At 44.3% G+C, this 141,424-nt stretch overlaps 6 protein-coding genes and 1 pseudogene across 19 annotated transcripts in view; 4 read left to right on the top strand and 3 right to left on the bottom strand.

The window, feature by feature from the left end:
• The window catches only part of MAP3K4 (mitogen-activated protein kinase kinase kinase 4), a 67,747-nt gene extending 64,564 nt beyond the window's left edge, over positions 1-3,183 (bottom strand). For all 5 annotated transcript variants that reach the window (XM_082302955.1, XM_082302956.1, XM_082302957.1 and 2 more), the window contains exon 1: positions 2,975-3,183. In XM_082302955.1, the coding sequence (XP_082159081.1) occupies positions 2,975-3,045 (71 nt within the window). In that variant the 5' untranslated portion in view covers positions 3,046-3,183. The remainder of the gene's footprint in view (positions 1-2,974) is intronic.
• A 47,827-nt stretch (positions 3,184-51,010) lies between these two features.
• LOC309570108 (plasminogen-like) lies at positions 51,011-66,381 on the top strand (annotated as a pseudogene). The gene is made up of 13 exons: positions 51,011-51,059; positions 53,876-54,011; positions 54,650-54,756; positions 56,049-56,163; positions 57,189-57,352; positions 57,926-58,055; positions 58,179-58,297; positions 59,737-59,899; positions 60,772-60,902; positions 61,764-61,923; positions 63,446-63,635; positions 64,970-65,061; positions 66,224-66,381. The product of its transcript is annotated as a plasminogen-like (transcript).
• An 8,778-nt stretch (positions 66,382-75,159) lies between these two features.
• Positions 75,160-84,594, top strand: LOC309584258 (epoxide hydrolase 1-like). 2 transcript variants are annotated; one of them, XM_082300212.1, is made up of 10 exons: positions 75,160-75,285; positions 76,613-76,636; positions 77,512-77,725; positions 78,513-78,693; positions 79,500-79,730; positions 80,091-80,220; positions 80,545-80,759; positions 82,617-82,725; positions 83,054-83,179; positions 84,144-84,594. In XM_082300212.1, exons 1-10 carry the CDS (start codon positions 75,257-75,259, stop codon positions 84,343-84,345), a joined length of 1,461 nt encoding a protein of 486 aa, XP_082156338.1. In that variant the 5' UTR covers positions 75,160-75,256; the 3' UTR covers positions 84,346-84,594. The 2 variants fall into 2 exon arrangements, with proteins under 2 accessions (XP_082156338.1, XP_082156339.1); XM_082300213.1 differs by lacking the exon at positions 76,613-76,636 and having other exon boundaries at positions 75,191-75,285.
• A 1,413-nt stretch (positions 84,595-86,007) lies between these two features.
• Positions 86,008-87,739, bottom strand: MAD2L1BP (MAD2L1 binding protein). Its single transcript, XM_082277071.1, has 2 exons — positions 87,487-87,739; positions 86,008-86,837 (listed from the first exon to the last, which is right to left on the bottom strand). Exons 1-2 carry the CDS (start codon positions 87,670-87,672, stop codon positions 86,307-86,309), a joined length of 717 nt encoding a protein of 238 aa, XP_082133197.1. The 5' UTR covers positions 87,673-87,739; the 3' UTR covers positions 86,008-86,306.
• A 1,139-nt stretch (positions 87,740-88,878) lies between these two features.
• On the top strand, positions 88,879-99,749 carry GTPBP2 (GTP binding protein 2). Of its 3 annotated transcripts, none has more exons than XM_082277230.1 (13): positions 88,879-89,141; positions 91,369-91,395; positions 92,007-92,191; positions 92,494-92,602; positions 93,150-93,347; positions 93,629-93,803; positions 94,417-94,636; positions 95,062-95,197; positions 95,609-95,667; positions 96,408-96,579; positions 96,858-97,022; positions 97,518-97,721; positions 97,822-99,749. In XM_082277230.1, exons 1-12 carry the CDS (start codon positions 88,959-88,961, stop codon positions 97,713-97,715), a joined length of 1,827 nt encoding a protein of 608 aa, XP_082133356.1. In that variant the 5' UTR covers positions 88,879-88,958; the 3' UTR covers positions 97,716-97,721; positions 97,822-99,749. The 3 variants fall into 3 exon arrangements, with proteins under 3 accessions (XP_082133356.1, XP_082133355.1, XP_082133354.1); XM_082277229.1 differs by having other exon boundaries at positions 97,518-97,725; XM_082277228.1 differs by having other exon boundaries at positions 97,518-99,749.
• Positions 99,750-101,841: 2,092 nt separating this feature from the next.
• Positions 101,842-111,289, bottom strand: POLH (DNA polymerase eta; the record flags this gene model as incomplete). The annotated part of the gene is made up of 10 exons (XM_082276907.1): positions 101,842-102,808; positions 103,590-103,753; positions 104,372-104,437; positions 105,083-105,206; positions 105,827-105,946; positions 106,819-106,922; positions 110,156-110,325; positions 110,589-110,830; positions 110,920-111,054; positions 111,153-111,289. 10 exons carry the CDS (start codon positions 111,287-111,289, stop codon positions 101,953-101,955), a joined length of 2,118 nt encoding a protein of 705 aa, XP_082133033.1. The 3' UTR covers positions 101,842-101,952.
• A 249-nt stretch (positions 111,290-111,538) lies between these two features.
• On the top strand, positions 111,539-140,544 carry XPO5 (exportin 5). 6 transcript variants are annotated; one of them, XM_082303216.1, is made up of 33 exons: positions 111,539-111,700; positions 111,970-112,091; positions 112,710-112,782; positions 113,357-113,494; positions 113,812-113,994; positions 115,021-115,062; positions 115,902-115,928; positions 116,223-116,408; positions 117,078-117,154; positions 117,595-117,694; positions 119,131-119,214; positions 119,618-119,743; positions 119,989-120,079; positions 121,466-121,594; positions 122,326-122,441; positions 123,236-123,391; positions 123,811-123,852; positions 124,484-124,573; positions 125,046-125,245; positions 125,885-125,984; positions 126,892-127,073; positions 131,906-132,006; positions 133,094-133,190; positions 133,722-133,858; positions 134,451-134,548; positions 134,998-135,044; positions 135,240-135,334; positions 136,192-136,254; positions 136,741-136,823; positions 137,551-137,658; positions 137,839-137,976; positions 138,141-138,305; positions 138,864-140,544. In XM_082303216.1, the coding sequence occupies exons 1-33, from the start codon at positions 111,596-111,598 to the stop codon at positions 139,002-139,004; spliced, it is 3,642 nt and encodes a 1,213-aa protein (XP_082159342.1). In that variant the 5' UTR covers positions 111,539-111,595; the 3' UTR covers positions 139,005-140,544. The 6 variants fall into 6 exon arrangements, with proteins under 6 accessions (XP_082159342.1, XP_082159341.1, XP_082159344.1 ...); XM_082303215.1 differs by having other exon boundaries at positions 124,466-124,573; XM_082303218.1 differs by lacking the exon at positions 115,021-115,062 and having other exon boundaries at positions 115,905-115,928; positions 124,466-124,573.
• The last annotated feature ends 880 nt before the right edge of the window (positions 140,545-141,424 follow it).

Below are 141,424 nucleotides of genomic sequence, written 5' to 3'. Positions count from 1 at the left end.
ATAGTTTGGCAAGCAGGAAAATATGTTCAGCACAATTCATAACATAACCTGAGGCTTCCCCCAAACCACAGATACTGCAGACTGACAGCCCAATTCATTGTCATCCTAGAGACAACAAATCTGATAGACAGACTACTGAAAAGTTCCCCAGCAAGGAGGAAGCCTCCACATAATTCAGAATTCTGTCCCACTTTATTCACAGCCTTAGTCCTTCCTTCACCCCTTGCACTGGATGTATGCCAGGAGAAAAGAGGGCTACAAGCAGTCAAGGCACAAGTTATGGTAGTCCTATGGCTCTTCATGCCTTTGCAGTGCTCCCAAACAAAGAGCAAAGTCCCAACAAAGGACATGCTTAAGGCCTCATTTTTCTCTATAGTGGATTTTGTGCCAGAAAATTCTTGGGAAAGCCTAAAATTGGGCTTGGGAAATTTAAAGCCTATGGGCAATAATCAAGAAGCACCAAGCACATCTGTTTTAATTAGCATTCTAAATTATCTAAGTGGAAACATCTTATCTTGAAAACTTTCCACTTGTTTTGTTATCACGATTGATACTTAAATGTGACTTCTCCACAAAACTTTTCAGTAGTATCTTTCACTTATCCATAACTACTGCATGCTATCCAGGGTCAAAGAGCAATTGTCTCTCAAAATCAACATCTGCTTGCAGGTTCCCTGAGTATTTTTCAGTTTAGAGCTGCCTCCCCTCTCTCCCCACCCCAAAGTCCATTTCAAGAAAGAAAAGAAGGCCTGGGAAAAACAGTGTGCTTTTGGAGAGGGATTCCCAATCAAATGCTTTTGATCAAAGACTGTGTAATTCAAAAAAAGCCATAAATATATTTTATGCTTGCCTTCAGTTTACAAAATGTACTATTGCATTTATATTCTAACAAGACAGAATCCTCACACAAAGACAAGCAGATTTCTCACACGAGGCAGTCTCAAAACAACAAATCAATAACCTTTGTTTATTTAACAAATGTAGATGTATTGCTAATTCAGAATGACTGAATATTTCTCCATCAGAACTAAAGTTAACTTAAAGAGAATGCATTATAGCAATGCACTTTAGCACTAGCCAGAACTCATTATCTTAAGAACACATTCATACTCTACAAACAGGATTAAAAGCTATCTGCCATCAAATAGATTTCAATTGCCCAAGCCTGGGCAAAATAAACTGATTTCAACAAAATTCTAACCTCACAGCCCCAAGAATAAACATCTAATGATGACTCCAAAATTTGAATCGACAGTAATCATGTTTGAAAAAGCTTTAGATACTTTACTTGTATTACATTTAAGTAAAAGCAAGTGCTGCATGAAGCCAGAGAAGCAATTGTGTTCTAAAGCAGGTGTGAAGTTGGGACACAGAGTACACAGAGAAATGAATCACAGTGGATGGAGTATATGCATTACCCTACACAAATTAAGGCTACCTAATTGTTTTGAGACATCCCCTTCCCACCCACCAGCTCACTCTGAAATAACTAATTCAATTTTCATTTGCTGGGTGAAGTTGTCACCACATTATCCACACCCACATCCGACTCATATAAACTGTCCTGTAATAAGCAGAATCCAGCAGAGGTCAGAAATGGCCCTGCACAGGAAATGCCTGGGTGTTTTCCATGCAGCCTCTGAAGATTACTCTTCTACATGAAGACAGCCCAGGTCTAGGGTCATGCTGTTGGACAAACTTTATTTTAAGTCATTTTCTGCTGAACCTGCAGTATTAGTCTTTGAAGAGTCCTTGAAAAAGTAACTTAGAAGCTTATTAAATTCAGCTGCCCTATAGCATTTGTATTTCATAATATTTCTGTTAAATCTAATTAGTTTTATGTATCTTCTGATTTTGGCATTCTCATGACAGAAAAACAAATCATTAATGCAAACTCAAAGGCATTGTTAACTCCATAGCCTTGACCCAAACAGGAGCACATCACAACTTCCCTTTTATTCCATCAATACAAAGCAGCAGCTCGCAATATTCAAGAACCATCTCAGCAACACGACAGCAGATTTTTTGCACAGCACACCTGGTACACAGTGCACCTGACTACTGCCTTACAGTACTACTTGATCACACAAGCGTTTTAAAAACGTTTCCTGAATGCCTCCTAGTGAGAAGTGAAGTGCATCAACAGGATGTTATTTTAAAATGAGAAATAATTGCCACGGAATTAATAACTTGGACTTCTGCAATACTTCTACAGCCAGCTGGAAACACTAAAGCATAAAGTAATTTGCATCCCCATCTCTCAGCAGGACACAGATGGAGACTTGCAAAAAGCCAATCTGCAGGTCAGCATATTCAGGAGGTAACAGCAGTTGCAGAAAGCTTTGAAGCATCACAACCCTTCTTTGTGAACGCTTTTTCTTTATTCTTTTTTTAAACCCCATCTTCTTACAACTATCGATTGCAATGTTGCCAGCAGCGATACTCCGTGACCCTGCTGTTTTACCGGCACTCTAAAGAAAACCCGATTTTAATCAAGGCTGCTATAAACACGAGACACCCTTCCAGAGGGCAGCGCTTTCATCGCTGCAGTTCACAAGTCGAGGAGCACAGGTCACGCTCCGTCAGCCTCCCGCGGGCTCCAGCTGCTGCTCCCCCTCCTCTCTGCAGCCCCCGGACCTCCGGCCCGACCCCGAGAGCCGGGCTCGGCAGTGCCCCGACACACCCGCCCGCACTGCTGCGAGGCTGGGGGCGAAGGAAACGATTTGCTTTAATTGCAAAGCGCCCACAAAACACTGCCTTACCCACCGCAGCCACTAGAGATTTCTTATCGAAGCACTTTCTCGGTCCGTGGGCGCTCTGCAGAAGCGCTGAAGCAGCAGCAGACAGAGGTTCTGCAACGCGGAGGGGCCGGGGGCGGAAGGCAGAGCGTGCACCCCCGGCCCCGGCGCTCGCAGCCCCCGCCCGGCATCGCTCCCTGCAGGGAGCTCCCTGTGAGGCAGCGCTGGGTACTGACCTCCCCGGCGGCGGTGGCGGCTCCTCCATGGCGGCGGCGGCGGCACAGACCAGCGCGGCGGCGTCTCTCATGCATGCACCGGCGCCGGCATGGCGGCGGGCCCCAGTGCGCGGCGCGGGGGCGCAGCGAGGAGCAGCAGCAGCAGGAGGAGGAGGGGAGCGGGTTCCTACCCGGCTGCAGGAGCGCGGCCGCGCAGAGCCGCCCGCGCGGCCGCCATCTTGGGAACAGCCTCCGAGGGCAGCGGCGCCGGCAGCATCGCTACGGCGCGGCAGGAGGGACCGGCCGCGCCAGAGGCGCTCGCTCCGCCGCGGCCGGGCAGGGGGCGGCTCCCGGTGCGGGTTCCCTCCTCTCTCCCGCGGCCGTAGGGTCGGGACGGGCTGTGGGACCGCGGCAGTTCCCTCCGACACCGTGGAAACTACGTCTCCACAGTTCCCCGCGAGGGGCCGCGTTTATCCCGAGGCGGGGCGGTGATGGGGGCGCGGCGGGAGCTGCCGCCCCCTCGCTGGCCCCGTGGCGGAGCTGTCAGGCGCTACCTGCGGCCGCTCGCTGCGGGTGCCGCGGTCCCTGCAGCCCTCGTTCCCACACCGCTGGCAGACAGAGACAGAAGAAAAACCATCCTGCTGAGAGGAAGATGGTTTCCCTCAGCAGGTGCCAACTCCCCGCAGCCGTGCTGGCCCGATGTCCAGCGGAGGCTGGAGCGACCACGGCCGGATCCAAGGAGGCGGAAGGCGTGAAAGACCTTTGAGGTCCCCTTTGAGGGCGTGCATGGAAGAATGATCTTTCATCTTTTGTACAACAGAGTAACTTGTTTCAGTTTATGAACCTGGCCTTTTTAAACCCTCCAGCAGCACTGGTTATCAGCCTTGGACAGAGAACTGGAGCCATAATATCCATTTGGAAATACGGGGAGGAAAAATGTAATTTCCTGAGCCGTAGGTTGGCAGGAATATCATTATCAATGTTAACACCCGTCAAAGGCAGAAAAGTGCCATGGGTTGTTCAATTGTTAGGGTCGATGAGAGGGAGCCTCATCTTCTGTGTTACAGGATTGGAAGCACAGCAGCAAACCCCGGCATCAGTAATGTGTATACAAAGCACATGCATTATTTCTGATGGGTGAAATTTGAGCTTGGACTGGATTCAGTTCTAGATTCTGCATTTATGCACCAGTTCCTTCATTACTTGTACAAGAAATTTGCACCTTTCTAGTCTGATACTAAAATTCAGTTGTAAAGTCATTGTTCATGAAATAAAGTTGTCCACCTCTCTGTCAAAGTTTAGGAAGCAAATGCAACAGGCCCTTTAAAATAAAAGATTTTTTTTTTAAGCTGAAATGCAGAATATAGTTCTACTACATCATTTTAATAACATCTACTATTTATCATCTTAGTAAATGCATACTTTAAAATGCAAGATCAGATAAGTAACATTATGCAGGAAGCCACTTAGACTGTTTTCTGTAGGTCGAGAAAGATACCTGAATCACCATGACTCTGATGATCATGACATTTAAACGTCAAGACACTCAGCATTTATGTCAAGAATTATTAACTAAGATACCTCATGTAATGGAAAAATGCAGTATTTAGCATGTTAAAGACGTCTGCTCAAGTACTTGAGCTCAAAACCATAAAGCAGCTCCAACAGTGGATACACACAGTACATTCCCACTAATCTGTCATGGTGAACAAAATTTAGAAACCATAGCTGAAGGAAGTCAAGGTCAAAAATTCTGAAGTGCTAACCTAATAAATTAGCTGTCATCTCCATAAAAAACGTACATTATATAAGGTAAAGCTGTTTACTTCCCAGAATGCATGTGGTTTTAGTATGATAGCAAATAACAAGGGGTCGATGTTACTGATTAAATTCGAACATCCTTTTCAGTTAGGGATCATTGTCTCACACCATCTGTGCAGCTGTTTGCAGGGCAGAGGCGTATTTAGCAATCATGGCAAAATATTTCAGCTTCTTTACTTCTTCTATGAAAACAACCAGTGCAGTGGTATATTAGAAGCACAGAATTTTCATTAACTAGGAAAAAAATCTGAGACTGCATTTTGCCATAGATGTGAGGGCCTGATGGTGGGGAAGTGGAGACATCCCAAGGGCCCTTGGCAAAGGGTGAAACTGACCGCTGCCACTACTTTCTGTAAATATTAAGATAGTTTACTGAAGTAAACTGGGGTTCACTGCAGCCTCTTCAAAAAGGAGGTCCAGAAAAATCTTCCCTGCATGCACTTTCCCCTTTCCCTTTAGGGCAACCCAGCATATTGGGTTGCATCACATTTTTGTGGTATATCACAGAACATATCCTAGAACTACAGATACTGACCAAGCAAAGTAAGGCTGTAAGTTTGATACAGTGATGCTTCGTTATCTGCAATAGACCATAGATAGCAACATAGCTCCTGGCATCAAGAAGAAGATTGTAAGAGGAGAGGTTTGTAAACGGCCTTACAGAGAACTTGGGAAGAAATTAAGAGATGCAGAAATATCTGGAGTTGATAGTACAGGAAACAGCAGATGACATGAGAGTCTCAGAGCCTATATAGGGATAATATTTAGCAAAGAAAAAAATTCAAGGCATTACAGAGGTCTTAAAAAATGATATGCAAAAAAATTATCTTCATTATTTTTGGCTTCTTTTGAGGAATATCATCATATTTCAAAGACTAAACATATCAGTATTTCATAGGTGCATAGAAATTGATAGATGAAATTGTTCACTCTGGTTCTATTCCTGGAACAGAAGGCAGCACAGGATTAAAATACAGATCACAATAAGTAGCATCTATCTGTAAGAAAATTGAGTTAAAATATTAGGAATGGATTTTAGTGTCTGATGTGGCAAAATCATGACTCCAAAATTCTAGGTTAAAAAAACAAACCAGGAAACAGGTAACTGTCAAAATAGACAAACTTTTTTCAGTTTAACTTCTGTTTTCAGAAGTTTTAGAATTAATTTTCTTCTTTTTTTTTCAGAAAAACTTCTGGCTTTATAATTTAGCAGATGCTGCAATTGCTTAGGAATTGCTTTTTATTCTAGCAACATGCCTTTTATTACAGCAGCAGTCCTAGAACTTGCAATAGAAATTTGAGATGGTGGTAGCATCCTAATAACAAAAATAGGTCTTTCAAATAGCATTTTCAAAATTTCTACTGAAACTACCCTTGAAATTTCTGTCTATTCCTGGGGCACATATTCTGTTATTCCTTCCTCCTCATTTCATCACAGGTATCAGACACGATTGTACATGCAGCTGTGCTTTTGCCATTTCTCCAGTTATTTTCTATATACAAAAAAACTTAATGAAGACAAAGAAATATTTGGTCCATGTAGGTAAATAAATATAAGAAAATATTTGTAAATTTTCTCCTGGTACCTGTCACAAGGCCAAACTTCCAAACTTTTTTTCACATCACAAATGTTGCAGAAGAAGGCACAACTTGGTTTTTGGTTTTAAGTCAGTTAGTGAAATCTAGTAATCAGATTGTTCTTCACTGTGTGAACTACATGCAAAAAATCAAATTCTTGACAAAACCAGCTTTGTACAATTACTTTTCTCTTCCAATAAGTTATTTAGTTTAATAAAAGCTATTTAAAAGTAAAAGCAAAGTTAATTAGACATTGGAAAGCAGCCTGCTATATAGTTAGTCTAGATCTAGTAAAATGTGCTAAAGATAAAATATTCATTTTTTCTTGGTCATAGATTAGAAATGTTCTTCTGCAATGCAATGAAGAGTAAAACATGAGCAATACCTGCATTTAAAATCTAGAACACAACCTGACACCATTTCTTATGTAGACGTTGCAGCTAGCAGCTCCAGAGTCCAAATAAAACACCACAATGTATTTCTACCTGGACATATGCAGATTCCTCCATCGACAGTTTTGTTGTTCTCACAGAAGATCAGGCTGGGGGTGGCATTGAAAGAAACAGAACGCAGTTCTCAGTGTCATCTAATTTGAGCTTTGCTGCAATTGATTTGAAGTGTGAAGCTGAAAGAAATTAAGGAGTCACACTGTATATACCCTTGTTCAATCACCCGTTACCGCTGTGATTCATTCACTTGGGAAGCTTGCATGATAGCTGCCAAAGCTTGTTCAGCAGCATGGTTTAACACCCGTGCTATAATAGGAGCCAGCTAGCTTGACGGAGGTGGAATATTTCTGTCTGAATGCTGTCATCTCACAGGCTGCATGCTGGATTGCACAGGGCTCGATACCATTAATTCACCACTATTAAAGGAGTATTTGTTAGTAAGAGTAGCATGAGGTCAGAGACATTCCTGGGATTATTGTTTTATCACTTCAACTGGGCATTATTTTTTTGGGTCCTTCCTCTCCTAAAAAGCAACTCTGTGTAGCACTGCCTCTGCCATTATTTAAATGTCATGACCCATATGAGAGAAGTACAAATTTCAGTTGTGCTTAAAGTTGTATGCTTTTATTGTGTAAAGCTGGTCTTTGGGCTCAGCGTTTGTAAAGCTGGGCATAGCTAAATCCACTGGCTGCTATTCAAAGATACCAAGGCACTGGACATAGAAATTATCTGAAACTGAAAATGTTGACATATGTATAACAGTCTGGCTACAGGAGTTTATGTCTTCCCAAGAACTGACTTTGGACCTGTAACAATCAGCTGCACTGAATTCAGTGCTACTTGAACTTGACTATCAACAACAGAGTAGGCTTGCTTAAAGCTAGCTTGGCTCCTGATAAATCATATTTTAATTCTTTCCCCAGCTGTATAATAGACATACTCAGTGAGCAGCCATGGGGCATTTATAAACAAGACCAAATGCTTGTCTGCATTTGTGTTCACTACATTAATTTTATGTTCAAAGAAGCTCCACTGAAGAATTGGGGCCAATTCTTTTAAACCATATTTGTAGGCCCAGAGCATCTCCATCTGTCTTCTGTGCGTGCCTGACAGTGCAATTTAGTGCATTGTTGCATGCAACTCTTTCAACATGTTTTCAAGCATCTTGCAAGTTTGACTAGTTGCTTATACCAAAATTTATAAGGTGATGCTTCTTATTTCCATCATCCCAGAAAGCACCAAAAAAAAAAAAAAAAGTTCCAGACTATCTCTTTTGAAATACCTGGTTGTGCTGCTGAGGCTCTTTCTATGTCTGCCTTACAGCAGCTGTGTTATCCCAGCAGAAAACAGCTGTGAGATTCGTATCAAACTTCCCTGTCTGGGAAGACAGGAGCTGTCCATGTCTCCTCCTTCCAACAGCTCTTTTTATAAGTGAGAGTAATCACAGAAAAGCAGCGTGGCTCGCATATCCCTTTACCCCAACAGTTCCTGGCAGTTGTATCAGCTGGATGGAGTTATAAGCAGCCATGAGAAAATTTTAATCTTCATTAAATGTTAATCCCTGCAAACACTTACATATACATCAGTTCACTTATATAGTAGGCATACTGAAATCAGTGGGACAACCCTGGGAGAACAGTTACTCATACATATAATTGTTTATAGGATTGATTTCCTCCTTTTGCTCTGAATCATCTGGAATAATTTTGTCCCCACAATTTCACAAGGTGAGTTTTGTGGCATAATCCTGTCGATGGCTCGGTTCTGGTGAACATCAGTAGGAATTAAGATACTCCCCATTTGTTCCAAACCCTCCTAACTAGAGCATAGTAAAATAGTATCTTATTCTACAACTCCCGGTTGTGTCCCATTCTGCAGTGCCTCAGGTTTTAGTTTTTCATTTCTGTCCATTTCATTAGTTCAAAAAAGCTGTTCCCCCATTGTTAACATAACGATCTTCATGCTTCTAAATGCTCACACAGTTCCTACAGTATAAAACACTATAAAGAGGCAATCACCTGCCATTTGACATTATTTCAATGCATTCAGAGCTTTTTTATTCTCATTTGAATCTTATTGGCCCCTATCATTATTTCTCTAATTGATTTGCATTTCCGCTTCCTCACAGGAATTGATGGTTATTTTAAGGCATATCCATGCTAGGAGACGTAGCACACAGCACTTGAAATAACTGTGGAATGATGTGAGCTAATATGCTGTCCTGGCACAGCAGTCTTTCCAGATACAGCCAGCTGAGGAATCCAGATTATGACTTTTGTGTTAGGGAGCTGAGATACATGTGACATTTTCTGCTGAGCTGTTTGTTTAAAAGATGGTTTTTATCAACATCTTTGGGTGGATTTCACTATGACTGTCAGGATACAATGGGCATTGATAAACTTTAAGACTAGCTATTTTAATTCTAAATTTCAGTCCAAAGCCTATCAACTCCACTGATGTTGTTCTTCAGCTGTGGTGATAATCAGAAATACAAAGGGGTCAAAATTGGGTTAGTTTTTGTTCCTGTCCATGGAAAATAGAACGAGATAATGTGTTGGTTGAGAACAGGATGACCCTGTTGAAGCTGAGGATCTGTAATTGCTCGGTTCCTCCTCTCTTGCAGCCTGAGTTCAATGGCATGTTTGAGCCATACTTCTGCTGTTTATCTATGTGATAGTGTGAAGCCTGGGAGAGAAATTTCTTTTGCCCTTAATCTGAGTAGAGATACCAGTCAAACAGCCCTACTACTTGGCCTAGGCATTGAGGCACTAAGGAGGTTAAAAGACTCCAGCTTTCCAATGGATGGATGTTGTGGCACACTGAGCTAGGAGAAAAATGCTGGTCTGCAGATTCAGCACCCTGTCTTCAACAGGGCAAGCACACATCATTCATTCAGTAGTATTGGAGAAGGACTCCTGACTAGAGTGTGCTTGTTCACCTGTCAGAAGCATTCAGTATGGATCACTTGCAAAACTCTATCACATGTTGCATAGCTGTAACCTGCCTGAGATGAGATCATAGAAGTATTAATCTTCCAACTAACTCGTTAGATGGACATTTGGGCTATAGCCCATCTGTCTGAGGCAGTCATGGTCTTCATTAGGCATAGATGACTACTCACAGAACAAAAAGTTATGTATTCTGTAAGCTGTGGAAGATTACTCTAATACATAGTATATTTCTAAATGTACAGTTAAGGTTAATGGAAGAATAGCATTGCTATTCTTATCTGGATTTCAAATTCCAAGAATAACATTTCAGTTAAAACTTTTGCATTAAAATTTATATTTGTACATTTATGAAACACCCCCAGATGACAGCTTAGTTCTGGGCTCCCCATGACAAAAGAGATAGGGACATGCTGGAATGAGTCCAGCAAAGGACCATAAAGGTCGTGCATCTGAGATCTGCAGAAAGGAGCTGGAAATGTTCAACCTGAAGAAGAGGAGGCTCAGGAAGGATCTTACCAATGTGTAAAAATACTTGATGGGGCGGAGGTAAGACAATGGAGCCAGGCTCTTCCCAGTGGTGTCCTTTGAAAGGACAAGAAGCAGTGGATAAACCATGAACAAAAATCTATTTAAAGTTGAGAAAAACTTTCCTTATCGTGAGAGTGATCAAACAATGACATGGGTTGCTCAGGGAGATTGTGGAATCACCATCCTTAGAGATATTCAAAACCTGGCTGGTTGTGGCCCTGAGGAACCTGCTCCTGCTTACCCTGCTTTAAGCAGAGGGCTGAGATGAGGTGATCTCCAGAGGAACCTGTCCACCTCAGCCATTCTGTGGCTGATCTCATAAATACTTTTGAATTACCAGCAATCTCTTAAACAGGAAGTTCCCTAGGAAACACAACCATTTAAAAGCACGCAGCACAAAAAACTTTTGGTATTATTTATAATTTTGTTACGAATTGTGGTGATTTTAAATTAATGAATTTTTAATAAAGAACGATTGCTAGTAAGAATTAAGTTATTCTAAAATGTATAATTCACAATGATGTTATGTAGCCATTTCTGCCTACTAAATTGTAACTTTCTGTCAGAAGAGGGTGTGCAATACCAAATATGTCAGTATAATCACAGCTTTGGGAGCATCTTCCTTTCCAAAGTTGTGCCATTTCCTACTAATGAGGTTTTACAGCAAGACCAACAATACTGCCTTTTTTAAAAATTTTATACTTGAACCACATGGATCGTTTTAAGAAACTTCTAAAAAACAGTTACCATTAACCATGCTTTTGTATTTTAAGTGATACAGAATCCTGATATTCAAATTGTATAAATTATATACCATTGCATTTTACACATCAAAAAAACCAAGCATGTCATTATTTGGATGTGGTCAGCTTTATTACTCTGCAAAAAGTGAACGTGACACCCATAATCATTTGTACAAAGCCAGATTCTGAAAATCTTAAGACTCCTCTGATTTCGGCAGTTGTTTTCATTCAGTGAGGTTTGCCCAACCAAAAGGTAAATGGCTCTGTGCTATTCCCTATTCATGGCATTGTACCTCAGCTGAACTTTCTGATAGATTTTTATTATCACACTATCTGTATTTGAAAATAACCTGTAAGCATGTTTAGTGTGGCAAGTACATAAGATCTATTTTTATTACCATTATTTTTCAGAGTTACATTTCGTGCTATGTTTATTGCAGCTATTCCAGATCTCCTTGTTGTATCCACAACAGCCTGCCAACCACTGTGTTGAGTAAAAGGATTTAACTATGAATGGATCTCTCTCCCTGAAGTAACTAGCTCAGATAGACTTCAGAAAGTGATGTTTTGCCTGCCTCATCACTTGTCTAAAAAGGATAAGGGCAGAGCTATCAGAATTACTCTGATGTAATGCAGTGAGTATGAGTGTCCTAGAAAGTCACAAGCTGTAGGTGTCACATCATCACAGAGTCTTGTTTCCTGTGAACTGTCAAATGATCTTTATTTGAATTTAATTTTTTTTTTCTGAGAAAGCAGTAACAAGCAAACAGCCTATTAAATATACCATTAAATGTCTTTCCTACTTGATCATCAGCATTTTAGTAACTAATAGTGAACTGACAAGTCGTCTTCACAATTTGCAATTTTTAGCACAAACCAGAATTGAATCTGATCGCCAGCTTGACATTCATGAAGCCTTGTATTTATGCATAAATATGAAAGTTCAGTATAAAAAGTTCATGCTCATATTGGCCATCAGAGTCGTAGGGGCTGATTATGAAAATGTGGCTGTGGGCATATAAAAATAATAGAAATACAATTTCTATTATTTTATTAACTATAGAAAGTCCTATTAAAATGTACAGTGTGTGTACTCAGAGCCATAAAGAATCAGCCATCTTACCTACAAGATGTTTACAAAGCAAGTCTGCTAGGTTTTCTTACAGCCTCTTTGTAACATATTTCATTGTTTTTTAAATTTTATTTTATTTCATTTCATTTTATTTTAATTTAGAAATGTAATATTTCTGTTGTAGAATACGGGGGCATGTGTAAGAAATAAGTAATAAATACAATTACAGCCATGACAGGGCACATGTAAGTGTGATATTTAGTGGTTGGTTCTGTTAGTAATCATAGTTATATCCAACAGATACAAAAAGGATGGAACAGCAGAAACAGGGGGATGTTGTAGCTACTGCAATTCTGGTGTAACTTGAGCCTTATATTAACCTGGATTAAGTATTTGTTTGACAATGGTTGCTTGCACTGAATTTAACCTGTTTTTTTTCAAAGTAAGAAGTCTGCCTTAAAAATAACTATTTGATGATTAGATTATGTAATTTATTAGGATGCCTTTATGAGCCATGCTTCTCACCTCTGCATATTGCTAGATTTTTTTCAGCTTCCACATGCTTGGATTACACTGCACTTTGTTCCAAGGCATTCTCCTTGAGAGTGATCTCTATTTCTGTGCAATCTGACAAGCTGAAAAAGGTTTTCTTGGTGTATTTATAGTGGGGAAAGCTGGCAGAGCTACAAATACAACTCCAGCATTGTTTATGAGCATAATTGAATCTCTTCCCATTGCAATATAAAACTATAATAATGTGTGCATTTTTTACCAGTATAACTACATCAATAATAGAGCTGCTTCTGCCATACATTATATCCACCCATCATTAGCTTACAGTGAAAGTGTAATTTATTGTGCTTACAAATAGGAAAAAAGTCTATTCTTGTCAATAAACAAAGTCCCAGTTTTAGTGCCAGGAAGATGCATCTTTTTTTCTTTGCCAGGAGCAAGGGACTCTCTGAGGAACAGGCTGTGTGGTTTAGCTGTTCAACGCTTGTCCTGCTGCATGCTTCCCATCAGCCAAATATATTATCAGAGCAGTACCCAGATTCTTTGGCTATAAACAAAAGCAGGCATGTACTTTTTAGTGCCACCAGCAACCCTTGATGTTCAAGGTTCATATTTCCTTAAAGGGCTAGATTAGAAATTTTTCCAACCCCCTAGTCTCCATACATGTAAGATAATTAATACGAAAAATTTCAGTGTAGTTCAAGGTCTTTAAACCAAGATGGTCTGTTTTGCATTTCTGTGTAAAATGGAAAGGCACAGGGGTAAATGCAATGTTTAGTACCCGTGAACACCTTTGCAAGGGTAGGAAGGTATGCATTTAATCTGTATTTGGTAGGGCTAAAGCTTAAATAGAACTTTGGCAAAATCAAAGAGCTGCAAATTCAGCAGTGACTGGGCAAGAAATCCCCGTGGTTTTGCAGGAGGGTGAAATTGCAGCAGAAGGCCAGGCTTGTCCTGGGCCAGCTCATGTTTGCTGCTGGTTGCCTTGCTCCTGGTCTGTGGAGCACTGACCTGCCAGGAGCTCGAGGGGGATTGCGCTGCAGAGCTTCTGCTTGTCTCTGCTTTGCACAAGTGCTCCATCCCTACCTCCACGGCTTGTGGCAGAGTGCATGGCCCATACTGACCTGACTTTCAGGGTACTGTGGGGTGAGTCACACCCACGCCACAAGCTGAGTGCCCTATCTGCAAGGGTAGGGCACACACAGTGTGACGAGGAAGGGCTCTGCCTCTGGCTGGACATCAGCACTCAGCCACAAGAAGAAAGCCCAGAAGAAATTGTTCAGGGACTCTGGTTCTTACGTCCCAGCTGTCTAGTACACTTAGAGGAGTATTCAAGTTACACCTGTTTAGGGAAGGTGTAACCTCTGACTTGGGCTGTCGAGCTGGCTCAACAAGCAGGTACGGGTCAGGGTGATGCAAGCCCTGCCCTTGCCCTTCCCTGTCAGACTATTTGTTTCCTCAAAGGTATCAAGCAAACTCTGAAGCTTTTAAGTAGGAGGGAGGGTTAAAGAGACACACAACCATCATTGAGAGCTGCAGACAAAAATAACCTGGTATTATTTTTGCAGAAATGCATTTAGTCAATTTATTTAGGCAAAAGGATGCCCCTGTAAAGCAAAACATGGAGTTCACAAGAGCAAGCAGAAATTAGAACAGGTATTCAAAGAATGAGTACTGAACCAATAATAGATATTATGGTGCTAGGACAAATTTGTTAATTTTCAGCAAAGACCAGTTTGCAGTAGAAAAGAATGCTGCAAGTATTTTATAGAAGAGAAGTTTGCTAATCTGCACTGTTGAAAATGCATGAATATGGGTTTGAGGTGTTTCCAGGAAAAATACAATAATGAATGAAGGGTACTTTGTCCACAAAAATATATTTGCAAGGGCTCTTAGACATGAGAGAGTCACCAGCTCTTGTGACACTGATTGCTTAAAAATGGGTCGTTCCTAGGGAAGGAAGACAATGAACCATTCTTGCAGGAAGTCTCAGGCAGAAACAACATTGGCCAAGTTTAAAATTTGCTGGGGAGTAGAAGCTGAGGATGTACTAGAATGTATTGGGCTTAAGGTTACAACTGAATGAGCAATATATTATTTTCATTTCACTGGACAAAGGTAGACCCATGTTCTGCTTATGAGCTGCTTTTAAATTCGCAAAACAAAAAAAAAACCCTCCCAAATGCGTCACAAATTGGAAGTACTTGTACAAAACATTCATCAAACAAGTTCATGCAAATGCCTGTTGTAAGAATTCCTCAGAGCATTTGACATTTGTGCCACAATATTTGTGTGCTGCGTGACATTCATGATGTATTTATGCTCTATGAGCAAGTGCCTCACTCAGAAGGTTGTTGCTGTTCTGCCGTGGGTTGACTGCCAGCCCTGCACAGGGGAGGCACTGTGCTCCTCTTTCATCAAATTTGTGCAAAGGAAGGTGGCAGATGAATGGTGCCTCGGTCCTCTGCTGCTCTCTCTCTCTCTTCACTGTTGACATTTCCATTTTTGATTAAAGAGATTTCAGCTACTGTTACACCAGACAGTTAGGCAGATAAGCAAAGAAATTCTCTTGCCTCAGAGCATTAGGAATATTTTTTTAAGTCACAGCTCCAGGAACCATGTGAATTAGAGGTAAATACCAACTCTGATTAAATGAGTGTCTTCAGTTTTGAAGAATAGTGCTTGAAGACTTAATCCAGAAATATTTTGAAGTTTTAGTACACGAAACAGAGTGAAAATAAAAAAGGATTTACATATACTTAGGCTTGCCTTCTTATTCTGGGGACCTGATTCATGACTTCTGAATGCCTGGATTAGCAATTCTGTATTTAGCAGTGACCAAAATATTCAAAAATAGCTTCTCACTATTCGTGCAGTCTATATTTATGCTTGGTAAAAGCCATCTAAGCTGCTAAAAAAAGGAACACAGACCTTGGCAGTTAGCAGGGCATGTCCACAAAAATCAATATGCAACATTGCCATTTGGATCTGAACTTCTTTTCTGTTGCCTCTCAGCAGTGGCAGAGACTGACAGGAGCTACGCTGGGACACTCCTCCTTTTCTTCTATCACTTATCCCTTAGGTTTGATGCATAAAGCAACAGTATTCAAATTGATTGCACTTCCAAAAGGACAGGATCACCAGGCAAAAACTTTATTTCTTTTTGAAGTGGGAAAAAACGAGTGATCTCAGGAGCCACGTATTTCGGAAACTGTAGAAGGTGTTTTCTGATTGAGACCAGACCAGACTAGCCTTAAACAATTACTTGCCTTTCTGCTCTTTTCTGCCCAGGTCTGATTTATTTGTTGATTTTATCCAGCCACATATGTCTTATCTTTTAGATAGTTCATCCTTTGGGACAGAAACCACCATTTCCTTCTTTTTTTTTTTTCATAACATCGCTGGATAATCTGGCTGGAGTTTTTCACTTGCTATACTGTAAGTGTTAAATAAATAACAATTTTTGGCCTATTCCTAGTCTCACTTAGCTCCTTTTGGGCTATTGTAGCCCAAGGCTTTAATAAGCAAATGAAGCAATTTGGTCAGGCTTCTATCTGGAAGAAATTCTCATTCCAGAATACAGAGCTTTAAAGCTGACATTTGGAGTGATACAGGTAAGTTTTCTTATTGTCCAGATGTGCCTCCTGACACATTTATGTACTTTAGATGTAAACTCAGACTACTATGTTAAAAATGTGCCCCTCCTTTTCTGTTTTATCAGCCTCTACACTATAGAAACTCCTTAAAACTCCTCCAGTACAAATCCCAAATATGTGTACTTTAATGTCCAGAATCAGAACCTGGCCAACACTTCCTCAGGGTAGCAACCAGCCTCTCTCACCTGAGTGTGGCTTGTGCAAGTGCCAGCCACTCCCAGCTGCACCTCCACGTGGCACCAGCTCTTCCCCGAGTGCTAGCCCAGGAGAGCAGGACAGACCACAGGCAGGTCTCTCATTGTATTGATTAGTGCAAAAAAAAACCTCTAACCCACAAACAAAAAAAAAAAAAATCTAGAAAAAGAGGATTTACAGTGCTTTAATCAGAACAGGGAGCCCTTGTGGGAAACTCTCATTCTCCAAGATGAAAGTGAGCAATATTGCAATACTCTGGCCTGTACACAAGCCCATGCTGTTGCCTTGGAGATATTATAGTGGAAATTTCTCCATGTCTCATTTTCATTTTAAGTAACTTATTCTGCCTAGAATTCCTGTGTGTGCTTCCTTTCTAAAACTTATGTCATCCTGTTTCTGTGGTGCAAAACTCATATGTTGTGTTATTTCCTATTTATTGCTATCTGTACATTTCTTATCTGTACACACCTGTATTAATAAGTTACCTATACTTTAATGGGATGTGTTTGTAAAATACACTGGCATATGCAACTCTGGTAATGAATCTAAAGATGAAAAGGTTTAAAACTATGCCCAAGGTGTTTTGGATTACTGTATTTGCCAAATGTAGCTGGCTGTGTTGTGATGTTTTAATAGCACCTGCATGGCAGAATCTTGCACGTTATTCAATAGACCTTAACTTAGCTTTTCATGAAGTATACACAGGAAGGACGTGGAAACATCCCTGATTTTTATCTCTTTAGTGTCCTTCAGGAATCAGCTACCATCGTTCTGGCTTATGTGGGAGAAATCTTAGAATCACTCCATATTATACCATTAGTGTATCAGTGAGAGGTTAAGACACATTGATTTATCCTGTTAGTGTTAGAAATTACAATTATGTGTAAAATGAAAAAATATGCAGAGTGAACTATGCAGTGACTATGCAATGTGACAGCAGTCCTTCTGCATCAGTTCCCCCAAAAATTTTCTGTGACCTGAGAAGCTGCACTTCTCACTTTCCCCCTTCTCTCAGAGTCAGCAAGCTGTCCCATCAACAAGACACTGAAAGGCAAACACTGAGCCCCACAAGAAATAAAAAGGGTTTTCTGTCCTTCTATGGGTTCTATCTCTGTAGAATTGAAGTCCTGCCCTTCAGTCACCATTCACACCAGGTACCCGGGTAACAACACATTATGTCCCACCCTTTCAAGACTACCTAAAAAATATAAGGATTTTTTTCAGTTGAGTTCCTTCAGCCTGATGCTGATATAGATATATATATATGTTTTTAGATATGTAGAAATTGCAAACTAGATATAAAAAATTGCAAAATACTTGGTTGTACTTGGTTTTGATATTTGCATATTCTGTAGTTCTGTCATGTTAAATGAAGAAAAAAACCATTTTATTAATGGTAACGGCTACTACGCTACTCAGTTGCCTAATGAAATGCTTTAGAGTGAAATGCAAAACCCACATGTCCATCCAGAGGATTTAAAAAATGTGATTATACTAACACACTGTCTGTTTGTCAGTCTGTCTTCCAACCCTGTACGCAGCAGAAAAAGTCACAGTGAACACAGTGAAAAGAACACAGTGAAGCATGGAAAAAAATATGTAAAAGGTACTTGCTAGTGTTACATTTGTGCATCTGTAGGGACAAGCATGACAGTTAGCCAAGAGCCCCGAACACTCAATTTCTCCTTTGACAGAAACTGCGTTCACAGATTTTTCTCTACAAAGACGCCTCTGAACTTGGATTCTTTGCTATGATGCTGAATGCCAGCTTGTTCCTTGAAAAGGAGGGAAATTAGAAGGCCATAAAACTAGAAGGACTTCTTCTGGATAGACAGGCAATTAGAACAAAAGAAAGTTTGCATTATATATAGAGGCAGAACTTCTTACACCATTTCAGCATGTGAATGAGACAAGTTTATTTCTGTTAAATAATTTCATTTGTTTGTAATGCCCTTCTTATGTCCTAGAGACTCCTCTCCATGTAAAACTAAATAGCTATTACAATGGCAGGAGGAGGCTCTCATCAAAATTGTATGACTCATCTTTTTTTTTTCATCTGCACTAACACCATATGACCCAGAGAAACTGGCTGAAAGCATAGAAGCCTTCTCTGCCATTCTCGATATTTGTGAAGTGTTTGCAAACTTGTTTGTAAACCTTTTGTTTTTACTGTCTGTGTTGGACCCCTTGGTTCCCTGCCCCATTTTTCTTTACTGCTTATCTCTGGCAGAGGAACAGCCTGAGGCAGAACTGGCTGCAGCAGCTCAGGCTGAATGCAAGGCTTTTCTTGCTCATCAGTGAAACGGATGGATGGGCTCATTGGCTCAGCTCATTCACCAAACTTCCCGGTCACACCAGGAGCTGCAGTTCTGTACTCAAGCCAGGAGAAGTTGCACCTTTTTCTATGTCCATCTAAATGCATCACATGGTGAGCCCAAGACCCTATCACAAGCCAAGTAAAAGCCAGCCTTGTTGTATGTCTGCTTGTCAGTCTCCAAGGAATGATTTTCTGCCTGACTTTTTTTACGGGCAGAGGGAGCCAGCTGGGGCACCCCAGGCAGAGAGACAACCCCGGGTGAGCCATGCTGGGGCAGGAGCCAAGGGACCAGCGGCTGCAGGACACTGGAAGAAAGGACGATTCACAGAAAGGAGACTGTGCCTTCCCACACTGGGCTGCAGCTGGGGGCTCCAGAGCCAGCGGCAAGGCCAGACAGAGATGACTCACTGAGGTGACTCAGAGGCGACCTGTGATGAAGCTCGTCTCTTACAGTATCTGCCCTTCTGACCAGAGTTATTATGGATGACCAGCTGAAAGGAACAACTGCTGTGGGGAATTCCTCAGTACAGATGGGAGCTGTGGGGTTGTCTTTGGGGACAGGGAGACTTCACCTCCCTTCCCCCTTGGCACACACCACCCTGCTGTCTGCTAAAGAGCAGCACTGGCACTGACTCTGCCCAGTAAAGCCGTCCATGTGGCCTGAGCCCGCAGGTTTTGTGTGGGCAGAGCACTCACTGATCCACTGCTGATAAGCAGAGAGGTGTGGGAGCTCAGACCAGCCTGCAGACGGGTGGGAAGCAGTCACACCTCTGGCCATCAGAGGATGGCCTCATCCCTACCAGCCTGGTAGTCACACAGCCAGGGACTGACTGTACGGATGTACTGCAGGCACATGTGCTACTGCCACAAGTCCCACCACTCACTCTCTTCTGCTGCCTTAGTCATGTCAATCTCTATAAAGGGGAATCAGGTGGACTCTTATGATGAGCTGGATGAAAAGATTATCATCCCAGCTGTTTGCTGCTGCCTCGCCATCCAGTGCTTTTCCTGCCCAGCTCTTCCGTTCCATGACGGTGTACAAACAAGAAAACAAACCAGTCCATTAATGGCAGAATGTGGAGGGATGGGTTAATTGTGTGAATAGTCTGAGGTGTGATCTGGTCGCAGGGGCAGCTGAAACATTTTATCTGGCTGCGATCTACATTGGGTTTTATTTGGAAACGGCTGTGATGGCTTTAAAAGTTACCATTTCCTAGCTGTCCCTTGCAGTGCAGAGTTTGCTGCAGGTGACTGTTGCCAATCTGTCTGAGCTTCACTCGCTCGTTGCTTGTCTGACCGCAAGGCAGGCAGCTTGGGCTGAGCCACAGCACATGGGGGCTTTTAAAATCAGCCAAGCAACTTCGCTCAGAGGCTGGCATGTAGGGCTCAGATGGTGTGCTCTTTTAGGAGGAAAACCCCTCGGAGCAGACAGCTGAAAGCAAATGGTCCAATGCTGGCAATAGTACTTTAAAGCACCAAAGCTGGTTGTACTGTGAAGGTTAAGCTGTCCTGTTTGGCACTTCCAATTCCACATTATCTGAATTTTCCATGCACTTGGAAAAGGAATATTTTACTAATTAATCAAAGTAGTTTTAAAAATTCAAAATATATTTTGAGTATTTTTTGGATATATAATGTGGTTTTTATGTTTGCCCTCCTACGTCCCTGAAAATTTTGAATTTGGATACTTTGGATGTATAAGAAAAGCTGCAGCAGACCATCATCTTGGTTTTATTTCCCAGAAAAATCCTCTCTAAATACAGAAATTATTTAAGTTCTTACTACATTGAGATAAGCTTTATGCAAGTAGATATAATATTGTACAATAATAATATGTAGGCACTGCATTCAACTTTTCTAGGATCCAGAGGACACTGACATCTTCAAATGGCCCAGTCAGACTGCTTGTTCTCATCCATAGGATAACAAATACACATCTGAAACACCAGGGGGGAAAAAAAAGGAGAGAAGCAAAATTTTTTTTTTACTTCCCCTAAGAAGTAGCTTCCAGCCTAGCCTAAGGCACCTCTGGTAATATACTACACCTTTGGGCTTCACAGATTAGGAAAGCATGAACAAGTACAAAATAAGGTTTTATGACCACAAAAGAAGAATTCACTTTCTACTGAAAATACAGAGGTTCTTTTATTTTAAGTTAAACTCAGTTCTACAGTGATCTGGACACAACCATAGAGACTACATACTTAAAATACCAGCTGTTCCACATATTCAGTGGGACCATGCCTTGAGGCTCACCAGTAACTCATGTAACCATAACTCTCAGCAGATAGACAATACTTTTCATTTCTAAAGCTGTGAACAAGCAAAAGCTCATTAATCACAAATCAAGGAAGCAGATAAGCACGTGTTGTCACCCTTGCTTTACCCACAGAGAGTGCAAGGAACACTGCTTTATGCAAAGTGGGTCATCTGCTGCTGGGGTTGGGCATGCAGGACGCGGGGTGCCATCCCACATGGGTGTCTGGGCAGGGGTACCTGCAGAATACAGCAGCCCCCTGCTCCTCCTCTGCACGCTTCCACCAGAGATGGAAAGGTAAGTGCTATGGCATATGACAGGTGCTATGTAAGGAAGATGCACAGAGCTCTGAAAAGAGTGTAAGTGACCAAGGGTTTTGGCCTGGCCACTCTCTTGTTCCCTAAACTTGGTCAAGATTTTTTTATCCCTTCCACTCCATTTCACCTCTAAGGCCCTTTCTCCTGCCGTGCAGAGCTGTATGGCACCAAGCCCTGGGTCCCAATCACTGCCAGGAGAACTCACAGCAACACAAATCAAGATGATAGTCATGATTAATAATAAACAGTTCTTTCATATGTGACATCTTGAATAACAAAAGAAAAAAAGAGCTACCGAAGCAATCAAAAACCCCAGGCAAGACTGGAACCTAAAGAAAGCAAACCACAAAAGTTTTAAAAAACTTTTCTACTTACTGCATATATAATGGCCTCTTCCAGAATTGTGATGTGCCGAACATATAACAGAGTCCAGTGGCTTGTGTGGAGTGGGAGCGGGTAAAAAACAAACTGCAGAAGCAGCAGAAACAGATTTAAAGGTCACCAAGCTCATTCACTTTGGAAAACAAGTGAACACTGCGATACTGTGAACAACACTGTGCCTACTGTCTGTTACACCACTCCCCATGACTGCTATCCTACTCCTTTTTCACTGTCATTGCAATATATTTATCAGTGGAGAGCTGTGAAACATCAGATATCAGAGGAAAAAAATGCAGAGCAGCAAAGGAAATAGCTTTGCCTACGTGTGCATGGTGGAAGGAAGCTGTGCAGGTACTTGCACTTCATGGAGACCATGACTTGCTGCTGGCTCCATAGAACATCAGCCTGAGAATGTATGAAGACCTGGGTAATTTTTCCTACCCTAATAAAATACATTTAAAATGGAAGCTGTGTGTCTAATTTTCCATTTACTTGTCTAATAGAAACTATTGTTTCCTTTTATGTTCCCTCCACTTGCTTTCCTCCTGCACTGGTTTTGGCTGGGATAGAGTTGATTTTCTTCCCAGTAGCTGGTAAGAGGCTGTGGTTTGGATCTGTGCTGGAAACAGTGCTGATAACACTGGGATGTTTTGGTTATTGCTGAGCACAACTTACAGAATCAAGGCCTTTTCTGCCTCTCATCCTGCACCCCACCAGGGAGGGGGCTGGGTGTGCACAAGGAGCTGGGAAGGGACACAGTCAGGAGAGCTGACCCCAGCTGACCACAGGAATGTCCCATATCATATGGCATCATGCTCCACATCTAAAGCTGGGAGAAGAAGGAGCAAGAGGCGACATTCAGAGTGATGGCGTTTGTCTTCCCTAGGACTGTTACATGGGACGGAGCCCTGCTCTCCTAGGGATGGCTGCCCACCTGCCCACCCGTGAGAGTGGTGAATAAATGCCTTGTTTTGCTTTGCTTGCATGTGTAACTTTACCTGTTAAACTGTCTTTATCTCAGCCCACGAGTTTTCTCACTTTCACCCTTCTGAATCTATCCCCCACCTCCCAAAACTCCACTTCTGCTTTTCTGGGTGACATTCTATTCTGTGTTTGAAGGTTTAAGTGCAGCAACTGGAGTGAAACCCCAGGTCATACTGGCAGAGAGAGAGCAGTGTGTGTGCACGGTGTGTCAGTGTGTATGTCAGTGTGTATACATGGTGTACATGATGTGTGTGCAGTTTGTTTTTCTCTAAAATATGTTTGCTCATTAAATAAAATATTGAGGCTTTTATAACTACTGGATACTGAGGTCTTCTAGATCAAGTGGATGGGAAACCTCAATTTTTGTCCTGCTATTTAATGCATTTCATAGCATTTTCACAGCTTTGTCTCTTACTGTCCTTTTATTGCCAGTGTCTCTGTCACTGCGTTCTTAACTGCTTGGTCTTCTTCTGCTTTTTATTTCATGTCTGCACCTCTTTTTTTCACCTGGTTTTAATGACATGGGAATCCTTAAAATCACTTGCAAAGGTCAAAGCTTTGCACCCTCAAGAGTAGGATGAATTCAAGGCAAAGCTATTGTGAGCTGTTCTTACTTCAATAACCAGTTAGTTTCCTAGGAAGAGAAGGAAAGTGCCAGTGATTCAGTTATCTGTCTCACAAGTGGCAAGATAAGAAAAAGACCTTGAATTTTCTTACCTTTACTCATACCTTCCTTGTTGTTACTCCATTTATCATTGCAGACCAGTTTAAATTAGCAAGACACCACTCATATCATGGGAGCAATCCAGCTCTGGAAATAACAGCTACAGTGCTCTGCAATGTTTCTGTGACTTTCAAACGAAAACAGGTGAAAATCTGTCTCTGGGTATCATGTTTAAATTCTCCATTGCACAGCTCTCCTCTCCATCAGCACTGACATTTTAATCTTGAGTCACTTCACTTTTTCCCTCCTGGTCCTTTTAATCATTTCAGAAGGGAGAAAGAAGTGAAGGGGAAAGAGAAGGGGTTAGAGTCAAGTTTCCATACAAATTTAGCTCAGTGGAATGGGCTAGGAAATAGCAAAGGAGTTGGAAATTAACTCAGTTAGAAATCAAATAGCTCCTGCCTAATGCGACATTGTGGTTACTACGATCCTTATCATTTTGGAACTTGTCCTGTTAATGCCTTTTTTCCAAATAAAAATTCATAAGCAGCACTATGCCATGCATCCACAGAACAGCCCTTTCTAAAGGAAAATTTATGCAGATATGTAGTATCAAGATCAAGGGGTGGATTGGATCAGCAAAAATTTGGTTTCAGTGCTTTTAAAAGCAAAGCATACTTTAACTTCCATCCTTCTGGCTGATTCAAAGACCAAGGCAGATGCAGTAGGAAAAAAAGTTTCAGTACCATCTTCTGCCCAAACTGAAGTATGATTTCAGATCACATGTCTATTCTTACACTATATGTCTTTTTGCTGCCTAAGGACAAAAAGCTTCCTTCCACTTCTTTTATAGAATGCTCATTAATTGCAACCACAGTAAAATATTTTGTAAATTGGAGGTAGAAGGTATATGGAAGGCATGCATTTTACTCCTATTTTTGCTTTTTCCCTCAGGAAATGAAAACAATTTGTAGAGAAGAGAGATATTTTCATTGGTGTTGCACATTCTTGAGTGGTGATTTTCAGTCCTCACTGTCTTCAGGAATAAACAAATACAGTGAGCATGACGAAGTGATGTAGTTAAAAAAACAGGCACAACTACTGAAATGAAAGAGTAGCAGTGGAAGCTAGCATGTCAGTGTTATTCCAGTACTTGTGCAGCCCTAAATTGAGAACTCTCCTGATTCCTTGAAAGAAGAGGCTCTTCTTCCTTATAGATTTCACATGCTGCCCACTACAGAAAAGACCTGAACTTGTATGTGTGTGTGTGTGTGTGTGTGTGTGCTTCCAATGGAAAAAAATGTACTTTCTTACTTTATTCTTTGTCCTCAGACATGATTACTGGATGAGGAATTGTGAGAATGTCAGAAAGATGTATGTCATTTCTCAGTACGGTATCCTGCATATAGAGTAAAATAGATATTTATTTGTGAAGTCTGACTCAAGATATCTTGAAACACGAACTGAATTTGTCCACAAACAGAAGTATTAATAATATTCTAGCTGTTTTACTATCAGCATATATATTCTTAACAGTAGCAGTGTACACTGTTATTCTAAGGAAATAAATGATGGATGTAACATCCAAGATACATCAGTGGACTAAACTGAGTTTTACAGGTGTGCATGAGTTTAGACTTGGATGCCATACCTTAAGAACCAGACATGTTCTTGAGAAAATCTTTTTGTTAAACTCATAACAATGCTTTAGAAGAAGCACAAAAAGAAGTTATGTTACCTTGAACTGAAAATATTGATATAGCACTGCAAATAGACCAGCTATTATTCAGTTTCTTTTCTTTTTACATTTACATTTTAAAGTGTGGTCAGTTTTCTGTACATATTGCCAGTGATGATATTTTGACTCTACTGAAGTCTGTGACAACTCCCTTTGATTTCAGCAGCACTTTGATGATCTCGTTTTCATGTACACATCGAATGAAATCCAGCAGTAGTTCCTTCATTTGCCTGTTTAGCATTTTTATTCTGGTTTGTGCAGAGGAGTGAATTTCTTACCATTTAATTGACAATGAAAGCTAAATAATAAAAAGAATAAAGCAATTAGTGATAAGCTTAACACATGGAAATTACGAAAACCTGTTTTGGTAGTATGAACATATCTGTAATATGGGAAATAAGGAAACTTTGTCGAAGTGTGTATGCGGGCTACTACTATGGAAAACTGCACAAATGAACGCTCCTCCAATTGCACATCCTGACTAAAGATTTTGAGTGGCAAAGCTGCTTAGATATTGCAATCATCATAAGTAATAGTCTGCACCACAGTACCTCACAGGTCATCCCAAACAACATCACAGACATGTACTGTCCTGCTTCAAGAAAATGTCAAAATGCTAAAACTTCAGCAGCTTTCTGAGGATCTTCAAAGCCAGCTAGGTGACTCCTGCCTATAATGTAAAATGTCTCTCACTCCTCTAAATATCTCTTCCTCAGAGTCTCTTCCTTTTCCAGGCAAGGGAAAGTACTTCACCTTTTTGTTTTCTCAGCTGTCTTTTGCCACATGATTGTCACTACTTGTCTTCTCAAAACTTAATGAAATGGCTGAAATATTACTTAGTTGTAAGAAAGAAGAAATGTTGATAAAAATAGAAAGGCAGCACACAGAAGAGTCTGTAGTCATATATAAAACCTCGGATTATGTAGAAGAGACTGCTTGACTGCCTAGTTCACAGAAGGATGCATGGCCAGCCCCAACTGATTTGATGAGAAATCAGTTCTTTCACCTAGTATTTCAGTAGCAAAAAAAAAATGGTAAATTAAAATTCACAAAGGTTCTCAGCTTTTCCCACCCCATTAATGGTGAGATGGTGAGCATGCTGAAGTAGAAGGAGAACTTGCTCAGCATATTCTTGGGAACAAATGGAAATGAAGCAAGCTCTTTTTCAATGCAACTATGTACACTGTAGGTGGATTTATCTGATCAAATGCAGAGATTTGCAGTGTAGATGTCTCCTGACAAGTTCATCACACTAATTGCCTTTTGTAGTCAATGAGAGACATGAGAATTCCCAGGATGAGGCTCATCCCAAAGTAGACATATATGTTTAGTCAGACAAACTGTTCCCAAATACCTATTCCTCAGCTGGTTGGAAAGGGAATCTGAATGGTGACTAATTAGTTACAGACTAGTTAGAAATCAGTACCTGCCTAATAACTTTATCTAAAGTTAAGTGGGTTGAACTCTACTCTCCCCCTCTTTTTTAGTACAAGTAAGACGCCAAAAGATTTTACAGTTTATTCCCCAGGTGCTGTCATTTCACCTCACTGAATGCTGGGGCTCAGGAGAGAGGTACTGAGTTTCAGAAAACCCCTCTATCTAACTCCAAAAGAGAGATGGTCCCTTCATCCTCCTCTTCATTTTGAGTAATTTTTCCCCTCTAGTATTCCCAGGTTGCACTATTTGAACTTAGTAAGTATAATTAAAAAAATCTTATTTTGGTTGTCCATTCCAAAACTCAAGTCCACCTGTTCTATCCTTCTCTCCTACAACAGTGGAAATTTTCTAAATCAGTCCTACGAGAGCTTTGTAACCTGTCCTTAAGACATCTTTTCAGCTGATCTAATTCAGAGCTTTCTTGTTGTGCCATGACAGATCACAGAATCACAGCATATGCAGAGTTGGAAGGGACCCACAAAGATCATTGAATCCAACTCCTGATCCTGCACAGGACCACCCCAAAGAGTCACACCATGTGCCTGAGAGCATTATCCAAACACGTCCTGAGCTCTGTCAGGCTGGTGCTGTGACCACTGCCCTGGGGAGCCTGTTCCCTCATCTCCACGCTGAACAGACCAAGTGCCCTCAGCCGCTCCTCATACGGCTTCTCCTCGTGGCCCTGCACCACCTTTGTTACCCTCCATGGACACTCTCTAAGAGCTACATATCCTCATATTGTGGCACCCAAAACTGCACATGATATTCAAGGTGAGGTCACACCAGTGCAGAGCAGAATGGGACAATCACCTCCCCTCACCAGCTGGTGATGCTTTGTGTCTGCCTTGAGTCTTCCAAATTTAAGTTGAAGCTTCTCCATCATGAATACAGAGCCTCTTGAACATGTGAATGTCTACCTACCCACTGCCACAGAACTGCTAGTTTTCTCTTGATGAGAAGAAACCTATCTTGCAGGCTTTCTTGACAAAAAATATTTCATGATAATTGACCATTCTTAGTGTCCTCTCTCAAACTGCCTTTGGAAATGCTGTGCCAAAACTGGATGATCTTGGCACTAACCCGTCTTCAGCTTGTAAACAATCAGAGTGATCAGTCTCCTTTTCATACATTTCCTATACATCTACCTATTTTCCACTAAATTTTCCATAACTATTTTATCTGGATAAAATTAAGGTCTCCACTGCCCTTTTTTTACCCTAACTGCTCCTCCAGTTTGTCAAGATAATATGGAATGCTACTCCTTGAGTAGCTACTCCTTGACAAGCTTGCAGTCAATGTTAATTATTCCATCATACATGAGAGAAACCTGATCCATGGAGACCCTAAGTGCTTGAGAGCCTACCTGGTAAGGAAATTCAATCTCTGAGGTCAAATGACAGGATTATTGTGCATTTTGCAGTGTTTTCAGTCCTTCTTTCTATAAAACTGCAGTTGCATAGCAATTGACAAGCCAAAGGAGAACTGAACCTTATGTGCTGCTTTTTCTCCCTCTGTTCAACTGTTTTTCCCCATCTGCCATGAGCTCGGTTTCCAGGTGGCACTTACCTCCCTAGACTAAAGCATCTTTCCTCTGTTCATGGAGCTAGGAACTTCCACAAGTGAAAGCTATTTTAAGTAAGTCACTGGGACTCCAGGGAGAGCCTACCTCTATGGAGACTGTGCAATACTAGGCTTTGCTGGCACTTTCAAACAGTTTCCAGCACACAGACTTCTGTTAGGAGATCCTATTAGAGAAGTTTGAGGCTGCTTCCCAGTTTACCTCAGTCCTTGCTTTTAGGTTTTTACCAGATCTGTAAGAGTTAAAAGCAGCCCTCCTGCTTGCAGTAGTATGTAGGAGATAAGATTTCAACATACACTATTTTACAATGAACTTTGATAATTTTTCATGTATGATGGCATGATACAACTCTCCAATTGCAGGGAACTAGATTGAAGGTCCTTTTCAGTCCTGTATTCCTTATCATGTAGGCAACTCTTTTGCAGCACAGACAATTGGACTGATTGGACAATATCTCTGAGCAGAGACCAGAATTCTGCTCAGAGATATTGTCCATGATTTTCAGCAGTATTATCTATATTTTAGTTAAGAGAAATAAGCGTATTTAGTAAGAAAAAAGTGTCTTTTACCTTTCCCAACACCTAGTAGAAACATTTAAATATTATTTTTGTAACATCTTACATTCAAGGTCATGTTTGGAGGTTAAAAAAGGGAGACTGGAAGAGAGGAAATTATTAACTTAATTTACCACATTTGTTTGCTTATGCGTAACTCTGGTGGGAATCAATAAAAGTTTATGCACTCACACACACAGCTTCAATCCCAGCCAGCTGGACCAAAATAGGGATTAGGAAAGCTGTCTTTCTCTTGCATTTCTGTGCTCAGGAAATATTTATTTGGCCTTACATTTGAATTAGTAAAGTTAAAGCCAGATATTTTCAGTGTCAAGTTTGTGAAGTCACATGATTTTCAGATTTCCAGATGAAATCCAGTCACTGCTAGAGCATCAGACCTATGGTAGATGAGAATTGAAAAAAAATCAAGGGTCTTTATTAAATTGTTCACCTATTTTCTGAAAATGGTAATACACAGATTTAATGCACAAATATTAGTAATATTGTTCCACATTAAAGACCTGTATCATATCAACAGAATCTGTAGACATAACCTTTTTCTTCCAGAAATAACTTTTGGAGTTGCTGGAACAGGCAAGAAAATGAGTCCCATGCTCCTAACAAGCAGCTGCAAAATTCTCTATGATTTAAGGAGGGGATTAAGATATAGAACCCAAGTACCACTAAAGTAGTATCAGGCTTGAGAAGTTAGGATGCAATCACGCTGGTATGAAAATGGCTGGCTGGGGTAGTGCTAGAGAAACTGCCATATTTGGATACCCTGTTATCCAGGGCTACTTCCCTGGTTACCCCTTTATAGTTTCTTTTGGCGAGAGGATATGGTCTAGACGACAATGTCTCCCTGATGTTCTTAGAATGAGACTTTTAAAAGTCTAAAACAAAGTTCTATTTCATCTCAGTTAAAATGACATCTATTAAAATGAGGTGTGGATCTGGTCCTGTATCTGCTCGTCTGTTGCTAAGAAATATTTCACAATTTAGCCGTCCTAATTGTAATCCTCCATTTCTGAAATCCAAACTTTTAAAAAGCACTATGAGCAAAGGCACAAAACATTCACTCTTTTCTATGACTACATGTTGATGAAGATTTGTTATTGCATATAAAAATAGGACCAAAATAGACTTTAGGAGACTTAAAAATAGTTTTCAGTTGACAAGATCTTGCAGGATTTGTTTTTTAAGGACATGTAATTACATTTTCAAAATGCTAAGAAATCTGATAAACTTTTAGAAGTATTTCTATTGCTTTTTACTTTATCTGTAAAAGTTTTGGACATTTGGGGTAAATAGTTCAGTGAACACAGTACACAATCAGCTTTTCTGTACCATCAAAAATGTGTGTGTTCATTTAAACATTAAAAAGACTATTTTGCTGTTGTAACTGCATTTTTAAAATATAGCAACAAGCATGTAAATACATTTTGTACAATTCCATAATACTTCAGAAATACCATGGGACAAATACATAGAAGAAGTTATAAAATATAGCAAGGATATGCTCTGTGTACTTTGGGTTATTAAAAAACTGTTATTAAATCTGATCATCCTCATTACTTCGAGTTATTGCAGCATTGTGCCGCTTAAATATTTTTGATTAATCCAGTTTCATTTCTAAGAGAAGTGTCTGCAAAGCAAATAGATAATTAATTTTTGTTGTCCTAATCAATTTTCCCGTGCTATTCCTGTGCTTATAATAGAATGGGCTTCAAACCATTATGATAAGTATTGCTTATGTTTTGAAATAATTTTTTACATTTTTATTTTGGAGCCCCTGTCAGACATTTGAAGCCACATTTTCCTTTTCTTGCTGCTGTTTAAAGATTCAGTTAATTCTCACTTCCACTTGAGTATGCATCCCACCCAAATTCTCTTCCGTTCAGCTTGAGCCAGCTAGAATGCACATTCCTTTATGAGAAAAAAATGAATGAGTAGCTGAACTGGAACCATTTAGAAGCGCACACAGAATTTGAGATCAGAGATTCACAGAGTCACAGATGGCTCACAAATTCATTGCTTTATAATCCTGTAAGGGTTTGTCAGAGAACTGCTCTGCCTCACTGTCTACATACTTCCAAGGCTCTCCTTCACAGCACATTTGATTAATTCATAATTTCACATATATTTATCCTCACGGCGCTGCTGTGAACAAGGCCTTTGTAAAATAGGAGGCTAACATGCAAGGTAACTAGCAGTGAGATCTAAAATGGAACAGTGCAAAGTGTCAAGGCATTGATTGGGAAGAACCCCCTGCTATGCACTAAGGTAGTATTTATCTTCAGAAGCAATACTCTGTACAGCTAAAGGCTCTGTCTTTGTCCTGCCTTCTCCTGTGTTCCTCACTACCTATTCCAGCAACATTACCCTGTACCACTCCCAGGAGAATGAGCTTTATTCAGTTTGTCACCATTAATGCAAATGAAAGAAATAACATTTTAATACAAATGCTACATGGGAAGTTGGAGATAAAGTCACATGCTGTCAGAAAGTGTAGCAGGAGAACAGCTTGAACAAAACAACAGCCTATTGATGTTTATATGTTGTCCCCTCTCAGTTTCAGCAGGGCCTTCCTGTTGAAAACAGGACAACTTTAGTGAGTTTCCTTTTATGAGTACTCTGTTAATATCTCTAATTTTACTTTATGGATGGTGATGGAATAACATGCATGTTTTTGTAGGACCAGGGTTTGAAATTTGCTAAATATGTTACAACAAGCGCAGAATGTCAGTTAGGTAAGACATATATAAAGTGATACTGAGTCATCAGTGGTGCATTTTGTTTCAGTTTATCTTCTAGAGTGCAAAAAAAAAAAAAAAAAAGAAAGAAAGGAGGGAGAAGGATGTTATAGAGGAATAGAAGAATTCTGAAGATGGTACTATGCCAGAATTGGGTGGGTAGCACACTCCACACATCAAAGTTTGATCTTGTCATATTTGTCTAAATATTATGAGTGCTCATTTCTGAAATATCCATTAATAGTGTACTTTGAGCAATACTTTACCACAGATTATCAAAGACACTTACTTTTTGCTGAGGTTAATTTACAGTGAATAATTTCCTCCACATCTCTCACTCTGACTTTTATCTCTTACCACAAAAGTAAGCAAAACAGATGTGCTTTTAAGACACTGTACAATTTGTCCCATTTTGTTTAAAATGCTATCATAAGCTACCAGTTTTGTGGTTCTTGTTCAGGCAAAACACTCACTTGGAAAAAATACCACTTGCACATCCTTAAATGGAGACAGGACTTTTTTTGGTTAGGTACCAGATAGTATGTGAGAAATTAAACTGAAATAGTATCATTACATTTTTGCACCTTTTTCTGCTAATATGTCGATGTTACTTTATGAAAAGCATGAAAGAAGGTCTATTTGCTCTTCAGGTAGATTCAAACAGGCATGGTGTGTGTTACTGGAAAACTTCTGTTGTTTAGTCAGTGTCGTCTCTCTGTATCTCCAAGAAAAAGTCCACAGGTCTTTATTAGAACCTCTTTTAAACGTTGTAGGTTAGAACAATAGGTATGACAATAAAAGTCAAATAGATCAGCTGCATGAAAATACAGAGGAGTACTGTTGCCCTTAGAGACTGTTGAATTCCCTGTCAGCTGTGGATATGTGTCTGGTGGTTCTTCCAGGGGCATTCCAGTGGCAATGGAGAGACTTTTTAGGACAGCTTATCTTACAGGAAAATATTCAGGCAAACACATCAGATCCAGAAGGGGAGTATCCATTTTCTTGGCTTTCAGGTTGCATGAACTGAGCCACAAACATTTGGAAAAAATAAAAACAAAAAAAAACTTAACTTATTCTGTAATGGTATTTTCCTTTCTACTACAGCTTTAGAGATTAAATTTTCACTTGTGTGGGGTTTGAAAAAAACTCCTGCAGGAAACCTGGTGGGAATGAAAAGAGACCACAGTGTTTCACAGCTGATCTTGACACCACATTGAATTAGTGTGGCATCCCAGAGTGTAAACCATGAGAGTAAGATATATTTAAGTATGAGAGAATATTCAGATCCTTCTGTGTTTGTTTTATTTTGAATCAAGTATTTGCTTTACATGTGAATTTAGAGCATTTTTATTGTTAAGACTGGATTTACTCATATGAATCACTAAAATGTAGTTTGACAAAGTCCAGTTGCTGTGCATAGAAAAAAGGACTTTGGTTTGGCTTCTCTTAAGGGTAGAGTACTTCTGCTTCTCTGTAGCCTGTAGTGCTTCTTATTACACCTTTTTCTTGTCTCTTACTCTCACTCTTTTCTGCTCTGTCCAGTTTCGATTTGCAGCTGACTTTTCACATTTTTCGGTTCAGCCTCTCATTCAACCTACCTAATGCTAGACTTTTGAGCCTGGTGGAGTGGAATCATGTAAAAGTCTCTACCATTGATTGTTTATTGATCTTGTGTGCATGCTGCAAAGCCTTCTCAGACAAGGTAGAAAGTATAGACTTTTGATCATTGGGGGACCTGACACTGAAAATTTTAAGTCTGCTGATTGACAAATCAGAGACTTGTACTTCTACTTTTTATTTGTAAGAAAATATAAGAACGTATCAGAAAGAAACACAACTAAAGATAGATGGTAAAATTAAACTGCTGGACTCCACATCTCTTATTTCATATGGGTGGGGAGAAAGTGAAAATGAGGAGGGAAAAAATGAAAAGATAACAGTCTATTTTTTTTTTTATCCTGGAAATTAATCTCCTAAATCTTACTCATTATCTATATTTCAAGAAATTTCAATCTATATTTCAAGAAAATTTTGAGCTGTATGTGAAGGTTTTGCATACAAACAAATGCAGCATGCCAAAGTGAAATTGAAATCCAAGTGCTCCCAGCAAGTACCATCTGTTGCATGAAGTTGTTCCAGACACCCTTAAAAATGCCCTCTGGTCTCTATTCTCAAGCATCCCTGTGACTGCTTACTACTCTGTCTGTGAGTTTCTAGCTCACTTTTACATATTTCTGAAATGTTAGGGAGGAGTGGTGTATTTTTTAAATTTGAACAACAAATTAAATTAAGGGACTGATTTCTGCTGTTCATTACACACGCTGATATGTCAGTGCAGAAGTTTGAATTACCATGGATCAGTTTCTTTCTCAGGAAAGAAATGGCAAGCCTGGAGCTTGGTGATGCCACACTGTCACAACAGAACATTGAGGGGTTTCCCAAATGTATATATATGTTTGGTTTGCATTCTCTGTGTCATGTTAGCCAGTTGCTCTTACTTTCCACACAATTGCCTTACAATACTTAAAAGTAGAAGAGAATGTGCTTGATTAGAAGAAAAAAATCATGTTTCCAAATACTAAAAATAACCCTTTGGTTATTTTTTCACAAAACTCAAATTGTGGACTAAATGTAAATGAAGAGGATCCCTTTAAATTGCCCTTGAAATTTTAAGAGTTGTCATTACTCTTCAAGAACATATTGAAGAACAGCAATTCAGACATATGGCAAAATAGCTGTCTGCTTTCCAAAACCATCTCTTTGTAAATATTTGCGAGAACAGCAATAGCCTTTAAAGTGCTTTAGAGAGCAGTAGATGGGAAAATTGAACAGCTTGTCATTCATCAGTGGCCTGGACTGTGTTTTATATGGCAAAGTAATCACAATTGCTAGCAAGGCTACCATTAGCTGTAAACTGTAATGGCAATGATAAGACAAATACAGTTAATTTAACTGACTCCTTTTCAGCTTCCTCATCAGTCATTTCCCCCCAAGTCTTCCCAGTGTATTGTAACTTCTTCCCACATAAATCTCTGTTCAAACCTGCCAACAACTCATCTCTTATCTTATGTTCCATCCTAAATCACAGTTTTCTGATCAACAATTTTTTTGTGTGTGTGAAATGACTCTGTTTGTGAAACTGTTGGAGATCTTGTCACTGTTCTGATTCAGGATAGAAAAATTATTAGAGCTCTTTTAAATTCTTGGGGAGAGAAAGGTCATTCCCTTCACTTTCCCATCCAGTGATCACTGTCCTATCCAGACATCACAGTGCAAGCACTTATGTGGGGAAATGCTCACTGAATTCATTACAGATATTGCTGGATTGAACATGCATATGTGTTCATGTGTCCTTCAACCTTAAAATTACATAGGACTTTCCTTTTGTTTTCTCAATTTCTGATAAAGAAAAAGAGAACCTTTTTATTTTTATGGTAAAATCCTACTTATGAAAGAAATGGTTCAATTTAAATGGGAATTAAAAAAAAAAAAAAAGAGGATTTGTTTCTACTGTTGCAGGTATGTTCTCATGAATGTCATAAGCAGGAATGCTACATCATGGGGCACTACTTAGCCAGTCAGAACATTTGTACAGCCTGCAGTTAAGACTCTGCAAACATTGCTGGGTTTTATCAAGAAAGAAATGGACAGTTGCACTGCTCACTGAAAAAGCCCCCAGACTCTGTCAGCTCCCAAACTGTGTCTTGGCACTCTGTAGACCATCCTAGCCAGCATGGGCCAGAGCTCTGCCAGGGAATGTGCTAATGTTTGAACAGCTTGCACCATCATGGAATAGTGTGCAGGTCCAGGCTCTGGTCACATTTAGTTTACTAGGACAGACGTAGTCTTTGTCCCCTCTTCAACAAAGGACATCCTGATACTGGAATCATTAGCAGTTGGGCTGGGAGGACTAGGATCATTATACAAACATTCCAGCATTGGGATGAGTGAAGTACAAGGAAAAGACTATATATATTTATCTAGGGAGTAAGCAGTACACCCAGTTCTGGGCATGGACACAGATCACCCTCTGAGATGGGCTGGAGATGCAGTTGCTGAGGAGAAGATGGTCATTTGTGCAATTATCTGAATCAGCAAGAGGAAGTATGATCCTGGCACTGTGGCAGGTTATACCTGAGATCTGGCAAGAGTGGGAGCTGGTTTAGGATTGAGGACTGGGCTAAGGCAAGGGAGATGTCACAAGGCACAACTGCAGACTAATGAAAGCAGATTCAGAGACAAACAAGAACCCTAGCCCTTCCTCAAGTTCACAGGATTAAAACTCTCAGTGAAGGGGAAGAGGAAAGTAAAATTCTCTGGAAAAGGACAATTCCGCTAACAAAAAATTCCCTTTGAGTACTGCAAAAAAAAATTCTCAAACTTAGTCCTTTTTATGCACACTTATTTATATGCATAATTATTTATAATTGCCCACCTAGACAAAACATTGCACCACTGAAAAGTAGGAGGGAAGAGAGACTGTGTCACAATCATTGTTGCCCTTTGGAGGATACATCCTCCTGCCTACCAAACACTCTTACCTTCAGCTCCTGTCTCAGACTGAAGGAACTTGTAGAAGGTGGATTTGACTGTAATGCAGGTAGATGGTGAGATAGAAAATGTACTAAAAATAATTTAGGAACTATCTAGGTCCAATTTCCAGATAATATAGTGAACTGGGATTAAATTCAAAGTTTCATACTTGTTCCTAACCTAATAATGCCTTCCTAATAAAAACAGCCAGTACCCTTCCCTTGAAATAAACTCCTCTGTTCTTCATCTCTGTAGTATGAAGCTTCTAATCGTAACCCACTGACTTTGATTATCTTTTTCTATCTTTATTGCAAGTCTGTAGAAAGTACATTGCTCTTAGAAGCTTATTTTTCTATTTTTTTGGTCCTGTCACTATATTCACTGATCCACTACACTGTGGTTTATGACTGTATTTCAAGTTTCTGTTTGATTCTCCAAGCAAATCAAAATATTCCATTAGTCTTTGTAGATCAGTTTTTAGATTATTATTCAGGTGGCATATGCTTTAGCCTCTAACTAAAATGTAAGAGCTGAAAGGTATGCACTGTGCCTTGTCCTCCCTTTTCTAGCACTTAAACTACATTACTGCACACCCCATTGTGCCATTCCTTTTTCTGTAACTGATCAGGAAGACAGACTGTAGAAAATGACTGCTCCATTACAGCCCTTAAATGATGCAAAAGATCTGTCCAAAAACTTTTTAGCCATTGCCAATCAAAAATAACCCTAGAGACATGATGAGGACTCAGGAGCCAGAATCCCTTGTGCCTCACCAGTGATCCTGGGCAGACCACTTGGACGCAGAGGTCCAGGCCAAGAGGTGCTTTAAGTGCCTGTGCATGTAGAGTGTAAGCAAAAGATGTTCATGAGAGAATGCGTTTGAAGAGGTAAAATCTACTCCTTTGACATTTTGTGAAAGAAATCACCCTCTCCTTCCTTGAGTTTTATTACACTGATCTCCTGCAGTGCAGGTTACAACAGAGTGCCTCAAGAGCACTCACTAACTCCTGTTGAGCACCTCACCAGTGCTGTCGCACCAGCTCAGGAGTCAGTATCTTCTGTGGATGTCAGTAACCATGAAATACAATACATGAACATACTATCTCAGACAAGCTTGGGAGTGTCTCTTCCAGATGCTGTTAAGGCTAATTACTTTAGCTGCTGTATCTTGTTGATGTGGCTACCCTGCTTTTTACTCCAGAGTAGGCCTCGAAGTTCTCTTGGGTGAATCACATACCTGGCAGAGACAAGTAGAAGGAGCACAGGCATGATTGTAAGTGGAGAAACACAGTCTGACTCATTACACTGTGTTTCAAAAATAACCCCTAACATTGTTCTATAAAAATATGAAATGTAATGAAATTAATTGAAGAATGAAATTGTGTCAAATAAAAGTCCAGTCTTAGCTCTTGTGTCTAGAGCTTTTATGCCTTTATAGATCATAGAATATGCTGGGTTGGAAGGGACCCAGGAGGATCACTGAGTCAAACTTCTGGCACAGTGCAAGACACCCCAAGAGTCACACCATGGGCCCTGAGACTGTTGTCCAACCATTTCTTGACTCTGCCAGGCTTGGTGATGTGACCACTTCCCTGCGGAGCCTGTTCCAGCCCAACCACTCTCTGGGTAAAAAGTCTTTTCCTAATATCCAACCTCAGCCTCTCCAGTTTCAAGCCATTCCCTTGAGTCCTGTCACTGTTCACCACGGACAAGAGATCTGTACCTGCCCCATGTCTTCCCTTTGTGAGGATGTTGAAGAACACAATGAGGCCTCCCCTCAGTCTCCTCTTGTCCAGGCTGAACAGACCAAATGACCTCAGCCATTCCTCATATGGCTTCTCTTCAAGGCCCTTCACCATACTCATGGCCCTCCTTTGGATGCTCCCCAATAGCTGAATGCCATTTTTACATTGTGTCACCCAAAGCTGCCCCCAGCACTCAAGGTGAGGCTGTCCCAGTGCAGAGCAGAGTGGGACAATCCCCTCCATTGCCCAGCTGGCGATGCTGTGCCTGATGCATCCCTGCTCAGCCCTCCTGGTTGCCAGGGCACTGCTGGCTCATGTTCAACTTGCCTTCAACCAGGACCCCCAGGCCCTTTTCTTCAGCACTGCTTTCCAGCATCTCATTCCCCAGTCTATACACAAAACCTGGCCTGCCCTGTCCCAGGTGCAGAATCTGGCGCTTGCCCTTTTTAAACTTACAATGATTGTGTGATAGAGAGAACTCTTCCCCAGCCAAAGTTCTGGATATGCTATTCATTAGCCTTTGTACAGCTGTGGTTATACATTCATTCCACTTCTGTGCCTCCTTTTTGCACATTACTGGTCACTGATGTACTTCCACTAGCATATGTACATTCTTTCTTCTTCAGGGAGACAGTGGAGAACCTTTAGTTTTTCTTATCCAAGACAGCTGTGTATAAAATGGACCCATATTTTGGGGTCTTGGTTGTGCCGTGCCAAAAAAACTTTCTGTCTTTGGACACTTCTTGGATTAAGAATGTGGCAGGAGCCAACTGATCCTGGGAATGGACTGCCCTCTCCTGGAAAGCAGTATACATATTCTAAATATGAGATTTCAATTGCTACCAAAAAATTACATTAAAACTTAAGGGAAAAAATCATCCATTATAAATTAAAATAAACCAAGATTCTAATAATTAGCCAAAGTGATGGCTTGTCTCCCCCCCCTTCAGTATGCTCTGTATTTCAGTGCATTCTACAACAGAAACAGATGAAGCACCCATTCAAAATATCCCCTTCTCTGTGCAGCTGAATCTCACACCTATCTCTAGCTTTCATAAAGGTTGTATTTGTTCTCAGCCTTTGTGCTCTCAACCTTTTCACTGATTTCCCGTATTAATAATGGCCATACTTTCAATTTCCTCTCAGGGACTCCCATAGGTTGTGAAGACATCAAGCTAAACTATGGGAGGGAGAGGTTCTCCATTAGGGCTGTGAATGCCTTTTAGACAGCAGTATGTGGCTCTGGTAGTCTCCATCCTCTGCAACTTACCTAACAGCCAGCACGGCAGTTGCCAAGCACAAGGATTATTTTCCCCTCCAGATGCTGTGCAGGCAAAATAAAACAGTCAGCAAAGAAGCCTTCTGTTTTAGAAGTTTCTTATACTTGGCAATTGGCATGAGGTGCAATTTTTGTCAGGGTCTGGTTTGGTAGAAATGGAAGGGACTTCTTCAGTTTTGTGTATGGCAAATTCAGAACTGTTCCTGAGTCTCAGCACTGAAGGACACAAGATCCAGTGACACATGAGGTGTCCAGCCCAAAGACTTCTCCATCAGGCAGGTTGAGGCAAGTCTTCAGCACTGCTGTTGACTACCAGTTACAGTGTGAAGCAAAAATGGGATCAGATCCTTAGTACCCACCTTGTCTCAGTGTGCACACATCAGAGGTAGGATTTAACTACCCAAAAATAGATGATTAGGGTAATTTAGAAATCTTCAGGTTCTTACCAGCAGAAAAGTTACAGGATATGAAGGAGACCCAGTCCTTTCTCAAGTGGCAGCTGGAGTGCCCTCAGAATTACTTAGGGAGTCTAAAATAATATTAGATACCTTGCTAAAACAAGTCACATCCCAGCTGTAAATCTTCTGCCCTATGTGGAAATAATTTATATCACAGTGGGGCTGTGAAAGGTTGTCCCATTATCTGTTAAGATACATAAATAGGTTTTACTTCTCCATAATTTAAGATATGCAACGGAGGAAAAGAAAACAAAGAAGCTCTAATGCATTTGAGCCTTTGCTATGCCTTATAACACTACTGAACCATCAGATCTCAGTATAGTTATTTTAATATTTTGTTTTGCACTGGCACATTCATTCTTCAGTAGCTCATTCCAATCACAGTTGTCCCTGTACACATACAATACCTCTCCCAGAATGCTTCACAAGTAGAATTCCTTTTCTGAGAACATAATGAAGCGTCATCTTCAAGAAGAAGACTGACAAGCTGTCTAGAAATGTCAATACACCATCTAGAAATGTCAATATGCCCCAAAAAAATCATATGCACTCATAGCCCCAGGAATAATTTTCACCCTGTGTTTAAGTAACTAGTACTTTGGACTAGATTCAAATATCCATTGCACAAGACTTTCATTCTCCTGATCTTCTCCTTGGAGGATACAGAATAGTTAGAAATACTTTTTCAAGACTTTTCACTGTTTGAGTGATGAATTTTGCTGTCTGTAATTTGGTCACATTTACTTTTTTAAAAAATGCATTTTTTGTTAATCTCTCAGTAGAGTCAACACAGATAACAAAAGGCAGCCTGACTCCTTTTTTTAATTCTTCAACATCTGTTTTGTAAATTCCAATGGCCACATTTTTATTGCTAACAGTGACACATATGGACAGAAGTGTACTGTTTCATAGCAGCCCTAAAGCCAGGTTGGCTGTATAATATTATCAGTTAAAAGGTTGCTGTCTTTTATCCCGTGTCCTCACTTGCTACTTCTGCTTCAGTAGAGCTGAAAAAGCTTTTGAGCAAATGCCTTGGTTATTTCCCACATTGCATATTCTGTACAGACAAAAAAGAGCAATAGAATAGCTATTCCCTAAGAATATGTGTAGGGGTTACTAGACTTATTATAATAAATGTACATTTGTGCACTAGAAAGAGGATAATGGCATAGGACAGGTATTAATATCTAGTAAGTTTTCAAAGAAAATAAAACCCCAACAGGTGCTACCATCTTGGCGAGAGCTAGGCAGGTGTTACATATCAGAGGGAGCATCAGTGCAACAGTTCACTTTCTAACTGAAAACCAAACCTTCAGTTTTTATCATAAAAGATTCCACTTTACAGATGTAATATGCATTAGAAGATATACTTCTCATTATATACTCTCATTATCTTATTTGATTGGATAATACTGTACTTTCAGCACTCCTGTTATTAGAAGAGTAACAGCAGTTCAACATGAATTTTGCAAGTGTCTTGACTTCATTATCTCAAAAAGATGCAAGACTAAAAGTTCTCTTATTACTTGACTTATAAAGCTTTCAAACTCAAAGCATTAAGGCATTACAAAATTAAATATCTATATCACTCCCCTAAAAATATCACTGTTCTTTCATCTTAATCACTATGCACTTAGTGTCAATGTTTTCACTCACGCTGTGCTTAATAACCTTACATGTATGTAACAGAAACTGATAAAACTTTTAACTAGGTCATTCAAAAAATTGCTTGGTTTCTATGCTGATTTTCCCTGCCATTTTTACTAAAAGGCTTTTTCTAAATAAGACTAACAGTGCATAGATATTCCTTTTTACTTCTCATATGAAAATCCCATAAAATGGGGAGCTGGGGGGGGAACCCAAACAACTCAATTAAAAAAATACTTGGATAACTGGAAGAATTTGATAGAGGATGATTTACTTACCCAGGCAGTTTTTATTATTGGTATTCACAATTCAGTAGACAAATAGATTAGTTTAAGATTAATAATCTGATTTGGGTTTCTGTAATTTTTTTTCACTCTATTTTGTCTTCAGAGATGGTGCACTCTGTTATAATAGCCTACATCTCTGTTATATACTGGTTTAGAAGGCATAGGTTGCATAACTTTATAGTTTTTGATTTATAGTCACAAATATCTGACGTCAGGTATTATATTAAGGATTTGATACCTTCCTCATAAAACCTTTCTCCATGGTAGGGGTAAGGATACCATCAGTAACTAGTTTTATTAACTATTAAATTCATTTGCTGTATTGTCAATCTCACCCTTGCCTGTGAACTAAGTTTTCTAGTTTATCATGGTTTTAAATATGAAACATACTAATATTTTTAATAATTATTTTCAAAAGTTTCTGGTGGCTTTTAATATAACCAAACTTTTAAAAACCTCTGATTTCTTAATACCAGCTATTGTACAAAAGTAAAAAATGGTTTAAAATGTTGTTTTGCTCTTGAACAGAAATTTTCTAGGATTAGCCTCTTTCAACCAGATGTTCTTGTTTTAAAAAGTTTGTATTAAATCCAGTCAGCAGTTTGGTGTTCCATGTATGAGATCACTTGCATCAGAGAGAAAATAAGATTCTGTTACAAGTCCCACTTTTTTTAGAAGATTAATGAAAAAAAAGAATTTGAAACAACATTGAAATGCTTCTAGATGATGTGTAATTCCAGGATCATATCAAAAGTGCTGGTCTCTGCATATTTATTATAAAGTGGAGTTGGTTAGCTAGGTCAGATTTTAGTATTCTGTTGAAGCCTGTACAAAAAGACTTTCTTCAAAGTAAATAATAAGCTCTTGCACTGCGTATGAACCAACCTGCTCTGTCTCACCCCTGTGTATCTCTTGATTCTCCTGCTACTACATTTATTGGCCCAACCTATTTTTACAGCTGGCATGGCTGTAAAAATTAGATGAGCTTTAAGGCCCAAGGAAGGACTTGTGTGCACAAAACTTGTCTAATTTTTTCACCTGTAATAGTTGATCTAAGAGAAAAATATTAACTCCACCTATAAATTGTCTTGCCTGTGTTCTTAGACCACCATTACAGCATGAACAAGCAAATAAAAAGTCTTTTCCACCTTTATTTGCAAGGGGTGGAACCCTGAGAATCAAAAGATTCTCATTCCTCAAAATGATTCCCACATCTTCAGAAGATAGCTGAACAGAAAGGCTTTTCCACCTTAGTTGTTCTCATGCCATTAAGGTGACAGAAACACCCCAAAGTAGAAGTAGTTAGGGAAGAGTTCACAGTAATGCAGGTGCTGGCTGTGCCCTGCCCAGCATAATCTGCACTTCTATGTACATTCTTTACTCCTAAAGCCCTGTTTTTATGGATGTTTTTACTGATGTGGTTTGGGCATCTAAGCTTTATAAAGAAGATCTTGTCATAGCTTACCTATGACTTTTTGCTTAAGTTCTACATAGATGAATTGCTAATCTGACCACTAAAAGTCTGTACCATAAAAGTGGATGAAAAAGCCCAGTTTTTGCTCAGTGTGAGGAACAATTTGTTGACCAAGCTACACAGCTGAGCTGTTGAATTTTAAATAGTGTTCTGATCCAGCTGCACACTCTATTTGCCAGACATATTATCATAGCAATACCAAATACCCTTGACTGTGAACAAAAGCCTAGATGCTGCTTTAGTAGCAACCCTCTTTTCTCCCTTCTTCTAGCAGTAGGTAAGGTCGTTGAAAGAAAAGATATTTTTCAAATACATGCAACAGTCTATCTCCCTGTGAAAAGGGTGATTAAAGCTAATATATTTTCTGGAAGGATTCCCAAGTTGGACAGCTAAATTCATTTCTAGTTTGCCAGATCAAGTGGGCTTGTTTTGTATTGTTAATGTGAAGCCCGGCTGCAGAATAGAAATCACATTTGCACAATGTCGCTGAACATCAAGGCCTCTTTCCCAGGGTACCTAAGTATGCACTGAATTTGCAAATGTCGGGCTAAATCTTAAAAAGGCTTTTGCAAGTCCCTAAATCTGCAAGTTTTGCAGATGGTTGAGGGGCTGCACTGCTTTCTTTATCATTTCCTGAGCACTCTGCCCCTGGATGTGCTCCCACACACGGAGGTTTGATTGCAGGGGAAGAGGAAAGGAAAACATTTTCTGTCTTTAAGTAGATAGGTCTCTCTTCCCTCTCACAACAGGCAGCCAATTTAGACCCCTTTTCACGCAAATACCTCCTCGTGTCTCTAGCCAAGAAGCAACAGAGCTAAAGATTGTATTGTTTCAGTCTCTTCTGTGAAAAAAGCATAGTGTCTCAAGGAACAAATCTGCATAATCTGACAGTCTGAAACTCCAGAAGCAGAGGAGAAGCATGAGGAGAACCTGGGCAACAGCTGCACAGAGGACAGAGGATTGTGGTACTAAGAAGCTGTTTGCTAACACATCAGGGAAGAACATGGCATGACCTTACATCAGAAAAGGGAAGAGTATAAAAATAGTCCATTACAGCATGGATTGGCCAGCATATCCTAATATAAAAGGTAGTAGCTTCTGCTGTAGGAATTTAATGTCAAGTAGAGTTGTTTCCAAGGAAAATAAGACTGTTACTAAAAGGGACTATATCCAAAAGCATGTATTCTAGAGTGGTTTTAAGGTGAAAATTTCAGCTTTTGTGGTTTCCTAAAAACTCATCCTTTACAGGAAAGAGTACTAATTTTTTTGTTGTTGCTAGAAAGTCCAGTTGCCAACAACACGAGCTAAGTTTCAGATTTGCTGGAGAGCAGAAGCTGAAGATGCTGAAGATCCTTTCACTCTTAATTACAACTGGACAAACAATATATTGTCTTCATTTTGCCAGACAACATTAGCTCCTACTTCTGCTCTGAGCTGACTGCTGACAGTTCATTTAAATTAAATGTATGTTGCCATCACACTTGGTTGGTATTTATTTTGTGCTAGTGAATCTCGGTCACTGACAAGTGACATGTGACAGCCTACGCAGCTGATCCCTACCACATCTGCCAGGGAGCAAAGAGAGTTTTGGGTGGGAAGTGCTCTTCTCAGATGAGAAGGAACAAGATTTCCCTCACAGGAACCTTAGTTTAGAACAGAAAAATAAATTGTGATGTAACACCTGAGAAATCTGAAAGAAACAAGGTGAATGTAGAGCTATGTAGTCTATACATTTTGCATGTAAAATATTGTCCAGCATTGTAGCCTGTTTTGTTCTTATGGTCAGTTTTGACATTTACTTGAAACCAAATAAAACATGTACTAATAGATGTCATAGCAGATTTTTATCTCTTTGCTCAGCGAAATGTCTCCACAAATGAGTAAGTTTTTCCTGAGGGCTGTAAGAGGTGATTGCACCAGTTTTCCCTGTGCCAGTCCAGCTCCCTGCCCAGCTCCGTACAGGAAAAGTCACAGTAGACGTAAGCACGGAAAAAGTCAGGAAAGAAAGTCCTTGTTGGTGATGCATTTGTGCATCTGTGCGAGTAAAGATAAAAGGGAGTCAGGTGTTCTGAACTTTCAGTTTCTCCACTGAGTGAAACTGCATTTGCAGATTTTTCTCTACAGAAATGCCTCTGACCTTAGACTCTTTCCTGCAGAGCTGGATGACAGATTGGTCTAGGGAGAGGTGCAGAGGAGAGGGATGACTGAGTAATGGCATGGGTGCAAGATGGAGACAAATAAGCTCCTGTTTCCTCAGTTCCCTGTCCTACAGCTGTCTGGCACCATGAGCCCTGGCTGTCTCTGCACACAGGGCTCCCCCATGGCCCTGGCTGACATGTGGTGCTGTGGCAGGACTAGTCCCCAGCTCCCCACAGTCCTGACCAGCCATGGGCCCCACAAAGCCGGGCCCCACAAAGCCAGTCCCACCCACATGGCCTCAGCCCATCCCCAGGGATGTGCCAAGTGCCCGATCCTGGGGCTGCCCTGTTGACCCCCAGGGCTGCTCCTATTTAGGGGTGGGACAGGCCCGTGGGCAGTTCCTTAGGGAGCAAAACCGTTTTCCCCATGGTCCTTGCATCAGGAAAGGGTTTGTGCCTTCCTGTTTGATTCCCTGCTCCCACCTTGGTTGTCTCCAGCTAGCAATCCCTGCAGCAGGGAGAGTGCAGGAGCCAAAGCACAAGAAGTCCCTGTCTGGCTCAGGCAGCTCCCCAACAAAGCCTTCTCCTGGCTGTCTGCAGGATCTGCCATGCTCCCTGAGAATGATTCACAGCAGGGGTAGGAGACCTGCTCATGTGGTCATCCTGGGACAGGCTTTTTTATGAACTAAATTTCTGGAATTTAGCCCAAGGTTTACCATCTGTCAGGAGGGTATTTATCATCTAACATGTCAGAGCACCAGCCGGTCTCTGGCTTTGTCTGCAGCTACTATGAAGATGCCTGAGGACCACTTGTGGGAGAAGAATAGACAAGAACAACACAGTAAACATCAGGGGTGCAGCCCTTGCAGCCCTTCTTGCATTGCTTGTGTAAAAGCTTTCCTGGGATAAAGAGCAGCACGGCTGGTGCAACTGGAGTACAAGTGAAGAGTCTTGGGCCACATGTCACAGGAGTGGCCATAAGACTGTGGCTCTGTAGAGGGCTATGAGACACTATGAGCAGTCATCACAATAATGTCAGCTCAGACACTTGTTATCAAACAGCTTTTTGAGGCACTACCATCATATGCCTGCTTGCTTTAGCAATGCTGATATTTATCATTAATATGGAATGAATATGAATCGTTTATATGAATATTAAATATGTGTATTATGTGTGTTTTACTTGAGGTGTTCTGAATATAGTTCAAATTTAGTATTGCATCCGGTTGTCTGAATGCATTTCGAAAAACCAGGCATTATATTTGCTATATTATGTAAGCCTAACCCATCCACACAGAGGAACTAGTAGGAACTATGAGGCTTGTACTATTCTGGGGTTTTTTTGCAACTCTGCTATTTGATGCCTTGCTAATTTCCCACATACTGTAAGATGTGAAACAACTATACTAAGGCAAAACCCTTTAGGTTAGACGTAGGAAAACCTTAACAGTAAGGGTAGTTGTTAACTGCTTTCCTGAGAAGGGTGTCCTGGGAGGTTTTTAACCTGTGGTTGTTCAAGCAGGAAGGATGTGGTAGAGTTCATTCTGTTTGAGGGAAGGGAGATTGGCTAGGTGGCTTTGAGGGGCTCATTTCCACTTCAACTGGTATAGGAAAGGGTACAAATTTGGGTGTATGCCCTACACTTCAAATTAAAGATTCAGTTGTTGGTATTCACATGCAGGGAAAAAAAAAATGGGAACAAACAATTATAGGAGAAAATGAGCTCTGTCCTTCAAACCTTCCTCAAAGGCAGAAAGCTATAACACTCTTCAGTTTCAGAAGGAGTTAGGCCTGGACAACCAGCTGTTTATGACTATGGCAAAGGCATCATTCCTCTGAGCACACAACATGAGAATACTCCATCCTTTGGGTAGGCCTCATTCGTATACCAATATGTTAGGGTCATATAGCCTAAAGTGAGTATCAGTCTCTTATTTAGCAAGGTCATTTTAGTCAAGATGTTTTTCTATAGCATTTTATTATCTGATAATTCATTATCCAGCTATTCCGAGTAAAGAGCTTTCAGCCAGAAAGTGGGCTCTGGGTGGGAGCCAGAGCCCAGCTTGGTGGATGCCAGCAGGACACAAACTCTCCCTCATTAGCTGCAGAACTGGCAGAGGTCATGGATCAGGCCTAAACAAGTCTGATTTGCATTTCTCATCATAGCTGGGGGGCATTCCAGCTGAAAACAACAGAGCTGTCAAGGTGAAGCAACTCCAGAAGTTGCAATTATGTTGTGAAAAGCAGGGGCAAACCAACTGTGCTTGGTGTGCCCCTGGGGCAGGGGAAGCTGTCACTCAGATGAAATGATGTTGCTTCTAGACTCATACTGGAGATGTCTTGAGAAAGGAGATTTCTGTGTGTTCCCAGAGTGATTTGGAAAAGATTTTTCTTCTTTCTTTGAAGACAGTTATTCTGATCAGTCAGTCTTCCTGGGTCAGGGATTCAGTGTGCTCTGCACTTTTCCCAAAGGAAACCAAAGTGCTCTAAGAGGTGACCCACAGCACTGAACTGCAGCCTGCCAGCTGAGCAGGGCATGTAGACATAACCAAGGTTGGTAATGGGCACGGTGCTGTGGGAACACGAGTATTTTAAGAATCACAGAACATTCTGAGTTGGAAGGGACCCACAAGGATCATCGAGCCCAACTCTTAAGTGAATGGATCTGGAGTCCTGGAAGTGCATTTCCTCTTTTCATGTCTGTAAGCTGTGAGAATGTATCAGTGGAGAAGGAAGAGAGAAGGTGCAAAAGCCATTCTACAGAGAAAGAAGGATTACTGCTAATGGCTTATGGAGAGTTGCACTATAACTGTTTTGAGGAATTGTTTAGGTTCACAAGTCTAATTCACAGAATGAGAAGGAAAAGGCAGCAAAAGGGATTATTGAGTTCAACCGTTGTGGTGGAAAAACATGTACAGATCTAAAATGTCTGTCAGATGTTTATCAAACCTGTTTCTGAAGTTTCCAGATGTGAAGATCTGACAACCTCCCCAGGCAAAACTTCAGGTCTTCCCTGAGTCTCCTTTTCTCCGGGCTGAACACCCCCAGCTCCCTCAGCCACTCCTCATAGGACTTGTGTCCCAGACCCTTCACCAGCTCAATTGCCCTTCTCTGGACTTGTTCCAGCACCTCAATGTCCTTCCTGTAGTGAGGGGCCCAGAACTAGACACAGGACTTGAGGTGTGACCTCACCAGTGCCGAGTATAGGGTGATTAAAACTTATACAAGGCCTGTCTAAGTCGCACTGACAGAATTTGGTGAATCAATGGCTGAAAGTAGCACCATGACTAACAAGTTCTCTGCTGAACTCCTAAAGAAAATACACACTCCAAGCCAGTGCAGCAGAGCTGCATGACATTCTCTAGCAAAAGTAAACAATGAGCAAGCATACAAATCTCTCCAAGCTGAAAGCCTAATGAAAGTATTTTAAAATTTGATGCTGGACATTCAAATTCTTTCTTTTGTTTGTTGTCATTACTATGCAGATCTTTATCTGTGTTTTTCCAAATTAATTTTAAGAACATTATTTTGAGCTTACTCTCATTCTTTAATCCATATTTATTTTTCTTTTCAATCAAGTAATTTCTCTCCTTCTAATTTTCCTAATCTTCATTCAATCTGTGCTATTTTCTCACAAAATTGTGGGTGTTTTTTTGCTCCAAAGAGATGTCTCTATTTTTCACTGCCTTTACGTAATTTTTTTTTTTTTGGTACCTTACAGTGATAATATTACATTTGGCTTTTTTCCCCTCACTCTTTCTCATTCTGTTTTTAATCTGTATTTCACACTTGCATGCTGCCTTCCCTACATGGAGTATTACATGGAGAAAATAAAACTTCTGAACCTATTTACGTAAGTTCAAACCAGTCAACTTGAAACCTGTTGTATTGAGGTAAGAAAGGAGAAACTGAGAAAGAAAAGCAAAGCATATTTGCATACAACAAATTTCCTTATAAACTAGAGCTGTGATATGAGCTAGCTTGTGGACAAACATCGCCTGACAATGTATCCTGAGTGTGGACTGACACTTGTTCATGCTAGGGATTTAATGTCACTCACTTTTTCCAAAAGCTATCGTCTGCTGCACCCTTCTGGACATTGTCAGCACAGCGCGTTCTCCAGAAAATCTCACACAACGTAAAGTGGGATTACAGCATGGTTTTCATCAGCAAAGAAGTGATTTTATTTGTTGCTAGTAAAACACAGGCATAAAAATCTCTCTGCTTTTTATTGTGCTAAGATTTAAATTAAATCCAAGAGAAAAGATGTTTCCATGCTATTTGCTAGCAGATCTAGAGTGGTTTCAGACTTCTGCATTTGTAGTCAATGGCGTTTACTATCTGAGGACAGAGCGGGTAATGCTGTCAATGATGGAAAAGGCAAGGCTTGGCTCCCCGTAGTTCATATCCCTTCTCATCACATCCTACTGCATCTCTTGGTGACCTCACCTCTCTAGTGTATTAAACTGGGAAATCTTCAGGTCCTGCATGCCCTTCTCCCCACCCCCAAATGGTCCTCTAGTCCTGCTTCCTCCCATTCATGTCCCCATAATGTCTCCATGAGTGGCTTCCATGAGGACAGCCTGTCTCTTCCACAGCCATGTGTCCCCAGGATTCACGTATGCATGTGCTGACATGCTGGTTGGAGGGTACAGACCTGCTTGCTGCCCAAGTAGAAATGAGTGCTGATTGCTTCCACCATGAGTGTCTTCATGGAAGGCAAACTTTGAGTTCTTTTCTTGGTCCAACCACTGACTTCCTGAAGGTTTGTGGGAACATCCCTGTAGGAATATCCCTCTGCCAGATATGATACAGGTTGAATGAGATGCTCAAACACTGACTGTGGAGGTTGGGGTGCCGATGAGCTGTGGATGTGACACAAAGACACAACTCACCACAAAACAGTTACAAGACCAAACCCTTGCTTTCTGGTGTCACTCCTGCCTATTCTCAGTGGCTACCCACTGAGAGCCCTCTGCAGTGCCACAAAGCTGAGGCCAAAAGGCCACTTCCCCACTGACTCCTCAGCAGCCCAGGGTGCATTTCCCACTTGTGCCCTGCAGGAGTGTACCTTTTGACCTCTGCCTTTACCCCAAGTGACTCCCAGCACAAAGGGGAATATGCAGGGCTCCCACCTTCCTCCCAACTATCGTTCTCATCTGCCCTCCCAATTGCAGCTAAAGGCTACCCTGACTGGCCAGGCAAACCAGCTGAAACTCCTGAAACCAGCACTATGGCTGGGAATGCCTGGTTTGCCTTAGCTGAGCCCTATGGGGTTGACAGACGTGACAGATGTTGCTGAAGTGCATGGGGCACCCTGCGTACACCCTGAGGTCTGGGCAGACTTGAGATATCAGTGGCTTTGCCTGAGGATCAAAGGCATATCATACACTGAAGCAAAGTGAATGCTGCCTCCCAAGTCATGAACAACAAAAAACAAACCAGAAATGGAAAAAAGCTGAGGGAAGTAATTTTCTTTCCTCCAAAAAGGGCACTGGAGGTTGTTAAAAACAATTCTGATACAGATTTAGCATTATCAGGGTCTGTTTTGGAGGACTGACTTACACAAGAGCATAAACCAGAAGCAGCTCCAATCTAAAGCAGTCCAAGTCCGTGACTGAAAATACTATTGAGACATAAAGCTGAATATCCAGAACTATATAGAATTCGATGTGTGGATTGTGTCTTGCTGCCATACTTTCCACCACTATGATCCTCATCTTTACCTTAGCAAAGTGATGCCAAGCAATCTGAGAAAAAAAAACCAGGTCCCACAAAAGAAGAAAGTGCCTTCACATTTCCCAGTATCCAGTAGAAATTATTGAGACTGATTTGGTAATCCATCCAAATCAAGGTTGTTTTAATAGCCATGGCAAGGGGAGCACAGCATGGGAGAATGATTAACTTAATCCTCCTACCTTGTTTGTTTGATGCTGCCTCACTCCAGTGTGAGTCAATAAAACTTTGTGCACTGACACACAACTTCCAGCACCTGCCAGCTGGGCCAAAATGGGGATTAGCAAAGCTGCCTTTCTCTTTCTTTTCTTGCTCAGCTCAGGTAAGAGTCCTTTGCCTTCTGCTTGTCTAGGTGAGACTGGGGCCAAACACTAGCAAGCTCTATGTGTTGAAGGTAGATCCCTAAGCCAATGCATCACTCATTTCCTGCACAATGGCAGATTTGGGCCTTGCAGGTCAGAAAGAGTTGCTGTAGAATGAAGTGAGAGCTGTGTTGTTCCACAGTCGTGTTCATCAGTGACACCAGAAGAGCAGCAGCTTTGGTGTCTGCATGGGCAACTCCTGGCTCCCGGCAAACATCTCCCATGTCCAGAGATGGGGGCACCTTTGGGAAGCAGCCTGTCAAAGGCTTGTACAAAACCCATAGCAGTCAGTGAGAAGTCATCTCTGATTTCAGCAGGCTTTGGATCAAATGCTAAAGGTAAAGCTGTGCTTACTGCCAAGCATTGTTAAGCACAGTGGTACTGATCTTCGTCCTTTATGACAGGAGTTTTAAAGCTTTGCAATGGAATATTTAAAACAAAATTTTAAATGAACAGGTTCCCTTATATTCCAGAAATTTCACATTCTGTTTTCAAACACTTATAATAAAATGTTCTCCTTTGTTTTCCTGACAGCAGTAGGTAGAAATTTACTCTTCAGTAACCTAGATCACCTTTTCCAGGAATATGTTCAGAACTCTTTTTTACAATTCCAAAAGAAGATAGGTATTCCACTAAAGGTAATATATTAATTTTAAGCTTATCTACAAATTCTGTAAATCAATATTCCATGTGCAGTATACATTTCAATCAGATGTCAATCAGATACCATACTCTCTTGTACTTTGAAATTACATATAGTTGCATGGCACTTAAATGACTTTTAAAATGTACTGATAAATATATATCAGTACAGTTTTTATGAGTTTTTAATAGTTCAGACACTTAAATTCAGAATACTAGGGACATATCATTGGATGATTGTGCCAGGTTATAAAAGACAACTAAGGAAGTGGGGGGTTTATTTGTTCATTGTTATCAAGTTTAGCTGACTTGCTTGAAAGTGATGATCTACAGCTGCCTTAAAAACCAATTTTTATGTCTTCTGGGTTAGTATTGGTCAAATCTGGAAAGATGCATGTATGAAAGAAGAAATTAGTTTGTTCACATATATTTAAATATTCTGTTGAATTATCATGTGCACTGTCTGGGTTTATAAAGATTTTAGTCAGACTAATACATTTCCCTGATGCATTTTAAATCTTTCATATTTTTTTCTTAAGTTTATACTTTGCAGCGTTTTTCATGCAACCTTTTCCTTTCTATTATCTAAGCTTCTGCCAATCTGTGTTGCCTTTTACTTTATGCATGTCATCCAAAATCCCATGTAATCATTCTTAAACCAACTGTAATAATTTTTTTTTCTTATAGTCACTGAAAAGGAATAGTATCCAAAGTAGTGCTCTTTGAAGAAACACAGAGTTTTAAGATGAGTCAATAAAGTCTGGAAAGGAGTATTTTCCTGTCCTGGTCCCCTGGAACAGTGACCTCAGTTAACTTAGGAAAAAATTCAGGAAAGGAAGCACTTGTTCACTGAATCCATCAGGAGAAATTAGTAGTCTAGACTATTGGTGCACTACATAGACCTGCTGTAACAGCAGGATTAGATATGGGAAGCCTCAGTGTCAGGGATTTCTTAAGACATGTGGGTTTTATAGCATTGAGCCAACTCAGCAAAAAGACACAGAAAATGCCCTCAGCCAATTAATAATCTTACTTTCACTAGCGGCCCAAATACCTTTTATTTTGTGTGAATCTGTGTCATATGGAGGTAGATCATGAATGGCCCATATGTCATTGAAATTAGTAACACTGGAGAGATGCTGCAGTGAATTCAGCCCTAATACGAATGCATAAATGAAAGATTCACAACATTACCTGTACAAAATTATGAACTTCCTGCATCTGTCAATAATAATCTAGATCGAAAAAATGAAATAATTAAACCATATCACTTGTGCAACATTGTAACCTGATGCTGGAGATGGAAAAAAACTCTTGTAGAAATTAGGAACAGAAACATAGAATCTTTATAGACATAAAAAGAAAAAAGTCAATTAGATGGCAAATTCCATCGTGAGCAACAGTATTTTAGAGGTGTGTTAAATGTATTAGCAGGTACATCATATAAATCTTGTGCACATGCAGTTTTCAGATATAATAACACTAATTGATTTACTAATTTAAAATCTTGGGTTAATTTGTTGCAACAGAGATGTAGCCTGACAATTTCATTACTAAGTCTGCTCAACCCATTACAATAAAACAATGGTGGCCACTGTAAAAGGCTATACAGTAACTTTCTGATTGAGGTTTCTTGCTCTAGGGCAGGACATTTTGGGACAAACAACTAGGCAGTGACCAATAAAACTATAGGGATTGCACAACCCACATGACAGGCCATAATCTCACATCCACCTCATTCATGCTTCTCCAAAACTTTGATACGGGTATCACTTCCCTTCATCTTTCTCTAATCAGTGTTGACACCACTTAACCTCTCTCTCTGTTCCCCCTCACTCTTGTTTCACATTTCTTGTTTTTACCTTCAAACTCCTGCATAACTCTAATCAGAACTGCCTCTACATCTTTCTTCTGCTGCTTTTCTCCCATGACATGTTGCAGTCATTCAGCTCTGATTGTGTCAGGAGACAGAAATCACCTCAGAGTTCATCATCTTTTAACCAGAATTATGCAAAATAAATTGTGTCTTCACCTGTCCGAGCTACATGGAAAATGGGACTGAAATCCACAAATCTTCTTAACTGCAGAATTTTCATTTGTAATGTCTGATTCCTTTCCTTTCCTTTCCTTCCAGTGAAAGGAGATATACTGGATGACTATTTAAGAACAGATGGTGTTTGGATACTTACTCGAAATAAACAGTTTTACAAGACAAATAATGAAAAAGAATGTGCAGAGAAATGTGAAGCAGAAAGAAATTTAACCTGCAGGTAATTTCTGTTGAATCTTAAACCGGTGCCATTGTGTGTGTCTGTGTATCAATGATATGTTCCTACTGTTGCTCAGAACCAACATCCCCACTCTGCTGCAGCTCTGCCTACAGCAGTGTCTCCCATGCCTATGCCTTTAGCTTGTGACTTATCTCCACTCATGAATTACCACAAGATCAAGTAAAGAGTGGATTTACAATGTACTACTCATTTTATAGTAAATGTTCAAGCTCCTGTTTTTATCCAACGTTACACAGAGAACTGCTTGAGCCTCTTTAGCTGGATGCTGCTTTGTTTCACAAGAGTGAAATGTTTCTAATCCATTGTAGGGACAGACACTAGCCTGAGCAGCTAGGATGCTGCTGATAATGTTTTGCCAATGCAGTTTCTAGTTGCCCACACAATAACTTATTCACGTAGTCATATATCCTGAATAAGTGAGCCATTTGAGAGTAGTAGATAACACTAACCTCTTACTCAGTGTCTAAAGTACTGAGTGCAGTATCTGAAAGATAAAAATGAATAGCAGTGCTACCATATTAATAATTTATAGAAAAATAATTATGAGTTGTATAATTTGAATTGCGTTTAAAATATTGCTTCCTATGTCAATATTGCTTCCTTCTCAATTTCAACAGGGCTTTCCTATTCACCAGGAAAAAGCTAGAGTGTTTAACACTGGCTGAAAATGCTAAAATGACAGTGATGTTCACCAGCACGGACACAGTTCTTTATGAGAAGAGAAGTATGTGTACAGTAAGATGCTACATATTTACTCATCAAGCCTATTCTAATGGCATCCATCTGTTCTCTGCTGCAGTGCTGGAGCAAATTCCTGTACAGGGCAGAAAACTAACAGAGAATTTGGGGGCCAAACAGGAAGAAGCCACATTACTAAAAATGCTGTTCAAGAAGGAACAAATACCAAGGCCTAGATTCATGGTGGTCTCCATGTGCCATTTGAACTCAGAAGTTACTTGTTGTCTTCCTTCCAAACCCAGTTACACAGCCTTCACCTCCTCTCCCTGGGTGTTAGATATGTCCACATTTATTATTTAGACAGGCTAAAACAATTTAGGAGGAACCTGGCAACATCAGAAAGTCCATGGGCAAGGCTATTGACCAGCCATGGACATGCTGGGACCTGGGTCTCACTTTTGAAGCAGCAGTGACTAGACTTTTGGTCCCTCCAGAAGTACCATGACAAACCAGGCAGCAGCTTCCTTTTAGCAAGACAAACAGCACAGACATTTGTAGTCCCAGCCACAAACTGTGATGGCAGTAACTATTGCAAGGTGTTCCAGCAAGGCTCAGTTTCTTCTATCACACTGCTCTCCTGTCCTTGCTCTAACATTTCCATTTTATTTTTTGAGGTTTAGGGAGACTCCTCTTGTGCAAGCAAGAAAGGGGAAAAGGAAGGGGAAATCAAGATCACTGCCCTGAATATCTGGAGATTTTTCAGTGTCTGTTGCCAATAAAAGCACCATCAATAAGATCTGCATTCTCTCTGCCTTGGAATCCAACTAGAAAAATACCTGGGATAGTCTGAGGCTAAGATGAATCAAAGATTTGGGGGCCACTTATGTGACAAGTGTATTTTGATAACTAAATATTTTTGGCTTAAAGGGATGGTTGGATGACACCCACACTGCAAATGTGCTTACAAACAATGCCTTTCAAAGAATCTCCAGCTGCTGGTGAAAGACATTCCTATTTATCCCGGTATTACAATAGTATAAGCATGTATTTTTTGCATGTCAAAACCAGCTGTGATTTGATATAGCTGATCTCTTGACTTGATTTTGTTAGCTTTATCGCAATGCTTCAGAAATTTTTCTCATTAGATGCCTAGTAGTTGTAACCAATTTCTTTTAAAATACATTATAGAATCATAATGTTTGCAGGCGCAAGAGGTTCAAAACATGAGTAAAACATGTTTCAGCATGTACAGATGAGCTTCAGTTATATCTGCAGATTTTCAGTACCAGGAATGAATGTTGTAACACCTCTGAATTAACAAATTTGATTCCATTTCAGTTTACCTTATGCAGTGTAAAAGAGGGATTGGGACAGACTACAGAGGAACAGAAGCCAAGACTCAGAGGGGTATTCCATGCCAGAAGTGGGCAGAAAAAATACCCCACAAACCAAAGTATGCCTATTTTCATTTCTTTATGCTGTTCTGAACCTCTTCCAAGCTTCTTCATCTTCATATATATACACAGATTTACAGCGCAAGTTATCAAATCCTGTTGTCAGGTGACTTTTTAAAACAGCTTTATCTTCATCTGTATTGTTACTTTTGACTCCACTGGCAGAGAACTGCAATGATCTGGATAAGGAAAGGATGCATTGTCAGCTAGGGAAGTTGGGTCTAAATGTGAGGTGTCTTAAGCAGATTAAATGCTCCTTCTCTCAAAACTATGAAGATTTTGCTATTGGTGACAGGGGGGGTCATAATTGCTCTGCTCTGTATAAGGAGGTATCTGTCCACCTCTACGGCCCCTCTACCTGCCATACAGATAGTCAAAAAAAACCAAAACATCGAGAAGAGTATCCAAGGGTCAAATGGACCTGACTAGGTAGAGTTTTCTCAGGGCTGTTTGTCACTGGGCTCCCTGAAGCAAGTGGGGAAGCAGAGGTCCTGTTTCCTCTGATTTATGTTGAAAATTATTTTTGTTGTTATTCTAATGAAACTTGAATACACTTGCTCAGATAGTTTAAAAGTAATTTGGTCTTGTCTGGGAAGATTACTGTAGGAAGAAGCCTAGCACCACTTGCTTCAGATCTCTGTGTGACCTGGTTGTGTTTGGTGAATAGTCTCTAGAAATATATAACTTTTAAAGTAGCTCCATTAAGACAAACACAATAGAGCCACAGGTTGTCCCTACAGCTGGATGCATGTAATTAATGACAACAACTGTCCTTTGAGACTGTCATCGTCCTTGCAGGCTGTAAGCTTGCTCCTTATTGGCAACTGGGACCCAGGGAGAAAGCTACTAATAATGGTAGCTATGGCATGTTTTTTCAGTTTTCATTTATGGCTTACAATGGGGAATCTGTTTCTCTCATTTTACTGTGAATGAATAAAATTCACAGCTAGCTGTGCAAGTTGGACATTTCCCTTCTGTTCCACTAAAGTATGGGAATTAAAATAGAATTTTAATACTATTACAGGTATACACCCGAAAAACACCCCAATGCAGGGCTGGAGGAAAACTACTGCAGAAATCCTGATGGGGATGAAAGTGGACCTTGGTGTTACACAACAGATCCTGCTACAAGATTTGATTACTGTGCCATTCCAGAGTGTGAGGACCAGGTCACACACACTGGAGAAGGTATATTTACTTTCCAGAGAAGGGATGTTCAAGTAGGTAATATTATTCCTGCTACTTTTTGGTACTTTATTTTTACAGATTGTTTTCAAATTAGAATTTAAATCAAGCTGAACTTAAGAAGTTCTCAACTCAGAGGTGTTTTCCTAATTGGCTTGAATTATCAAAGTTCTTTGGTAATCATGGAAGAACTAAAATTTTCTAATCATTTGCTGATATAGTTTGCTTTAGATTCACCTGTCTTGTTACTTTACACTCTACTGGCAGAGAACTGCAATGATCTGGATAAGGAATATATTGCTCTTGTACCAGTAATTTATGTAATTGTAACAAGAGTAAAGATTGACCCAAGTGCTGTGTTACACACTGAATTCCTATTGCTAGCAGCACATACAGATACAAATTCCTCCCTGCAAGTGAAACATATCCCTAAAGCATTATTAATTTGGCCAGGCTGTAATGCAGAGTCTTCTGAATTCCTTTCATTGTTAGCCTGAGCAAACCCCACTTCTCCCTCCAGTGTAGTCTTCCACAAATAGGTTGGTGCATTCCTCACTTTGTTTTCCTTCTGCCTAGGACCTACAGGGGAGTGCATGCAGTGTAATGGCGAGGATTACCATGGACAAGTTTCAAGAACAGAGTCTGGACTTGAGTGCCAACGCTGGGATGCCCAAGAGCCTCATATGCATGGATTTACCCAGAAACAGTGAGTGATGCTCAGCACTGAGTTCATTCCCACAGAGCCTGGGAGACCCTGCCTGCAGTCAGCCTTGTTGCTACATCTGGCCATAGCTGACTCACGAGCTTCTCTTTCATTTTCAATGTGCAGCTATCCAGAGAAGGATCTGAAGATGAATTATTGCCGCAATCCTGATGGTGAACTTCAGCCCTGGTGTTTCACTACCAGCCCAAATAAACGCTGGGAATATTGCAACATTCCTCACTGCTGTGAGTCTGATTTCCTGAGATGACTCCAGAGGGTAGCTCTTCTCATTAAAATTATGCAGGGAGGGGAAAGACAAGAAACCACAGTTCTGAGTAACCTAAAAGTACCTCTGTGAAGCAGGAGAAGTGCACGTTAATAAGCAGAATCACTCATTAAATTTCTGTTATGTAAAACCAGGTATGGTCAGTGAGGATGCAGGTGTCACAAAGAGCAATAAGGCCAAAGATGTTATGGAAAACCATAATTTGCCTTTAACCACTACTTTTCAACTTACCTGGGAGGCAGGACATTCAGGTTAAATCAGGTGGTAGTTTACTGCTGATCTGCTAACTCACAGAAATCATCTGAATTGCCATGTGGCCACACTGTGATATTTTACCTGGGTCTGATCAGCACAGCCAGCACTTGCCTTTTCTTAGCAAGGGATGAATCCTGAGAAACAAGTTCACACCTCATGAGAGAAACCTGACATACCAGCGAGCTAGCTTAACTCATTAAGCAGAGACCACTAAATCTGGATGTTTCCAAGGCACTGAATTAAGAGATAACATTGCCAATTGTAGAAGTGGATTGTGCTTTGAGAAAAAAAATTTAGAAGTGTGTTTTTCCTCTCTAGAGCTTGCTTTCTTATGTATCTGCACTTGCCAGTGCTCTAAGCAGTGGGGTGTGTTTGCTAGATGTAGTTCTCTTCACCATGCTTAATTACAGGTGGCAGAATAACTATTTATAGACTTCTGTATGATAAATTGTGAACGTTACCAAAGCATTTCCATCCTGTGCCTAAAACTTAAAAGTTTAAGGAACACACCAACCTTTTAGGGTTATACTTATGTCTTTGGGAAATTCTGTATATTATAGGTATGTGCTGTAAATTCATTTTCCATTTGCCCTCTGCAGGTTCTATGTCTCTGATCATTACTCTTATTTTCTTTGCTGCTCCCCACATGGCAGACCATTTCACTTTCTTTCTTTTTTTCACTATTCCTTCTGCCTCTCTTTCCCAATTCACTGGCTCCAGAGGCTCAGCTCCAAGGTTGCTTTGCTTTCTCTCACAATTTCTTCCTGGCCCTTTCTGCCCTTCCATGCTACCTGTATTATATTACTGTACTCCATTTCACTTGGGTTTACAAGACTGTACAGGACTACTTACTGCCTTTCCTCTTCTGCTCTCGGGGGACAGCACGCACAGAGTCTGGCTCAACCCAGCAGAGTTATTTACTGGCTGCTGTAAAAGGGCAGACACAGGACATCCATCTGGCAGTCTGGAGGCTCATAAAAATGTACTCTTTGATTTTGACATGGCTTTTAACCAGATTAACCTCTGCTGAAAGAAAAAAAAAAAAGCATCTTCAACATTATATTTTCGAAAGCACTACTTATCAGTATTTTTCTCCCTTCCCCCTGTGCTCTCCCCTCTCCTTTTTTTCTTTTCCTGTTCCAGCTACACACCCACCAGTCTCTGGCCTAGACTCCCAGTGTCTTTCAGGGAAAGGAGAAGACTATCGAGGAAGGATATCCATCACCGAATCAGGAAATGCCTGTCAACACTGGAACACACAGTTTCCTCACAAACATGGTTGGATTCCTGACAGATACCCCTGCAAGTATGCTGAGTCTCATCATTGTAACAAATACCAAAGAACAGAGTTATTCCCTATGAATCCAAATGCAGAGGCAAGAGGAGCACAGGTTTTCCTCATTTATGTTATGTTGTACTCTCGCTGTTTGTCAGTGCTCATTACTCCTGTCCAAGTCTTGCTCTTCATTTTTTTCTGCCTCCCTGTTTATTCTCAGGTATTTTTCTCACCTGTCTCCTCCACATCCCACTGCAGAGCTATAAGTAGTTCACTACTTTTATATTAAAATTCCCTTGGCTGTGTTTTGGCACATTTTCAATGCATTACTCTTCTGGAAGAGTGATGCTCCAAGGACAACATACTCCAATACATCCTTGTGCTCCAAGGTCAGAGGAACTGGGTTTGCAGAGCATTAGCAATGTGCAGGAATAGCTGGGACTGACTGGCTTATAGCTCTGTAGTTTGATCCAGCAAGTTTTCCTAGGCACGTGAAACCCTGTCCATTATCACAGGGCAGAGAGCAGCGTGCACCAGTGCTCCTATCTACACACTTTCAGTCTGTCACATCCAGCCTTGCCTGGTTCTGACTGTAATCTCAGGGGTATCAGTGCCTTCTGTTTTGAAGTCAGCTGTTAACTGCTGCATCTTGGCCTCAACAATAAGAGCAGAAAGTGTAAGCATCGGAGAAGTTCTTCCTGTTATCTTCAGCATTTATACCGTAAAGTCGAAGATCATTGATTAATCCCAAAGCAGTGATGCATGGGTTAATCAATCTCCAGAAAGAATAAATACACCACTGAGCTGAATTCTGCATGCAGTAGTTGTTAATAGTCACGCACACAACTCTTCTGGATTTCTATGAATGGTATAAAGTCAGTGTTCCTGTTTCCTGTTTTAAGGGGCTTAGAGGAAAACTACTGTAGAAACCCTGATGGAGAGAAGAAGCCTTGGTGCTATACCACCAGCAGCAGCGTTAGATGGGAATATTGCACAATTCCTTCCTGTGACAGGACAGATCAAGGGATTGCTGGTATGGATAGTGGAGTGTACTTGTGATAAGGACTTTAAAACAGTGAAAGATTTATTGTTTTGTATTGTAAATGTATTAACTCTTTTTTTCAGTCACTTTGTCACTGTTAATGTTTGTCTGCCTGGCATGTTGCAAAATCTGCCAAATATTAAACTTTCAATGGTTAAGGAAATACAGTGATGGTTGCAAATCACTAGTTGACTCAACAGAAGAATTATAGAATGAAAGATATTTACGCTTTTATATTCCTTTTTTTCCCAAAGGCAGGCCAATTATAGCAAGTTCACTGAAAAATTAAAAGCAAGTTTAAACAGATGAAAAATTGCTAAATAAAATGAACTCCCATTTTTGGAAATTAGCAACAAAAATAGGATAGGAGCTTCCAAAGCAATAAAAATCACATTGAAACATTCATTCATTTAAGCACAAAAAATAAAAAGAAAGTCTTAGCACAACCAAAAGGATAATAGAGAGATTGAAGTTTAACATAATGTCTGAAAAATTTATCATGGGCACAATCACCAGTATCAAATCTTTGAGGATTTTTCAACTTTCTTGAAGTTGAACTTTCTTGAACTTTCTTATCTTTAATTCTAACATGTTCACATAAGCCAAAGTGAAACTGACTGGTGAACACCACCTTCACTGAACAACATCTAACATAACCAGTTAAAACTGTGAAAGTTTTCTCAGTGTATTTGGAAATGCCCTTCTGCTGCAGGTGTGATGATTTCACTGGATGCTGTCTGCATAAACAAGTCATTCATTTTTGTCATGCTGTGTGTTTGAGGCTTTCTTGTGCCTGCTCAGTAAGAACATAAAATTCTGATGCCAAAGACCAGTTTCTGTTGTTCGCCGCAGATGTGCCCGCACAAGTTCCCCAACCAGAGGAGTGCTACCGAGGCAAAGGCCAGAGTTATCGTGGCACAACTTCTGTCACTGCATCGGGAAAGAAGTGCCAGGCCTGGAACTCCATGTTCCCACACAGGCACATAAAAACCCCAGACAGATTCCCAGACGCGTATGTTTATCTCACTTTTTCTCGCTTTCTCTGGCAATAACTATTGCTGGTTATATTATCTTTGCACATCTATGATTTAAAACACTGATAGGGAATATGTCTATAAGAGTCAACTTTTCTAAGATACAGAAAGGTTTTCTGTTAGTCTCATGTTTAAGAATTGTGTTTTCTTGTTATCTAAATTCTGTAAGTAAATAAGATACAGCTGTGTCCCTTACTCTTAAATCTGATTGTCTGTAACCAACACCAGGAGACTTGTATCCAGAGACTGGGCATCTGCTGAAATATGTGTTTTGTTTATGAATTTGAGACTTTTTGTTGTGGCCTTTCTAATGATTTAATCTGGGGAGGACACAGCATTTATGATGCAAAACACGCAGTCAGATATATCATGCTTTAGAAATACCATCTAAGTGTTCTTTGCAGGTGGAAATGGGCACTCAGAATTGCATACGCTGAAATTTCCCCTTATCTGCTTCAGACTATCAAAACTGTACCAGCGCTGACTGAACCAGTGATAAGATAATCAACATCACTAATGTGCCAGTTTTTAGTAAGTGTAGGAAAGCAACAGGATTACAATTGTGAGGAAATACATCATGCTTGGTGTATTATAACTATAACCAGGAAGGGTGATACTTTTCTTTTTTTTTGCCCTTTTTATGATGTCATCCTAAATAATTTGAAATTTTCAGTTCTATTTTGGCATCAAAAAACTTCAGCATCCTCAGAGGGGATGATATCTTTCAAAAACATTTTAAAAAATTAAAATCAAGCTGTGAAAATGTGGAAATCATGTTCTGTCATATTCAGAGAAAAAGCATTTCAGTTCTTTTTTATTCTGAGACTGCTGTGAATCAGGACGGGGAAACACTGCAACTGTGAAAATTATTGAAGAGAGAAATTCTACTCCCCCGTGCCCCAGCAAGCACAGACATGGTAGTGGTCTCACTGAAGTCAGTAGAAACGGGGTCTGGGGAATATAAGAGGGAACCAATTGCATAAGCATCTATTTGCCATTCTTCTGAATGTGAGAACAAACCCTTTGACATTTAAAAAAAATTTTGGAAAAGCCTAAGTGCCCACCAATAGTATGAATCTTCCTCCATATTTATTACTAATTCACACATTCTCACAGTTGCGTATGCTTATACATGCATACTTAGAAATGAAAATAATTGCCATATGGGGCAATTATTTAGGTACTCAGTGCCTTGAAATACTACAGCCAGAATATAATAGTATATTATAAGCCAGTAAAAGAGTATAAGCCAGTAGTTGAATTATGTTTCCTTATGCATAAATATATTCAAGACTCCAATATGCATGTGAAATATAACTCTTCACTAGCATCACAGCCACGAATGTGTTTCCTGGTAATAGCATATCTGGCCATAAATAAAACCAATAATAAATGTATTTATTTGTACATAGTAGATGTACATAGTACATCTTTTTGTCAAGATAGCCCTATGCTTACTTTCAGTCTTACACAGCATGACTGTAGACTTTATTTGTGCAGGGATTTGAGGGACAACTATTGCAGAAACCCAGATGGTGACAGCAGCCCATGGTGTTTCACCACTGACCCCAACACGATATGGGAGTACTGCAGTCTCAAGAGGTGTGATGATCATACACAAGAGCCTGCACCAATGACTACCTTGCAATGATGGAACAAAACATTGGGCCAACTACACCAACCACATCTGGTAACAGCTGGCTATAAGTGTCACCTCCTGTAGAACCTGTGGGTAAAGGAAATAGCAATCCATTAAAATTACTCGAGTGTCTTGGTTTAACCACAGCCAGAAACTAAGCCAGAACCATGCAGCTGCTCACTCATTCCCCCATCCCTTCTTTGGTGGGGAGGAGAACTGAAAAAAAAAAAGAGTCATGAGATAAGAATGCTTTAATAATTGAAACAAAACTATGTATAATAACTATAATAATAATAAGAGCAGCAATAATAATTGTAATGAAAACATGAGAGAGGGATAAAACCCAAGGAACACAAGTGATGCAATACAAGTGAACAATACAATTGCTGACCAATGCCCAGCCTGTTCCTGAGCAGCAATTAGTGGCTCTGTCCAGTGTATGTAAAAAACATGTTTTTCTACAGTTGGAATATCCCTGTGGCCAGTCCAGGTCAGCTGTCCTGGCCTTGCTTCCACCCAGCTTCTTGTGCACCTCCTCACTGGCAGAGAATGGGAAACTGCAAAGTCCTTGAGTTAGAGTACACACTACTTAGCAACAACCAAAATACCAGTGTGTTATCAACATTATTCTCATACTAAACCTGAAACACAGCACTGTACCAGCTACTAAGAAGAAAATTAACTCTATCTAAGCCAAAACCAGGACACTGACTAGGCCTGCAACATAACAGTTACATCCCTCCTGCAGCTTTCAGATCTGTACTGCTGAATTTTGCAGCAAGCGCTCTTTAGTTAGTACGTGTCCTGTAGCCTATGTCATTTTACAGTGCATTCTGAAGGACGTCTTTTTAATTTACATGAACAAGAGGAAAACAAACAACATTTCTAGTATTTCTCTAGCCATGTGCTACTGAAATACAGAAATGTTATTATTATAGGAATTTTGCGTGTTTTCAGGGGGGTGATCTTTGCTTGTGTTGTTCACAGGCAGCTTTGTTTCACAAAATGAGGTAAATGAGGTTTTGCTCTGTCCTGTTTTGTTACTTCCTTAATTAATAGTCTACATTGGTCAAAGTGGTATGACATTTCTGAAATTATAGTCGAGCTTTGCATTGGTTACTTATTTTGCAAAGGAAGGTGGAAGGGTTGAACAAAAGATACATTCCTAAATTGAGTTGTGTGCTCTTCTTACTCACATGCAGCAGGAAAAAAGTACCTGTAGCAATGTCCTTGGAAGCAAAAGTTGCTCTTTCAGTCTAATGGGCTGCTGAAATAAGCTTCTCTCATCAAAGTGCTTACTGATACCAATTTAGTAAAAACCTTGAAATCATTCCAGATATTTGCAATATGTTACAGAAAATGTTTAGCCTGAAGTTCCTTCATATGAATACGTAATCATCCTGAATTTATGAATGGCAGTATCAAAAATAGTTAATTTTGTGGTGGATTTACTTTGGGAAGCACAGATAACTGTGAGGTAAGAATAATCTTTGAGTATAAGCAGGTCAATGCATATAATTTGGACTTTCAAGGCTCAGAAACAGTTTCAGAAGCTCAACAATTCTGCACGAAGCCCAAGAACTGAGGTATACACAGCATTTTTTTCTTAAGTCACACAGTCAACCAGACTAGCAGGCAAATTGTGTAGGGTAATATCCTACTCATACTAGCCCAGTGCTGTGAATACCCCACTCACCTGAAGCAAAACCTGTAATACACTGCCTGAACATAGAGACTGTGGGCAGTGCATTCATTGATAGAGTCAAAAATCATTGGACATAGGTATTTATATGCTGCATGCCTGGATTTTAAGGAACAGCATTAAAACAGTTTAATTATTTTTGTCCAGATCAAGTAGATCAGGGATGTGGAAAATTAGGAAACTTCCATTTTTTTATGTGTAATTGACCTTACAGTGATCTGGGGATGTACTCACATCCATGACTGGTGGATCTTCAGACCAAGAGCATGGCCTGGATGCTTAGAAACTACGTTTTTTTCCCCCAGTTCTTTTACTCTAGTGATGCCTTTTCCTGGTCTTAAAATCAAGACTCAAACACGGTTAGAAGGGGAAAAGGGGTTTTACCTCTGTATTTAAGGATCCTTAGGTGCACTACATCCAGGTCGAATGCACTGAAATGCACACGTCAATGCCCACCCACAAAAGATCTTGTATAACAATATAGGTCTTACTAATCAGCATATCTATCAAAAATTCCCCAATGAGAGGCTCCAGTGAGCCTCCCTTCCCCAGGAACCTTCCCCTGGATGTTCTATCTCAGTTAACAAAATGTGTTCTGGAGAGGACCTTGGTGTCTGGGGCTTTCTGATCCCTAACTACGAGGCTTCTAAGATGTTTAGTCTCCTAGCTTAACAAAATTAAGTCTAAGAATGTAGGCAAAAAGCACTAAGAATACAAAAAGCCATAAAAAGGTATATAAAAGGGGTATAAAAGAAAAGGCAAAAAAATCATCATGGCATCGCCAGCAGGTCTAATAAAACACTTTCTCAAGTCCTTGTGTCAGTCACATTTTGAGGCCTTTGGAGTTACAATATTATTCCTGCCAGTATTTTGCTGTTTGCATGCCTAGTGTCTCTATTACTAGAGGAATCACTTTATACTCTCTTTTCCTCCCTAGGCTGAAGTTGAAGGACCTCTGGTCTGCCAAGAGAAGGACATATTTGTCCAATATGGAGTCACTCTTGGAGACTGGACTGTACTCAGCCATCAAAGCCTGGTTTTGTCCGAATTCCTAGTTTTGTTTCTTGGATCAAGAATGCAATGGCTTCCCACTGAATCTGGATGCAGGCTAAGTTTTCTGGAAAGCAGTCCCTGTGTTAGAAACAACATTCCAAGCATGGTTTTACAAATTATGTAATAATTCATAGGAATCTTAAATAAATACCACTACTGGCTGAGTGTAAGTAGCTATTGCAAAGCAATAGGCAAGCTGACCAATTGCTACTGTCTGTCAGTGTCCATGTTGTACCTGTGTGAGTCAACCATGTTGCACGTGGCAGCAGCTATAAGGCTCCTACTCCACCCCTGTTACACCCCAAATACTTAAATAGGCACTAAACTGAAGGTTTCTCTACTCTAGTTGGTGCAAAGGGAAATCCCAACCAGATATTCTCAAGAGGTGAAAAATCACACAAAAGTTTACTGGCAAAAATATAGAAAATTAAGGGACTTTGGCAAAAGGACTGAATAGGACATCATATTCAACACAAAACCACTAATAGCATTACTGAACATTAATTTAGTATTTAGCATTTACTTTCACCCGGAAACCTTTAAACCTATGAGATGTGATGTTACCCACAAAGTTCCATGAAAAGAGAATTAGGATAAGAAAGACAGAGAGAAAGAAAGAAAGACAGACAGAACAGAGATAGAAAAACACACATAGAGCTACCAACTCCTAGGATTCCACCGTGGGTGAGATAGGAATTCCAGGAAACTGGCAGGGTCAAGGCCATGTGCTCACCTCGTGCTCCACCTTTTAAGCCCCTGGGCCTCCATGGGCCTTCCCCCTAAGGAGAGACTTCCAGTTGCTTGGCCAATCAGGGGCTGGGATACCACCACCCTCCCCCCCCCCCCCCCCCATTTGATTGATTGATTGATTGCTCTATCAGGGCTTGGGGGATCTGGGGGCAGGGTAGAGTGCTGCCTCACCTAGCAGCACACAAGCATTCCAAACACCCCAAAAAAGACACTAAACTTATCCAGTCTCTGACAACCACTCCATGTTTCAAGACATCAACTGGGACCACCACCCTGGGACCTTTCCTCTCCTGGTCCCATCTAGCAGACAGAGTAGAGAGGAAAGAAGAGGAAAGAATAATGGGAAATTGCTACACCAATAAAACCTAGCTAATATCTTTTTATGCAGTTCATTCCCCCCACCACCCTGTGAGTCGAAAATCTGCAGGACAATCAGGCTCTAGGGGGCGGGAATTCATGCAGCAGTCTTTCAGCACCCAAACAATCCAGCAGATCATCCAAGATGTCCTGTGTTCTTGGAGGCGGCACTCTCCTTCTGTGAGGTTTAGCATTCTCTAACAGATAATTTACACAACTATTTGTGATACTTGTTGGACTTGTAAGCTGAGTTCCAAAAAAATCTTGGGTGAATTCAAATTAGGCCACCTTGCCTTTTGGACTCCACAATCTTACACTTCCAGGTATCCCCACAACCCAAACAAACACCCATGTCCCTGATCACCACCCTTATCCCTCCCACCAACCAGGTTTCAGGGAGATTCCCAGAACCTGTACACAGGGAGAGAGAAAAGGTCAGTGGACATAATGGTGAGGTAAAGAAATTTAGCCAAATTAAATTTAAAAAAGAAATAGATTTTATTCCGCGGCCGAAAGACCGGTCACACAGAAAGCCACGATTGAGAAAAGCAGCCCCGAGCCCGGGGTCGGAGCTGGGTGAACACGCATAGATCTGATCTCTATCGCATCAGAGCTCCCAAGTTCACGACTGCTGCTTTGGCTGGTTCCTTCTTATACAGGTTTTGGGCAGAGTCCGAATCAATTCTGTTTTTCTCGCAATTTAGCATATTCATGATGTTTTCTTGTCCCGAAGTTGGGCTGCACAAAGCCTTTCCTGGGTATGATGAATTGTCCATCCTGGGTGATGAATGGGCCATTTCTGATGATGAATAGGCCATCTCTGGTTCCTGGAACAGTTATTTTTAGTTCCCGGAATGTCCAACTCCTTATCAGCTGAGATGTAGATATCAGAAGATAGCGATCAAGCCATCATAGTGTTAATGTCCCGGTGATAAGATCCAACCACACCTGGGGTGGAATCCTCACCTATTGATTACATCTGTGCTGAAAAAACTTCTTGTTCAACTGCTCTAGTGTTGTGAAATTTTCCTCTCAGCCAGGTTTGGGGGGGGTGGGGGGGGGTTGAAACTGTCTGCATGGCTTTATTACATTTCAGTTTTATACATAATAGCACGAATTACATACTTTATTTATAACATTGGGAAACGACATACAGTACAATTCTACTCATTAAAATGATCTGGATTGCCTCAGGGGTGGGAGTCAAAGATAAAATAACACTCATTCATTCCAAACTCCTCAGCACATCATTTTTAGGGTCATGATTTCAGACCAAAAACCTTTTCAACTTAACCAAACCCTTCAGTGGTTCTCTGACATAAATTTTTCTTTTAATCCTTCCCTGTCTACAGCTGGAAAGAACTTTGCAGCTGCCTCTTCAGCACCACAATTACACTTCACACATTCCTTACTACATTCACACATTGCATTACTACACACACTTCCCTTGGTAATATTATGCTTTACCCTGAAGAGATAGGAAGAGGTACACAGATTAGTTTCAATAATGAGTTCCCAAAACTAAATTGAGGGAGGAACCTTTTCCACCCACTGTGTCAACCAGTGAGAAAATACAACTATCTTAAAATGCTGCAGGCAAACCTATATAAACGTATATGAACATAGCAATAAGAGTCAGAAATAAGATAATTACTAATGAAGTTATCCAGTACTTTAAAAATACAGACGAGTACTCTCAGTATTATGTAAGCAAACAAGTTGGAGTAGCCAGCCATATTGTGAGACCTTTTCATTTTATACAACATGGTTTTGAATGGAACGAGGTATTTTGCAACTATACAGCTCCAGGGACACTGGAACTTGAAAAGGCATTGCAAGGGCACCATGGCAGGGTGCCAACATTGCCAGCTCCACACATTCTAAGTTGTGCCACCCATGGTGATGAGGACCACTGCTACAGTGTCCATCTGACATTAGAGTTTGGGTTAGGGTTGAGACAGTAAAAGAACTTCCAGCTCCAGGGACACTGGGGCTAGAGAAGGCATTGCAAGGCCATCACAGCAGGGTACCGAGACTGCTCACTCTACACTCTTTTCATCCGTTCTATAGTTATATCACGGACACCGACATGTACGGAGTTAAACTGAAGTTCCTTTACTCTTGTAAGCGCAAAGACATTTCCCAACCAGATTTTCTCAAGAGTTCACAAATACACAAAAGCTTACTGGCAAAAACTCAGAAAATTAAGGAACTTTGGCAAAATATTAAACACAACACCAAATTCAATATAAAGCAATTATACCTTAGCAGAAATGCAGCATTAATTTAGTATTAACTTAGCATAAACTTAGCCCATTCAACCTAGAAACCTTTAAACCATAAGATAGTTTGTTTCCTAAAAATGTTCCATGAAAGAAGATTAGAACATGAAGAAAGAAAGAGAAAGACAGAATGCCAGAAGAGATATGGAAAAAACACACATATAACTACCACCTCCTGTCTCCCCAGGCAGAAACTAAGAGAAGGCAGGGTCCAGACAATGGCCTCCTCCTGCACAGCCTCTTTTAAATCCTTGGTCCTTTGTAGGCCGTCCTATTAGGCAGGACTTCCAGTCCCTTGGCCAGTCAGGAGCTGGGTTAGCTCCTCCCCCAGTGTGTGATTGATTGTTTGATTGATTGCTTGATTGATTGCTTGATTGATTGCTTGATTGATTGATTGACAGCTCAGCCAGGCTGGGGGTCCGGGGGCAGGGCACTGCGTCACCAGAAGCAAGGCTTGACCCCTTCCCACCACACACGCGCTGGCATTGGTTTGAGACACTAAACTCACCCAGTCTCTAACAGCCACCCCATATCTCGAGACAATCGACTGGAACCACTGCACTGGGACCTTTCCTCTCCTGCTCCGATCTAGTAGATAGAGCAGAAAGGAAAGAAGAGGAAAGCATGCTGCAACTCCTATAGTGGGCAGCTGCTCTTCATAAATCTAGTTAATATCCCTTTATGCAGTTCATTCCCCCAGCAATTCAAGAGTCCAAAAATTGCAGGACAATCAGGCTCTGGCGGGGGGGAGAATTCATGCAGCAGTCTTTCAGCACCCAAAGAGTCCAGCAGATCATCCATGATTTCCAGTGTGTTTTTGGAGGCGGCACCTTCCTTCTGTGAAGTTTAACATTCTCTAACATTAGATAATTTACACAACTATTTTTGATATTTGGACTTTAAGCCAGGCTCCAAGATAGCTTGGTGACTTCAATTTAGGCTGCCTTGCCTTTTGGAGTCCATAATCTTACATGTCCAGGTATCCCCACAACCCAAACAAATATCATATAAACATGTATGAATATAAACATAGTAATAACAAAAGTCAAAACTGTGACAATTATTAATGAAATTTATCTTACCTAGTGTTTAATAATATCGATGAGTATTCTCAGTATTATGTAGGCAAAACGAGTTGGAGTAGCCAGCCATCCTTTGAGACATTTTCACTTTTAATTTGTTAAATAACCAATTATCAATGTGATGTTAGAGTGGTCCTCAGTGAAAAAGACATCCCTCTCTTTTACTTACTTACTTATTCTCTTGGCATGTGAAGCCATACTTGCTATTATAATTCATACAAGCTCTTGCTGGGACAGCTGACTAACCCAGGGACAAACAACAGTGTTGGTATACTGGGAACACTGCCCTGGAAATGCAAAACTTTACAATAAAATACATTAAATAGTTCATGTCTTTGTATTTTGTTGCAGCTTCCAGTGCGGTTCCTCTGTGTTCTTCTTTGCTTACAGCTGACTTTATTCACATCTGGACATATACCCAGTCTCTTGGCTGGAGAGGGTGTAGTAAAACAACAAACTTGCAAAATGATGAAAGCATTTTTCCTGGAGCAGCAGTTCCGCCACTGGCCTCGAGTGGCAGGTAAGGTTTAAATTCACTGCCACCAGAAGGAGGCAGTGCACAAGTATTATGCAACGTTTCATTGAAAATAGAGGGAAACTAAATGTCCCTGTATTTTCGGTGAGTTTTGGAGGTTGTTCGAATTTGCCCCCTACTCCCAGTTCACCTTTTGGGGGTGGTTCTGAGAGTTTTTTGTCTCAGGCCTGATTTTAAATTTTGGAATTAATAACAATAATTTGGGAGAAGGCCAACAGGCTATCAGCTCCTCCTTGGGCATTGTTAGGAAGCCTGCCACTTCCCACATTGTCCCAGTATTTTTATCACATGTTGGAGGGGGAAGAGGGATCAGTTCTCCACCCTCTAACAAGTTTAAACTTTTCATGCAACAGTATGAAACAGTATGGCTAAAAGATTAGACTCCTTTATCATATGCTTTCTCTTCAGAAAGCTTTATTTCATTTCCCCAGTAAAATTTTCAAGAGTCTCTGTCCTTTGTAATTTAACTAGTTCTGTTGCAGGGTGTGGTATTATCACCTTCAGCTCTGTGTTTTGATACACTAATTCCTTAACAAAAGGACAGGGCTGAGTGTGAGTGTCCGAGGGCACATAATGATAATAAAACCAATAATGATAAATCAACCACATGCTAAAACATTCCTATGTGCTGTTTGAATGAAAATGGCTTGGAGAGTGGCTATGGACACCTAAAATGTTACTGGGCATAGAAGCTTTGACCACCCCAAACTGGACAGTAACATCGAGCTTCACATGGCACCTCACAGTGAGAGCCACTGAGTAATAATGGCAAAGTGACAACAGTTCATGGCAGAAGCGATGGTGTTCCTTCACATGTGAAATATTTGCATCCAATGCCATCCCTGACACATCCTGATGGCAATGGGGTTGCTCAAATCCAAACTCATGTCCTGAAGCCAGGGAAGTCACAGAAGTTGCAGCAGAAAGGACAGCCGGGTCCATGCAGTCTCGGGGTTGCTGCACTGTGCTGGAAGGAGAGGCAGGCAGGCTGCACAATACTGAGGGGTTGCAGCATAAAACAACAAAATGGGAGCAAGTTAGCACCGAGAGGTAGTAATCACCAGCTCTAGTAGCTGGCTGGATAATCAGAGGTAACTGTTCATGTGGGAGAACTTAGTAAATATTTCATTTTGAACACTGTTGACTTCCTGAATGTAGAGGCCTTGGGAGTGTTTCACGTGCTTTTTGCCATGGGGACTGGATTCATAAACATTGGCAAATAACTGAAAGCACATACATGAGTCACTACTGAGGCACATTACAAATTTTTGATTTAACAACATTTTGATTTAGGAAACCCACAGGGTTATTGTGGATTTTATGCAGTGTGAATGCTTCTTTTACTATGTACTTGCCTGGGAACATAAGTTGTCAACAGCTAGAAAAAAAAAAATCCAGAAAGCTGTGCTTCATTTTTGTTCCTCTTACTCCTGTAATTCTCTCTTTTATTTATAAAGCCTTCCGCTGATGTATTTTACTTGGAAGCTTAATAATAGAGACAGCATAGTGGAAAAGAATCTTTAATTAGAGACTTCTGAGAGGCAGAACAAAGTAAAAGAAGGATGAATATCAGTCTTTGTTGACTGGAAGCAAATAAAACATTGGTGACAGTCTCCCTGCCACTGTTCTGCCACTCGTGGAATCAAGGAGAATAGTCCTTAGTGAAGTACATGTTTTTGTTGAAAATGTAAAAGGCAAAATACTGAGCATAGTGCCTAATATGTCAGTGATTCACTTTCCTGTTTTATGTATGTATTCTTTATTCCATACTGCTCTTCTGCTCACTTTCCTCCCACCTAATACTCCTTAGGCTTTTGAAAGGAATGAGATAGATTTGTCTTTAGAAACAAACTGGGGGTCTGCTGGTAGGTAAAGATAGGTACTGAGAGACAGAAGAAGAAATGGGAAGAACCATAAATTCCATAGGGAAAGAAAAAGGGTGGGTATACATAAGAAGGGGGTCTGTATTTAAGCGATTCGGGAAGTCTGTACCTCTCAAGTACCTCAGCCAATGGGGAAAGAGAGAAATGCAGCCAGGAAATTAGGATAAAAAGGAGGCTGCACTTTCTAATAATTTGAGAGACCCCAGGGGAATGCCCCATGGCCTCTCCCTTTATTCGAATAAAGTAACAGGACTCCTTTGTCTCCTTTTTGGACATAAACCTCTGGTGTTTGTGGATTCATTTTCCTGACACTTTGAACTGTCATTTTCCCAAGCTGTCAAATTCCTATGAAGGAGAAGACTTCATCCAGGAAGATTTTACCAACCACGAGGAAAATGAAATCTAGGCCCCTGAACTGAAACATAGCATTGATTTCTGTAGAAAACTAAAAACTTTTCCTTTATGTTTTGGCTGCTGCAAATCATGGGTGCACATGGAATGCAGCCAAGTGATATGCAGGTTGCAAGGGACACCTGGAGGTGAGCTCACCCCAACGCCTGCCCAAAGCAGGTTCAGGTATGTCAGATTGCTCAGTGCCTTGTTCCTGTCAAATTTGGAATGCCCCCAAGGATGAAAATCCCACACCCTCTCTGGAGCCCTGTCCCAGTGTCTGAGTACCTCAATGGAGGAGTAATTTCTCCTCATATCTAACCTTAACTTCTCTGGTTGCAATTTGTGTCCTTGCCTTTTGTCCTTCAACTGATGCTCCTCCAGGATGATTCTGGGTCCATTTTCCCTCAGCTTTTCACTGGTTAGCTGTAGACAGCAATAAGATCCCACCCTTTACCCTTTCCTCTCCAGGATGAAGAAGCCTCTTTGCCTTCCTCATATGCCATATGCTGCAGCCCCCCACAGCTTGGTGGCCCTGCATCTCCAAGGCTGGGCCCACTCCAGTCTGTCTTCTACCAGCAAGGTCAGAAGTGGCTGTGGCAGTCCAGATGTGGTCAAACAGGTGCTGAAGATGAGTCAAGATTATGAAGAGTTAAAATTTAGCTAGGAGTTAGAAGCATTTTGTAGTGATTGAACCAAAAGGTAAGTTAACGAAGAGTTAGAAATTTAGCCAAGAAGTATAGTGCTATTCACTATTATCTACCTGTCTGAAACTTTGCTTGTAGTACATAAACTGTCATGAGGACAAAAGAAGCTGATAGAATTATAGGTAGCACCTAGATTGCATGATCAAATACAGGCAGGAGATATGGACTGTCTCTAGAAGGCTTGCTGAGGCTTGCCCACAATAGAAGGCAGAAAGTTCATGGTGACAAAGAGATCCCTGACTTCATCTTTCAAGACCACTGGCTCAAATCAAGACCACCGACCCAAATCAAGAAAAGAATTGTGCATGCACAAAGGACTAGTAACCTCATTTTAATAGGAAGCAGGAATGGGAGGTGCTGGAGATATGTATATGATTAATATGTAACACCTTGTGAAATAAATAAAGGGCAAATAACCGTGTCAGCAGCTGGCATATCTATAGGAGGCGACTCCCGTGCTGCCCACCGGCGTAATAAACATACCGCTTTCTTACTTTAATTAGAGAGTTTTTGTCTGTGAATACCGAGTTTTTTAACGATTCAAAGAGAGTGAAGAATCCCTTCCCTCAGGCTGCTGGCTGAAGTTCCCGCTATAGGGCCCTGTATGGGCTGTATAACCCAGCTGGCCTCTGCTGTAAGGACACGGTGTTGTCACAGCCTGACCTCAGGCCAGCCCCTGCAGGGTTGCTTTCTGTGCATTTGGCATCCAGTCTCTGCTGGTGCACAGGGCTATTCCTGCTGCACGCAGGACTTTGCCCTTGCCTCTGTCGAGCTCCGTTTGCAGCTGCACACTCAGGCAATAGGTGGCACTGATGGACGATGTAGTTTGCGTTGTCCCCGGGAAAACGTCACTGCGAAAGAGAAAGCCAGCAGAGGAGAAACTGGGATTGTGTCCTCACTCGGAGCAGCGGCCAGGCAAGGACAAGCAGACATGTGGCGAGAGATGCTTCCAAACGCATGGTGAGATCTCTTCGGCACAGGGAGGAGGGACTCCAGACTGGGCTCCCTGGGGTTGGCGGTGGGAGAAAGCCTCGGGAGGGTCAGCAGGCCACTGGAGAGTGGGAGCAGGCAGCTGAGTTCTCCTGAGCATGAGTGCGGAGGAGGTGCTGATCGACTGAGCCTTGTTTTGTGTCGCTCAGAGAGCTGCTTCTGGGACAGGCTTGCTTTGTTAGCAGTGCAGAGTTTGTGCTATTGCTTTGATGACTGGTTTCACTCCTCTGAGGATGTAAGTGCAGGGGGATATTCCTACCTATTTCGTAAGCTATTTGTTCTTAGGAGCCCTGTTCTTCCATGGCTGGAAGTGATTTAAGGAAAAAAATCCAACATATGCTGTCTCAGCAATTGTTACCAAATTGCCTTGGAGGCTACCGAGATACCCAGGACAGGCTCCAGGTTTTGCATTTCAGACAGCACAGGGAAACAATTCTAGGTGATAACAAACACCCTGTGGACTTAATTTTTCATGGATTATCAAGTCTTTTTCTTTTTTGGCATTTGTTTTGGTTTGTTTTGTCAAAGTACTATAATTATGACACCAAAGGCCTCCCTAATGTCACTGCGTTCCACAAGGCAGAGTAACAAGACTTTCTCTTGTGGCTTCTATTGTTGCTAGATTTTAGACTGCGTTTTTGTACCAGACTCTGCTAGTCTTAAAGGGAGCCTAGAAGGATACTTTCTTTTCCTAGCACGAAGGGGAGACCTAAAGGCTTGATATCCAGTCAGGAGTAGCTAGAAGTGTCAAAGGTACAGCAGCTCATTAAACTCTGAACAGGGAAGGGTCCCACAATACTCTTCTGGTGCCAGCCCTGCGGCACGATGGACACAACGTGGCTGGCAGCAGCATAACCCTGGAGCTCGGAATTGCCCTGCCATGGCTGTGCACCTATTGCAACACAGCAATCAAAATAAACAATTTTCCTGGCTGAAGTTACACAGCTGCTCATGGGATGAAACACTGCAAGAACACCTACGCAGTTGTTTGCTGCCTTTTATCTAAATTGTTCTGAAGGATGGAATATTATGGCAACAAATTATCTAGCTAAAGCACAGCCCAGGAACACTGTCTCTTTGTACAGAGGCAGTGCTTTGTGAGCACCTCTCTGTCCACCCTATGCAAAGAGTCGGAGAAATAATGGCAGATGTTGCCAGGTGGCTAAACAGCCTGTGATCACATGCGTGGGCAATGAGTGGTACTGGCAGGGGACATTCTTTGCACCATCCACATGGCTTGGTATGGGACAACACTTTCAGACTGTTAAGGATCTTTCTGGTTTTTCCCCTTTTGTAGGGAGAGCGTCTTGTCCCAGATCAGGTGAGTGAAAGAGCTGTTCTGTGCTGAGACCTCCTCTTTTGGTGAGCGCCCTGGCTGGGGCACAGCATCGTCCTTTCCATACTCTGGATGATGACAGCAACGAAATTTTCACTCACAGCCCCCTTGCAGCCCCGTGCAGGAGCCCCAGACACCTCTACTAATCCGCAGGGGAAACTGGAGAACTTGAAGCACAGGTCAGAGGGGTGGGAAAGTACACTACATTTAGGACTGCATGTCTGTCAAATCCAGCTCTGGTAACTTAGTTCCCACACCTCAAGTCTGAACCTTGCTGTTTAGAACAGAAACAGGGGCATCAACAGACATACCTTACTGGAAAGCTATGGGGGAGAACCAGGATTGCCCTAAGAGATGATTGAATCTGTAGGGGAGCTATCGATAAAGCACTGGCAAGAGGAGCATGTCCAGCACATCCAGCTCTCTTCAGCAGCTGAAGACTTTTGTCTCTCTTCCTGCTCCTCAGCCCACTCTGCCCATGCACTTTTTGTTGCTGGACAAGTTCAGCTGCTACTGTCTCATTCACTGCAGTACCTGCCTCAGAGTAGATTGGCCCGTATCCTGTTGAACCTTGTCTCCCTGGGCACCCTGGTTCACAAGGAAAGGGACAAGGAAGCCTTGTGATTAGCAAGTCCTGATCAAAAAGGACTTGAGAGCCCTAAGAAGTCTTGGTAGATAGAACCCTGACCCAAATCTTGCCCATGATCTTAAAAAAATTGTAGAAGTGCCCAGTTCCTGCTGACTGCCTTGGATTTATAGGCGTTTGTCCCTTCTCAGTCCCAGTGCATGTGAATACAAGCCTCAGCACAGTCCCTTTGACACTGCTGTCATTGAGCACGAACAATTTCATGCCTCCCCAGGTCTTTTGAATATTCTCAGAAGAATGTGGTGCTGGTTCCTGTGGCCGCCCTAGGGGTCGGAGGGATGCTGCTTTACTGGCTCAGATCTGGACGCAAGTTCAAGACTATTGACATGGGCGACGGGTGGTGGGGCTCAGGTGAAAGACCCCTCCGAGGGAAAGAAGATGAAAGCATCCGTCCCTTCAAGATTGAAACATCTGACAAAGAAATCGAGGTACCACTCACTGGGTGGTAAGGAGGGGCAGAAATTTGCAAGGGAGAGGCAGTCCATCACCCACCTCACTGCTTCGAGGTGATGTCTTGGGGGTGACAGCAGGGCACTTCCATGTGCCAGGGCAGCTACCCAGGTCCTTGGATGATGCTCTGGTTCACCATTCTTTATGAAGGGGATTTGAGCTCTGGGCCATTGCAATGTCCCCTGAAGGCTTTCTGAGACAACAGCCCCTCTGTGCAAGCTGGGGCTTCTGCAGAAAGGCCACACTTTGAGCAGCAGACTTTGACAGTGGTCTGTGGATGCCAGAGCAGGGCGGGAGGGCATTGGAACAGCAGTGGCACCAGTAGGGCAGGACAGAGGAAAGGGCTGTAAGGCTGAAGAGGGATGGGGCCTGGCTTGAGTCACAGCTCCTCTGTCCCTGCATGCCTGCCCCTAGTTATCTGGCCAAGTAGCAGCCAGCAGCTCATGGTGAGATTCTTATTCTCCCCACCAGCAGTGCTGCCAAGCTCCTAGTGCCAAAGACCCTGAAGTGAGTTAGTAGCAAGCCAAGAATAGGACCCAGTACTCCTGGGTGCCCATGGGGGACTCGTAACCTTTAGAAAATTGTATTCCCCACATAAAAAATTCCGGCAGTCATGCAGCGTATGGCACTTCTTCAGGAGGGCTTGTGGTGTCCCAGAGAGCAATACAAAAGCCAGCAGAGCCAGGAGAGCCTGTCTGTGCCTGCCCTGGCATAGGGGACATGCCAGCAGCTGGCCAGCCTGGCAAGAAGGGCTCCCTTCCACAGGATCTACACCGGCGCCTGGATAACTTCCGCTTCACACCACATGTGGAAGGGGCCGCCTTCCACTACGGCTTCAACTCCAGCTACCTGCGGAAGGTGGTGGCCTACTGGAGGAATCAGTTTGACTGGCGCAAGCAAGTGGAAGTGCTGAACAAATACCCCCACTTCCACACCACCATTGAAGGTGAGGGGGCCTCTGTGGCTTGAGCAGGTCTCACTTGGAATCGCACAGCAAGAAGGGGGAGATGTAAGAAGTGACAATATTTGAGATAACTGTATGCGTAACAGCTTAGTGATATGAGTGAAATATCACTGGTGGAGGCTCTATTATTAATAACCTTCTAGGGATTAAGACCATTACACAGTGTCAATAATATGAGGTCTGCTTCAAGATGCGCTTCATCTGGCTCTGAACCCGTGCTAACTAACAATGAGGTGCTCTTCAGCAATTGCCTTGAAGCCGCCTTTGAAAACTGTGAAATTTAGCCAGACTGAGGCTGGAATATTCGTCCCCACCACCCAGTAGTTTAGCCAGGTGAGCTTAGCCAGACTTTACATAAATGATGTCTTGATGGGTTAGCCAGACTTTACATAAGTGATCTCTAGGTTAGACTTCTATCATGCCTTTTTTAATGTTTCTCTTTTAATTATTGTAATGTTTTTGCATGTGTCTTACCCGCATTATGCTATTCATTCAAGTGCAGCTCTACTTATATACTCTGAGACCAGTTTCTCAGGAGATGGATGCTAATCTCCATGTGACCCCAGTATCTGGGGCTGGGGTCAATATCTCTGTCTTTGTGTAAAAGACGAGACACAGATACAATACCAGGCATCCCCTTTCAGCCAGGCATGTTCTTGCAGTAGGCCGATTGTAGAACTTCTGCTCCAGATGCTAATTACAATTTTGCCACCCTCCTTCTTCAGAATCCAGAGCAGAAACTGTGACGGTACCAGAGCTTTAATTTTATTTTCTTGGATCTGTGGCAGGGATTGATATCCATTTTATCCATGTGAAGCCATCCTATGTTCCTCATGGTCGAGCTGTTCAACCTCTGCTGATGGTCCATGGCTGGCCTGGCTCCTTCTACGAGTTCTACAAGATCATCCCTCTGCTCACAGAGCCATCCAGGCATGGCCTGAATGAGGGTGATGTGGTGTTTGAGGTCATCTGCCCCTCCATCCCAGGTTATGGCTTCTCAGAGGCCCCTCACCAGAAAGGTAAGCTATGAAAAGGCTCTGTTGAATTGCAGATTTTGGAGTAAGACCTCAACCATCCCTGGCACCCCTGGGCACTGCAGTTTGTGAATGCAGATGCCTGGCTCTTCAGGCCCATGTGGCTGAGGCTTTTGGGCTGGCTGTGGAGATTTGGAACACAATAGTAACTGGACGTCAGCTCTTCACTTTTCACTGAATTTCTTTCATCTTGTGTTCACTTTCTTTCCAAGCAGTAAGGCAGAGCAGCATTGCACACTGTGCCTTCCCACATCCCTACACACACGTGCCTCGGTCAGGTCACAGTCTTTGGCCAGGGGAGGAACACTAGGACAAACAGATCTCCTTTGTTTCTTTTACCTACAGGCTTTGACTCCATTGCAACTGCTCGGATATTTCATAAGCTGATGAACAGACTGGGCTTCAAGGAATACTACCTACAGGGAGGAGACTGGGGATCTCGTATTACCACAAACATGGCCCAGATGCTGCCACAGTAAGTAGCAAAGGAAATCAGTGCAGAAAAGCTGCCTCCAGTTCCTACCCTGCCTTCTTGCTCCATAGTCCTACCTTCTGTTTGCCTTGCCTCTCATCCCCTTCTGCTTTATTTCCTTTGGGGATAACCCAGCCCTCCATATTCAATTGCATTTATATGCTTTGAATTGAAAAGATTTTTTTTGAATCATGATGAACCTGAAGGGCTTTGTGTATTTGATTCAGTCCAGTGTTTCTCTCACAGTTGCAGTCATACTTGTTTTCTAGGAAACTTGGAGACAGAAAATTGCTTGATTTAACCTTCTATTCCTTAACTTACTTTTAGATCTGTGAAGGGGCTTCATCTGAATTGTGTTTTCGTCAGCAAACAAGGTTTGGGAAGGTTGATTTGTATAATGCTTGGGGCTTATGTACCATGGCTCGTAGGCCTCAGTAGGGAAGATGCTCGACGTTTCTACCCTTTCATGCAGAAGAATGTATATGATGTCCTGCGAGAATCTGGATACTTACACATCCAAGGCACCAAACCAGACACTGCAGGTAATGCACCTTCTCTGTATCCCTGTGAACACAGTATTCAAATACCATGAGTGATTAGTGTACAAAGGCCAGCCAAATTTGAGAAGCAATGCGTTCTGGTGACTGAGTGCAAGACCCATGTGGGCAGTGAGTTCATGGGGACAAGAACTATGTAAAAGGAAGTTAAAAGGAACCACTCAAAAATAGATGGAGATTTCAAGTACCACTTTTCAAGGTCTTTTAAATAGCATGCCACTTCTCTTGGGCAAGAACCCCTTTCCAAAAACTCTCTTAAAGTAAAACACAGGGTCCTGAAATTGAAGCGTTGAGAAGTAAATGGGTCTGAAAACAAGAAAAGTATCACAAGCAAGTAGGCACAATGTGAAAGTTGCAGAGAGGTAGACACAGCTCAAACACCTGAAAACATCCTGGGGCCAGTGGATAAGGAATATGAAGAAACATATGGCCATTTCATAATGCTTAAAGGAATTCTTTGTATCAGTCCCCACTAGAGAGGATTCTGGGGTATTATTTTATTGAAATAATGCCTCATCAGGAAAGACAGCTGGGCTGTATGAGGCTGGTGTCAGATGTGGAGACCAGAGAACAAACAACCCCCCATCCTGGCAATTCACTGAAGGAGAAGAAGCTCAAACTGGAATGTCAGCTAATGCCTAGCCTATTGCTTGAAGTGATCACAAACCCAAAGAAATAAAAGGAGATAGACAATATACCAGGTGGGAGGGAGTTATGGTGGTGGTGGTGTTTCTGATTGTCTTAGTCTTTTTAAGCATCAAAAGGTGAAGGCATCCACAGAAAAATGAAGATTACTATGTCTAGTCTGTGATGATAAATCTGACAGAACTGTTTAAACAAGGAGAATTGATTTACAGGGGATAATGTCACAGGGAAACCATGCTTCAAAAATCAGAGCTCAGACAGAATCAAACAGCTGTAGATCCCCTAACAGAATTTATATAATTTCCAAAAATATTTTGTTGAGACTGCTCCCCCAGCACTCATAAGAAATTGAACTGCCTTAAGAAAAGAATTAATACTAGTTAACATGAGAATCCGAGCATAAGAATAAATAAGCAGGTTCCAGGGGAGGGAGAGTATCACAAAAATCTGTGCTGACACCTATACACTTCAACAAGATCCTAACTTCTCTATGAATAAAAGTTAATATTTAGGTGTAAAATTGACAGCTATCCAAGCTTTGGTTTATAAGTAACTGGTTGATAAAACCAGCCAAGAAAAACTGATATCAGCAAAGTTCAAAGCAATTTAAGTGGAGGAAGAAAATCACAGTGGGCTCAAGTTTTGCTGCTGCCATACGAGAGAATCCATGAGTCAAGAACAGTGCTTTCAAACATCAGCCAACTCAGAGATAAAAGCACTTCTGCAAACTCTTAAAAAAGTGAAAAGAAAAAGCACAGATTCCATTATATTCATGACATTCTGAATCAGTTGCATTCCTGTTATCCCTGTTTCATAAATATATTTTAGTTTCAGAAGAATACGTCCCATCCTAAGCAGGGCAGAGCTTCCAAATATTTTATCTCAAATTTCTTTTCAGAGTGTCATCTCTTTATTTGCTCCTTCTGCCACACATCACCAAGAACCCAGTGGGACTTCCTTAGGTCTCAGCTTCTTTTGTATAGGAATTACCTAAGTTTGTCATACCCTCAGTTACAGTCAGAATTCCTTTGCAGGGAATTTATCACAAATAAAAGTACTATCAGGGGTAGATGAATACAGACTCTCTACTGAATTCTCCTGGAAAACTCTGAACTCTTCATGAAAGTCCAGTTTAACTTGCACTGAAGTATTGCAATGCCAGGCAACTGCAACAGCTCTTCTCTTCTCCTGAGTTAGGTTGTGGACTGAATGACTCCCCGGTGGGGCTTGCTGCATATATCTTGGAGAAATTCTCGACCTGGACAGACAAATCATTTCTGTATAAAGATGATGGAGGCTTGGAAAGGTAAGAAAACAGATGTTATTCCATGAGAAGTCTCATTAAAAGACTGACAGGTGGGAACTAATAGGAGGATACAGGTAAAACACTGGCCAGTCAAAGCTGGAATTTAAGGATGAGCACATGACAAGCAGTAGTTTAAACTTACAGCAGACTGCCTGCACACTACTGCTTCAGCACCAGGCAGTTTTGCTCCGGGCACACAGGTGCCAGTTAATTTGCTGCTTGAAAACAAGTGGAGATTAAGAGGAACAGCAGTTCTCCAGGACATGAGCCTAGTATGGACCACTGCGGAACAGCTTCCAGTTAAATTTCTTCCTCTCTCTCTCAACAGCAAATACTCTCTTGATGAGCTTTTGACCAATGTGATGATTTATTGGGTGACATCCTCCATTGTACCTTCAATGCGATACTACAAGGAAAACCTTTCCAAGGACCCTAGTCTAAATGCTTATAGCAGGTAATTATGTGGCAAGCTGCAAGGCAGATTTGCAAATGAGGTTGAAACATTAGTCTGTATAAACATTTAGATCACTTAAACCAGCAAATTTATTAGTTCTAAGAAAAATAAAAGTCCAAATTCTTATTTGCTTTTGATAAATATAGTTAAAGGTCACTTTTCTTTTGAACCTGTAACTCACACAAGGTAGCTTGCAGCCAAAACAATGCAGAAGACTTACCAAAGCACCAAACTCAGCCTTGTGTTCAAAATACAGGTCTATATACTTACTCACCAAACAAATGTGACTTGTAATTCAGTTCAGTCAAAACATAACAGAAGATCATGGGCACATCTAAGAGAGGAGTTTAAACTGAATTAGGAAGGCTATGGCTTGCTGGAGGATAAGCTAAGAACTACAGCAGTTAAGCACAAACTTGGGCTAGCAATTTGGAGAGCAGTACTTGAAACCCAGCACCTTGTGACAGCTGGTGCATTAAGATGATTCTAAGAGAGGCTGAGCATAATGTTGCTGAGCAGACTTCTCCAAGCAACTGATCATCCAAACAAAGGGGAAGTCTTCCTATATGGACTGAACCAGCCCACCTTTTCTCTCCAGAGGTGTTTGTTATGCATTTGGTACCAAATTCTAAAGCAAGCAGGAACCAGCCCATTTCTCAAAGAGGTGTGGTATCTTGTCATGTAGCACAACACTGCAGCTTACAAAAGTTAAACTCAAAGATGGAAAACGTTTCAATATCAAGCTGTGTGAAAAGTTGGCTCTACTTTACGCCTCTACAGGTATAATATTCTTAAACTCGAGGATACCTAATTAGAAATGAAGTTCCTCAGCAGAGTGCAGACCACAAAGTGCACTGCACAGAGCGGGGAAACTTCTCCAGCTGAATATGTTACCAAAGTCAGAGGTTTTTATAGACTTCCCCCACGACCTGTTTCATCAATGCAATTAACTTATGTCTTCTAGGTATGGCATATATGTTCCCACAGGGATTGCAGATTTTCCTCAGGAAATTTTACACACACCACGTGTCTGGGCAAAGGACGTCTACAAGAACATCATCACTTACTCTTACATGCCACGTGGAGGGCATTTTGCTGCCTTTGAGGAACCAAAGCTTCTGGCACAAGACATCATGCAGTTTGTCAGGAAAGTGGAACAGCTGTGAGACTGCAGTTGAAATACATGCATAGAATGGAAGCAAGTTGTTCTACCAGAGGCAGAACCTGTAGATTGGATTTGTTTAATCCCTCAGAGTAATCACATACAGAAACCAGCATATTATTTTGATAATAATTACAGTACAGAATTTTTAAATCAAGCACTATATGTTTTCATAAGAAAAAAAACAAATTAAAAAATCCAAAGCACTATATGTTTTCATAAGAAAAAAAACCAAATTAAAAAATCCAAAGCATCTTGTGTTCCTTTCATTACTAGCACCCTGTCATTGCTGCATTCACAGTTCAAGTATAACAGAATATGTAAACAGTTTATTGCAGTAACATTGCACTCATCTGAGGAAGAGAGGTGAAAGGAACTGGCCCAGGCTTCTGTTCAAAAGCTTCTTTAAACACTAGGACAATCTTAAACGTGTTACAAGCAGCTTTGGTGGAAGCATAAAGGGTTTTGATCTCCTGAGCACAAACACTCCTACATTCAAGTTATATTTCCTTCAAGAGACCTGGGATTTCATATTCAAGTGTGCAGCTGCACATAAGGCAGCTTTCTTCACTCTAACAGTTCTTCCCCTAGAACAAGTTTAAGAATCACCTGCAGCACATTGTAAACAGATATTAATGGATAATACAGCAGAGAGAGCACTCTAGTGCTCTCCAAGCTCAACAACATCAAATTAAGTTCCTGCTACTTCTGTCATCTCATTCCATTCCAAAAGGACAAAGTTAAAATAGGCGCCAAGTGTAGAGGGTTACTTCAACCTTTACCCTCTTGTACAAATGATTTTTTACCACCCCATTCTGCATTTTTGACTAGTAACAGCAAGTACCCTCACGACCAGTAGGCTCAAGTTTCTCTTCAAATGGGATGGACTTCTATGCATTTCAGAAAGGTTTAAGTCTAAGAGTAAGTTTCTTCCTCAAGTGAGGATAATCTACCATTATTAGAGCACCACTCCTAACTTTCTCTAAAGAGGGTTAGAGAAGAAACTGCTTAATCTTATAGCTAACTGATTGTCAGGGCTGTTAGATAAAGATCAGTAAAAAAATAGTCAATTGCTTATTGCTACCCTGCCTCCACCAAACTGGTCTCTTTCCATCTTGAGGACAGCATTAGCTACAAGACTTTCCAGTTGCTGAGAAGTCTTACTTTGGCATGTTAAGGAACAGAAAGTGAGTTAGGGGGATGTCTGATTTTATAAAATAGATGGGCAAACACTTGAGTACTCAAGTGGGACACTACCACTGCAACTGAGGCAGTGCCAGGAGCTCTGGCTGCTGCTTGCTGGGATAGCAGGGGGCCCCTGGAAGCGGTTCTAGTGTCTCCACCAGCTCCCCAGCACCCCTGGCGGCTGCAGCCCTTTGTAGAGGAGCTGCCTTCACACTGGCAGCATTCTTAATCAGCTGGAAATAAATCCCTCCTCTGCAAGATTACTACCTCGTGTCCTGCTCCCGTTTTGCTCTCTGGTTTTCTTGCTAGGGGGAGCCTTTTAAGGACTGCACAACGTCTTCCTCCCAGAGAGTTATTTTGCAGGAAGTAATTTCACTTAAGATAGCCTATAGGTAACCTGGCAAAGGCAGGGTCAGAAAATGGCCATATTAGAACTCAGGAGAAGACTGTATGTATCCAGCATTTGCCAGTTCACCAAGCACACAGCAGGGGAGTTTTATTCCCAACAGATTAATTAATCCCATTTCACAGATCAGGCCCCTAAGGAATCATTGAACCTGTGTGCAACTGTGCCTTAAAGTGGATTTGCCTTTGACAACAACTCAGGAAATAAGAACAGACGAGCACAGCCAAGGTACAGGAAAGCAGTGGATGCCATGGAGGAAAAAAAAAATTCATACAGACATGGTTCAAAAATACATGGTTACATTTGCTGAAATTATTAACACTTGAAGAAAAAAAAAGTAATCAATATTCCAGTTATATTTTTACAGAAACCATTCATTCACTAAATCCTTTGAGGGTCACTGGTGCTTGGAACCAGACATAGTCCTCCCACGTGGGTGCCGTGTGCTGTGGAGGTGAGGCACTAAGGTGGAGGTCTCCATCACAGGACAACGTAACAGTCAGCTTCCTCCCTCGGGTTGGCACTTGGTAGTTGAGCTTGGGCCGGAACCACTCAACACCACAGTCACGGTGTCCCTGGACCAGGACAAGGGTGCCTGTAACAGGGAGAGCCTTAAGTTCACTGAAGACATCAGCAACAAACAGGCGGTGAAAGAGCTGGCGAACACAGGGCGCAGTCTGGAGGCTCTCCTCAGCAGTGCCCTCACAGAACCCTTCCAAGTTCAGCTCATAGAGCTCCTTGGGGTTCATGACGTTGCCTCCAAGTAGGAAAAGAACCCGAGGAACCAGTGTCAGACTAAACATGACCTCCAGGTGCTGGAACAAGCCCTCCAGCTCCATCAGCACCTGCTGGCACTTTTTGCTTGCCAGACCCAGAGAGAGTGGCTTCTCAATTCCATCTCCATCCTGGAAAACAAAAATTCAGATTAGTACATTCAGTTATGAAGATATATTTTTTCTAATGTACTCTGCAGAAAGCATGGCCCACCCCATCTCAGAGAGTCAAGGAACAAGAGGTTTGTGTTCATTTTGAGAGCTATAGGTACCCACATCGAGAAGATGCACATCTCTCCATATCAAGCGATGCAAGAGGAACACAAAAGCACAATCCATAGCTATTCGGTTTGAATCACACTACTGATTAATTCCAATAGGAATTACAAGTCCATCTTTCAAAGATCAGCCATCACTCTGAAATTACTTAATTTTTTTTTTTTTTTTTTTTTTTTGCTTAGAGGTATTCGAGTAACAAACAAAGCAGTGACACGCTTTCAGCGTAAAGTAGGAAACAATCAATTAAGAGCAATTTGTCGAGACCTTCAGCAGCCTGAATGTCACGTTGCCTTTGCCTCATTTTTAAAGGAAGAGGTAATATTTAGGGATGCAGCTACAACACGCGCTTTACTTTAAAAGCGGCAACACACTGCTGTGCGAGTCACCGAGCGAGAACACGAGCTCACAAGCGAAAACTCAAACACCACAGCCCCCCCGAAGCTCCCCGTCCCGGGGGCCGCCTCCGAGCACGGGGGTGCCCCCCGCGGCCACCGCCCCTCACCTGGGCCGCCCGCCGGCAGAAGTAGGCGAGCTGCTCGTAGGGCAGCGGGAGCTGGTTCCGCTGGTGCAGGACGTGCTTCAGCAGCTCGCAGGCGAAACGGTAGCCGCTGCCCCGGCACACGGCTCCTGGGAACTCCACGGCCACGGCGGGGCTGTCCGACACCGACCTGTTCCCCTGGGACCTCATCCCGTCGCCGCCACCAGCACGATGCAGGCCCGCCAGCACCTGGGAAGGAAGGAGCAGTGACGCAGCCCCAACGGCCGCCGCGGGTTTAAATGCCGCCCCGCCGCGGAGCCTCACGGGAGGGGCGCACGGGCCGCGCCGCACGCCCCCCGGCGGCGGAGACCCCGCGGTTGGTGGGCGCGGTGGGAGGCGGGGCACCGGTGTAGCCCCGCCGGCGGAGGCGTGGTCACAAGAGCTGGGCCCGCCCCTCCGCTCCCGATCCCCTCGCGGCACCGCCCGGCTGAGGCGATGCCGCGAGCTGTGGCTGCTTTTTGCAGAGCTATCCGGGGAAGGCCGCAGGAAGCGGCTCCGCTGGCCTCGGCCCCGCTCCCGGCAGCCCTGGCGGCTCCGGTGTCTTGCGGAGGAACTGCCTTCGCGCCGCCGCGGGGAGGCGGAGAGCGTGCAGGGAGTGCCGTGTTTGGAAACATTGCGCTCGCCGCCCCATTGGGTGCCGCTTCCAGCACACGGCGAGGGGAGGGCGGGACGGCGAGAGGAGCTGCGCCGAGGCTGCTTTACAGGAACCGCGGCCGCCTGTGCGTAGCGTCACAAAGGGTGTCAGTTGTACACAAACACTGATCCAGCGCCGCCCTCCCCAGGGGATGCGGCGGGGAAGGAGAAGGCGCAGTGACCGTAGAACTGGAGACTGGGAAGACACTGAGTGAGGGGATGCGGCGCACAGCTGGAGGATGTTTTGCTGTTCCCTCCGCCTCCCCCCCGCCTCCCCCCTGTAGGAGCTTAATGCGTCCTGTGGGATCGCTCTGTATCGGGCTGCTGCTTCTGCGTAGTCGTGAAGTACCTCCAATGCCAAACAGCTTCGAAAGTGCCCCAGTTTGCCGAAGCCAGTCGGACTGATCGCTCAGTGTCAATAACGAGGGAATCCGGGGCTGTGAACTGCCAAAGGGGCAACCCGCGGGCGCCCACAGATCCCGGCGAGCAGGGCCCGGGGAGCGGCGGCATACCGCGCGTTGCCCGCCGCTGCCGATAGGCGACGCCCCTCCCTCGGACTCCAACTCCCATCCGCCCCCGCGGATGGAACCCGCACGGGAGCCGGCGGATCGCCCTGCGGGGCACGCCGGGAGGTGTAGTTTTGAGCGGGAGGCGCGCGGTGCGTTGTAGGCGGGCGGGACTCACTTTCCCGGGGCGCCGCGCGGCGGTCGGTGACGCCGGGGCCGGAGCCGGGCCGGCGGGGCCGGGCCGAGCGGGGAACGGAGCGGGTGCTGCAGCGGGGCGGCGGAGCCGCGCTGTCCGCCATGGACTCGCGAGTGTCAGAGCTGTTCGGGGGCTGCTGTCGGCCGGCGGGCGGCGGGGCAGGCGCAGCGCTGCGCGGGCGCGGAGGGGCCGCGCCCGGCGGCGGCGGTGGCTCGAAGGCGAAGAAGAAGAACGGGCGGAGCCGCGGAGGGAAGGCCAACAATCCTCCGTACCTGCCGCCCGAGGTGAGCTCTACGGCCGTCGCGTCCCGTCAGCCGCGGAGGGAGCGGGGCCAGGCCCCGGGGCGGGGGGCGCCGCCGCTGAGGGGCGGGAGGGGCGGAGGGCCGGTGTCCCCCCCAGAGCGGGTCGGTGCCACGCCCGGACCCCGCAGGTTGGGTGGCGGGTCCGGCTGGAGGTGCCGGCGGTGCTGCTGCGGGGCCGTGCCGGGGTCGCGCTGACAGCAGCCGTAGGAGCCGTCCTGCAGCCCCGGCCCCGCGAGCCGTGTGCCCGCCTGCCCCGGTCTCTCCTCCGGCTGTGCTCCTGTCCCCGGTGCCAGCGAGTTCCTTGTGGGGTCCACGGAAGTAGTATCGCACTGCCTGGCGTCTGTCTGTGGGCGCTTTGCCGCCTGCGATCGGAATAGCTTCGGAAATAAAGCTTTGCTCGCCTCGTAGTCCCAAAGATCCCGTTCGCATCTCTCTCCCCGAGAGATGATCTGGTGGGTCTGAGCCCCTTTGCAGTTGCCAAGCTCAGCAGGTTCTAGTGACTCCCTTCCCAGCTAATTTGGCAGCTGTTTTCTTACATGGGGCTGCAGGTGATATGGACAGAGTGTGAGGCACTTGTCCCTTGCAGCAGGGAGAAGTGGCATTGGTAGTACATGTGTGTGTGGTCAGCTGGGGCAGTTGTCACTGCTCTTATAGAACTGTCAGTGTGGGGAGAGTTGAGGTGGCCCGGACTCAATTGCTCAGCCCCAGTCAATGAGCTTTCTGTAAAATATATAATAGCCTGTCCTGGGAGGGAGCAGTTCCTCCACAAGGCAGGGCTGGGACTCTTGGCAAGATGGGAAGACAGCGCTTGGCTACTGATAGATCTTCTCCACAGGCAGGACTGTGCCCTGCAGCCGTAGTTTAGTTCTTGTTCCTTTCAGCTGGAGGCTGGACAGACCCCTGTAGTTTCAACGCAGCTTCCTGTCCCTGGCTACCCTGTGCAGTGTGTGCCCCAGCAAGTCTAGGCTTGTTGCTTTTCTGGTCTCAAGTGCCTTGAAGGAGACCCACTCCCTTATTTAGATGACAGTGCAGTAGGTGAATGGTTTTTTCTTAGAATTGGAAAGCTGGTAGATGGCAAGAGAGGAAAGCCTTCCACAAGTTCCCTTTTCTCACTGTATAGCTCTGCTGCTAAAGAACTGAGCTGACAATTAAGAACTTCTCTTGGCCTTTTGCCACTGTAAGCACCGCTGTGGTTAAGAGCTGAGCTGGAAGGCAAGGAGAGGGCTGTTGCCTCTCCTGACATGCAAATAGGTGTCCAGAGGAAAAGGAAGTGCTTACTGTTGCCAGCCCCATTTAGTCTGACAGAGTATGTGGCTTCCTGCAGGCTCCAGCCCTTTCTCAGTGGTCCTTACACTGAATCAATGGGAAAAATTACTTCAGTGCTGTCTAGATATTCTATATGGAAAGCTGGAGCCTGTTGTGGTTGAAGTGAGCTTGATGAATACCTGGGCCTTTCTGTTACAACCCCGTATGGCTTCAGCCCTTGCTGAGGAAGTTCTTCTGAGCACGTTGTGTACAGACAGTCCCAATCAGGTCTGGTTCTCCAGAACTGTCTGGCCAGTGACTAGCTGGCAAAGGAGTCATTGCCTTGCTTCCTTATGTCTGTAGTCCTTCCTTGTTGAGAGAAGATGCATAAGGATATAGAAAGGAGTCAATGAAAAACTAATTGAGTGAGGGAGAGTATCACTGAGCAGGAGAGGAGGCAGAAGCTTTTGTTCTCAGGCCCCTGTTTCTGTGCACATTGGATGGATGGAAGCTGCTGGATAGGGTGGGAGTGGGATGCTGTGGGTGGCATTTTATGGGTCATGGATGGGTGAGGGGGGAGACTTTAAATCATATGCTGGCCTGTGCCTTTTTGAAACTGGAACTCTCTGTCTGTCTCTCTCTGTGACTGTTAGGCTGGCCCTATTCTTTACTGTCCAGAAAAAAACTCCCCCCTGGACAGTATTACCCTTGTGTCCCACTCTAGTTTTGTCCTCTGGTGTTCATGATGTGGGATGCAAACAGCACAAACAAACCATAAGGAGAGTTCTAGTTGAGTGTAGGAAAGAATGGCAGAAGGCTGGGACTTAACACAGTCTCTTTTTGCCCCTTTCCCTCTCTCTGAAATCCTCAGCACCAGTTTCAGAATATCTAGGCATCAGGTGCCTGTAGAAGTCCCTGTGGGCACAGCATCTAACTCTTCTGTCTTGTTTCATTCTCTGACCAGGCAGAAGATGGAAACATCGAGTACAAGGTGAGTCTTTTGAGGTTGCAGAAGGAGGTCTTCCTCCCAGAGGGTTAGAGGGTTATTTTGCAGTAAGTAACTTTACCAAAGACAGCCTATGGGTAACATGGCCAAGGAAAGGACAGAAAAGTGGACACTGCCCTAAGGAACTACCATTCATCTTCAGTGTCTCTGTGCCAAGCATTACCCAGTATGCAGAGCTGGAAAATTTGCTCTCAGTACTCATTTTTAGGAATCTTTTTTAGTATATGATACCCACTATGTTTTTCTTGAGAGAGAGATGCAGATATCCCTGAAAACGATTTGCCGCTTTCTTGTGGCTGCTCTGCCATTTGCACTTACTGGCTCCTGGATCACAGATTGGTCCCAGAGTGCTGTCTTTAACCCTGCAGCAGGCAGGGTACGGATCCCTTTGTCACGAGGCAGGAAGGTTCTTCTACCTTTGTGAAACCCTTTCTCACCTGTCCCATGGCTTCTGTTCAGACACTAATACAGGCTGTACTTTCTAGAGGTGGGTCAGAGTTGGGAGCATTGCTTCACAGAATTGGGAGTTGCTGGCTTGGGCAATGGGATTGCCTCTGCATGCAGGCTGTGACTAGAGCTACCCCTCTGTTAAACAGCTAAAGCTGGTGAACCCCTCGCAATACCGCTTTGAGCACCTGGTGACACAGATGAAGTGGCGACTACAGGAGGGCCGAGGTGAGGCTGTCTATCAGATCGGCGTGGAGGACAATGGGCTGCTGGTGGGCCTCTCGGAGGAGGAGATGCGAGCCTCGCTCAAGACACTGCGCCGTATGGCGGAGAAGTAAGTGTTCCTCTTCGTCTGCAGGGCCCACGAGCATCAACAGCCTCTGGTACAGAGGCTCCCTCCCTGGACTCCCCTGAGCAGCTGGCTTCATCCTACAAAGCCCCTGTATGACTGACATCCCTTCAGTCCTGAGGCTCTAGAAACATGAGGAAAGTTATAGGGCTTTTGTCTGGAAGCGCGAGGATCCTTCCCTGCTATCCCCAGCTTTCATCCCCTTCACTTTGTCAGCTGTTATTCTAGAGGTGCAAGAGCTGTCAAGTACAAGTGTGTCTCACGCCTTCCTTTTGTCTTTGTGGCAGGGTTGGGGCTGACATTACAGTGCTGCGGGAGAGGGAGGTCGATTACGACAGTGATGTTCCAAGGAAGATAACGGAGGTGCTTGTCCGAAAGGTGCCTGACAACCAGCAGGTAGGGACCTGTCATTTGGCAGTCTCCTCCTGCTGGAGACTTAGAGGCTTCATACAAGCAGCTTCCTTTTGGGATGGGAGCCCACGCCCTAGAGGCACTTTGTCATAGATTGGCCCATAGCAGATGTTTTAAAGGGCTGCCAGAGGGAGGCTTGATGATAACGCTTCTTATCTCCAAGACTGTGATTGAGGCAGATGTCAGTGTGGGAGATTGCCTGGATCAGAGGTGAAAAATTATTTCGCTTTTATGGCGGCGGTTCTGATGCAGACCAGTGTGCAAACAAGGAAGGATTTAGAGGTCTGCTGCAGCAAATGGCCTTTTTTGTGATACCAAAGCCTAATGTGTCACATCTCAACTCTAGAGAGCGTATCACGACTGCTGGGCAGTGGTTTGCTGGGAGCAGGAGCAGAATCTGAGCAAGATTAAACTGCACAGTGTCCCTGATGCAGGGAAGCTCTCTGAGCTGCATCTCCACTGCCCAGTAATGCTCATGCACTCAGCACAGTAGTGCTTAAGTTTAATGATTTCTTTGTTCTTTTTCCTATAGTTCTTAGACCTTCGAGTAGCTGTCCTAGGGAATGTGGACTCAGGGAAGTCAACGTTGTTGGGTGTCCTAACGCAAGGAGAGCTGGACAACGGGCGGGGCAGAGCACGCCTTAACCTCTTCCGGCATCTCCATGAAATCCAGTCAGGAAGAACATCAAGCATCAGCTTTGAGATCCTTGGCTTCAACAGCAAAGGAGAGGTAAGAGAGTGGGTTGCTGAACTCAGAAAGCTGGAGGAGAATAGGACTACCCTTCTGTTAGAACTGTGAGTGGGACAGGAGGGAAGAGAGGTGGCACAGTTCTGTGTCCTTTTAGGTGAACCTGAGTGCTGCTTGTCCGTTTGCAACAGACACTGTTTCCTGCACCCATGGTGGATGATCTCTATTTACTAATTCTGAGATCAAAGTGGGTAGATAAGAGCTGGGTTTTCTTTACTTGCCTGCTGGGGCTGCCTCTCTCACAAGCTCCTTATGTTCCTTAGGTGGTAAATTATAGTGACTCCCGGACAGCAGAAGAGATCTGTGAGAGTTCTTCCAAAATGATCACTTTCATTGACCTGGCTGGCCACCACAAGTATCTGAAAACAACCATCTTTGGCCTCACCAGCTACTGCCCAGACTTTGCCATGCTGGTGGTTAGTGCCAACACTGGCATTGGTGAGTGTTGCCCTGCCTGCATGGATTGACTGCAACATGTGAAGAGAAATGGAGAGTGGGGGAATGGGTCCTTATCAGCTGTGAATGGTTGTCAGAAGAGTTTATTAACCTGTAACCTTCTACTGATATCTTGTAAGCCAGTGCCTATGAGTGCCTGGGAGGGGAGTAGAGCTGGGATCCTCTTACCAGCTGTAGACCGCATTGAAGTACCCTGGACAGAGAGGCTTTGTTTGGGATTTGGGGCTGTGTTTGTCAGAAAAGAAAACAACTTTGACATATTCTTAGGGCTGCTGAATCCCAAAGCCTTGTAAAAAGGCATCTGGAGTTCTCCCACATCTATCTCTGACAAACTTTAGCCAAAGAATGAAAACTACTGCATCTTTCTGAAGCAGACAGATCAGTCACAAAAATTCTTGGTGGTTTTTATTTTTCTGGACTGATGTTTGGTTTTGTTTAAAAGAATAATTTTGCTTTTTCATTGTATGATGAACTAAGCAGTTACGATGAAATCTCTAGAGTGGGCCCTTGGGATAGCCAGGAGGCACAGCTGTCGGCATAAACAAGCTACAGTGGTGACTGCTGCTGCACCTACACTCTCACTTGTCTCCTGCAGCGGGCACAACACGAGAGCACTTGGGCTTGGCCATGGCCCTCAAGGTCCCCTTCTTCATTGTCATCAGCAAAGTTGATTTGTGTTCAAAAGCCACCGTGGAACGGACAGTGAAGCAGCTGGAGCGAATCCTGAAGCAGCCAGGCTGCAACAAGCTCCCCCTGCTTGTGAATTCAGACGACGATGCTGTTACAGCAGCACAACAGTTTGCACAATCTCCCAAGTAAGGAACCATTCCTTTCTTCTGTTGGGAGCAGCAGGCAGTTCAGGCTGGGCTGGCATGCAGAGCTGGGGAAGGGTAATCACAGGGGAGGTGACCACGTGTTGAACATCTCTGCTCCTCATCGAGTTTCCTATCTCGGCATTCTCCAAGAAGGCATTTTCCCCTCCCAAACTTTTCTGGGCTATGGGAGCAAAAGGCTGCATTAGTTACTTCTCCATGAGAAAAATGTGTGTGGACAAGGGATTGGTGCCTCAACCAAACATTGAGGCAGGGGTTACTGTGGCGTTGTACCCAGCCTTCCTGCTTTAGCCATTTACTGGTGTAGGATCCATCTTCCTGCAGGTCTCAGTAGATTCAGAATCCCAGAAACCTTCTGGAGCTGCACTCAGGCCTTCTGCTTATTTCTGTCTGTTTGTGTCTGACAGCATCACCCCAATCTTCACACTGTCCAGTGTTTCTGGGGAGAACCTGGATCTCTTGAAAGTCTTCCTCAACATCCTCCCTCCACTGACCAACAGTAAAGAGCAGGAAGAATTAATGCAGCAACTTACAGAATTTCAGGTGCATAAGGGTAGTTTGTTTCCAGTTCTGATACCAGACTCATTGCTGTGCCATGGGAGGGACGTTTGGGGAATTTGGACACCACAGGTAGAGACATGGTGAATTCCTGGACTACTGAGAAACATTAAAAAAAGGACTTGGTCCTTGAGAAAAGCCTGATAGGCTGGATATGTCCTAACCATGAGATGTCTGTCTTGGGGATAAGATCATTTCTCTGGTTGCTATTTAAAAGGCAGAGATTTGTTCCTCTAATGGGAAGGTAGTGGGAGCTGGTGAAGCTCTGACATGGTGTCTGATGACCACCAGAGAGCTCACCTCCTTCCTCACAAGGGGCGGGCTCTTTGTCCTCATTCTGGAGTGCTGTTTCACAGCTGTCTGTCTGAGCAGCTTATTCTTGTTGCCTTGCTGCAGGTTGATGAAATTTATACAGTGCCAGAGGTGGGGACTGTTGTGGGAGGAACTCTGTCAAGGTAAGTGATGCCAGGCAGATGAGTGTGGATGTGAATGGTTGCTGGAGCTCCCACGAGGTTAGAGTCACCTGCTGCAGAAGTGTAAGCTGTGTGAGGCTCAGTCCTGACTGCTGCCAGATGACTGAGCCAAGTGAGAGTAGAGCCCTACAGGGTGTTGGGAGGTGACATGAGCAGACCATTGGTCATATGGTGGCAAGCAGACAGTCTGCTCTGAAGTTGCTGGATTAGGAATGTGTCCTGAAGCATGCTGAAAGAAGGCATGCTGGAATCTAGAGTTGGCAGTGGTTAGGCATGATCCCAAGGAGTTGCTTTCTTCCTTCCTCAAGTAGGGGGAGGCAATGTAAAAGGTAGATCCTCTGATTCCAGCAGGGGTTAACTGCACACTACCCCATGAAAAGGCAGCTGTCCCTCCGTGTTCAGGAGCCATCAGAGCAGTTTGACCATCAGCACATCCACACTGAACGAGCATCATCTGAGGTCTCTCCACCAGAAACAATGCAGTGTGGCAGAGCACTGGGTGTACAATGGCCCCTGTCTGTACCTGGGATTCTTAAGAGTGATAGTGTGGCTTTCACTCCTGCTGTAAGAAATCCCGGTTCTCAGCAGCTTTGTATCCCTGTCAGTTGGTCCAGGGTAAGAGTCCGAAGACTTGGCCCTGCAGAATTTGTTCAGGTTAATCTTGGAGGGTGAAATGTCTTTGTCTCCTTATGAACTGTGTCCTGCTCTTCTACCCTGGGCAGTGGGATCTGCCGAGAAGGGGAGAACTTGGTGGTTGGTCCCACTGACGATGGGAAGTTCCTCCGGCTGAAAGTGTGCAGTATCCAACGGAACCGCTCTGCCTGCCGCGTGCTGCGGGCTGGGCAGGCAGCCACCCTGGCCCTTGGACCCTTCGACCGCTCCCTGCTGCGCAAGGTTGGTCCCGCTGTTGCCTGGTTGTTCACTGGTCCAGTGGGCAGGACTGGAGGCCTCCCTGGAGATCCCCCATTGATAGGGTGGGAATGAAATAGAGATGTTTGCAGGAAACTTGCTGGAAGGGGAGGAAATGGCCAAGTTACAAAGTACAATGAGGGCAAGGCTGAGAATGAGATGCAAGCCCAAGTCATGGAGTGGAGGTGTATTTGTGGTTTTGGGGGCTGTTCAGAAGCAAGGGGACTGGCCCTAACTGGTCTGAACCTTGGGTTGTTCTGCAGGGCATGGTCATGGTGAGCCCAGAAATGAACCCCACCATCTGCTCAGTGTTTGAAGCCGAGATCGTGCTGTTATTCCATGCCACAACTTTCCGGAAGGGGTTTCAGGTGACAGTGCACGTGGGGAATGTGCGACAGACAGCTATCGTAGAGAAGATCCATGGAAAGGTAGGCCATGGAAAGAAAGGGTAGGAAGATGGACCTCCCTGTGGGGTTTGTTGGGATTCCACCATGCCCTCTGGTAAAGCTGGGGGCTGATGGTATTTTGAGTAGCCGTGTCCCTTCCTAGGAGCAGACTCCATCCCTTTATCCTGCCCAATGGTTGCTTTTCCTCCAAACTTGTTAAAGAAGAGAGGTGAACTCTCCATTCTTCAGAGCTTGTGTCTTCCTGTCTCTTCTTATGTATACAGTAATGGGAAGGGCTCAAGCCATGCAGTCTGAAGAACGCTGCTTATTTGCCTCATCTTGTTGCTATCCACATGTTGATAACAATGTTATCTCAAGTCATTCCGCAGCACATCCTTCTGGGCAGAGGATGGAAGAGGCCATGCTACCCACAGCAGGGGCTTGGCTGAACCTCTCAGAATGCATTCAGGACACTTTTTAACCTCTTCATGCATCAGCTTGGGAGATGGGTCTAAGCTCTCCCATTTTTCTTTTCAGGACAAGCTGCGGACAGGAGAGAAGGCGGTTGTCTGTTTCAGGTTCATCAAGCATCCTGAATACTTGAAGATTGGAGCCAAACTGCTTTTCCGTGAAGGAGTCACCAAAGGCATTGGGCATGTCACTGACCTCCAAGCCATCACCACCAAAGAAAACGGCCTGGAGGAGTCCCTGGGGCCTGGACAGCTGAGCTTCTGACTACCAGTAGGTCAGAGAAATCTCCACTCACCAGCACCTGGGGAGAAGGATGGAAGCTCCTGTGGCTTTCTGAGCAATGCCTGGAGCTGCTGCTGTCCCGTTCTAGTGTGGATGTCCCTCCTTTGCACTGTGAGATGGAGCCTGGGAGAGTTTCTTGCATTCAGTGCCGTACGTGGGACAAGTTAAGCATGTCTCCACATCGCCTGCAGCTTTCATTATCCTGCCCTCCTTCAGAATAGATCGGAGGTACCTGCAGACCTAGGCAGGCAAGTTCTGGCTTTGTTTACTGTTTGAAAATTGCTGGTTGGGAGGCACAGAGCCCTTGAAGACAAGCAGTGAAGGGATGTTTTTCCATCTCTGACACAAGATCTGGTCCCATTTCTGCTCTCTGAGCACTGGGTTGATAACAGTGTTCTCTCAAGTCATCCTGCAGCACATCCTTCTGGGCAGGGGATGGAAGAGGCCATGCTACCCACAGCAGGGGCTTGGCTGAACCTCTCAGAATGCATTCAGGACACTTTTTAACCGTTTTAATCTTGGTTGGCTTTAATCTGCTGTGTGTCCATTTGTGCACTGGTTTTGCGTTACTCCAATCTGAGTGTCTTACTGTTGGACAGATGTCCTGTTCCCCACTCACATGTACACATTTCTTCAGCATCCTGCTTTCTGACTCCCAGGAAGCTGTGGCTGCTCTGAGTGGCACAGCCTCCTGACATAACATCATGAAGACAGAGTTTGTACTTGCATCTGTTCCTTGCAGCAGCTGGACAGGAGGCCATTCTGTGGAGCTGAGCAGGGCCTGGGCCTGTGCTGGTGTGAGCAGGTTGTTTCCATGGATGTTCACCTGGTGTTCAATCTGCACATTGGTAGCAGTGGTTTGCAGTGGGCTCCCTGGTGTGGCCGTTCCCAGCCCACCTTGTTCCTCACACGCTTGCCTTAATGCGTGAGGAGAACAGGCTGTGTTGCCTATACACAACCAGGTAACTTCTGTTTTGACAATGGCATGATTTTATTTGTTTCTCTTGGAGGAAGAATTCCTTTCTTTCCATTGCCACTGGGGTTTGTTGTCAGAGGAAAGCTGATGTTGCCAGCAAGGACTCTGTACATAGAGTGGAACACTCTCACACTCCGTCATGCAGCTCTGCTGTGTAGCCTGGAGGGTGCAGCAGGGTCTGTAAAGCTGTATATAGGCTTTTGGTTTTATTGTTGACTGTTAGACCAAATGTGTCTGCCATGAGAAAAAGGCCTTCAGCAAGCCCTGCTGGTTGGATTGGTGGCCTGCTAGCCCTGACTGAAGAGAAGGGCGAGGGCCTGTGATAGCACTTGGACACGTAAGTGGCCCTTCTGCCATCCTGAGAGCAGGTTCTGCTGCTGGGCCACTGGCACACGTGGTGCTGCGGGGCTGTGGCTCTCTATGCTAGGCTGGGCCGGGCCCTTGTGGGGCGAGAAGGTGGGGGCTGCAGCCTGCCAAGAGCGTGCTGAGGCGGGCAGAAGCCTGTGAAGTGGCATAACTGAAGAGAAGGCAGCTCAAGAGTGGCAGGAGTGACCTGTCCCTTGGAGGGAGCACTGATCCGGCTGAAAACTGCTGCATCCCCATCAGCCCAGCAGTGAGAAAGGAGCTGCTGGCTCAGGGTCACTGCTCAAGCAGGATCCCTTTGACTCCCATTCTGGCAGTGGGCTGGGTATTCCAATGACACAGTCTTTTCACCAATGCCTGCAAGAAGGACAGGCCCCAGCTGCCAACAGGCTCTTCCCTTTGGTGCTAGTGGGTCACAAAGAAAGCTGCCTGGGGGTGGGGGACTCCAGCTCTTTGCAGCAGCACTGGTGTTTTCTGCCCCAAATGGGGGTGCTGTGACCTCTTCTGAAACAGCCAGTGGCTGGTCTCACCTCATCCCTGCCATCTGTGGCATGACTGTTCTTGGTGCCATGCTCTTCATAATTGCTGTTCTGTTGTCTTGAATTTTTCTAATGCTGGGGAGTGTCCCTGTTCCCCAAGCACATATATAAATGTACAGAATAAAGATGTTTTATTGAGCTTGCTGGCTGAATTGTACAATGAGTGAGTGTGGAGCTGGGCTCTTCCTCTGCTGCCCTTGGAGCTGGGTCATGGGTGGAGATAGCTACCCTTCACCCGTTCCTAAGCTTCCTGCATTCAGCCCTATAAATACCACGCCGTGGTGTGGAAAGAATGCACGCACTGCTGTTTACAACCTCGAGCTCCCAGCTTATCTGAGTAAGCCTGGGTGTGCAGCCTCAGGTGACAGGCAGCCACGTCACCCTGAGCACAGCATTTTCGGCTGTTGTGGGCGGAACAGGCTGCGGCGAGAGCTTCCTCAGTCATAAATTCCCCCAGAGTGTAATTAAAGAGACGCTTTCTAGGGCACACATCTAACCCGTAGTTTGTTTTTAAAATAGCTTCAGCCTTATCAAGGGGTTTGTGACTGCCTTGTCTCCAAGAGAACGGGTTGTTCCCTTTGGACAAGCAGAGTCAGAAAGGTTTCCCTGTGGAGATGACTTATGACCGAAAGGATTTGCCTCTTCTAAACTTGTTTTTGTGTCAGATAGTGGCATCTGCAGAGTCCAGTCCTGCCAGACACTTAGGAAGTGAGATGTGCCACTGTCACAGGAGATGAGGCAATCCTGACAAACTGGTTGTGTTTCTCTTTGCATGAGGACTTTGGGAAACTTGTCACTTTGCAATGTTAGGATTGTCATTATTGGGAGTGACTCCGTAATTCCTTCCTCTGGTGATTACCAGAGCTGCATGCACAGAATGAGCTTCTTGTGCTTCTTGAAATCTCACAACTGTGTTGTCAAGTATTAGACTCCACTGACAGTAATGTAGCAGTTTCCCAGCACAGGCTGTCTCCTGGAAGGAGAAAGCAGCTCAATAGCTGCAATTAGGATGGTGCAGTTCAGAAAGTAGCACATACAAATAGAGCTGCCTTTTGCATCATTATCTGCTGCCTGAAAGGCTCTCTCCCCTCCTGCCCACAGAAGGGAAGCCTGCAGCTGATGAAATTCCCTGCAATTCGTTTCCTTAACCCCACCCAGTGCTGCCTTGACGTGGCACATTCCTTCCCCCTGCCTTAAGAGCCAAGCTCCAATTATTGGCAGCAGTGCTTCTGGCAGGCTCCGGGCAGCTCGCAGTGTAGCAGAGCTGAGCCCTGCCAGGCAGCTCAGGGCAAGCACTTCTCTTGTCCTGGAGCCAGTGTCACCCTCTCTCAGTGCCTGCTTGTCCCCTCCATGATATTATGCTTTGTTGGCTGTTGTAATCTGTGGAGCTCTGGAGTGGCCACTTTACTGTGGCCCAAAGAGCTGAACAAGTCATTGGCAGAGCACACTCAGAACAGCTACCTGTCAGCAAGTTGTATCTAGTGTCACTCAAGAGTCTGGGAGAGAGGAAAAATGTGGTTATGCACTCTACAACAGACAAAAGCTTTCAGAGTGGGCTTTGTGACTCTTGGCATGTTTTCCATCCCTTCCATAGACTAGCAGTACACTATTTATGTGTCAATAGCAATTATTATGGATTAATGCCAAGATTTCAAAAAGCCCACCAAAAAGTATGCCCATGCAGCTACTGCTTCCTCAAATATTATATGACGGGAGCAGTCTTGTGTGCTCCTGAGCTGCTAAGCATCATGCAATGGACTGCTACACCAGAGGGAACTGGCAAACCATCTATAACAAAAATCCTGGGGAGCGGGAGGGTGGGAATAAAAATCAGTGTCTTCCAGGTGGAGAGGGGAGAAGGAACAACAGGGATAAGCTACCACATATAAATTACACTAAGGGCAAGGCCTGCAACTGCAGCCAGAGTAGAACCACGAGTTGAAGGTTTCATACTGAGTAACTGGACAGCGGTTCAAGTCAAGGCTTAGTTGGAGATTCCCTGGGATGAGCTGCTGCACTTGCAGTGGCTGCTTTTATAGGAGGCACAGAACTACTGAGTAGTGATGCCATGGAAATACCTATGGCAAGATGTGTAGGTGACAGTACCATGCAGCTTCTAGTAACACCAGGCAGGCAGAGGCAGGCCTAGCTGCCACCAGCTAAACTGGCTACATCTACACAATTCATGAGTTCCAGTTCCTCTTAAACTTGGGGTGGAGATAATTTATTAGACTTTTCAGCATTAAAACCTGACAGGCACTATAAAAACTTTTAACTGTATTTAAAAACAGTGATTCTTTAAAAACACTGATTCTTTAAAAACACCCGGTGTGGCTGGGAGTTAAGGAGGTAAGGGCTTAAAGAAAAAATCTAAAGTTCTTGTCACACCTTCTTTGGGTCGTTTTGCACTAGATCCTGCTGGAGTCTTGGGCTTGTTCTTTGCCTTGACAGGAGACCTGGAAGCCACAGCCTTTGCACTGGGAGCTGCTTCTGGAGCCATGGGAGCACTGGGCTCCAGGAAAGAGCTTTGCAGCTCCAGAGCAAAGTGATAGTCCATGTGCTCTGGGAACTCCCACACCAGCACGAGCTGGCCACACTTCTCACAGTGCTGCTGGTCCCCTGGAGAGGCAGGAGGCAGCAGGGTGAGCTCAGGAGAGGGTGGCAAATTCTGCTCATTTCCCTCCATAGCTGGTTGTAACTTCAGAAGGGTCCTGGAGCTGGGTGGAGTTGAGGATGTTTGTGTAGCATCTGATGGCAACTTCTCCCAGGAACTCCTCTTGTAAGGAGAAGTAGGGCTGGCGTTGCTGGGACTCCGCTTCACAGGGGACTCCAGGTCACACTGCACAGAGGCAAGTCCAACGCCAGCTCTCTCTCGGTGCTCTGGGGAGCTGGGCACAGGAGACTCTGCAGTGGCAGCAGTGGGCAGGCTGGTTGCTACCGCTGCCTGTGACGGCTGCCGTTCTGCTGCCTTTTGGAAGAATGACTCAATGGCATTAGCTGGCTTCTGCCGAAGCTCTTTGCTTGGGCTCCTAAAGAACTTGACCCTGGCCCTCCCACAAGATGTGGCATTTTGACTAGTGGTGGCTGTGCCATCAGGCTGGGTTTCACCTGTCAGGAAGGTGGCAATGCCTGTAGAGAGGGTGACAGGCTCCGAGAACTTGCTTGCCAAGAGTTGCACCGAAGTCAGTGGTGGAGACCTGCAAAGGACAGACCAACATCAGCTCAGACACCAGCCTGGAAAGCAAGAAATCTTCTGAGGTAAGACTTCAGACAAAACATTCACAGACAAGGGAACTGCAGTATCTGGCAAGGGGTGGGAGAAATGTTTGCTCTGACAAAGTTAGTATTGCTACCTCCAGAACAGACATAGCAGGCTCTGTTGGGAAAAGCAGAACCCCTCTTTCCAAAGCAGCAATTCCCAAAGGAAGGGCACTGGAGCAGGAGCAGCCTACTGCCAGCCTGGACTTTCAGTCACTACAGGCTGAAGCTGCTGTGAGATGAGAGAGCCCTAAGGGAGCAGCAGCTTTGTCAGAGTTTAACAGACAGGACCTTCTGACCTTCTTGCCTTCACTGCAGAGCAAAAGGAAGGAGGGAAGGAAATGCTGAAGACAGGAGTTGTACACTCATTTTTCCTCCTGCCCCAAAGGCTTCCTCCCAAAAAATTTTGTCCCTAGGGTAGGACAACAAGGCTTAGCTAGCTTCTCCAGCCCAGCAGGGCCAGGACAGCCTCGCTCCACCTGGGCACACCCCAGCCAGTAGCAAACCTCAGCTCCAAGTACAGAAGTGTCTCAGGGCTCAGAAGAGACCAGGCTATCCTAGTGCGAGAATGTCACTGCACTCTACTTTGAGGGTGCTGGGAATCACTTCTTCTGCCACTCAGCATCAACTTGAGTTTCTTTCCAACAGACCTCTGGCTCATCCAGTATCTCCCACATTAGAACGAGTTCTGACAGATGATCCACCTTGTCCCACACTCACCATGCTGCCTGGTGGGCCCCAGCCACGTTGCAGTTTTGGATGAGGGTGAAGGCATCGTTGCACATTTTCTGTGCGTCATAGCGGGACAGGGCGCACAGACGTGACACGCGGGTGTCCCCTTGCTGGCGGATCACCACCATCAGCTGCCGGGCCACGCGGTGGTTCTGCCGGGAGAGTAGAGCTGTGCTTCCAGCGACTCCTGCAGGAAGGGGAAGGAACAGCCAAGGCGACCGTTCCCTGCCCGGAGCCCTCCCCAGCCCACCACCCCCCTGCCATCTCCCGATAGTGGGGTGGGATACACAACACCAAAGTGCTTGCACAGCTGTGCCACACAGGATGGGATGCACTTAATCTTTGCTTTCCCTCAAAGGCAGCTCCACACATTTTCTGGCCCCGCTGCAGTGCCAAAGCTGGTGGTTTGCTCCCAACCCTGGCCTGGAGACTACCATCCAGATAGGAGCACAGCACTTCCTCTCACAGCCCACGGGCACCACGCCTGTGTCAGCAGAAGGCTTGCAAGGGAGCAGCAGTGGCTTTCAGGTCCCTGCATCCTAAAGCATGGGACAAGGATCGTTCTAAACCCTGCCATGTTCTGGGGCAAAACCATCCTTCCTGGCCATGCTCCTGCACACCTCTCTACTTGGGACACCTCAGCACACAGGCACACCCCTGTGGTCAGCAGATTTCCTCCCATGCCACACACCACCCTCAGCCTCCTGCAAACCACTCATGGTGCAAATGCACTATGTGCCTCCTCGTGTCCCTGTACCTTCCCTCCTTACCTGGCTCCTGTCCTTGTTCAGTCTGGATTCCAGCTCCAAGGCCATCTGCAGGAGCCAGTGTTGCACCTGGACAAAGCAGGGATAACAGGTTGAACCTCTGCTCACAGCAATACCACAGCACAAGAGCAGTGCTCTGCACACTGGGGAATGCTGGTGGGGGATCAGACTGGAATGGACAGGCTATTGTAAGGCCCCCTATCTGTAGTAGTCCTGGAGAAATCAGTCCAGCTGAGGATTCAACAAGGACATTGTAGATACCACACAAGCCCTGCAGCATTACTACTACACTTTGCCAAGTAATCTAGGTTTCCTGTCATGGACTTCTCTTTCCATCTTCCTACAGCTCACCGGGAACTTCGCCCCAGCTAATAGCTAAAGCGCATCCTCCCTCTTTCTTTGGGCTAGTTACCTTCTTTCTAGCAACCATGCTCTTGAAGCTTGGCACTGTAAATAACTTTCGAACAGCACAGGCCCACAGTTTTGCTCATGGAAATTACAACAAGGTTGGACATATTTGTGCATGAGTTTGTAAATGCATTTCTGACAAATGGGGATTTCTAGGACTCAAATCACCTCCCACTGAGCCCCTAGTCTGAGTTTCAGGGCTTAACTGTGCCGAAAAGAAGCAGCTCTGCAAGCTAGTCTCAGGTTTTAGTATTATCTTCTCCACAGTGAAAGCCAAGCCTTATGCTAGATGTAGGCTTCTCCTACCGCCTTCTGTGTGGCCAGGGCTGTCTTCCCAGGGAAGTTCTTGCTGCAGCCAATAGACTGGGGCAGGTACCGGTTTTTGACAGGTTCCTCTTCAATTCCTCTGCACAAGTCATAGAGCCAAGACCTGAAAGTCACAGGGAAAGCTTGAGGTTAAGGCAGCTACAGACAGGCAGGCATCACTGGACAGCACGTCAGTGTCCTGCTGAGCCCTGCTTTCAACTCAGTGCAAGCTGTGACCGTCTCATCCCCAGTTCTGCAGTTGCTGAACAGGTAGGATTCCTTCAGGACACAACTGCCTGTCAGCACAACTCTTCCGCCTCTTCTCCTTAAGTGGCAACAGTTCATCAGTCTGCAGGGCACTCCAACCACTATTCTGGCCCCAGAAGTTGTGTTTCAGGCTCCAGTCCAGCCTTGTCATTTCTTCTGTGATGAGACTGTCAAGACTGCCCTCTTCCCAGCCTGCAGAGAACCAGCCCTTCCACAGCTTGGCCCCATCCTTGATGCTGTAGAGAAAGGCTGAGGCACTGGCTGACAAGCAAAATACTATTCTGGGGAGGGTAAGAATAAGCAGGCAAGACTGGAAACCTGTTGTGGGCCCGATAGATCAATGCTTCCCAAAGATGTCACTGAAGTTTTACCTTCCAACCTTCCTAATCACAGCAGAACAACCTAAAAGGTTCTGTGACTGAAAGGAAGTCTCAGTTCCTGCCAAGAGCCAAGTTGTGGTGGATGGTTTATCATTACCCAGTTTTGTCTCCAAAGTGAGTCTGGAGCTCAGTCTCGCTGAACTGTGTCAGCTCCCCAATGTACTCTACTCCCAGGATGTCTGTGATAGCAGTGCCAAGCTTGCCTCCCAGGTTACGGCTACGGCAGAGAAATGAAGAAAAAGAGAAAACACAAATGAAGCATCATGTGGAGACTATGACAAGTCTTGTTGCAGCAGCTGTTCCTAGATGAGGACAGCTAGAAGCTGCTAGAGACTAGCAGGACAAAAGGAACACTTGGCACATAAAGCTCTTCTGCTCATAGTACAAGGACACAGAGGAGTTGATGTAAAACTGCTCCTTGGGTCCCCCAATTTTAGCACTTCTCCCTCAGCTCCATCTAATCCCAAACCACGCTCTGAAGAATGCCTCTCACATGCCCTGCTTCCTCCTACTTAGGACCCTTTCCCACACACATCCCTCTCCATTCCTTGCAAGACACTGAAGGGAGAGAACAGCAGTGCAGGTCTGGAGAGCAAGATTAGGGATTCATTCCTCTGGAGCAGCGGTGCTGGTAAACACTTCCCTATATAAGGAAAAGTACTTATGCACAGTGTGGATGCTCAAAACCAAACCACATCTGCTCTCTGTGAGCACAGCTGTCACTCACACTGGGGAACAGCTATGGCCTCCCTGCCCACAGTTGCTCCTGGCTTACACCTGTACACCCCAGCAGTCATCCTGAGCACAGCCTTACCCAGGGAAAGGATGCCCACAGGCTGCTAGTGGGCTTTTGGATTGTGGTCCCTTCACCAGCAGGGCTGCAACTCCCAAGCACAGTCCTCCTCAAGTGTGCTCACAGCTGCAAGGGATCACTGGCAGGATTGCCTCTATTTGTTAGGAGCATTAAGGAGCAGTTACTGTGGAGCTGAGAGCCTCTGCTGCCTGCTATCAGTGAGCATCAAATTGCTGTGCTGAGGTGGCCAGGAACAGCCCCAGGCTGCACTGAAGCAGCAGCTCCCTGGTACTTACATGCTGCTGACGGGCAGTTGGCTGAAGAGCTGAGGCACAAATCGTGCAGATACCAGTGTCTGGCGGTTGGGCTTGTTCAACCCACAGGCCAGTTTTGCCAGTGTCTGTAATACAGAAGAGGGTGGAAACCCTGTTACTACACACCGTGCACTGGCCTAATGGGACTCTACCTAACAGCTTGTGCTGCATCACCTCTAAAAGCTGTCTTTGGAATAGTTGCTAGGAAGATGTGCAAGGTGCACCACTGGTTACTCCTAGGCAGTATCCTCCTCAGGACTTGACATGCGCTAGCCAGGTACTCTGAAAGCAAAGCTGTTTCCAGACTTTAGTTCTGTGAAGTGCTGGACTCCTACTCCAGGCAGCTTAGGGGATCTCAGTCTATCATCGGTTGTGGTTGCCATAGTTTTCCACCAGGCAAGCATGCTAGAGCTTCCACTGCATGCCCATAGTCCTCCCCAGGCTATGTCTCTCACCATGTCTTCCTCCTTCATTGTCTGTATTTGTCTTGCATTTTCTTAGTGTCATTATTTTAATCTTCTCTCTGTGAGGTCTGCAGCAGCATAGTGCTGCAAAAGGAAACCTGCAAAATGCAGACTGGCTAGCCTGGAAGGCATGTTTTCCTGTACAGCTTCCCTTCCCACTCTAAGCTACCACAGGGTCAAGAACACAGACCAGTTTGAAATACGTTTAGCTGGGTGTTTGAGGTTTTTTTGAACAAGTCTAATAACTTCCTCTTTCACTGCTTTGCCACACATCCTGCAACTAAGCAAAATTTCTTGCCTGCCTATTGAGCTAATACCTTTATTAACAGCTCATTTTACAGGCTTACATACATTTGGACTCTTTTCTAGACAAAGTAGATCCCTTTTCAGATGTCCAGTTACTGTTTTTTCTTGTTTGGCTGGAGACTTCCAAGTTTATCCACCTCATAAAGTGACATGCTGCAAGCCAAACAAATCACTGAGACTTCATGGGGAGAAATCATTTACTTTTTCTGACACTTTCTGTAAACTGCACATGCTGAAACAGGATTTGGCATTTCTACAAGAGCATTTGTATTACTGACTCATCCTGCTGCTTCTCCACAACAACTCCAGGCTACTTCCTGACTTACTGTGACTTAGCCAAAATCCTACTGGTTGTTTTTTTTTTCTACAAACCACAGAAACAATTGGTGAGCATAGGAGAAGCAGAAGAAGCGCTGGTTGGTGATTTCAGACTGATTCTAGGCTTTTTCAAGCTTAGAATTTTCAACTCTAATTTCATCTCAGAACTTTCAGAGCCCAGGCTCTGAGCCCCATCTATGCTTAGCAACACCTGAATTCATACAGTTGTTCCCTCTCTGTAGGTTTCAGTGAAAATATTGGCTCTCAGCAGACCTCAGACAGATCCCCCCAGGATCCCACTCTAAACATCCCAATTTGAGTGCAACTGACTGAACAAAATAATTATGGGAAACAGTAATATTTTCTTCAGCTAGATGCATGCCCTTCAGACAGCCTCAGTCATGTTGTCTGCTACCATGTCATCATCAGGTTATTCAGCTCAGGGTGAGTTGTGTTAGAAACCTGAAGGCTGACACCTTGCAGCTGTAGTCTTCCCTGCACATTTGGCCACTTGTTCTGTCAAAGAGGGCATGTAAATGTGTGGTTCTTGAGAAAACCATGCTGTTATTCTCCAGGCGCTTCCAAATTGTTTGGTCTCATTCATCATTTGGGTTCCTGGTGTACTCTAACAAGGTACTTCATTGGGAAGAACAGTTCCTTGGGAGAGTTTTCTGTAGAAAAAATACAAGCATAAAGCAGGTAATGTTCACCTTAAGTTTCAGGCAACAGCCACTGTAGCCAGAGAATGGTTTTTACTGACACAAATTCCCAGCGACTCAGAGGCAGAAGAACACCAGATTGGGGCACTGAGGTGAACTGGGTTGCTTTTCCTCTTTCTGGTGAGTCAGTGTTTAGGCTGCCAGCTGCACTTTGGGTGATGCTCAGCCAGCTGCTGAGATCAGCCACAGGAGCACTTGGTGCATGACAGCAGCTGCAGAAACAAACGGACTTTGATGACGTTGATGCTGCAGCTACAGAGGGTTTCCTGCCAGGTGAAAGGAGGGGTGGTTTATTGAGAGCACCCCTTTTATTCTGCAGAAAAGGTTTGTACCCACAGAGGTGAGATGGCTGTGGAAGCACAGTACAGTGTTCTGCACAGCCACAAGTAGGCTGTGGTGATCTCTGCACTGTGCTTGCTGCTACAGATACACAGTTCTTCAGGGATAGTACAGTACATCATAATGTCCTTACTCCCTCAAAAAAAAAAATGCTGGCATAGAAAATGGAAGCTGGGAGAACCTGCTAGGAATATCAGGGAAGTTCTCTGTTATTCTTGATTAAAGAACACAAAAAGGCAAATTGAACATCCCTTCCACTGGAAATTTTTACAGTGACCTTTCTCAGCTAGCTCATTTCTGCCTCACAGCCTGCTCTAGCTTTAAACTGAGCCAGTGCAGAACCATCTCCAGTCCCTGAGTACAGCTAGCAATAGTTCCAGCTGTTTCTGCAGCAGTCTAAGATGAAATTCATCTTCCTTGAACTCCAAAGCATCCACTTAGTCTTCAGTCTTCGTTTTTCTTTTTTTTTTTTCACTCAGAAACTGCCTTTATGAAGTCATACCTGTATAAATAAGCCCCTCTTCTGCAAAACAAAAGGGGTGCTCTCAGTAAACCACCCCTCCTTTCACCTGGCAGGAAACCCTCTGTAGCTGCAGCATCAACGTCATCAAAGTCCGTTTGTTTCTGCAGCTGCTGTCATGCACCAAATGCTCCTGTGGATGCTCTCAGCAGCTGGCTGAGCATCACCCAAATCCCTGCAGCTGGCAGCCTAAACACTGACTCACCAGAAAGAGGAAAAGCAACCCAGTTCACCTCAGTGCCCCAGCCTGGTGTTCTTCTGCCTCCGAGTCAGTGGGAATTTGTGTCAGTAGAACTGGCTACAGCCACTGCTGCCTGAAACTCAAGGTGAAGATTACCTGGTTTATGTTTGTGTTTTTTCTACAGAACACTCTTCTGGTGGACTGAAACCCCTTTTGTTCCTAGTGAGCTCACTCATTAGGGTATACCAGGAATCCAGGCAGTGAATTGCTAACTGCCCAGGCCACAGCTCTGGGGAAACAACTCCCATTTCCAGATGTTTTGTAATTTCTCTGAAGGTGTGATCACACATGGCTGCATTCCCACCTCGGTTCATCTTCTCCAGGAGACTTGTAAGTATGTATAGGAGAGCATCTACAGCATGTTCTGACTCTGCTACTCAGAAGAAATCAGGCTAATGCATTATGCACGTACCTTGTTGTGCGAGATGCCAGCTGAACACCTGAATCCAGTGGCTGCTTCCACAGCCACCCTGATTTCTTCCACAATTACTGCGCCCATGGTCAACTGCAGATCAGGACAATCGGGGTTATCGAAAGACAGCGATGCCAGCCACTCGTCCAAACCACGTTGCCGCAGCTCCTCTAGAAAAGGGACACAAAGGGGATCACAAGGGGATATGATGTGGCACTTCTTGCTGAGCCCAGCAAAGGGACCCGCAGCATCAGCCAGTCCCAGCCAGCAGCCACAGGCTTCTGTAGGCGCATTCCAGCCACACGGAGGAGAAGCAGGCACCTTAAAAGCCATTCACTGCGGAAAACACAGACCCCATTTACCACGCTCTTGATTCAGGGGAGACAAAGCCGGCGGGGCGGACCCTTCCCGGGGGGCGGGGGTCGGTGCGTACCCTTCCCGTCGGGCTCGGCTCGGTGCGTGCCCTTCCCGCCGGGATCGGGGCCGGGCTCTGCGGGCAGTCCCTGCACGAAGGTGCTGGGCAGCAGCGCAGCCGGCAGGGGGCGGCCGCGCAACTCGCGCAGCCGGTGGCGCGCGCTGCCCGTCAGGTCCAGGTACGCCTCGTCGATGCTCGCGCGCTCGATGGCGGCGAAGCGCGACAGCACCTGCATCACCTCCGCGCTGGCCTCCCGGTACCTGCCGGGCGGCGGGCACGGGCTCAGCCCCCGCCCCGCGACAAGGGGAGGGCCCGCGCTGCCGCCGCCACCCTCGGCCCTCGCTCTCACCGTGTGAGGTCCGCCTTGCCCCGCGCCTGCGGCACCCGGGCCAGCGCCAGCTCGGGGCACAGCGCCCGCGCCTCCGACGCCCACATCCCGCGGGACACGCCGAAGGCGCGCGCCTCGTAGCTCACAGCGATGATCCTGCCAAGACATGAAGGTGAAGTGCAGGGCGGGCCAGGCCCCGCGGGGAGCGGGGTGGGACGAGGAGCCGGGATCGCCAAGCCGGCTCGCCTACCTACCCTCCGCCCTGCCACTCGGTGTACTGCACCACGGCGCAGGGGCGGCCGCGCAGCTGCGGGTCGAGGCGCTGCTCCACCTGCATGAAGAAGCAGTCCATGTCTACCAGGGCCACCACCCGCTCCCGGCCCCGCGACATTCCGCCGCCGCCACCGGCTACCGCCCGACTGAGTGAATGATTGAATAACCGCCCGCTCGGTGGGGCGGAGAGCCCCGCCTTGCTCCGCCGCTTTGCGGCACCCGTAGTTTCCGCGTGGGGCACGCCGGGAGTCGTAGTTCTCCGGGGTGTGGTGGGGCGTGCGCGTGTCCCCGCCGCGGCGGTGCGCGGCGCCCGCGTTCTCCCCGTGTCCCCGTCCCCCCCAAGGCGCATGCGCGGAGCTGCGTCCCGGCCGCCCCGCTCGTCCCGCCCGTGGGTGGCCGGTGGCGCGCGCCCGCCGCCGCCGCCATGTCCGCCGAGCAGGTGAGCGGCCTCTGCGAGCAGCTGGTGAAGGCGGTGACCGTCATCATGGACCCGGCGTCCACACAGCGGTACCGCCTGGAGGCCCTCAAGGTACCGCCCGGCGAGGGAGGAAGGGAGAGAGGGACGGAGGGAGGGAGGGCGCCGGGCTCCGGCCACGCGGCGCCCCGTCCGCATGGCCCCGGGTGGGGCGAGAGCCCAGTGGGCAGGTCCCGGGCGTCCCCTGGGGTGCTGAGAGCCGTCAGCAGGCGGGGGGGTTCGGGCGGCCGCGTGTCCCCCGGCGTGCTTCGCCAGGGATGGGGCTGCCACCTCCCGTCCCAGCGTGTAACTGCGTGTGCGTGTCCCGGCCCTCCCTCCCCTAGTTCTGCGAGGAGTTCAAGGAGAAGTGCCCCATCTGCGTGCCCTGCGGGCTGAAGCTGGCGGAGAAGACGCAGACGGCCATCGTCCGGCACTTCGGCCTGCAGATCCTGGAGCATGTGGTCAAGTAAGGCAGCTCGTCCCGAGCCGGGGAAGGGTCCCGGCCTGCCGCCACCCAGCGTTGGCGTGAGACCTGCGCCCATTCCAGCGCTTCCCGCCCCAGGGAGGCACTTTCAGGACGCAGGGAGTTTGTTCTGCAGCAGAGGGCAGTTGCAGTCCTGCTCTGGATTTTTTTCGTCCTCTGTAAAAGAAGGAGAGAAGAGAATGGCTTTCAGGCAGGTTGGGAAGGTGAATTCACTGAGCTCTAAGACACGTTGACATCACAAGATGAAAATAAGTACAGTGGGTTACCAGTAGGTCTTTGCAGTGTTCTGTCCTTGGCCCCCTGCTAACAAAGAGGCTTTGTATTAGTTCAGTTCTGAGATTCCTTTCTCTGCCGCCTCTACAGACCTGATGCTTTGTGCTTTTGCTGCTACTTCTGGTGTCTGTTGACCTCGGTGGGGCACACCCATTTGCCAGCAGGAGTTTTAACTCAGCCTTTTCTTTCAGGGATTGGGTGCTGGCAGAGGCAGGGAACTGTAGTGTGTCTAGGTAAAGAAATGATGGATCGTTGAGGATCAAGTCAGAGATCTTTACAAATGTTTTGACTTGGTGTCCTTTTTGTTTGTTTGTTTATTTTTAACAGATACCGCTGGAACAATATGCCTCGCCTAGAAAAAGTTTACCTAAAGAACAATGTTATGGGCCTCATATCCAGTGTAAGTACCTCCTGCACTAGGCTATTCTCTGAAATGTGAGAGCAAAAGGAAAAAATACTCCAGTTAATTAGCATGGAGGATCTGAATCCAGTTTTGCGTTTCATTGCTTTCTCACTTTGCGTCTCTGGTTGTTTCAGTGCTTTTCTCTGTCTTGTCAGGTGAATAGCCATGTTACCTCACATGGCAGGAAGTTGTGAGGCTTGTATAACATATATAAGGTACTTTTTCTTGTCTTAGGAGGCAATTCAGTAACTATGGATGTTCTTATCCTTTGCAAAAACACTAAAGTCATTACCTTAGTCGTGTTTTCTCTGTTGTTGTGATTGCTCTCATGACCAAGTGACCTTCTTTTGAGAAGAATCCTTCTCGTTCCCAGAGTTTATTAGCTATGGATGCTTGGGAGTGTAGGAGTGTCATCTAAGGTAGCTGCAATGAAGAGCTGCCCAACGTTGTGTTTTGTTTTGGTTTTAGTTTCTGTGGTTTAGAATGTTTGCAAACACTGTGTTTCCCAGGTCAGAGTTACAAATGCCTGAGGCTTGCTGTTTTGTGTAACTCTGCCCCCTTCCTGTTACAGGGAACTCAAAGTATCCTGGAGGAGGAAAGTCACATTAAGGATGTGCTGTCTCGCATTGTGGTAGAGATGATCAAGCGTGAGTGGCCTCAGCACTGGCCTGACATGCTAAAGGAGCTGGATACCCTCTCCAAGCAAGGGGTATGAAACACAGCTGTCTGTTCTCTTTTGCTTGCTCATAGTATGGGGTTCAGTCAGTCTTCTGTCATCCCAAGGAAAATCTAACTCCCTCATGGTCAGGTGAGACAGGCTGGTGATGGACTCAAAAATCCCTGTAAGATTAAGATATTCTGAGATGGCTCTATCAGAGAGAGAGGGCCATCTTCCTGTCTTATTTTCCCAACATGTGACCTATGTCTTCATGCATGGTTGCTTTCTCTCCACATCTTTGAGCTAGTCTCTAGAGATTTTAGTGTTTGGACTATGCTGATGTAGTGTATTTCGCTTTGGGACATCAGGAAACTCAGACAGAACTGGTGATGTTCATCCTCCTACGTTTGGCAGAGGATGTGGTGACTTTTCAAACTCTGCCTACCCAGCGGCGGCGAGATATCCAGCAAACCCTCACCCAGAACATGGAAAAGATCTTCAGCTTCCTACTGACTGCCCTGCAGCAGAATGTCAGCAAGTACAGACGCATGGTGAGAGTCTCCTTCCCTTGGGTTTAGTCTGTTAAGTCCTAAATGCCTGAGGCATTTAGGAATTGGGATGCAGCTCCCAAATTGTTGGGGAAGCAAGTGCAGAAACTGAAATCTCTGTTGCTGCCGCTCTGAGGTAGGGAATCTGCTGTGGCCTGGGAAGCTGGTGCTGATCAGAGAGACTGAATGCACAAGGCTGGCAGTGTTAGTGTTGATACTTTGATTTTGCTAGTGTAAATGGCTTGAGTGGATGCGTGCTTCATCCGTACTGTTGGAGTGCCTGCTGGCACGAGGGGTGTACATCTTAGCAAAATGTAGGTGTGGTTGTGGCAGAAACAGGTAATTTGGGGTAGTTTATGTAACACACAGTGGTTAAGAGATGCCATCCAGGAGTCGTGTCTGCTCTCTCATGCTGCAGAGCTACATTTGAGGTGATGCACCAAAATGTGTGAGTTTCTGATGTCTCAACATGCATCTGGACCTCTGGTCCTTTTCTCCAAGAGCTCAAGTCAGGAAGCCCTTTTTTTGTCAAGTTTTAGTGAAGAATGTGCTTCTGTTTCTGTGTAATGAGACTTTTTTCCTCAACTCTTACTTAGAAGCAGAGATGTGCAGGTCAGTCACAATGGATGGTGAAGGGGAGTCTACCCCAGTCTGTTCCTGTGAAAAGGAAGTGGATTTGAGAGTGAAGCACAGTTGAGAAACAAAACTAGAAACAAGTTGCTTAGTTTTATCTCATATTCTTTTTTTCCATTAATTAAAATCTAGAGTTATACTAAATGTGAAACTGGGAAAGAATGAAAAAGCCTTTCCTACCTGACTTCTGTACACTTTTCTGATGCACTGTCAGGCTGAACAGCCCCACTCTGTAGAGCAGCCAGTTTTCTGTGCAGTTCATGGTGGTGGGAGGGTGACCCTGGTGTGTTTTGTAGTCTGGTTGAAATGCATTTCCAGGTAAGGTTTGCATTGCAATGCTTGAGGCTCTGAAGTGTGGCTGCTTCTGCTAATGGTGGAATCTTTCTGATTGGCAAGGTTGGAGCACCCCAGGAACAAGAAGTCCTCACCACTCCACAGGTTAGCAGATCTTTGGGATATATGTGAACAGGGTCAAATCTGAGGGTTGGGTGTTCACCTGTCTGCACACAGACTGGGGGAGATGATGGGCAGGTCCCCAAGACCATTATTATGTGCTATGCTTCTCAGTATGATGGATTAATAGACAAACATGTTTATAAGGTGGGTCATTTATGAAGTGTTTGGGATAAAGGCTGATTAGCTTAAAATCACTGCAATGAATAGTCCAAACCAAATCTTTGCAGTGGAAAGAAATGCTTGTGGTGTCTTTGCATCTGAAAACCAAATCAAACCCGAGTGTCTGAGGGACTTGTTTGCATTAGGCAAAAAGATGGTACACGCAGTGCATTGTTGCTGTTAAGTGTCCTAGGCCTAGGAGTCAGGCTGTAAGTTGTTGCTCCAGCTCTCTGCAGCTGCCTTTCTGACCATGAGCAAATCATCCTTGCAGACCTGAATCTTTAAAGCCACCAGCATCTTTTCAGAGTCTGGCTTTTGGGTGTAAGGTGCTCTTAAAAAGTCAAGTTTCTTCCCTGGAAACCTTCAGGAAGTACCGAAATGCCTTTCCTTCTTGTCCCCTGGGTCTCCCTGGTACCTGCTGACTGGAGTGTTACCTTTTGGATGAGAAGGGAATTGTGGCTTAACTTGCAATTTAGAGTCCTGGTTTCTTACCTGTCTGGGGGTGCAGAGGTGACTTTGTTGGCTGCAGCAATGTCCTGAGTATGAGACTGTGGTACAGCCTCTTTTTTGGCTGCATCCTTGAGGAGAACCCTGTGCAGCCGTGGCTGGGTGGAAGTGTGTGCTGTAGCTGTTCACTTACCCTCTTTTGTTTTCTTTTTCAGAAGACTGATTTGGCTCAGGAGCCAAAGGTGAGTGGAGCTATGTGGGAGTTAGCTCTTTGGTACTTCTTAGGAGGAAGGTTACTTAGAACTAGGCTATTCCCAGGCTTTCAAGTCTATTGCCTGCAGTTTCATACAGATGGATTTGTTCACTCATAGTACAAGCCCCTTGAGAAGAGAGAAGTGAGGAGTGGCAGCAGAAGGGTCCAAGTCTCTCACTTTGTCAGGGAGTTCTTGGTGCTGTTATTCCAGGGAGCGGGTGGCTTTAGATGGGAATTGGTGTTTTTCTCTGGTTCTGACCTCATGCCTCCTCTCTGTTCACAGGCCCAGGCAAACTGTCGTGTGGGGATAGCAGCACTCAACACTTTGGCTGGCTACATTGACTGGGTAGCCCTAAGCCATATCACAGCAGACAACTGCAAGCTCTTGGAGATGTTGTGTCTGCTCCTAAATGAGCCTGAACTCCAAGTTGGAGCAGCAGAGTGTCTCCTGATTGCTGTCAGCAGGAAAGTGAGTTCTTCCTCCCCAGTTCTTCTGGCTCCCCTTTATTTTTCTCCTATTCTCCTATATAATTCTTCAGATTGAGCAACGCTATCTTTGCCCTTTTATCTAAGAATCAAAATTCAAATTTGGCTGATTCTGTTAATGGTATTTGGTATGAATATCATGCCAGCACAATACATAGAGTAGCTGTTGGAACCCTCTGCAAATTCTGTGCTTGCATCTCCTTGCAGTTTGAACTTGGAGGTCCCCACTGACTTTTTTTCCCCCCACTTCCTACAACTGTGAAGTGGAAAATAGTGTCATCAGCTGTGTCACCTGGCAGCTCAGAGAAGTGACAGCAGGATCTAAACAGGTGATTTGACCCATTCATTCACAAGCAGCTGAGTGTCAAGGCTGTTCATCAGCTGCCTGTAAGTAACTAGCCAGTCTTCTGTGAATATGTCTCAGGGTCAGTTTTGCTGTTGAAAGTTCTTGTGGTGGGATTGCTTGGAGAAAATTTTTTAGATACCTTGGAATTTTTGGAAAGTTTTTACTTAAATCGTATGTAAGCCCCTTCCCAGGTGGAAGGAAAATGGTGACTCTCCTGATTTTGCTTGCAGATGGAAATAAATGTTTATGTAAATGGGAATAAATAGTTATGTTCTAACTGAGGCATGTGGTGTGTTTTGTGCATAGGGTAAGCTGGAGGATCGGAAACCTCTGATGGTCTTGTTTGGAGACATTGCCATGCACTGCATCCTCTCTGCTGCCCAGTGAGTACCATGGTGCTGCTGTGATTTCACACAAAACTGCATACAAATGGCTTTGTAGGTGCAGAAGATACTGTTGCTTAACCAAAGGAAGCAGGAACTGGATAGGAGAGAACAAAACCACCATTTCTTTTGCAAAACTTGGAAAAGCAGGGTTTTTTTTCAAAACCCATAATTGAAGGACAAAGAGATGTAAATATCACAGCTTCCCTGGCTTTCTGTTTTAGCCTGAAACTGATCAGGAGGAAGGACTCCTTCAGAGAGGCAATTTCAGAGGTTTTAGATGCCAATAAAGCAGTACTTCTTGATAATAGCAAAGAAAATCCCACAGATAAAATCAAACTGCTCTAGTCCTCTTTATCTACAAGATAGCCAGCAGTGTGCCTGTCACCTACAGCATGAGTAACTGTGATCCTGTTTTTCCCCCCTTCCCTCATTCCCAGGACAGCAGATGGAGAAGGCCTGGTGGAGAAGCACTATGTTTTCTTGAAGAGACTTTGCCAAGTTTTGTGCGCATTGGGCAGCCAGCTATGTGCGTTGCTAGTAAGTCTTTACTAATACCAACAGCAACCCTGGCAAGGCTAGTTTTTAGGGCTGGGGCTTGAGGCAACCCTGATCTAAGGTAGGACCAGGGTTCTCTGCACATTTGGCAGCTGTAGGGTTCTCTCCATGCATTTCGTAAAGGCAGTAATGGCTCTGCTTTTAAGTGGGATGACTGTATCCTGCCGAGTCATAGGAATGTAGACTGGAGGGACCCTGACTGATGCCAGGGCTTTGCTGTCATCAAGAACCATTTCCTATAACCTCTGTAAAATGCTGAGCTTCACTGAAAATTGGTCAGGTTTTTAGCTGACTACTGCTACAGAAAATCTAGTCCAGGAAATTACTCTTCTATTGGAAGCCTTTTAAATTTCCCAGTAAAAATAATTCAGAGAGTATACCTGTCTGTTCTTCTACCAAGGCTCTCTCAAGCTCAAGGAAGAAACGGGTTTTGTTCCTGCTGTTCATCTTTGTAATGTTTTGTGTCAATGTTGAGATGAAGATGCAAATTCATACTGTTCATGCCATGCCAGTGCTGAATTCCCACTCCCTCCCTTCAGCTCAGTGCTTCTAGGATAGAGAGGGCAGGCTTGTTGAGAGATGCTGTTGGTGGGGAGATTGAAGCAATGAGCCTGTAAAAGTGATAGAGCAAAGTAAAGTCTCACAGGGAGGGGAAGAAAAAACCAAAACCAACCTTTGAGAATTCACCTCTAAAAAGAATGGACAGGAACCAGAGTGCATTACTACTTCCAGTGACTCCACTTGCTGCTAGGCAGTAGGAGTTGTTAATCCATAATGAAGTAATGAGATGGAGCTCACTTACTCAGATTCACTTGGGAGAGGCAGCACTGAGCTGTACAATTTTGGGGATCTTGAGGGCACCAGGTCATGTTACAGTTTGTGAGAAGCAGCAAAACCTTGAATTTACTTTCCTGACAAACTTTCCTGAACTTACTTTCCTGACAAACTTCCAAGAAAGTTACTGGTCATGGATACCCATATGTTAAATACAGGAAACATTTGGAGAAATCGAGTGAAATTACCTGGGTTTATTTTCTTGTGAAATTCTTCAGTTTGAATTGCACTACTTTGGTACAGCTGGGTGGGTTTGACCCAATAGGAGTAAAATTGTGATTCACAGCAGCAGCAGTGGTTATGAATTTGGTTTTAATGGAACTCCACTATCTGAGAAGTCACCCTGTACTCTTGAATGAGGGTGGTGGTGTCTTCAGCACCTCCAGGCTGGTCAGCAGAACTTGATGCTCCTTGGGCTATACTGGATTCAGAAAAAAATCAATTGTTCAGTGTTTCTGTCTCTGCTCCTTTACAGTCTATGGCCTTGGATGTAGTGCTCCTGCTTTACCCTGAAACATACCATTTGTGAGCCCAGCCTGCCATAAAGTTAGTATTTTGTCTGAAATACTTCATGTTCCTCATAGGGCTCAGATTGTGATGTGGAAACGCCAGCCAACTTTGGAAAATACCTTGAGTCATTTTTAGCCTTCACAACTCATCCCAGCCAGGTATGTAAAGGGCTGAAAGTCTCACATGTATCTGTATGTGAATGTATAATTGAGCTAGCCTGCAGAAGACTGCAGAACTTCAGCTGCTAAGTATTGCTCTCTAGGCTCTCCATTTCAGCTGAAGGCCTGGAAGGCAGTGTTTTCTACTCCCATTACCACCCCATCAAGAGCCATGCCTGATACAGAGATACTGAGTAGAAAATGTAGAATTTGCAATCAGCCCTATTATTAGAGATTTTTGGCTTTCTGGAAATTTGGGATGTGCCTTCAAGGTGCCTTGGCCTTAACTTTATAGTCAGTATAATTTGCTGTTGCTTTGTGATAGCAGCAGTTAATGTTAACAGTGGTAATTCCAGCACTGAAATCCTCCTCTGCTCCTCTCTTTTCTCTCTTCTCCCCGCAGTTTCTGCGCTCTTCCACCCAGATCACATGGGGAGCCCTATTTCGGCATGAAGTTCTGTCTCATGACCCTTTGTTGCTGGCTGTCGTTCCCAAGTATCTCCGTGCATCTATGACCAACCTAGTGAAGGTATGTGGGAATCACAACTTGTTGGGTGTGAGAAGGTGCCTGGGTGAACGTGGCCTGTGGGTCATGGGGGAGAAACTACATTTTTGTTGTGTCATGGCCAGACAAGATCTCCAGCCTGCTGAGGACACAGTTGCATCTTGGTTTTATTGTCTGCTCCTTGCCTCCAGCCTTCATGTTCTTGAAGCTGGTGTTAGCTGTGATGGGTGACTTCTCTTCCTTCCTGACCTTTTCCACTTTGTCTCCAGGTGGGCTTTCCTTCCAAAGCAGACAGCCCCAGCTGTGAATACTCGCGCTTTGATTTTGACAGTGATGAGGACTTCAATGCCTTCTTCAACTGTAAGTTGCCATACCCTTTGTGCATTCTGTTTGTGCCTTTCTTCCTACTTTCAGTTGCTGGCCAAGCTTGGAGCCTACCACATTGGCTTGGCAGCTTCCATTTGTGTCTCAAGTTTTTCAGCCTGGATCTTGGAGTAAATTAAGTTAGGATTTTCCTGTGGCAGCTCATGTGTTTAATTTTACTATTTGCTGTTATTTTGCTTGCTGGTCAGGTAGGTGGCCTAATAGCATTCTGGTGTCAAAGAAAATGTGTCTTTTGGTCACCTAGAGGAGGAAATCAAACAACCTCAAGTCATGTTCAGGTTAGGAGAGGAAGGCACCTTACAAAAGACTTTAGATGCCATTCCAGAAAGAAAATCTGTGTTGGCCCTGGTAAGAAGCTTCTGGTTTAGTACCAATAGCTAGAGTTGAGAATTAAAATAGCAAAATTTAATCATGATATTAAACCAGCACTAGATATTAATGATTTTACTTTCATTTTGTATTTTTCTTCCCAAAACTGAAGTTGGTTCTCATTGGCTGGTGTAGTTTGGTACTTACTGGGTGGATGGGAGGATACATTGAATAAATTACATAAATTTTTACTTTTTACATTTCTGTCTAAAGATTTTAAGGGTTGCAGTTTTTATTGCTTATTAGATAGTTTATTTTTTACTTACTGTAATAAATCTGTTTGGATAGAAACTATAAAGTAGCTAAATGCACAAGGCCTGAATCTGAAGTAGTCTTACAGGGTTAAGTTATATTGAAGACATTACATATATAAGAAAATAAACTAATTTGAAGCACAAAATAAAATTGCTTGGCAAAACAACTTTATTAAACAATGCAAGTTGCATTTGTAGTCAGCAGAACTGATTGTTTTGTGTGGTCATGCACTGGAATATTTTGGAACAAATTAAATTCCTGTTCTGTACTTTGCTTTTAGTATCTTCGAAATTAAAAACAAGGCAGCTGGGTTTTTGAGTTCACATTTGTTTGTCATTAGTTGAATAATCTTGGAAAAGTGTGTTTAGCTGAAGGAAGTAGTAGTTATCTAATGCTGGTATTTTATCTCAGTATCCCAAGATGCTTTGTAAGCAGCAAACGTTTATAGTTTGAAGAATATTTTAAATGAAGACTAGAGGCCTAATTGTAGTAAATCTAGTTTAGCATAAATTTTCATAATTCATACTGCATTTTAATTGCACTTTTTAAAATGTTAGTCCATTATGTTTTCGTCCACTTAAATCACTTCAAAAATTGCTCATTCTGTTGTACTTGCTGCACTGTTTGTGTATTTGTACCCGCTACACAGCTATTGCCAAAGCAAAAGTCCATAATGTTCATGGGTCTGAAAAATTTGCAGCATCAGCTGTTTTCATGGTGTCTGATTTTTCCCTGCAGCTTTCCGAGCCCAGCAAGGAGAGGTGATGAGGATGGCTTGTCGTCTGGACCCTCTAACTGGCTTCCAAATGGCTGGGGAATGGCTGAAGTACCAGCTCACAGCTCCTGTTGATACTGGACCCATGAACTGTAGGTCACCTGAAAAAAAATGGGGATATGGGATTTGTCTTTTAATTAAAGCCAAAAAGAAACTTCTTGGCCTTTTTTTGGTTGATGTTGTTGGAATTTTTTAAGCAGTAACCAAGACTCCATGCTAGATTTTCAGGCTTTAAGGTCTTTGCAAGTTAAAAGCAAAACTGAGTCAAACCCACCCCTTCCCTAATTTATCCCTTTAAAGTCTACATATGGAATAACTGATGTAAAGCCCCTGGCTCCTCCTTTCCTTCCCTTCCCCCAAATCTCTCTGCAGAACAGATACAGCTGTCCCTCTGATAGAATTTTACAATTATTTGGGTCTTTTTATTTCTGTAATATATTGATTATTTTTGGTAGGGAAGTTGTGCTTCTCTGGCAAATCCCTTGTCATTCACCTTGCTTTCCTACTCTGGAGGAAGGTTCCTTGGTGCTCTGCAAAGTCACACTGAGGGCAGTCTTGCCTGCAGTGCTGAGTCTGGGCATGTGGTCTCTCTTCCCTTCTGTGATTTGTTAATATTGCTCTGCATAGTACCTCGAAGACTTATGTCTCAGGAGCCTTCACTTGAGTGAAGCAAATCACCTTAATTGCTCCCAGTGCATACCTGCAAGGCATCTGCAGTGAGAGCTGTGTGGCCAAAATACTTGTGAGTGCTAAGATGTTGCAGCACAGGAGCTTCTCAGGTTGCTGTTGAGGATGGTTGAGCATGGTGTTCTCTTCCTTTCAGCTAAGACAGGCGAAGGTCTCTGCTCCATCTTCTCTCCATCCTTTGTGCAGTGGGATGCCATGACCTTCTTCTCGGAGAGTGTCATCAGCCAGATGTTCCGAACCATGGATAAAGATGTATGTGTATCCCAAGCTCTTGCCTTCTCTCCTGGCTTCTTCTGGGTCGGCAGTTCTTCTGGGTTTTTGCAGTTATGTTATCCTTAAGCAGTTTGTAGTAACTGGTTGCCTCCATGCAAAACCCAGTTTGTTTGGTGAGCCATTCTCATGAGGAGTAAAGACCCTTCTTTAGATGAGGACATGTCTTAATTCTGGGCACTATGGGATGAGAAGTCACTGGAGAGTGCTCAAGTGACATGCTTTAAGATAGTGCCTTGCTAGAGGAGAAGAGACTGCTTAAGGAAAAATTCCTTGAGTTTATTTAATTATCCTCTTACTAGATTTTTTTAAAATTTTTTTTCACTTTTAACTAAGTGAGAGGAACTTATGCCCAGAGAGCAGATCAGAAACATTTTCTCTCTGCCTTTTGTTCAACAGCAGGCGAATCAGAAGGATCAGTTTGATGTAGACTGACTTGAATTTTTTATTACATTAAGCTGCTCATGCACTCATCAGTCTAATCACAGTAGAATAATTATATGGGTCGTTACAGTTGGTTAAGCATGGAATCTGTTGGACAAAGTCAAGAGGAGAATTGGGAGACAGACTGAGAGAGGAAATTTGCCTATCCCAGAGGTGCCAGCAAAAGTACGGGGACTAGAGACTGATGTCTCAAGACTGCCCTGTCAACAGTGGCGAAGGCACTGTCCTTTTTCCCCCAGCCTTTTTCCTAGGTTTTGTAGGAAGTGTACTGTAGGTTGAAGTATTGAGTGTTGCCTCCCTTTTTCTTTCTTTTTTTTTCACTACCTTTGTAGGAAATCCCAGTGAATGATGGCATAGATCTGTTGCAGCTTGTCCTTAATTTTGAAACAAAAGATCCTCTCATCCTGTCCTGTGTGCTCACCAATGTCTCTGCTCTCTTTCCGTTTGTCACTTACCGACCAGAATACCTCCCACAAGTACTTTCCAAGGTAGGTATGTGCTGACCCTGCTAAAATCACATCAGCTTTTTGTGGTGCAGGGCTCTTGTACTAAACTGCAGGAGTCAATCCTCTTGGTGTTGCTGTCAAGGAAGGACTATCCTTCATGTTAAAGATGGGAGAAACTGAGACTGAGGCTTGTCACAAGAACAGTAATGTCAATTAATCCAAATTTTGCAGTTCATAGCCTTAAAACTTAATGTTAAGTGCATACTCTGGCCAGTAAACAACCATGTTTTCTTTCAAGGCCTTGCTGTATTGATGGTACATCTTTCAGCTTACTCAGGGGTTCTTCACTGACTTCAGTGAAATTGAACTAAAATCTTTATTGCCTATTCCTTAAACAGATGTGAGTGCTAAATATTAACAAATGATACATGTTTTTTGATTTTTCCTCCCTTTTCTCACAGTTGTTTGCTTCAGTTACCTTTGAAGTTGTAGAGGAAAGTAAGGTATGTCTGAATTATTATCTGCTAATGAGCTATAACAGTTGGATCAAATAATGTTCTAGCGGAGAGAGCATCCTGAGTCTGAAGACTATTGTAGTAGGCTTCTCAGGTATAGTTCTGCTCCTGGGAAAGCTGGGGAGTCCAGATACTGCTGATCTCTGTGGTTGGCATAGCCTACTAAGCTTTGGCTCACAAGCTTAGAAGGCTGCAGACGTGCTGTAAAGCCAATACACTTAGTTCCCCAGGCGGTGCTGGCCTTCCCGAGAGTGAAATCTCTTCATTAGCTCTGGGTATTCTTTCAGTACTTGGTATACATGGCTCTGAAGGATGGCTGTAAACCCCCTAGTTACCTAAGGAGTGCTTGGAGTCTTGAAATAGTGAGGAAGAGTCATAGTATCCTCACTCCTGAAGTACAGCTTGTTTGAACATGGATTTCTTGAGTTGACTACTGCTTCAGAGGAAATTTGGTTGCTGCATGATTGTTTGGAGGGAGCAGGGAGGCATGGAAATGTTTTTTTTTTAATCTGTGCTCAACACTGCAGAAAACTATATATAATGAATTTGTCTCTTGAAGATGCCCTGCATTTGGCTGAACTTTTGTTTTGTTGCATTGAAGTTTGTTGTGTCTGTCCAGGCTCCTAGAACTCGAGCAGTGAAGAATGTGAGAAGGCATGCGTGCTCCTCAATCATTAAGATGTGCCGGGATTACCCTCAGCTTGTGCTGGTAGGTAAACGCAACTCTGTCATGATGAGTCTTGCCTCAATTTTAGTTGGATTTTGTGGGATCTTCAGCTTCCTTGGCTACAGTCTCTGCTTTTCTTACAAGAAACATTTCCTGCTGCACAAATGGCAGAGTGGTTCATTCCCTGTACCTCTATTCTTCCCCACTGAAAAATTTTCTGCCTCAGAAGTTGAACTGTAAATTGATGAGTTAAACATAAAAGGGATGAGGAGGAGGATACAAGCAGCACAAGTAAAATGGATGCAGGATAATGATAGAGGGGTAGGGAAGAATGGAAGTTCTCTTAGACTGAACATTCAGAGAAACTTGAGTGTGAGGAGGAGATGGCTGTGTTGAGAAAAGGTAACAGAAATGTACCTTCTCCAGCTGAACAGTACACCCCTGCTCTGCCTCCCGCAGTTGCCCTCCTCCATACCAAATGCATGATGCTTTTCTACTTGGATGTGTTTTCTAGCCAAACTTTGAGATGTTGTACAACCATGTGAAACAGCTGCTTTCCAATGAGCTACTTCTGACGCAGATGGAGAAGTGTGCTCTTATGGAGGCCCTTGTCCTCATCAGCAACCAGTTTAAGGACTATGAGCGACAGAAAGCTTTCCTGGAGGAGCTCATGGCTCCTGTTGCTGGCTTATGGCTCTCCCCAGAGATGCAGAGGTATGGGTCATTTTTCTTTTTATGGGTCATTTCTTCTCCAGCTTTGAGCTGGAGGTGTTGAGGAGGTAATGCCGTGCCTAGTAAGGGAACACACAAACCATATGAGGGTGATGGGCTGCCTCTTGACCTCCTGTGCTCCAGGCAGTTGTTGTGATAATAGCTCTCCTACAGTTCAGAAACTGCTAACAGTCTAAATGCCGTTTGCTGAAAATTGCTGGGTAAGAGTCATTTAAGGTAATAAAGGAACATTCCCCAGCATGCTCAAAGCATTTGCAGGAAATGAGAAATCAAAGATGTCTTTGCTCATTCCCAGGAGAAGGTAGGGAGCTGAGTTCTTGTTACTAAAGCTGGGATGTCTTGCAGCTCTGGGTTGCTGGGCATGCACAAGAGCGTTCCCAGCAGAGCTGTCTTCATAAGAGATTTGAATCTTTTAGATCCTCACAGCCCAAGAGAGCTGATGATATTTGGAGAGTGTACACATCTTTGGTGCTTTTAAATCATGTTCCCATGTACAGGATGGAGCACTGCCTAGCCTCTCTAGCCTGCTTGGTTTTTGGTAGATGTTTATTGCCAGTGCAAAGCTCTGCTCAAATTCCCTGGTACAAACAATAATCCATTTCTGTCTTTTGCTGCTGCCAGAGTCCTCTCAGATCCTGAAGCCTTTATATCCTACGTGGGTGCAGATAACAAAATTGCCGATCCAGTCTTGGAAGATCCTAGTGGTCTGAACCGGTCTAGAGTGAGTATCATTACCAGGAGAGGTGTAATCGTAGGTGAAATGAGACCTGCCTCCTTCAATCCCCCACTTCTCCTGTGATTACACACAAGGTCTCCTGATCATGTACTTCTTCAGAGTGTGCATCAATAGGTTTTTCAGATTGCAGAATAACAGGCTGGCCTTCGGTCTTTAAGCTACGGTAAAGAGCATGCAGGCCTTGTAAACCACATTATTTATCAGAGTGAAGCACACTGTTTCCTACTCTCTGTTCAACAGAGTTTGCTTTTGGATAAGCAATTGATGTACATGATTTTTGTATATATGGCACAGTGAATCATGCTTTTTAAACCAGGCTATATGGAAAAAACATCATGCTCAGACTGCAGCCCAGAATACAATTAAAATTCATCTGAGAAGATTTGTGTTATTTGAGTTGTTAGTGTAAAGTCTTAACTCAGGCTGCAAATGGAGTTGCTGTCTTTAGATCTGTAGAGTACACTGAAATGCAGTCCACAGAGTTATGCTTATGATTTGGGGCTAATGCAGTTTGACCACTGTGTCATCTGGGATCTCGGCATCTGTCCTAGCACATGAAGGACATGAGGAACTGACGGTCTAGAACCTTACTTTTAGCAGCCTGCCTGGCTGCTTGCATACTCTTGAGACCATATGTATTGATGCTTTGTCTGATAGTGAATTCCTAGGCCATCCTGCCATGGCTAGGGCTCTCTCAAGGTTATGGAATATAGCATGATCATTTGTTGCATTTTCCTGGCAGCAATCTCACCAGAGTTTTGTTCCTATCAACAGGTTAGGCTCACTGTAGAACATTCTCTTTGTGATGGGATGATGATGTGTTTCTCTGAAAACCTATTGATTCAGACTGTGATCCGGCTAAGAAACGCTTTCTCCACATCTCTTGCTGCAGATAAGCTTTTGTGTGTACACCATTCTGGGAGTTGTGAAACGAGCTCGTTGGCCTGCTGCTACTGAAGAGGCAAAAGCTGGAGGATTCTTTTTGGGATACCTGCCCAGTGGAACTCCAATGTACCGTAATCCCTGCACTGAGCAGGTCCTGAAGCTTTTTGACAATTTACTTGCTCTCATAAGGTGGGTCAAGTTGACTTGAAATCATTTATGTTGACTTACAAATCTCTGAAAGCCAAACAGTGATAAATACATGGAATGCTCAGAGCATGTTTGCCCAGTGAAGCCAGTGGGAACACAGGCTGGTGCAGGTGCCCAAGTACTGTTCCTGACTGTTCACAGTGGGGAATGGCACTGGGGAAACTGGAGCCTTCTGAATGTTCACTGGTCTGGCCTACAAGAGGCCATCAAAGCTAATAGGAGCTTGTGCTGGGGTTGCCTCCCCCACCTCCAGTGCTGTAGTTCTGCCACTCAGTTAATGATTTCTTAACTAACATCTCTGCTCTGCCCTCAGCCCCTACAAGGCCACCTCTCCTGTCTCCACCAGGGCAGTCCCAGCTCTCATCACATCCTGTTTGTGTTGTTCTCTCTTCAGTGTTAAATTAAGCTGGCTTTGCTGAACATGAGCAGCAGCCTCCTGAAGCAGTCTGCTATTGAAATCAGTGGATGCATACTCTCGGGCCGTTGCTACCATGCAGTGCCTCTCTGTGTGTCACTGGTGTTGTGTAGGTCTGGGGCAGCCGGGGGAGGGAGGAGGAGAAGGCAGAAAATGGAAATCCTGAATAACACAGTTCCCAGGAGAAGTCTCTCTTGGGGTAACTCCTGACACTGGGATTTTGCCAGACTTACAGAACAGTTTTGTGGGATAACTCTACATGTTACATATTTGAAAACCTGACGCTCTGTCGTTGGCAGGGGCATGTTGAGAAAGAGAATTTTCAGATGCACTTAGATTTTTCAGCTCCCAGGTTTGTAAGGGAAGGGACCCTATTACCTGAGTGCTGTGTTGTCAGGTATGTTTGGTAGTCACTGAGCTCAGGAATGTGCTGCTTCCAGAGAAAAGCAACATGCTGGAATGTTGTGACAAGCACATGCTGTCTTGGCCCACATGAGCGGTGTTTCTCATCGCTAAGCTCTGCATAGCACAGTGTGTGGTACTTCGGCCAGCGAGCAGGTTTCTACAGAATTGTGCTTGAACTGCTTTTGCCTTTTATCCTGGAAGGCTGAAGATCCTGTTGATGAGCTTTTGGGAGAGGTTAGGTAGAGTAGAGTTGCCTTGATTAGGTAGTATCCTTATTCCATTTCTCCAATGCCTGCCACATGTCATATTGTGTGAGACCACCTAAACCAGTGCCCAAGGTCTGAGCAGGCTGCAGCAGACACTTTTTCCTCATGCAATCACTATTCCTACCAGAAGTTGTGCATTTTTAGTAAAATCAAGTGGGGTCTCTGTTACAACAAGCTAGGGAAACTGTCATCCAACTTCTGTCACTACTTCACTTCTGTGAAGAAGCAGAAACTCTGTGCCTGGCTGTTTACCACCTCCAAGAAAACCCATGAGCTATGTTCCATATCCAGTATGTAGAAGAAGAGGCTTCATGGCTGGTTTGGGCTTTTTTATTGAGATAGTGCATTTGTGTTGTTCACACATCTCACCTGCAGACTGAAATATTTTCTGAGTACATGGTAGTAACATACATGGAGAAACCTGTACTTCACTCAGAGGTATCTGGGCTTTTCTTAAGGCTGAATGCTCCAACAAGAACTAATGAATGATGTATTAAGAAGAGTAGATCTTCATGCTTCATATTTTTCCATTGCTGCTGCTGGATATGTAGGCCTCTTTGACAACTGCAAGCTCACAGTTGTTCAGTGCAAGTGTTGATGGTGCTTATGTCTTTTTGGCAAAGCTGGATCTTGTGCTAGGAGGAAGGAACTCCTTCTTTGCTTGACTTCAGGTGCCTTTTCCTTGCTTGTCTCCCTCAGGCCCTCGTTAATATGGATCACACAGGAGAATATGGAATCTGTAGCAGCCTGTCAGCAGGCAGATAATATGGGGCTGTGAGGAAGGCTGCCTGGCAGGAAAGCTGCCTGTGTTGAGGATGCCTTCAGGAACATTGTTGTTGCATTACTACTTAGGGATGGATGCCATTAGGCAGCTCTCTGTAGGGATAAGCAACATCCAGTGTTGCCCATGTGCTTATGTGGGACAGAGATGTGGAAGTCCTGCAGGCTGTGCTGGTTTTTGTGTGAGCAGATCTGCAAGTAGCAGCAGTGTGGATCTTGCTGAGCAGCCGAACTGAGCACCAAGACAGGCACCAGTGTGCTAAAAAAGGGGGTTTTGCAGGCTGAGCAGGTGGGTCTGCTGCTCTCTGGGATAGTGTGTGGCATTCTGCTGCTGTGTTAGCAGACAAGCAGTGAAGCTGTTAAGCCATTGGGCCTTTGCCAGGGTGGTAAGTAGCTTGGAGGTAGGTCATGGCTGGGATCAAAGAACTGAGAAGAATGAGGTAGTCCAGTTAATGGAAAAATAAGGTAGTTTTGAGTAGCATTTTACTGTGCCTGCCTGTATTTGTGTTGGTAGCTGTGTTTATGGAATTGTATTGAGGTTGCTTTATTAATCATTGCTTGCAGCTTTTAGAGTAATGATTCTCCTGTCCTCTGTAGTACCTCATTTCATTTAGGTGTTTTCTAGCTTCTGGCTTAAAATGTTCACTCCTGAATTTAAACCTAAATCATGATTTTCAGCCACCTTGGTGCATTTCTGCAGTCAGTAGCTGCATGACCTGATTGGTGCAGAGCCTTTATTGTGCTGGGATTTGCTCATGTTTTGTTACAAATTAAATGCTCAGGCTCTGCAAATGCTTTGCTTAGACAAAGGCTTTTTTGGAACTCCTGATGACGAGATGCTGACATTGCCAAAGCATTAATGCTGGTGAAAGAATTCTTGGGTAGACATGGATGCTGTAGGCATTTTCATTGTAGACAGCTCCTGCTTTGGAAAAAGATTCTTCAGTCATGGACTGTCCTAAAGGACTCATCTTCTGGTTTACAAGCCCTTCTGTCTAGGCATCAGATACTCTTTCTAGCAGAGCCATGACCATCACTGAAAATCCCCCAATTCCTGCCATATCCTTTGCTTGTCTTTTCTCAAGCATAAATGTCTCTTGAGATTAGTTTTACCATGCATTCCTTTGTGTAGGGTGCCCAGGAGTGCTGATAGTCTCTGCTGGAATATGCCAAGGGGCTACATCATCATATATGAGAGCTGTTGGATGCCTTTTTAACTCCTGTGGGAAGTAGGCGGTTGGCCATTTTCTTCTCTCCATTCCCACTGGGAACTTGCTAAAGTGTTAAGAGAACTTGGCCTGTAAATGAACATCTGCCTCCCAACTCTCAGACTTAAGAAAATGCTTCAAGGACTCCAACAAAACATCTAAGGACCATGACCACATCTTCAGCATATGACTGTCTGGCCCATCCTGCTGGAGTTAGTGCAAGTGGGATTTCAGGGTTCACCTTTGCAATTCCACAGTCCTTGGGTTGCCCCACTGACTTTCTGCCCAGCATGAGGCAAAGCCAAAGTTGGCATGGAAAGGGCAGGAAACATACAAGAGATTATTTTAGTAGCTGGGTTTCAGGATAGCCTCAAGCAGAAATGTACAGCTTTTTGAGTCAGTGGGGCAACATTAAACAAATCTGAGTAGAAGCTGGGCTGTTACCTGGCCCTTCTTGGCAAAGTAGAATCAGCTTGTGCCCCTTTGAGGCCTGTTGCATGGTGTTAGATCCAGCCCAGAATGAGAGTATGAGTCATTAAGTAGACATTTGTGTAGCTCTTTCTTATGAAGTTCACATACTTGCCTTCCTCACGTGCAGTGAGCAGGGAAGTATTTAACACTTGCAGAGAGAAACAGGATAGTTGCAGTTTTGGAGCTTTCTGCAAATGCAGGCAGACATCACTGCATCAGGGTTGCCAGAATTGTGAACATGGACCTTAAAAAAAAAAACCAAAACCAATCATTAATACATGAGTGAAAGCTGAGACTCTGGAGAACATCCTTAGGTTTGTCCACACTCCCTTCCCCCAGCCATTCCCATGTACCCCCTGCTTTGGGAAATGCTGCTCGAGGGGAAGATACTGAGTTGCCCTTGATCACCTCTAGCAGCAGGTACAATGGCATTGCAGTTTTGGAGGAGGCTGCAGGATTTGTGCTGTGTGCAGCTGGCGACACCCAGAGTGGAGGTCTGAGGTCTCAAAGGAGAGAGGTAGGTGAGAGAGACACCCCTGCCGAGTCCAGCTCTGAGTGTCAGTACCCCAGCTAAGAGAGGGGACCCATTTTGGCCTGGATGGAAAGAACCAGCCACCCATGGCTGAATTGGTGTCCCTTGCAGAGAGCTGACAGTGGCCACCTCCTATGATGCAGAGTTGTTCCCAGCTGGATGTGTTGTCCAGGGGGCGCATGTGCCTGCCATGAGTAACATCTGATCGGACGGATGTTCTCACTAGAGTCCCTCCAATGCCACCTGCCATTCTGGGGACTGTGACCCATCCCTGATGGGCAGTGCGTGTATTTTGGAGCTGAAACAAGCCCCTCCCTCTTCAGGGGCCTTAGGTGCAGAAGATCTTTTGCAATGACAGAATCCATGTCTTGTCAGTTTTAAAAATACATTCTCTGATCCCTTTGGCCAAGCTAGTAAGTTGTTCCCAGCATCATCTGGAGAATTGCTGGGAGTTTTTACTGCCAGTGCTTGCAACGGGTGGGATGAACTGAAATAAGTGGAAGGGGCAGCCAGGAGATTCAGGACATGAGGTGGAGTCACTCCATGTCTCTGTTGGGTCAGCTTCCCCAGTATTTTTGCAGGTGTGGAAGGGGGATCCCATGCACACGTGCTTGGTCTCACCTTCCTCATCATCTGCCTCAGAAGAGTTGTCCACAAGCTGAAGGAGAGGATCCCACTATCAAGGGCAAAAAGGAATTGACTTACGTGAGTATAAACCAAGTGCTCTTCTGTTTCAGGACTCACAACAACCTCTACATGCCAGAGATGGTGGCTAGGCTGGGGGATACATTTGCAAAGGCCTTGGACATGCTGGAGGTGGAGAAGAATGCCATTCTAGGTAAGAGGCTTCTCTTCGGGAGGAATGTGTGGGCAGATTCTTAGAGGTATTTGAGTTCATGATCTGTCTGTAACAGTGGAAGTGAAACAGGGCTGGAGGACCACCTTCTTCATAGTATTTGCAGCTCAGCTGTGAGTTGAACATGCTGAAACTAAGGTGTTAAGTAAGTTATTGGTCTCAGACACATTGGTTTCTTCTGCATGAAGTGAAGGGTACCCTACCAAACTGCTTATCCCATCTGGGTGGTGGTCTCTGCAACATGGCATTTCAGGCTGCAGAGTGCTGTAATTGTCTGCCTTTGAGCAGAATTAGTGCACAGCAGGAGCCCTGACTGCTGGTGCAGAGACCTGTCCTGAAGGGCAAGAGCCAAGTTGTGCAGTGTGGCCCTGGCATTTGTTTCTAGACAGCGTATTAGAAAGAGGCCTTTGGAACCTTCTTAAAACAGGTTTGAGATTATGAACACAGAAGCCTTTCCAGCCAAGCAGGAGTGGGTGGCCTTGTAGATAAAGTGTGGATCATGACTTTGGAAATTGAGGTTTAATTTCAGGTTCTGACAAACAGTGAAATATTTTGGGGAAGTTGCTTTGTCTTTCTTTCTCCATTTCCTCTGTAAAATGAGGACATGCTTCCTTTACCTGTTCTCTGTGACTTTAAACTCTCTGTCTGTGAACCCCTGCACATAAAGCAGCAGGGCCTTGATCTCTGCTCTAAACTTTTTAATATCATAGTTCAACAGTAGCTTGTGTCCTGGCAGAGAATACAAACCTGAAGGGATGAGCTATTAGAGGGGCTGCAACAAATGTGAGCTTTGCTGCTGACTGGGTTCTGATAGCTCAAGTAAGTTCTGCTTTGGAGAAATGAGGTGGCTACAACCTCAGTAGAAACACCTCTGCTCAGGGTGCAATGAACCTGAACTTGGCTGACCTCTAAGGGGGGTTTCTGCCCCAGGGTTGCTGCACCTCTTCCCATTTGGCTCTTGCCAAGAGCTTCCCTTGATGCCATCAAGCTGGCTGGCGCCTGCCCAGCATGCTCTGAAGGTGCACCGTGCTCTTGAATTAATGTAACTGAAGCTTATTCCTTCCCACAGGTCTCCCTCAGCCTTTGTTGGAGCTTTATGACTCCCCTGTTTACAAAACAGTCTTAGAAAGGATGCAGGGCTTCTTTTGTACCCTCTACGACAACTGGTAAGAGCACCAGATCTCTCACCACAATCCAGCATTGCACAGCTGGAGCAGCAGGTTACTGTGGGGTCCTGACTTCCTTTAGACTTCTGATGTGAGCTGTATTCTGTAATATCCAAGTACAAGCTGCAGTGGTGGCTTATATTCAGTGGTTGTAACCTGTCACACAGACATGGAACAGTCTGGAAAAAGTACCTCAAAATGGGGATCTGCTTTTAGTTCTTCCACAATTAGGTAGTCAGATTGGAGCACTTACCTGATAGCCTGATCTAGTTTGTCTCTTGCCACTTCTCATTATGTGTCAGGGTACACCAGCACTTGAAAGTAACTTGTAGTGCTTAAATGCTTAATTCATTGTCCGTCTGCAGGTATCCCAGAAAAAAAAGAGGTGCTGTGCTAAAAGTCCTCTATAGTATTTGTTTAGGAATGTGACAGCTATGTAATCTCAAGATGGTAGAACTTGTAGCCTTTGCAGAGCAGTGACATGGTTCTTGATATCTAGCAGACTTGTAACTGACTTGTTTTTTGTTGAAGTTTTCACATCCTGGGAAATGCAGGCCCCTCCATGCAACAGGATTTCTACACTGTTGAGGGTCTCGCCACCCAGCTCCTCAGCTCTGCTTTCAACAACCTCAACAACATTCCTGATTACAGACTGCGTCCCATGCTCCGTATCCTTCCATCACTGTCTCAGGGAGGCTCAGAACACATAAATTGAAATCCTGCATTGTTTTCAGTATGGCCAAGACAAAGAAGGGTGATTGAGGAGGTAAACAAACAGGAATGCACCTGGTGTGGACGAGGTGTGAGCCTAGGAGGGCACAAACAGAAACAGCAGTGCATGGGGTCAGAAGAAATGCAAGGGATTTGTGTGGTTCTGGAGGCACTGTGAGAGGTCAGCAGTGCCTTCCGAGGGGCAAGGGGGCTTGAATGGTGAGGAGCTTGACATTAGGATGTGCTTCTCTGGGAGATCATGTGGGTTTCCCAACCTACTTTCCAGGGCTGGACATTCAGTCTCACAGCTAGGAAATGGGTGCTAAGCACCCTTAGCTTTCTCAGCTGAACTGCCAGGAGAAAGAGCTGAATAACTCATGTTCTTGCTGTATAGGGATGCCACTTGTTAATTCAGGGCTGTGAGAAGGTGGGTTTCCAGGTGCTTGTCCCTTGGCCTCCCGGTGGAATGGGCTGGCTTGGGCACTCTCCTGCAGCCTCCCTTGCAGCTGGCCTTATGTGTTGGATCTCTTCCTTAACTGGTCTGTGCAGGTGTGTTTGTGAAGCCCTTGGTACTTTCCTGCCCCTCAGAATACTACGAAACCCTTGTCTGCCCCATGCTGGGACCACTCTTCACCTATCTACACATGGTAAGAAAACAGCTTCTTTGATGCCAGTTGCTTGACAGCCCAGGCTCCCTGCAGCAGCTGGCAGCAACATTTGGGAATGTCTGTCTCTACAGAGCCAGCAGAGAAAAGGGCCTTGATGCTTAATGATTTTGATGATGTTCAGGGAGGGCTTTTGAGGTGCATTGAACCCTGGCTGTTGCACAGCACCCTTTGCTGTGATTTCAAACCTGCAGACACAATCTCCTCAAACTGCAGCCCTGAGAATTTTGGAGTTTGGTTTTTTTTTTTTCCTTGTGTCCTCTCATTTTCATGACAGCTCATTCCAGCACAGTTGGTAGCAGTTCTCCTGCCATTCAAAATGGGTCTTGGTGTGAGAGCTCTGTTTAATGCTCTTTTGCTTCTGCCAGCAGCTATTGCTTGGGTTTCCTTGCATTGTGTCCAGATTGAGTCTTTCCTTTTGTCTTGTACAGAGGTTGTCCCAGAAATGGCAGGTGATCAACCAGCGAAGCATGCTCTGGTAAGCTTCCATCCCTTGGTATGAAGGGGGAAGTGGGGAATGGGATGGAGGTTGGGTCTTCTACATGGCCCTTTGCCCAGGAACAGCCCTGCTAGCAAGGGCTGGAAAACACACTGGTGACTCATTCCCTGTGTTTGGGCAGAGGGGGTACTTGAAGGCATTGGCTCCCTTCAAACTAAAACCTGTTCTCCTCAGTGAGGATGATGCTGCAGATGACAACCCCGAGTCTCAGGAGATGCTTGAGGAACAGCTGGTCAGGCTGCTGACTCGAGAAGTCATGGATCTCGCCAGTAAGTGAAATCAGGCTAGGTCTCCTGAGATATTTGGGAAGTTTTCCCTGGAGAGGACAACAGGAATTCCCAGTGTGCAGTAGAACTTAATTGTAATGGTCAGTAGTATTTAACATAACCCTGAGAAGGCAGGTGTGAGACAGCTCTGCCAAAATCTTAGCTAAAACCTAGTAAGAGATCATTTTAAACCTTCAGAAGAGAGTTTCTTCCTTTTGTGAGCTTTTAGGGCTCCATGGTTTTGGTACTGTTCCTGTAGGAATCCAGTCCTACAGGGAATTGGGTTCTCCCATTCTGTGCTTTGGAACCTAGTATGGGACATGGATTTGTGGACAAGCCAGGCACAGATCAGTTTTGTTGCTGGTAGTTGCCATGTCTCTAACCAGACATAAGGGAAGAGTCCCTCCCCCAAAGCAGTCTCCCTTGTGTTCCCCTTCTCCGACATCATTTTTTTGTCAGCATGGCTTTGTGCAGGGAGGCTGGGGAAATTGATTCCACATAGAGATTACAGATCTCAATTTTCTATCTCCTTTCTCGATTGGCCTTTTTGCTTTAAATCAGTGTTCTTCTTGGCTTATGGGCTTCAGATGATTTTGCACATTCCTGGTTCTCAATAGTTTGAAGCAGCCACTGTGCAGCAGGTTCCACTGTGGGAAAGTGCCGTGGGTGGGGTGTTAGAGCCTTCCAGGTAGTGCGGTATTGGGCTTTTATACTGGGCTTTCTGATTCTTCAGATTCGCTGTAAGAGCTGGGGGAGCTTGAAGGAGCTGTGAGCCCATCAGAGTCTATAGGATAATCTCTGCATGTTTTGCAGTAACATCTTCCCTTTTCTGCTCCTCTGACCTGCAACTGTTTTTGCAGCTGTTTGCTGTGTTTCTAAGAAAGGTGTTGAACAGAACACTACTGCTGCTGTAGATGGAGATGGTGAGTAAATGCCTACTTTTGCCTTTCCTGCCCTTGGTGTACACAAGCACTTTTCCTGGTTCTTGAGGGGGAGGCTGGGCTGATGTTGGAAGTTCTGTGTGAGGGGTATTGGTTTGGTAAGAAGCCTTCAGCTCTGTCCTGCTCCGTGTGTCTGGGGGCCACAGAAAAACCCAGTCTAGCCTGAAAACTAATGTGCTGTAGGGTTCACAGGTGGCATCTTGGAGCAACTGGTTCTTAAGGTTCTTAAGCTGAGGAGAAGAGGGGGATGTGCACAGTTTCCCAAGAACTGAAGGTAGCCAGTTGCATGCCCTTCCTGCCCTACAAAGGGTGGGTGCTTTTTGCTTGAAAAGAGATGTTCAGGGTAAGCTATGCCAGGACACTGATTCTGTGTGCTGTCTCCTGGCTCCCAGCTTAGTTCCTGCAGCCTCCCCATGTCCCCCTCAGTCCTTGGGAGGCCTCATTGACAGTGCTGCCTTTGCTCTGCAGATGATGAGGCGATGGCCACGGAGGTGACTCCCCCTGCCAATGCAGAGCTCACCGAGCTCGGCAAGTGTCTGATGAAGCAAGAGGTGAGTGTGTACTCTGACTGCCACCATCCTTTCTCTGTACTCTTTGTCACACTTGTCTGCTCTGCAGCCAGACACTGCTGCAGAGACCTAGGCTGCTGTAGCGTTTCCCATGTGAGAATCACCTCTTGGCAATGTGCATGGCTTGGAAGGGCCTTGCAGAAGCCACAAAGCAAATGGGGGTTGGGATCCAATATAAAATACAGCTACAGAGCTTCAGCTGCTCTGGGGAAGAGGCCCTGGGCATTCGGCCCCCAGGGTGCTCCCTGGCTCTGCCTTCATCCTGGGCTCCAGTCTTCATGAGGAAGAACTTCATCCAGCTTTTTCTTCTATGTAAAATCTGCCTGACCTGGTACAGGAGCCACAGTGCTAATACCACCCACTGTGCAGAGTACCTTTATCCTGATATTTCTGTACTGTCTGCTGTGGATGCCTCAGAAGCTCTTGTAGAAGCTTTTGCAGTGACTTGAGAGTAGCAGCTGAGGGAAGTCCGTGAGTGCTCCAGGGCCTTTCCCAGGGAGATTAAGGGAGCAGGTTAACTTAACACTGGTCTCTCATGGTTATGATGCTGCACACTGGGTGAACACCTTCCACTGGAGCAACAGTGACATGCAGGATTCTCAGAAGCTCCTGCAGATTCTCTGGATTGCATCTTGGCTCCCATCAGGTTTGAATGCTGGAAGTAGGAAATAGCTCCTCTGACTGGTTTTTCTCTCTGACTCCTTTTCAGGATGTTTGCACTGCAGTGCTGATCACTGCCTACACATCCCTCTCCTGGAAGGACACCTTGTCGTGCCAAAGAACCACAACACAGCTTTGCTGGCCACTGCTCAAACAGGTACCTCTGGGAGGAAGAAGGGATTTGTTCTGGCAGGGTTGGAAGAGGAAGCTCTGAATGTTGTGAGAAGCGTGGCTGCTTCACCTCTGGGCACCTTTTCCCTCAGGAAGAGCAGGCTGTTGCAGAAAGGTGGTTATGTACCAGTATCTTGCTTCAGTGCTGACAGTGCCTCTTCCCCAGGTGCTTCCAGGAAACCTCCTTCCCGATGCTGTGTCCTGGTTTTTCACAAGTGTGCTGAAGGGCTTGCAGGTACATGGACAGCACGATGGCTGCATGGCAGCTCTCGTCCACCTGGCTTTCCAGATCTACGAGGCCTTGGTGAGAAATTCTGTTCTTTGTCCAAATGTGAGGTTGAGGAATGTGAGGGGAATGGCGAAAACTAATCCCATGCTCAATGAGTAGGGGCAGAGGAGCTAATGGCCCCCAAGGAGGGCAAGGCAGTTCCTCTAGCAGAGCTGTGTTAATCGTACTTCTCCGTGCAGCGCCCTCGCTATGCTGAGCTGAAGGCAGTGATGGAGCAGATCCCAGACATCCAGCTGGACTCTTTGGAGCAGTTTGATTCAAAGCTTCTCAACCCAACACTGCAGAAAGTGGCAGACAAGCGCCGGAAGGATCACTTCAAGCGCCTCATCTCAGGTTGCATTGGGGTAAGTGATATCCTGGAGGAAAATTTCACACCTGTGTGCTGTAGAAGTGATGGGGTGGCCACCCTGCCTGTCCCTTACCAACCACTCCCCTTCCCAGCTGGGAGGCTGTTGCAGTGTATTCTTGGTGTTTGTTCTTCACCTTGTTCTTCCTCCTCTTCACCCTGGAGGTCCAGCAAGGCTGGCAGGACAGACTGAGCAGCCCCTCCAGCAATGGCCTCTCACCGAGAGGCAGGGAGTACCTTGCACAAGGCTGCCCAGGGAAACCGGGTGTTAAAATGTTTGATTGAAGCTGCTGGGTGGGCACTGGACCTCTGTGAGGATGGTGGTGGTGGAGCCTTGAATTAGAAGCTGGGGAGCTGGTATTCTGGTGGTTACCTCAGTGCCCTGGCGCTTGGGAAAGCCCAGGCCTGAAATTCCTCAAAATGCAAGCACAGGGTCCAGGCCTAGGGATTGCTCAGAACCTGGGGGTCTGCCTCTGATGTGCAAGCAAGCTGCCCCTGAGCTGAGTGGGGGTATGAAGACAGTAATGACTGATGCCTGCCTGTCTGTCCTCTGCAGAAGCCCATCGGGGAGCAGTTCCGCAAGGAGGTTCATATCCGGAACCTTCCATCTCTCTTCAAAAAAGTGAAGCCATCATTGGAGACAGATGTGCTAGAAAATGAGGATGGAGAGGGCTTCAATGTACTCTTTGAACCCTGAGCCTGGGATGCTGCAACCATCTCCTCCCCTACCTTATATTTTGTCTCTCCTCATAGTAAGCACATTAGATTCTCCTTGTCACCACCTTCACAAGCGTTCGTCTGAATAAAGCCCCTTACGGGTCCTGTCCCCGTTCCATACACTGGGATGGGGCCTGCGGTGGCATTTGAACCAGTCAATACTAAGCTTTTCCCCTGACTCCTTCTCCTCCATTGGATAAGCATCTTTAGACCTCTGCTTCTCTGCAAGGTGGGAGCCGAGTCCATAGATCTCTTTAGGGTAAAGCCTGATCATCTTGTAGCCTCGGGTCACTCTTGCTCCACCTCTTCGTACCTTGGGGTTTAGGATTAATGCAAAAGGCAGAGTAGTGTGCCATGTGAAAAGAGGCTACCCTAATCTTCCTCTGGGTGCTAGTAGCCAGGCTTTGTAGGGAACACATTGGACACTCCTGTCATGCTTATCAGCACTTGTCCCTAGTGGACTGGTATTCTGCTGAATCCGTTTCCCTCCAGGATGCTGAGCCTTGGGCTGAGGGCTGCGTGCCAGGAAGCCTAGCAGTGCTCTAGGATCTCCTGTGAGATCAGCCTTTCTAAGGTGCAACTGCTCTCTAGAAAGAGGCAGACACTGTCATATATATACATATATATGTATAGATATGATCACACAGCTTGTTCTACCCAGAGCCAAATGGAAGGCTTTTACTTTGTGCCAGCCTTTCTTGGACATCTCTCAGGGGGAGCAGGACAGATTTTTTTTTTAATTTTTTTTTTTCATTTTACCATGCCCTGTAGACTAGAATGTGGCCAGCGCAGGGTAAGTAAAATCTGGACCAATACCTGAAGCACCTGAAATCCAAAAGGGATCTCCTTGCCCTGTGGCAGTGGAGGTGACAGTAGCCCCTGTTTTTACCCAGTCTGGTACTCCTCAGAGAATTGCATGGTGGGGCAGGAGGGGGTGGGCTTTATACTGCAGTTTACAAGGGGGAGCCAGGTCAGAAACTGGGTTTTAGGTTAAGCCACTCCAGTCTGCAAAGCTGGTTCTTATTACATGACAAATAGTTCACACAATCTATCCTAGTGTTAGCACAGGAGCTGGGAGGGTCTGTCCAGAGCTAGCTGGCAGTTTTGCCATCCAGAAGACAGAACAAGTAATAAACTGTGGTAGATGGAGAAGTGGTGTCTCCACATAGACAGACTGGACAAAAAGGCTGGGGCTGGGAGGCGTGGGAGTGCAGATAGGAAGAGCAGGCCTTGGGCATCCACTCACCCTCCTGCCCCTGCTGTTCCACCAGCACCCTTCTCTTTCTTCCTGGCCTCAAACTTTTTTAACCTCTGAGCTAACATGGCTCCTGGCTCTAGCAAAGGCTGGGTGTATTTATTGTGTTGTGATATTTTTAACATTCTGTGACTTCATGCTAGACACAAGGGGTTTTTGTAAAATGGATTTTAAACCTTTTTTGTAGGAATGTTTAAATCCGAAGCTGTCTCTGAACTGGTTGTGTTACACCTGAATGTCAGTAAAGCTATTCCAGTTTCATATACATGGTGTCCTGTTTCATTTTTATTCTTTTATCTGTTTCAGTAAGATCTGAGGTCTTTGTTCTGGCCAGATTGCCTGCCTGGAGATTGCTCAGCATTCCTTATTCCAGCTACCAAAAAGGGAGCACCTCTGCTGGTCATCAATACACTGTCAGGGAGGGGATGAACCATTCCAGACTCCATAGTTTAATTAGGTGAGGGGGAAATTGCATTTTTAAAGTATTTATATGTCACTTACTGCTATTTTATATTAATTCTAGGTCCCAGCTTACAGCTTGAGTGGTATGTGTAGCCAAAGCAAAACCTGTAGGTTATTCCAGGGTATGTCCCATAAACATGTGAAGCAACAGCAGAGAGAAGTGTGTGTGTGTATATATATATATATATATATATATATATATATATATATATATATATATATATATAAGATGATAATGTGTGATATACACGTGCAGCATATACCTGCAGCATGGCATGGGACAGGCTGGGGTTAGAGCCAGGATGCCAAGTGTACCTCCTCCCTTCAGCATGTTCACCTTACAAAGGATGTTTACACTGTAAGTAATTGTACCCCAGGGAAGCAGTACTTTGTCTCTACTTACTACACTAAAGTCTAGCACTATAGTGTGCATTGCCTTAAGCAACTGGGACACACCAATACTCCCAGACATTTTCAGCTTTTAACACTCAACCACATTGCTCAATGCCCCATCCAACCTGGCCTTGGACACTTGCAGGGATGGGGCATTCACAACTCTGGGCAACATGAGACATGTTAACCCTCATGATAAAAAAAGTCTGATGTTCAACCTGTCTACCTTCTTCCAGCTCAGAAGTGTTGCCCCTTAGCCTGTCACTGCAGACCCTGGTAAAGTCTTTCTC

Source organism: Coloeus monedula (genome assembly GCF_965178545.1).
Source record: "Coloeus monedula genome assembly, chromosome: 2".
NCBI classification, from domain to species: domain Eukaryota; kingdom Metazoa; phylum Chordata; class Aves; order Passeriformes; family Corvidae; genus Coloeus; species Coloeus monedula.
The sequence above is the reverse complement of the archived record's forward strand: the minus strand, read 5'-3'. Positions and strand labels throughout refer to the sequence as shown.

Excerpts from the sequence above, each read along its gene's own strand:
- MAD2L1BP (XM_082277071.1), bottom strand. The coding sequence starts at position 87,672 with ATGAGGTCCCAGGGGAACAGGTCGGTGTCGGACAGCCCCGCCGTGGCC. Across the intron at positions 86,838-87,486 it reads TCTGCCGGCGGGCGGCCCAG|GATGGAGATGGAATTGAGAA; the intron begins GTGAGGGGCGGT and ends TTTGTTTTCCAG.
- LOC309584258 (XM_082300212.1), top strand. The coding sequence starts at position 75,257 with ATGTGGCGAGAGATGCTTCCAAACGCATG. Across the intron at positions 76,637-77,511 it reads AGCGTCTTGTCCCAGATCAG|GTCTTTTGAATATTCTCAGA; the intron begins GTGAGTGAAAGA and ends ATGCCTCCCCAG. Across the intron at positions 77,726-78,512 it reads CATCTGACAAAGAAATCGAG|GATCTACACCGGCGCCTGGA; the intron begins GTACCACTCACT and ends TCCCTTCCACAG.
- XPO5 (XM_082303215.1), top strand. The coding sequence starts at position 111,596 with ATGTCCGCCGAGCAGGTGAGCGGCCTCTGCGAGCAGCTGGTGAAGGCG. Across the intron at positions 113,995-115,020 it reads TCAGCAAGTACAGACGCATG|GTTGGAGCACCCCAGGAACA; the intron begins GTGAGAGTCTCC and ends CTGATTGGCAAG. Across the intron at positions 120,080-121,465 it reads CTTCAATGCCTTCTTCAACT|CTTTCCGAGCCCAGCAAGGA; the intron begins GTAAGTTGCCAT and ends TTTTCCCTGCAG.
- GTPBP2 (XM_082277230.1), top strand. The coding sequence starts at position 88,959 with ATGGACTCGCGAGTGTCAGAGCTGTTCGGGGGCTGCTGTCGGCCGGCG. Across the intron at positions 92,603-93,149 it reads AGGTGCCTGACAACCAGCAG|TTCTTAGACCTTCGAGTAGC; the intron begins GTAGGGACCTGT and ends TTTTTCCTATAG. Across the intron at positions 93,804-94,416 it reads TAGTGCCAACACTGGCATTG|CGGGCACAACACGAGAGCAC; the intron begins GTGAGTGTTGCC and ends TGTCTCCTGCAG.